Source organism: Gallinula chloropus (assembly GCF_964237585.1).
Source record: "Gallinula chloropus genome assembly, chromosome: Z".
NCBI classification, from domain to species: Eukaryota; Metazoa; Chordata; class Aves; order Gruiformes; family Rallidae; genus Gallinula; species Gallinula chloropus.
Window position 1 is genome coordinate 21,189,678 of NC_140089.1, and position 142,098 is coordinate 21,331,775.

The window sequence follows — 142,098 nt, forward strand, 5'->3', positions numbered from 1 at the left end:
GTTGGCGCCCGTCGCTGGGCGGCGCAGGCTCTACACTCTGGGTCCCTTTCGCCGCCTGCCCGGGCTGAGACGCTCGTCGCGGCTGGGGACCGGGAGCGCGGGACCACCCCTGCCCTCACCCGGGACGGCGCTGGCGCCTGGAGGCGGTGAGGGCGGTGCTGGCGGCCCGCCTACCGCAGGCGGGCCCTTGCGGAAGCCGCGGCCTTGCCCTCTGAGCGGCCCGGGTCCAGCGACCGCCGCTGCCGCCCGCGGCCTCTCCTTCAGCGCGGGTGGCCGCTTGGCCCCAGCGCCTCGGGATGTGGCGGGGGGAAGGCTGCGGGCCGGCAGGCCTGGCCGGAGCCTGGCTCGGGGCCTGTGAGGGTGACGGTTGCTCCGCGAGGCATGAGGTACCAGAAAGCCCTCGGCGCTGCAAGTCTTAACTTGGCGAGGGCACGTGTAGGAACCGGTGGTCTGGTGCCAATCACAGTTACACTGGAGAACGAAACAACCGTTGCTGTTTTGGTTTGGTTTTAAATCAACTGCTGATCGCTAAATACATACCCCGCAATTTGAATTGATGTTTTGAAGTGCCTTAGAGTAGACATGTGCATTACCATGTCTATAGGTGCTTTTTACACTAGATCATGAGTTCACACAAGTCTCAGAGCAACTCTGCAGCAGAAGCTATGGTAACAGGAGGGTGGTAAAGTGACAGATAAGCTTTGACTGCCTTTCCAACCTTCATAGTACCCGTTCTTCAGAAATAAACTGTAGATATAGATGATTTAGACTCAAGTTTCACTGTGCTCATCAAGTTATATATCATAACAATATATTGGTGTCTCATACAGTAAAATGAAGTTAGAATCATAGAATTGGCTTGGTTGGAAAGGGCCCTTTTGATCATCAAGTCCAACCATCACCCCAACCTGCCAACCATACTAAACCGTGTGCCTCCGCAGCACATCTGTCATTTAAATACCTTCAGAGATGGAGATTGCACCAACTTCCTGGGCAGCCTGTTCCAGTACCTAAACTTCTTCACAGAGAGGGTTGCTTTCCTGATAAGGTGATCTAAACCTCCAGTGGTGTAACTTGACGCCATTTCCTCTTTCCCTATCACTTGTCACTAGGGAGAAAAGATCAGCCGTTGCCTCTCCACAACCTCTTTTCAGGTAGCTGTACGGAGCAATTAAAGTCTCTCCTCAACCTCCTTTTCTCCAAACTAAACAACTCCAGTTCTCTCTGATGCTACTCATAATATTTATTATACAGTCACTGCCCCAGCCTCATCACCCTTCTCTAGACATCCTCCAGGACCTCAATATCTCTTCTGCAGTGAGGGCCCAAGACTGAAAGCAGCATTTGTTGTGCGGCCTCACCAGCGCTGAGTACAGGGGGAGAATTACCTCCCTAGTCCGACCCAACACACTAATCTTAATACAGGCCAGGATGCTGTTGGCCGTGTTGGCCACTTGGGCACACTGTTGGGTCATATTCAGCCAGCCGTCCGTCTCAGCCAGGCAGCTTTCCAGCCGCTCTCCCCACGCCTGTAGCAATGCGTTATTGTGACCCAAATGCGAGACCTGGCACTTGGCTTTGTTGAATTTCATGCCGTTTGCCTTGGCCCAACGATCCAGCCGGTCCAGATCCTTCCTACCCTCAACTTACTGTGAACTTCCTGAGGGTGTACTCAATCCCCTTACCCAGTTCCTTAATAAAGATACTAATGAGAACTGGTCCCAGCATGGAGCCCTGAGGAACACCACTGGTGACCAGCCACCAACTAGATTTAATTCCATTCACTGCCACTCTCTGGGCCTGGCCATCCAGCCAATTTTTTACTGAGTGAAGAGTACAACTGTCCAAGCCAAGAGCAGCCAGTTTCTCCAGGAGAATGCTGTGGGAAACGATGTCAAAAGCTTTGCCAAAATCCAGACAGCATCCACAGCTTCTCCCTCATCCACTAAGTGGGTCATCTTGTCACAGAAGGAGATCAGGTTGGTCAAGCAGGACCTGCCTTCCATGAACTCATGCTGACTGGGTCTGATTGCTTGCTTTTCCTGCCCGTGCTTCATAATGACACTCAGGATGCTTTGCTCCACAACCTTACCAGGCCCCAGGGTCAGACCAAGAGGCCTGTAGTTCCCTGGGTGCTCCTTCCAGCCCTTCTTGTGATTCACAGAATCACAGAATTACAGACTGTTAGGGGTTGGAAGGGACCTTGAAAGATCATCTAGTCCAACCCCCCCTGCCAGAGCAGGATCACCTAGATTAGGTCACACAGAAATATGTCCAGGTGGGTTTTGAATGTCTTCAGAGGAGACTCCACAACGTCTCTGGGCAGCCGGTTCCAGTGCTCTAAGGATGATTTGCTCCATAATCTTCCCGATTCAACTCCAAGGTTGTTTTGGTTTACCTTAAGAGAGCTACTTTAACATGGTAACTAGTGATATAACACAGGGTATCTGTCCTGATACAGCAACTGCAGAGTTGGCTGATCGTGGTGTTTCCTGGGTTTTGTTCTTCATCCAAAATAAAATATAATGTGTTTACCTATTTACAGTCTTCAGAGCCATTTCATGTAACTTAGGCCTGCTGGAACCTGACACATGAACAAGATTATATTTTTTTTCTGTTAAATTTTGTATTTTTTGTATTATGGTTTTGTATTTGTAGCATGAGGTACAAATCAATTTTCTTGTATAGCTGCTAGAATGCATTTTACCCACAAGAAAAAAAATACCATTGGTTATGAAACTGACCATAAAAATTACACAACATAAATGCAAAAGATAAATAACATAAGGGAAAGGAAAATGCCAGTGTGCACATTTTATATTTTTAAGGTTTTTTATTGCTACTATTATATGTTACATAATTTGGGACAGGGAAACCAGTGGCGGGGACACACACGACATGGCTTTTCTGTTAAGCTGAAACCCTTGCCCCAAAATGATTTGGTATAAACTACAAAGAGGTTTTTTTAGGATGCTTATTAGAAGTAATGCAGTGGTGGGCAGAAGTATTGATGAATTTGTCCAGGGTTGCCTTCCTGCTTCCACTTTATTGAGCCCCCATGCAGTGCTACTGGCAGGAACCTGGGTATGTCTTCACAGCTTCCCCTGAGAGTCCTCAAAGAGTAAGAATTTACCTGGTCTGGCAAGAATAAATAGGCTTCAGTCATAAGGTTAAAATTAAACCATTGTAAACTGTTTTGGTCTGACTACACAGGAGAATAAAATTGATCTGCAGATAGCTGCCTAAAATAAATGTAATAATAACGCAACATGAAGTCATTTCATTGTCAAGGGACTTGGCAGATGTAGCCAGAAATAGCTAGAGGCAAAACAGAGAGAGTGCTATAGCTTTTCTCTATATTTGCCCCTGAAAAGTGAGCAGTTTAGACTGGAGGAAAATATTGGCAGGAGATCAGGTTAGGATAAACTGCCTGCAACTAAAATGTAGGCTTGAAGATAGGGATTCCCATTAACAGAACATTGCTGTTCTAGACTACCAACAAAAGCAGAAGGAATTAAAAGCCAGCTCTAGTGGGTTTATGGAACAGGGCTAGTGATTGCAATAAACGTGTTGTTCCAGAACATAACAGACCAGCAACTTCTCTTACTACAGTCCAGCAAAGTACAGATTTAGACACTAATTTTAAAAAGAAAAAATAATCAAAAAATCTAGGCCAAAAAAGTTTTAAACAACAGAACAATTTTAAGGGGGAAACACCTGAATATTGAAGATTAAGGCAAAAAGTAAAATAGTCTTTATAGCAGGTCTTTGATAGTCAGTTTCACAGGCTAATGGGTAGATATATCTGCACTACCTACTTAATGCATGACTACGTTGAGTTTTTTGATATGCATACTTAAATTGTACTAGAAACCCGAGGAACTCACAGCATCTCCTTGGACCAGTGGCTGCAATTTGTAGATTTACAGATCTAAATGATGGTGTGACTGGGAGCTTGTTACTTGCATTTAATCCTCTTTGATGTACTGTGCTCTTCCCTTTTCGGGAACATGAGTGATCACATGTTTAGTGACTAGCTGTAGACTCACTGTAGTGTGGAAAGTCCATTAGATTTTATGGAAAGTACCATTCCTCTGCATGTCTGGTCTCTTCTGCATCCTTACAGAAACAGCCCCAAGAAGCTCAAATTTAGTATGTGTTTGTTTAAAGAGATGTAAAGAAGTTGTTAGGGTAGCAGTTCTCAAACAAGCGTATTCAAGTAAGCAGGTGAAGTTCCCCATCAGCTTTTGCTAGTGAAACTTTGAAAATTAATTCAAAGTGGAAAGTTAAGACAAAGTCCCATGTTTCTACTGCTTCGCTTGACTCATGATTTCAAATGCCAACCGGAGTAACTTGAAGTCCCTCTGGGTTTATGATCCTTTTTTGCAGAAGCTGTATGCTCATACAGAAAGTGCTTCCAAGGCAGCTCACAAACGTTGAATTAAGACCAGCTGTGTTTCTTTTCTGTCCACCTCCATACTTGGCTATACACACAGAGGATTAATCCAAGATCCAGCAGTTAAGCTGGATGAACGGGCTTGCTGCACAGTCACGGGTGTCAGCGTGAGGGGAAGGCTGCGTAAGCGAAGTCGGGGCTGGGATCTTGGAAGCCATGACAGGCTCAGATGCTGTCTGAGCACACCACAAGCAAGTCTGGAGAACTGACTAGCACTGAGGGCTGGGAGCCAAGGGGAAACAGGGTTGGAGACAGGTGAGCTGGGAGGTGCTCATATGAAGGCTGCTGTGAAAAACAAAGAGATGACACTTTTGTTTCTGCCTCAGTTCCTCGCAGCAGAAGACAGACATCTTTCTATTTGTATAGAAAAATGGTAATAACAAAGGACCTTCTAAGCTGGCAACATGTGTGAACACAAGGCTATATGCACATACAGAAGCCAATGTATTAGATAAGGGTTTTCAAGAGCATTATCAGTAAATGGACGGTGATAGAACTGTGTGTCGGACAAGTTTAAGTGTCTCTGAATTGAAAACCAGGAACTGCTGAGTTTTGGGGAAGAGTTTATTTTCTGCTTGGTACAATCATGCACTGACCTCGTTTGTCAGGTCACTTCTGTCTTGAGGCAGGCCTTTTTGAAGCAAAAAAGAATGATATACCGAGACAAGGTACCTGTCCAGAATAATATAACTCCAGCCTCCCACTTGTTGACTACTGCTGGAGTGTCGTATTATTTTACATGCACAGTGATGCTGTGAGGCTCCAAGGCAACAGCTGTCTGTGACTCTCTCTGTTGGAGAGGCTGCCATACTATAATTGATTTACTATATAAAAGCTGGGCATAAAACACCCTATCATGCTTGTTTGGGCAGCTAACGATTGCAAAGGAGAAAAAAAAACCCTACAAAAAACCCCATCCAAAACCCACTGAAAAGTAGCCACACAGTACCAAAAATTGATTGCACAGTAAGAGCAGTGTAACAAAGATGTACAGTGCATAATACTGTCTCCTAATCTGTTGAACCGGTGGGCTTCAGACATTGCCTATTCTATTTAAAGTGTTTGGCTTTGTCTGTCATTCATGATAACTCACTGCTTTGTAAAAACTGTCAGGAAGTGACTTGAAAAACACAGGATTAATTTCAGATAGTTTAATCACTGCTGGATGGTTGGAAATACCCTTTATATAAACTAGAGAAACAGCCGCAGCTACAGAAACATAGTGTTTGTTGCTTAATCTTCATCTGCATTTTTTTCTGTTGACATAAGAACTAAAATTTGTGCAATCATGTCCAAAATGCTTTGCAGCAGTGATTCTGCCTTTATTCTGCAGAGCTGATTCTTGTCCTTCAGCAGTCTACTGCAGTGGTTGCCGAAAGGGAGATACTTTCCATAACGTCTCATTCCCAGAACCACAGGATTTGTGAGACAATTATGTTTATCAATTAAAACTTTTCTTCTCCACAGCCTTGAGATACCCTGTAAGGAAATGCTGTTTCCATCCAAAGAAGCAGTTGAAAATAACCATTCCATCCCAGCTGTCTCATGCTAACTCCTGTATATATACACTTGTATTTTTGGTTATAGCTACACAAATGAGTTACCCTGAAATAATGAGGGTGTGACTTTGCACGGTAATTACGACATCACAGAACTCTTGGAGTGCATGTTTTCACATGCTGTTACTACCAGGTAACATTCTTCCTCTTTCTCCCTTTCACTTCGCGATAATTGCCATCCATTTCAAAAAGGTAATAGTGTAGGCAATGATAGATATTGTGAGTAGAACGATTGTTTCTTAACTCAGTCTTAAAACAGTGAAATCTTTCGGGGAATCTGCAGTGGAACTCATTTCAACTAGGTTATATAAAGGTACTTAGATTATAGCTTTTTTCTTCCATGAAGACAGGATGTACTGGGGGAGGACAAACGTCCACACAGACTGCAATTTTGCCCTTGAGGTATCACCCAAGTTAGTCTAAGTGGTTTAGGAAAGTCTCCTTTTGAAGAGACAATCCCTCAGGAGACTGAAGTCTGCAACTACAGGCTTCTGCAGGCATCATTCATCACTTCTTACAAATATATTTTACCTAACAGGTGTGCTAGCAGAGCCCAAAGGCTCTGGCATAGATACAGCTGTGTTAACAGCTATTATTGAGAGGCAGCTATTGAGCGGTTTGGTTGGATTTCTTACTACAAAATATTACTAATTACAAAGATTGCTACTCCAAATGAATTTGATAAATATGGAAGTGCTTGCATGCTTGTTTGCAGTCTAACTGCCCTTGGAATTTAGCATGCTGCATTTGGTGGGCAGATGCCAATGGCTCTGCAGGCATTTGTGCCTCACAAGGTAGTCACTTATGGTGGATCAGTGATCCCTCCTCCTAACAAGAACTGTCACCAAACGTGTGCATATTGAGTTCTGACACAATAATGTTTGCTTGTTCCAGTTCAGAAACTGTTGAGTGCTGGCAGTGCAGCAGGTGTTAGACAATGCTAAATGCAGGCTGCCTCCAGCCAATTTCCATCAAGCCCAAATGAACATGCTATTCAAGCCTGTATCTATTTAGCAAACTTTAAAAGCCACAGCATGTTGCTGAATGCAACAAATAATCTGAAAGTGTACATAAATTGTGGCTGCTGCTGGTGATGATCTTGCCTTTCTTTCCACCCTACCCATGTCCCTTGATGCTAACGCAGGTTTATCACATGCCCACACAACCACCCTGCAAGTTTATTTCTCTTATTTATTCTCAGATAGACCAGCTGAGTTTACCCTGTGTTTTGCAGGGCACTAGTGCTGGCAGAGGCATACTGAAAGGGGAATGAGTTGGAGAAAAAAAATCCACCTTTCTGTTCAGATCTCTAGTGTCAGTGAAAAAAGTAAAAGACAAGTAAAAATGTAAATGCTGGGAAAAACATACTGCTTTCCTAGGCATGCACTGCTGTCTGGGAGTCTGGCCTTGGTCTCCAGTCTCTGTCTTGGTGTGGGGCAGCCCTGTGCAGAGCACAGTCGTAATCTGCTGGAAGGGTAAACAGCAACATATCCAAGTATTGCCAGCTAAAAATAATCCCTTGTGGGGTTTTTTGTCTGTCACCCTTCCTTTTGCACACCAACATTTCCTTTTCTTTCCTGTCCTGCTGCTGCTGCTGCAGCTGTTGTCTTGTCCATGCCACCATGTGCTGTGAAGCAACACCAGCCTGCTCCTTCAACTGAGCTCCCTGGTGCTGTTTCTGTGATTTAGCAAATCCTTGTGTACTCAATTCTTTATTTTGCTGTTCGTAGTTAGTTCCAAAAGCTTTGAAAGAGATCGTTAAAGTACTATTTCAGTTGCCAAAGTTGGCTTATGTGTCAGGTTGTTTTGTTTGTAAAAAATAACTGCTTCCTCAGTTGATTTTATCTGTTGTAAGTAGAGCTCACATTTTGCTTAAGAAACTCACATGGAATTTCAGAAAAGCATTTAATGAAGCCACATGCATCATCTCCCTTTTTCAAACTGCCTAGACCAAATATCTGAGGTAAATGAAATACATCACGTGACAGATTATTCACTTTCATTCGCTTCTCTTATAAAAGAGGAAAGTGGGTATTTGTAAAATGTAAACACATTTTCAAGCATGGTCTTCTCAGCGCTGATCTGAGAGTTTGGCAATGAGGCTTCTGATTGCATCATGGCCTCACTCGTGATACTGAGCTAATAACACGTGTAATTCTGATCACTAAACCTGCAACTGCAGCCTCTGATTGCAACCCTGATGACCTGGAGCACATTACAGTTAGAAGTAAGAACTTCATCCTAATTTGAAAATGCTTGCCTAAAATCAGATCCAAAGACCAAAATCTATGGACTGTATAGGTACAAATACAGTTTGTCATGTCACCTTGGTGTGCCGTGTATCTCATTTGGGATCTGTACAATGCAGTTGAAAATACAAAGAGTGGGTGCAGAACAAAATGGGTGAAATTCAGTGATGTAGAGGTTAAAACAAGCAGCAGGCAGATTGCCTTTGAAGTGACACCTGCTGAAATATTGTAGCTATAGGTCAATGTGTCCCCCACAGCTTTGTGCCTTTGGAGCTAGGCAAGACAGCTGCTGCTTTCAGGCCTACCCAGCGGTGACTCGTGTATGTCACGGGTCTCCTGGAAGCTAACCAGCATGTAGGGAGAATTCACTTGTATCAGCTTGTACTGCTGATGCAGTGGTGGCACGTCAGGGGGGAGAGAAGATTCTGAGTGCACTGGTTAAGGAATACCGACCAAAATCTTCACTTGTGAGCTGACTAAAGGCCTCTGAAAGTCGGCATTCCGCAGCTGTACTTCCACAGAGCACTCCAGGATGTCAGAAGCCCTCTTCCTATTCATGTTAGAAGCTTTGCATTCAGCAAATCATTTCAAAGTCAGCACAAAAATTTTGCCTGAGTATGTTTCACAAACCTGTGCTGAGAACCTGGTCAAATATAGTAATTACAGTTATTTCTTAAGTGCTTGCTGCTCCAGTGTCAGTAACGGTATGCCCTACTCTAGCTGGTCAAAAGCAGGGAATTTCCATGCCTGTGGTAACTACTCCCTTGTCTTTACATTTGCCTCCCACGCTAAGTGAGGCTGGATTACTTTTGGTCTCAACAAACAAACAAGCAAAAAGCTGTAAGGATGAAACAAGTCCAAACTCTACAAGCCTTACAATATAACATGAGCCTTATTTACTGTTCCTTCTATCAGAATAGTATATGCAACCAACAGACATGACGAGAGTGATTTATTCTTGGCTGCAAGAATGCACCTTGAAAAGGGAGAAGTACCTGTCTCTTTAAACACAAGAGGTTTTGGTCATTTGGAAGGCTTGACAGCGCAGAGGGGAAGTGCCAGGGTGACTTTACTCACACCCGCATGTTTAGCAGTGTCTTGCCGCTGCTTAGTTTGGGTAGTTTCGCAGAACAGATGCACTGTATATTCCATGGTATCTGTTTTTCTGCTGCTGTAAATACAGTCTCCTACACAAGTCTACATCAAATGGAGTAAAAGCCTTGGGTTACACTAATAGCACAGGGGATTCAGCTGAAATCCCTTATAAAAAACAAGAAAAAGACATTATCAGTGTGTGAAGTGTGAGCATCGCACAGCTTCATCTTTTGACTGCTTAAGGATGTTATTGACAGATGTGAAAGTGTAAAGCAAGCTAGAAGAGCTCAGTATACATGCAGAGCAACTGTCCTGAATTTACAGACCAAACCCTAAGCTGGTGTTAAATAATATATCTGAATATCTGATACTTGAGGACTACAGTCTACTGTAATGTGAATGCAGAAAGGGGAAAATAGTATGTGACATGGAAAGAAAGATGTATTTATGAGGCATGTATTTCCAGCAGAAGGAACTTTGAACATAAGCGTGCCTTAGATAGCAAAGCATACAGCACAGCAGTTGATTTTCTCCTCTGTGCCTGCAAGTCCTGGTGAGTGAATCAAGAGGAAGGATTTAGAGTGCCACTTGGTCCTTCAAAGAACCATTCTTGGATGCTTCCTGTTCACTGCCACAGGGCAAATCAGTCCTCCCTCTTTGTACCTAACAGTGTAGATGTCCGAAATCTGCTGCTATTAGGTACTGTTACTTGTCCCAGTCTTCCGCATTGAGACAGGCTGCATCTGCCACAGCCCTGTCTTTAGGTTGTATTTTTTAATTCTGGTTAAGCCTGGATAGTTAAACAGATACATAAAACAAAACAAGATCATTTTTAGACAAAATTATAACAGTGATGCCTGATATAATAATATCCTCTTTAGTTACCTCTGATGAAACTTCCATGATTTTGTGATTCTTCTGCTCTGCTCCTAATCATTTTGCTTACTGTAACAGGCAATACAATTGCTAATTCTTCTTCATCCCAACAATATTGTTAATGAAGTCAGGCATTTAAAGAAGTTAAATTTAAGTTCATAGATTTGCTTCCCCTACAAAGAGTTGTGGACATCATAAAAAGTACCGTCAGACAAAACACGCTTTTTCTTCCAGTAGTCAGCAAATCAGAGCAAGTAAAAATAAACTGCCTTATTTATTTTAGAAATGTTTCCATTTTGCTGAGCAGTTTCCTTTTTAATAGCCTAATTCAAATGCTTTGCTAGATCCCAACTAAATTCTTTTCCTTACACTGACTCAGATTCTTTTCCCAAGAAGTTTTAACTTCTATGGAAGACTTGAACAAGGGTAAAAAAACCCGAATACATAGTTCCACGGAGTGGCCTTACACAGTAAATAGTTCTAGTAGTGCAGATGGTTTTGTGTTACTGCAGCTCTACCATCTGCTTGATAATGTAGTAGTCAAGTAGAAACCTTGGTGTAATGCAGACATAATAGCCCTACAATACAGTTCCTAGGGCAGGCCCCAGACAAGGATATGGCATCTACCTATCTTTCATCTGCAACCTCAATCTGACTTCAGGAAATCTACAAAACCTCTCTTGGCTTGCAACCAGTCACAACAGGGATTTTCTTTAAAGGGTGCTGGGGCTGTTTCTCCCTGATGTTGTCTCTGCAAGGACAAGCTGTGTGGAGGTGAAACGGAGAGATGGGGTATGATTACACATTTAAACAGGGAGGCACCAGATTGTTCCTTTAGGCATGCAATATAGATGACTGTAGTCATGAGGCTGCACAGGTGGGCTGAGGAAGACAAAGAAGGCAGAAAACACCATTTCCTATTGCACTGTAGATGCCAGGCCGGCAAAATCATTAAAAGTAGGATAAAGATACAGGAGGCAGGGGCATATGTGTTTATTAGCCAGTAGGCACCTGCCTAATGAACACCCTGGCTGTGAATTTAAGGTGTGTATTTGCATTTTATAGTATTGCCCAGTGGTCACTCATGTTATTGGGCAGACACTCCAGAAGAGTGTATTCTTGGGAGACTTGGAGCCAGCTCTGAGATCAGTGGCAGCAGTGAATCCCAATGAGTCTACTGGATTTTTTTTTCTTTTTTTTTTTTTCCCCAAGACCAGCACCTGATTGTGCCCTGAACCAGGCGTTTGAGATGGTCTGAACAGCCACCATCTCAAACCAGGGTAAAGCCACTATAGAAAGAGCACACATAAGGAATGGGCCACCACAGAGCTGTCACAGGCTGTTGTTACCTGTGTAGATTTTGGGAAGGCTGGCAGTGGCAAACATGCACCATCCTCCTCTATGAATATAATACCATTACACCTTTCCCAGTTTGCATCCCAATTCATACCCGCACTTCTGAGGAATCCCAACGTAGGGATACGGTTCACTAGCTGCAGTGGGGTCCTGCAAGAGGACTTTTGGGGTAAAAAAAAAAATATATAAAATTAGAAGGCTTGAAACCTATTCACGTTGTTGTGAAATACTGGGGGAAAAGTTGAAAGGATCCAAGGAGGAGACTCACAGGCATGATTGATTGTCTTTAATATTGCTGGAGTTTTTAACATATCAGGATGAGAAGGCAATTAATGAGATTTTATAGGCAGTAAGCTGAAGGGTAACTGCATTCCTAAGAAAAGCTACTTTTGAAAAAAATGCAGATTTGACACCAGACTGCAGAAGGGAGAGGAATTCTCTAAAGATTTTTTTTTTTTACTAAATTTTCAATAATGATTCAGACACACTTCATATTACTCATATTTATCTTAATTACACTTGATATCACACAGTAATTGAAATCAGGAATACAAGGTGTGAGAAAGACTGGTAGAAGACACAGACTAATCTTTAGCAAGCTTAGTTAACATAAAGGAAATTGGCAAGAAATAAAATGTTAGAGAAAAGATACATCTACAATAAATACACTGTCCTCCAAAAAAAGAGCTTGGAAACCTAAAATAATTTTCAGAAGAGAGTCTAGACCAAAAACAGGGAGTATGCACAGCTGCCAACTGTGTCCAGCACCTGAAAAATCCTGGGACAATTACAGAAAGGTGTAAACATTTTGGAACTATCTGCTGTCCAGAGAAAAACAAGTCAAACAAATAATAGTATCTTTATCAGTGTATTTTTAGTAGCAGAATAAAACTGTTTGTAGAATATTAAGTAAGTGTCCAGAGATTCCTCATCCCAGAAGCATTTCTCCAGTCATGAGAAAGACACTCAAAGCACAGTCTAAGCACTGTTTTACACCAAAAGTAATTAGTGAGAACAGAAGAGCCTCTTAGTTATGATAAGTAAGAAAAGAGAATGACAGTTTCTGGCTTAGTTGCTTGAGGGTAATCAAATATGTGACACATCTTTTGAGATATTCTTTGCTTGTTGAAGCATTTTAGAAACTCATAATAGCCATAGGAAAGGAAAAATAAGTGTGTCTGCCTCACAAAATACAGACAGTTGGGTTTTTTTTCCACAGATATTGCTCTATCCTTCAATAATAGTGTATAAATGGAGAAATGGAGGTTGATGAGGCATCTGGTAAGATGAATGTTCTCCAAGTATCTGACAATTGTGTTTGAAAAATGCAGGCTTTTATAAGATAAATAATTTTCTGAGATTATCCAGTCTTAGAAATAATGAGGAATAAATTTTCAACAATCACACCAAAAAATGAGACACTGCAGAAACTCATTAAGGTCATCCCAGTAAGGCAGCCTGGGAAGTACACACTGAGGCTCTTATTACCAGCTCAATTCAGAGGTACGTATCATTGATGACTTACTACTTAAGGTAATAAAATTATGTCAGGGCAAGTACTATAGCAATCTTCAGATGGTGTAACAAATGGTAAAAGTCTGTAGAAAGATGGAAAAAAAAAAAAGCAGTATGAAACCTGTAAAAAACAGTAAAGTGGACAGTGCAGTTGCGGAAATGCACAAAACAAACTGTAAAAGTATATTCTGGCAAAGATCATGTTATAATGTTGTGTCATTGACTGGAAATTACATTATCGGAGGCTTTAATAATCATATTGCAGCACATCATAAATCTGTATTTGTCAAACATAGAGTATTAAAATTGATGTGTCTAATGATGTGTTCACTGTAAGCACTCAGGATTTTAAACAAATAGTGGAGGATTAAAGAGTTAAATGAGAAATATAAATTACCAGATATTATCCACTGAATTGTTTACTGGACAGCGCAATAAAAGAACAAAGTTTAGTCTTTGACAAAGGATCCAAGCTTGACTTTGCTGAACTTCAGTGCCTTAAGTTGAGACAATCCCCAGGAGAACTGCTAATTACCATGAAATTGTAGCCAGAAACATTTCTTAAACCAAGACAGCAAAAAGCATAATCGACCCCAATTAATTTAAAATGTCATAACATTGCAAAGAATAGTAAAATGACTGAGGTTCCAGGATGCCTGAAAATTATATTTACACCACAGCAGCATATGGTAGGCTCAAAGGGCTGTGGTTACTGAGGCAGCTGCTTATACTTCTGTAAAACAAGCTTTCAAGGGACAACCTTTCAGGAAAAAGCTGTCATTTGCCCTTCGCTTTATATTTAGTGGGAGATAGAAGGAAGCAACGTGTAGCAGTGAAGTAAACATAAAGTGGAACAAGTGCGGAAATCTGTTTGTACCAGCTCTCACATGGAAAAAGAAGTCAGCATCTGCAGCAAGCAGGAAGGAGAAGGAAGTAGCTTTTAGGATCACAGAATCATAAGATCTTTAAGGTTGGGAAAGAGCTCTCATTATCAAGTCCAACTGTCTGTTCAACACCACCAAATCAACTAAACCATGTCCTGGAGTGCCACGTCTATACATTTTTTGAGCACATTCGGGGATGGTGACTCCACGACCTCTCTGGGCAGCCTGTTCTAATGCCTGACCACTCTTTGGGTGAAGAAATTTTTCCTAATATCTAATCTAAACCTCCCCTGATGCAACTTGAGACCACTTCCTCTTGTTCTGTTGCTTATTATCTGGGAGAAGAGACCATTCCCCAGCTCACTACAACCTCCTTTCAGGTAGTTGTAGACAGCGATAAGATCTGTAAGGACCTGTGCCATCAAACACACTCTTGAAAGGATTCCTGAGCACTTTTTAGATGGTTAATATTGAAAGTGCTTGTAATGTAAAAGGTTGCAATATAAAATTGAAAGGTTAAATATTTTTATGTTAATATCAAAGATAAATTCAAAGTACCACAGTGCCACCGGATAATCCAGGTGAAGAGGGAGCTCAGGAGGTGCCTGGTGCAAGGCATGGCTCCCATCAGTCAGCCACGGGGTCAGACCAGGCTGCTCAGGGAGGGAGGGAGCCTGCACAGCCCGCAGGCTGCCTGTCCTCCTGGGCAAAGGTTTCCTTATGGCTGGTCCCAACCTCTGCTGTCCTTGACCTGCTCACTGTGCCCCTCTAAGAGTCTGGCAGCCCCCCACAGGCACTTCAGCTGCTTTTAGGTGTGCCCAAGGGAACCCCTTGTCCAAACTGAACCAGCCCTGGTGCTCCAGCCTCTGTATACAGCACTGGAGCAAGCTGGGAACCCAGCAGTGTGCCCTTCATAGGTCCTGTCCATGGAGTCTCTCCCACCTGCTGTAGTGTGCTCAGTTGCCTTTGAACTGTGAGTCTGGAAATGGGTCTGCTTCCTTAAGGAGCCTGATTCCCCTTACAAATGCTAAAAGTTTTGTGGAAAAACAAGAAAATCCAAAGCATAAAAATAATAGAGGAAGCTGTATTTTTTCATAATATTGTTTCTGTGCATATATAGACCTGTATTTGAGAACTTGGAAGCTCCTTGCTGAACAGACCTGAAATACTCATACCTTATCATTTCCTGTGACAAGTATGGTCTGGAGAACAGAGGAATTTGAAGTCCCATGCTATAAGACTGTGGCCCACAGAGCAAAAAACTGCTGGGATATAATAGGAAAAGATGGCTCAGTGCTTTTCTACTGAGATCAGTAATGAAAATCAGCATGCACTTTAGTGAAGAGTGGGAAATAGGCTGGAAGGAATAAAACTCCTGGATGTTCAAGGCCAGCTAAGGTGACATCTGCATGAGAAGGAAAAAAAAAAAACCACAAAAGCATCATCACTAAGTGATGCTGAGAGCCACCTAACAGCCAGGCAACACAGATGTTGCAGTTAGTGTGGCTCCTGGCTGCACCATATCATGTGAAGCTGCACATTTTTGGGTATTCTGTAGTTAGACCTGTGCCTGACACTAGTTTTGCTGTCGTGTATCTGTGTGATCACATGCAGCAGAGGTTATGGTGCTGCCACCAAAAGTTATGAAACAGAGAAAGGGAATACAGTCACAGTATGACAATTTTGTGTGCCCTTCTCAGGTGTAAAATTAATAAACCAGCCACTACGTTAAAAAGCCTTGTCTGATATAAATAAAGGTGACAAATTCCTAGATAGCTTACAGATGTTTTATCTTCAAATTACCTGGGTTTGCTCACAGCTTGTGACAGAAATTTTTGTTGATGTGATTCGTGCACTGTGAAGTCAGAAAGATACACAGATGAGTATAATAAATTATTTGGAATGTGCATTTACACCACATTCAAGTGTTCAGCATGTGTCCTGCACCAAATAAAGTCCTTTATGTAGAGGTAAAGAAGTGTAGGCAGTTTTTAATGGGGAGCAGCTAACCACAAAATAATCTGGTTTGTATCAATCTGTGCCTCACCTGATTTGTCCTGTGCCCACAGCCGGTGTGTAAGGAGATTGAAGGCAGCAACAAAGGGAGCTGTGTGTGAGCCTGAACAGACGTGACAGGCAGGTTTATGCTGCTGACTGCTGCTGCAGTGGGGCCTGTCAGCAAAGCACTGGAAGCTATGTTTAAAATAACTTCCATCTTAACCATGGCACCTGTGAACACATTTCATGTCCCGGCCATCTTAGGCCAGGACCTTGCTTGTATCTAGCAGTGGTAATGAAAAGCAAAGCAGCACGCTTCTCCCTACTCTGTTGATTTATCTCCTTCCACTGTGCCTGGGGATAGTCTTTTTTTTCCGGGCTACTGCCAAGTATTTGCAATAACATCTTCACAGGGCACCACTGAGCTTCTCACCCTGGTCCATTGGTGGGATCAACAGCATACTGCCTGGTAAGGTGTTCTACCCATATCAAAGTGTATCGACATGTACTGAATATATACGTCAGTATTCGCCAGCTTCACACCCCAAGACAGGCATCACTTACCTGATATACATAAAAGAGGGTCACATTCTTTTTTGTACATATTTAGTATCTATGGAGAAGTTTGGAAAATTCCCAGGTCTATCTCTCAGTTCATTTTTCTAATCAGTAAATCAAATCCACACTTGACAGAAACTTAGATCATTTACCTTAGGAAGGGATTCAATAATGTAGCTTAAGAGACAATTAATTAATATAGCTTTAATATAAGGAGAATTTGTGTGTTTTGAGAATAGAAAGTATTTGCGTGTTTTGGATTTTAGTAGAATAAAATTTGTAGACATTTTTTCTCATTCATTTCTCCAAAAATGATAAAATTAGCAGCTGATACATTTAGTATATGATTTGCATTGTGCTTTAATTTCTATTACCCTTCCTGTCATCTGACCAGTGGACTTGATACAATTGTGCAGCAAAGCTGTTCATTTTCCTTGCTTTTATGAAACTTTACATTTCATCCAATTAAATTATTTAATATAATATTATGAAAATTTGTCTTATAACCTAAATTACTATTTCCCTAAACTTAAAAAGCATTTGTGTTCTCTATGCAATGTATTTCATAAGAACAGAGTTAGAGCATTTAATCTGGAACTCTATAAATTCAAAGCGCTCATAACTAAAACTAGTTTAGAATTAACATGTAAATTACAAAACATTAAAGATGAACACCTAATTCACCCCTCCCCCTCCTTTTCCACCCCCTCTCCCAATATTTATATCCTTTGTTACAATGGGCACATGGCTTTGTTAAAAAATCCTAGGAGGGGTGTTTTGTAAGTTTTGTAAGATATTAAAGATGACAGCTGGAAAACTATGCAAGCAGTATTGAAACCAAATATAATAGTTCACTGGCAATTTCCTGAGAACAGTTATTTTTAATTACATGTGTATCAGCCATTCAATGGAAAATCACATGTGTCACGGTAAATTTCATCTAACTATGATCAGAACCAAACAGCTGATTTTAATATTTTTTATATACTGTCTCATATTTTCTGTTGCTTATTATATAGCACATTAAAATAATGCAATACTGATTTGTCAGATAGTCATTTGGTGATAATACAAAAACTATAATGCTACAACTAGCAAAAAACCCAGCTTTATATTAGACAGTACTTCTTATGTAATATAAAACCAGTGTGAATTCTTCAAATAGTAAAAAAGCTTGTAAACTAAAGGGTGATGAGCTTTTGGTTGAATCATCTAGCAATGAAAATTAAAGATTCATATCTCTTCATATTTACAAGTAATCACTGCTGATTGTTACGCGCGCTGAAAACACGCCAAGCAGCATGCATTAGTGATGATTCAGAACCTCTCCTGCTCGCGCACCAACACACACATGTGTGGATGCACATGCATGCTCAAACGTACTCCTGGAAAGGGAAGAAGGAATGTTCAGTGCTCATGTGGAAGCCAAGAGCAGGAAACAATTTCCTAGACTGAACTGCTAGTTTTAGGCTTCTTGGTGCTCATTATTTTATATTTTTGGGGTGTTTTTCTCCCTGGACATACTTAAACACAGAACTTACTCACAGGTTATATCTGATTACTACCAATCTTACCTCTTTCTCATCCTGAGGCGAGGCTGGGCCTTTCTATTTTTATTTAAGAAGCCAGTGAGCTGTAAAAGCAAACACAAGAATGCGTTCAGGCCTCCCTTTCGCCTTCTGACTGTATTTGCTACCTGTTTCTTTGCAAAGCCCAGAAGGGAAAAAAACATATATACTTGATGTAAATTTGAAACAGAAATTCCTTACAGAGATTGGTACTGACAAAGCACTACACTATTTATTTATTGGTGCCTCTGAAACACAGTGGCCTTTGCAATGGAAGTTCAGCAGTTAATTTACAAACTAAGACACTGGAATTACAGAAGGTAATTTTCCTTATTGTCCTTCAAAATGTGTTTGAGGGCATAGTCTTTACCACACAGCTGTCTACACCAAGCAGCTACAATGTTTTACACGTGAGCTAACTGCATTTATTGAATAAAGCTTTGCACAGCTGGTTTTTGTTTGCCCTTTTGGCATTTTAATATGTGTGCATAAATCAAGCAGATTTTGTGGTTTAAAATCATTGCCCGAAAACCTAACAGAGTAAACTGCTTACCAAAAAAAAAAAAAAAATCTCTAATGTGGAATAAAAGGGTGAAACAGCCTTGCCTGGACCTCAGCCTGAGCACACAAAGTGATTCAGTGTAGCAAAGCAGAGCAGGACACCCTCTTCTTGAAGGCTGTTGTTTCATTTGTCTTTTAGATTTGGTTCCTTCTCAGTTGTGTACTTCTGGTACAACAAGATCCCTTCTGTTCACAGGTGCATAGAAAATAGCCTATTACTCGCTCCATAGGGACACATAACAAACCTTCCAGTTTTTATACAATCTCTGCTTTGCACAGCATTTCCCCATTGTCTGGTTAAGTTGTACAGGGCTATTGCAACACAAGCAATAAACACTAATAACCAAGGCGTAGGTAAATAAAAAATATGACCAGCTTCCTTCTCATCCACCACCCACATATGCCAGTACAACCTTCCCTGCTGTCACTCCTGCATAAGCTGCCACAGAGAGCCTCTGGTGCCTGCCCCAGTAAAGGTGACTGTGTTATTTCCCCCCTGCCAGTGACACTGCTGCCTGCTGCACCACACAGCCATCGATGGCTGATTATCAGCGACACCAAACAGCCCTTTATCTTATCAAAACACCTAAGATGATAATTCTCTGCCAGTTGTATTGCATAGTCCCTTTTTTCCTCTACATACTGCATTTAAATACACTTTTGCAATTCCACCTGATAACGGGAGCTAGGACAGACAAGGAAACCCTGTTGTTGCCCGTGCCAACTCTCATCTGTGAAATTAAGTGGTTTATACCGCAAAAATATTTCCTGATGAGTCTCTGCAATTAAGTTTCATGCATAAGCAAATAATGTTACACTACAGGAAGAATCACACTTTGAATGGAAAAATGTATTTCTCAGAGCTGCTCTGTTGCACATGGTTTCTGCAAACAGACTTCCATTTTAGTGCTTGGGGGTGTACAGCACCCTTAGCTTTCCCTAGAAAAATCATTGAATGTGACAGGATTAAGGCCTAAATGCTTTAAAAAGCTTCTGGTACCATTCAGCTGCTCAGACAGGGATTAAAACTACTGCAGGCAGTAGCAGAAAGTGGTAAATATTGACTCAGCAGTAAATAAAATCAGTCCATTGAGGTGGAGTGTACAGTATGTGGTACAGCAAGAGTCACGAGAAAGCATTATTGCTCTTGGGCAGATTAAACAGTTTACATCACTAAAGCACACGCTGTTTCAGGAAAGTCAGAGCCTTCATTAAACACAGGGGCACTTTACACTCACAGCAAAATTTAAACAAGAAAATTGTGTGTTCTTTACTTTAAAAATCTATGCAAAAAGTTATTATCCACATGTGTAAATTTTAGGTCCTGTCAACAACTATGTAAAAAAATCTTACAATTCGTTATTTATAAAATGGAGGATGTTTCAATACCATTCTCCCCTATGAAAACACAAACTCTTTGAGTTAAACAGATCACATACAGGTGATAAAGTGATGCGAAAGTTTAACAGCTCTTTTCAAGGCTTGTTAAAAGTAGTTAGTTCCCCTCAAAATGGTAACTGTAGCGCCATTTTCTACTCAGCATATAGCAGCATCTGTGAATCTACAACTAGGCTGAAATGTGTTTTCTTCATCTGAGCTACTTTCCTTTTCATGTTTCCACCGAGCTATGAATATGCCATCAAATGGTGGAAGAAATTCGCAGTAATACAATGATGAGCTCACCTTGATTTGGTTGCTCTTGCTCTCTCTTTACTTCGGGGGATAAAAGCAATATAAAGGAGGCAATATTAGTATTAAAAAAGCAAGTATGCCTAACCGGTCAGGCTCCCTGAATACATCTATGTGAATATCTGAGCAGAAGAACATGGCTCTGTTACGGAAACACAGCAAGCAGAAAAAGAAACAACTCGGGAGCTTTCACTGTATACCAGTAAAACTGCTGGCAAAAGAACAAAAAGGGACACGAACTTGCCAAGTGCCTGTGTGATAAGAGAGGGTGTTTGTATTTGAGGGGGAAATGGTTTATGTTTGAGTTAAGCTGAAACAGGAGAACAGCAGTCTAGTGTGCTTTGTATTTTTCTTTCCTAATACTTGAAAGACCATCTGCTTAAATCTGTGTGTATGTATGGGTCAGTTACTAGTCCTCGGTAACATTTTCACAATGCCCTCCTACAACACTAAAAGCTAAACATAACCTTAAAGGTTGGAAAATACCATAAAATCACTTTTTCTCTTTTAAGCCTAGCCCTTTTCAAAGGCCTAAATATAAACATTTGTTTGTGATAGATTTGTGGTGATACTGAATTTGGAACATAAATACAAACACTTGATATAAACATGAGAGGAATGGTAAAGTGATTGCATCATACCTCAGATAACTTCATTAGGGACACCTGTGTAGAGTGTCACCCTTTTAAATATGACATGGGAAACATATGAAAATGCAAAATATATAATGACATATTCTCCATTAGAATAGACAGGAAGTATGAATGGAATATTCAGTATGCGAATGTGGAAATGTATATTTATTTACTTATCATTTAATTGTAAACTAAAAGTAAGTATTTGGTATTATACTCAACCTGAAATCAACTGTATCTCTGAGAAGAACATTGACTTGTTGAATAATTTAAGTTTTACATAAAAAGGGCAAATATATTCTGGTAAAGAGTACTGCATAATGTATATTTCAATATGCATTTTTTATCTGAATTCCAAATATCAGATTATGCATGAGCAGCCTAACCAGAGTTTGATGTCAGCAGGTGAGCTATCAGAGGAACTTCTCCAAGGCCAGAGGGAGTCTCACAGGTCTACACAAAGAACAAACCGACTAAAAGGGCATCTTTTCATGGGCAGAGAAAGCCTGGCTTGTTTCCAAGATACTGACTACCACAGTGTGGCACAAAATATACCCTGTGCACAAGGCTGGTGGCATCTGAAAATGGACTGATGCATCTGGAAATCGGCACTGTTGAGCATAGACAGTACAGACAGGACTCCTGCATGCCATGCAAGACGACCCTCAACACACGTGCTGCTGAGTCCTCCAGTGAGCAGCCAGCGTGGCTCTCACAAACCTGCTGTGGTGCAGGCCCATGGCCTGGCAGCAGCCTGCTAGAGCAACGATGGAGGTACCTGTGAGAAACCTCCCTGCCAGCACCCTGCCACCCTCACTGGAGACATTAAGTCCGGTTCAGCATCCCCCTCTGTCCTTAGCTCCTGCTCACACCCCTGCCCTCACCTGGCTTCTATCCTGAGGGACAGAGGTGGGAAGGACTGAAATGCACACCATCTCTGCAGACAGGGGCCAAGGCTCAAGTTTTCCAAATCGCATTTTAAAACAGCACTGCCTGCATATTGAGGATAAAGAAACAGTAAACAGAAGGTATGGGCAAATGGCCTGGCCCAGAATTCCCACCAAGCTCATTGAGGATAGATGAACTGGTGAGCACAAGCTGAGTTTACTGACACAGGGATCAGTAAATGATGCAAAGAAAATATATCCTAACCTCCATTTCCTAAATTATTAGTAACCACAGAATATTTTATAAATACACAGGGAATGAGTGGACAGCTCATGTATTATTCAGCAGCCCTTTGGTGATATTATTAAAAAGAAGCTTCAAAGCCAGACTGTGAAATTAATGCAAAACTCTGAATTTGAATGGGAATTTTAATAGCTTGTTAACTGTTAACTGCTTATTTGCAAATCTGAAGGATCTATTAACGGTTGGCCTTTACACCTTGGAAACAAGTACTGAAGGTAGTCTGAGTTTATGAAAAGGAAGTATCACCAAAAGCCAAACACATTATGAATTTAATAAATCCAAATATCTTTACTAATCTCTTGTAAGAAAGCGTATCAGTCGGCATGTATCTCCTTCACCTAGTAAAAGGTTAAATGAGATCACTGAAGTGAAAGAGAATGTTCTGCACTGTACATATTAAAAGATGTGACAGCGACATGAGCTGTTACAAAACGTCTTTCACCAAATGAAAACAGTACAAAAAAGGAAGCAAATATCACTGTGACCTGCAGGCTACAGACAGAAAACACAGGGTACTAAAGACATGAACAAAGCAACCTTTGCACAAAGAAAGGCTTCACAAAGTGGTCAGCTGTACTACTCAATGTCAGTGTTTGTGTTTCTTCGTTTCACATTTTTGCAAGATGCTACTATGTGTTTTGACTCTTTTTTACACCATTTTACACAACTAAAATTCGTAAAAGCTCAAGAAGAGAATCTGGTGCTTCTCTCTCGGGAAGATCAGTAAGGGTTTTTTCTCTTGACCTTACCAAGGTCAGACTTTTGCCCTGCATATTCACAAAATAAAGATACTCTCCAGAAGGATCAAGGGCAACACAGACAAGGTTGAAGAGTATATGAGGTGGAACAGTTGTTCCTGGCTGCAGTGCATTGTTTTATAAGAAGCAAATTAATTCCATAGGATAAATTATTTCGGGGGGAGGAATAGAGAGAAAAAGAATACTAACTGCCTGTAGCTTATTATTAAGAAAACAGGGAAAAAAACAAACATTTTCTAGTACTGTAGGCAAACTATAAACATGCCACTTAAAATGTCAGCTTCTTTCAAAACTGCCTGTATATCATTGACATAAACGAGCTCACTGCTGTTAATGAGTGACTCATGGATGTTTATTGTACAGAAAAAACACAAAGTTATGTCATTGTACTTGTGCAAGTGAAATAATTTGCAAATATGCATCCATTTTCTATGGCATTACAATGAAGAATATTGTTTAAACAGATTTGCTTTGCCAAGGTGCAGTTCTGAATTTAGAAGAGATTTGTGGGAGTATGATTTAAAACTCATTTGGACTTTCCTCAGACATCATTAGGAAAGTAGAAGCAGGACTTAATAGTGAAAAATGTCTATTTATATACTCGGTATTGCTTTCTGGGGCATTCAAAGGCCTCACTGTTACTGAAAAAGTAATGATTTGGTCAATAATAAAAAAGCAGTAAATCCTTTACTTCCAAACCCTTCTATGCATGCACAAGGGCTGACATTCTGGCACACCTTCGGAACAGTCACAGCCATTGTAGGTTAAAATACTGGGAAGCAATAAACTTCTATATCTTCTGCTATTCTGGTGTTGAGAATGTTTTGTATTTTGCCCCTTTAGAAAGGCCGAGGGAGGACTGAGCATGTTCAGCAGCAGTTGTGAATGACAGGAGTCAGCAGAGAAGAACTACAGCTTCTGAAAGATTCAAAAAAAAAGCAGACTTACTGATGTTATGGGGCAAAAAGCATTGGAAAGGAGCTTGTGATGGTATCTTGTAATCCTTTAGGGAAAACTCAATGCCTTTTCTGGTTTTTAGATACTTCTGAGTGAAAGGCAAAACAAAGGGCTTTTTGGAAAAAATACTTATTGAGAAGGTAAGAAAAATATGCAAAATGAACAAAAAGCACAGTAAATGGTTTTGTGGTGGTAATTAGCTTTCTGACATACTTTTCTTTACCTCCAAGCAACTGTCAGGTCTTGAAACCAACCTCTGTTTTTGTCAACAAGACTACGTATGCTTTTAATTTTATTGAATAATTTTAAGGGGGTTTTTTAATGCCTGCAGAATGAGTTGGCAGTCCAGAGTTGAAATTTGTCAGTCTCCAACAGTGCACTCACTTTGATATCATAATAAAATAATTATAGTAAAATGTTCAGTACATATTTTTTCTGTAGCTGAATTCACAGATATTGCAAGTGAGGTGAGAAGGGGCACCAAAGTGAAGGACATGTGTCTGGGCCCCACTTCCAGTGGCTGCCCTTGCCAACCCCCAGACTGAGAAGTGGAAAGGGCACAGCAGGAGTGACAGGGCTCAACAGTGAGGAGTGGGAGCGCCTGTGCTACAGCTCACTGCTGACAGCAAATGTGGGAAGGGACAGACAGTGCCTCATCCCCGTGAGGATGGGAGCCAGGGTATGGATGCATGTGCCTGGCATGTCATTACATGGGGCCTGACTCTGTCCACAAAGGAGAGGGTAAAAGGTAATGTCCTTTGTGATATAAAGTAATCCAAACATATTAATCTAAATAGTCACAAAGACAAAATCTAGTTAGGAAGGGAAGTTCTGTCTATTTTACCATATCAGCATGTTAAGGTGTGTTACTTGTAAACATACCATATTGTGTTGTAATTAGATGTGAAAAGCAGTTATCAGTAGAACTCTTCCTTTCAGTCTTTTACTTGGTGTCCTGAGTCTCCCCTTCTTCCTGAATTCTTCACCTTCCTCAGGCTGAGGCCTGGGATTGCTGTCTAGTGTTACTCCATTATCTTGTCATACTGCAAATCCTTTGTGCTTTACTGCTTTGGAGCATATGAGGCTTGAAGAACTGGTATGGTTCTACAGGATCTCTGACCTCTTCTGTCCAGCATATTCTGGAGCAGTGCTTGTGGGAGGAACTATCAGCTAGGCTGTAGCCAAAGTTGGAGCAGTTCACAGTCTGAGCCCAGGAGTGAACATCTGTGCTGAAAAATCACAACTAAGGGCCTTTTACTGTTTTCAATTATATTAACTTTCTTGCTCAGAACCTTATGAAACTTATTTTTGTTAAGGTAAAGATCCATTAAGGGTACTCTATGAATTCTACAGCTGGCAGAAGGGTAAGATCACTTATGAATGATTAGCACTCCTGGTAAGAGTAAGATAGGATTATTTGATACACTTTTCAATCCTTTGCAAAAAGAAAAAAAAAGAAAAAAAAGGTGATAGCAATCTGTAACCAGCATGAGAAAACCATGGCTTCTTGAAGGAATGCCTGTATACACACAGTGCCAAGTCTGATGGATTTTTCTCACATCAGAAGACGTCAGAAAGTAGGAGGAACCTTTCTTTCATTTGCACAAATTACTGTAGCCAGCAGTGTTAAAGCAAGATGCTTTTCAATCTGCTTTTCGAAGGATGTAAAGCTAACATTTACTAAAAAATACGTGAAACATCATGTTTGAAAGGGTATGGGGATGACCTTGCTTACACAAGGGCTGGAAAAGTAACACGAGAAGGCATTAACACATACAGGTATGTGGTATTACCTCATATTGTGGGATATGACACACAGTTATGCTCATACATCATTAAATGATTCTGAGTTTGTATTACTTCATGGAACAGGTGGTGGGCAGAAAGAGGCTCTAATATTCAATACTGGGATAACAAAAGAATGAAAATTGATATGGGAGCTATTATTCACAAAGGGAAACAAAATTAATGCTCAAGTTTCTATGACTGATGGAATCTGAAAAACTAGTTAGAGAAATAAACAGACCAGACAAGTTTTCAGCTTGGCAGAGTGAATGGTCATGCTTTCTTGCCGCTGGGCAACACCTCAGTACTTCAGTCTGTTTAGTGGTGAAGAGCTACTTAAACAGCCAGGCCCCCTGGTAGGGCGGATAGATGATGTTCCTGTCACTGAGCGTGCAGGTTGCACTGCTCCCACACTGAGGCCTGGCTGGCCACACCAGCCTCCATTAATTCCCCTCTTCAGCTGCGTGTAAATCAGTGCCCGTCCTGTATGGCTCCCGTTTTCTCTCCTGTTGTGAGGAAGGTGAAACAGCCGGTTGCAGGCAGCAAATGTAATGCCACAGGAAAACGTCCTCTTTGCTTCCCAAGCCTCGGGGAACCACGTCTCCCGCTGCCAGGTGCGGCTTCTTGCAGTGGCCTGTGGAAAGGCTGCCTCGAAGTGCCCCGACCTGTGCAAGTATGTGGGCTGGGGGGAGGCGCGTTCGGGGCTCTGACTCTCACAAGGGCCTCCAGCCGGCGCGGGGGCCGCGGGGCAGCAAGCCCGACCGGTTCCGAGGCCCCCTCCTTTAGCCCACCCCCGGGACGTCCTCTGCCACCAGGCCGAGGCAGCATTTTCTGAGGCTGTTTCAGTAAGTACATCGAATTAACCGCTGAGCTGCCATTACCCACAGCCTGCCCCGAGAACGCGACCCAGCCCGCGGCAGGTCCAACAGCCCCACCCACCCTGCCAAGCGGCACCAGCCCCGCGGCGCCGGCCGGCCGCGCATGCGCAAGCGGGCCCCCACTCCCCTCCCTTGGCGTCGCCCCTCCCGGGCGGTGCGCATGCGCGGCGTGTGCAGCCGGGGGCAGGCTGAGGGAGTAGCGCCGTGACGTTCGAGGGAGCGCAGGTGGTGAGTGACACCGCCGGAGCGCGTTCTCGCGAGAGCTGGCCCGGTGCTGCTGTGGAGGCAGGAGAGGGCGGCGCGGCCGGTGGCGGGGGGCGCGGCCGGTGGCAGGGGCGCTGCGCCGCCCCGCCCTCCCCGGCCAGGCTCCGCCCCGCAGTATGTGCTATAGCCTCCTCCAGCGCCCGCGGGACGAGGGGCGGCTGAGCGGTGGGGGTGTCGGTGGTCTCTCGCCATGAACCTCCACCAGGTGCTGACGGGCGCCGTGAACCCCGGCGACAACTGCTTTTCCGTGGGCAGCCTGCACGACCAGCCCTTCACGGTGAGCTCTTCGCCGGGGCCCGGGCGCCGCTGCCGGGCCCGCGCCTCTGCCCTGCGAAAGCGGCTGCGTCAGGCGCGGCGGCGGGAGCCGGCCCTTGGCGCTCACTCCCGGTAACGTCGTCGGCTGGTAGCGGCTCTGCCCGCAGCCGGGGGGGGGGTGGGTTTCTCCGGAGGGCCTGCGGCACACCTGGCCCTGGCGTCCCCCGAGCCGGGGCGGGGGGTGGCGTGCGAAACTTTGCTGGAGCGGCGCCGGTTCCCGAGCCCGGCGGCACGGGCAGCGTCCGGGCTGGGCGGGACGGGGCGGGGGGCCTCTCTAGGCTGGGCAGGGATGGAGGGGGCCCGGGGGCAGTGCGGTGCCCGGCAGAAGCTGGCACGCACATGTCGCTTCTAGGGGCGTTCGCTAGCGCAGGAATATGGTGGCTTTGATAGAAGATTACATAAACGTCAGCCGGTACACGCGACTTTCTGTGGAAGGGAATTTCGGTCCCCGCTTTCCGTCAGGCGTCTGGTTGGAGTCCTTACTGGTCATGGTTGAGGAAGAGCCTGTAACACTGTGCCTTAGCGCTAGGATGCGTAACCCGTTTTTGGAGTACCTATCGGTATTTAGAGTGGAGAAACAAACCCCGCTTGCGGTATTTAGCAAAGGCAAAAGCCTGTTATTAGTGTTCCCTTTCCTCCCTTTCACTTTTGGTTTGTGAACAGATTTCTGTTGCTGTGCTTTTCGTGCCGTGCTCCCTTTGAAATACACCTTTCCTGCCACCCGTTTTGGGGAGGAGCGGGATGGAGTACGTGAGGCACAACAGAGTTTCTCCAGTGTGCTGTTTGAGTGTGTCCGACCTCACCTGTTCTGGCTGCCCGCACTTGCAGCTTAGGGCGGCTTTGAGTTTGATAGGGGAACGATAGATACAAATGCAGGAATTAAGAAACTTTTATTTCTTTCCCTGTGCCCTCTGAGGTGCACAGTTAAATTCAGCTGGCTACTTGAAGCTTCGTTTTGCAGCAGCTGTGCAGTGTCAGTGCTGGAAAGGTGGGGCGCAGTCAGCTGCTTCCTAGAGTTAGGCTGGCTTTGCAAAGTCCATTTATCTACAGCCTTGTCGGGTGATGTACTTCCTTCCAAGAAAATGAATCCTGTAAATGCGTTCGTGCTAGAAGGATTCTTAAACTGCAGCCATTGGGACTTGGAATTCCAACTGTGCCAAACTTAGCAGAGTTAAAGACCCACTAGTGGTGGGAAGGCCTTTGATAAGAGACAGGGAGGTTTGCTTTACAGTTAAGTCTTAGTAAGCTTTTGAACTGTTTTCTTGTAAGTTTCCCATTTTGGTATCATTCTTTTTTGAGAGAAATAATTGAGTTGTTAATGCCACTGAAGCACACTCTGCCTGTTATGGCTCAACTTATCAGTAGTGCTAGAGCTCCCCAATGGATAGGAAGAGTAAGAGTCTCTCATAGTAGAGAGAGGCATGAATAACTGAGAAGGGTAGTTTTCAGTAACTGTTTCTAATATCTCCTTCTTACAGGAGCTATTTTGACATAAATATAGCAATAATGTTTTCTGTAGACATGTTTGTGATCTTTTGTTTCATCCTTTTACCCAGAAGGTTATTAATAGATTACTTTTTCTGAGATTTAAAACTGCGAACTGAAGTATCTTCTACTGCTTCAGGGCTTTTTTTTTTTTGGGGGGGGGGGAAGTTAGGCTTTTTTAGTTGCTTGCACTCACTTTATAATGCTACATTCATGAGATAACTCAGTATCTTTAACTTAATCCTTCTGAAGCAAGGAATGGAGTGGGCAGGAATGGAGCGTGGCACATTAAAAGAATGAGAACTCAGCCCCCAGAAGTCAGAACTTAACTTTTTATTCTCTATGTGCTTCTCCTGACATGGAATTGGTTTGTTTTCCAGGTACTTGTCCAGAGTAGAATACATCCTTTGCTTTTTTTTTTGTTTGTTTTGCTTTACATCTGAAATATTTGAGGGCTTTGTCCATTTTTGCTTTATCAGTTCTACTATTGTAGTTTTTTTTTTGTACCAGAAGAGGGGGGGGGGGGAAAACTCAAAACCAACCTGTGAACATTAGTGACTTACTACAAGTCCTTAGACTGGTAACAGTAGTCAGAAAAGAATGATTGTTTGGAGGGGTAAAAAGAAAGAAATTTCATGGTGTATTTCAATGTAACCAGAATGTTTTGTGGACAGATTTCCTCTCTGTGTGTGGTTAAATTCAACATGGACATCGGACTCACTTTTTATGATTGATAAAACTGTGAATGTCAAATATTAAGTTGAAAAGGGCTTGGAAAATGTGGGTTTTGTATAGTTTGGTCAGGACCACACTACATTTTCCAAAGAAACTGGTTTGTGTTACAGAGATTTCCAGCTTTGTAAATTTGTTTGCTAAGTAAAAGTAGATTCTGTGGCTAAGAATTGTTAGTTAGCTGTCAAAAAATGCTTAATGTTTTCTTTGTATTTACAATTTGATGTATATACATGAGTCAAGCGAACTGACTGGTCATAAGTCACTTAAGAAGTTAAACTATTTACACCTGCTTCTTGATGATGATTTAGGGAAGGAAACCCTTTCTGATACTTCTCTTTTTTCCCCCCATGTTCCACTTAACCTGTTCTGAACTTCAGAAATTAATTATGGTTTTTTTTAACTGAATTAATCTTTAAAAAAACCCCAACAACCCAGGAGGGGGCATGCGTGTATGGGGTGTTAAAAATTCTTTACACTTAAATGCAAAATACAGTTTCAGTGAGACTGGATTGAAAGTGGAGGGCCAGTCAACTTGCAACTTAAGAAAGTACACTAGTTCAGGTACTTTTGATAGTTTAGAAAGGTGTGTGTTTGGGGTTTTTTTCCCTGAGCATGATAGAAGACCATTTCTTTAATTAAATAAATATTTTTTTAAAATGTGATACTCAAATACAATACTTAGGGTAGTGTATCTGTTTGATACAGTAATGAGATTGAGGAGACATCATGCTAAAATACAGTGCAAATTTTTAGCTGCATGGGTGAGAATTAGTTTTTTTCTAATAGAGTAATTGCTTGAGGTACCATGTGGTCCCTGTGCCTTTTGATTTAGACCATCCTCTGCAAAGGAGAAAAATAGGGATGTTATTGCGGTATCACCTGCTTAATAGAATTACTTGCCTTTACTTTTTACCTTAACTTTTCCTAAGAATGACCTTTGTACATTTTTCTTAGAAGAGGAACTTTTGAGGGGAATAAGAGAAGCCAGACACACAGAAATATTCCCACCTCTGCCTATTTGTATTGCACATAAGCAGTATTTAGCCCTTGCAGACTAAGAATTTAGTATGTTTATGTGCTCAATCTAGTGGAAGAGGCAGGAACCTGGTCTTACTAATAAAGGTTAGGTTTTGTAATAAGTCTACAATACTTTTCCAGGGAATAGCTTGCTGGTTTGGTTGTTTGTTTTTTTTTCTTTAACTGGGGAAGTCAGTCTCCCCTAAGGTATAATGGTTGCAAAGTTGGTAAAAATACCTACTGTAAGCTACCGTTTTCAAACAGGCAATAGAAATGCTCATCTGTTAGAAAAAATTGAGGAAAATCTTTTTTAATTGGTCCTTTTGATAGTGAGCCCTGGCATCCTGACATTTGGGGTGTGCTTTATTTCATTTACAAGGGATGTAAGAACACTTGGGTCCCATCAGTGATGAAGATGGTCTTTATGGTGGCTTGAGAACTACCTCTGATACAGTAACTTAAATAGTTGCAAAACAAAAGAAGGAAAAGGTAATGTGGGTGCTTGTACTGGTAAACTTCCAGTACAGCTATAGTGTGGAGAGAACATTTCCACATAAGTTCCTGTGAATTGCTAGATGCAGCCAGTCCCTTGCTCTGCTTTGTCTGAGTGTTCTGTATGACCTTGAGCCCAGCACAGAGTTCTGCGTTATCTTTCTAGTCTGTATGTTCGTCGTACATATGTTTCTATGTATGTATATGTATATATAACTTTATAAATGTGTATGTGTGCACAGATACTACTACATTCACCTGTAGGTTGTAGCTGGCAATTTATGGTAGGTTTACTTGTGCCCTTCGTGTAAAAGGTGTAGGGTAAATAACGTATGTGCAGTACAATGTGTCAGTCTCTTATGTAGCTGTGGCAGAAACTACAGCAAATACTTTTATGTCAGTACATGGAAGAAATACTTAAAGTATTTCTTTAAGTATTTATAAGGGAAATAATTGCTTTTGAGGTGCTGTGCTATGTAAGAGATCAGGCCCTTTGCTCATTTGCTTTTCTTCTGTTGAGAATAGAGTGATTTGCCAGCACTGTTCGCTGGTGTTGAGAGTTCTGTATATCAGGCTTTCACTTCACAATGAAATTGGAGTAGTGCAGGTATAATTTCCTGTACTATTTTCTGTTAAAACATACATGCCTCTAAAGCACTGTTATTGTCAAAGCACCTGATAATCTTCTCCAAAGAAATACAGTTTTATCAATAAGAAGTGATGTCTGATGAAAAGAATGGGTATAAATTGTGTGAAAACGCAATACTGCATGCAAAATCACATGTGTTTTCACAGACCTGAAACATCTTTCACTTCCTGATTTCGGGCTTTTTTTTTTTGCTATGTCAATAGCTAGTGAAATCCATGTTCCTGCAGCTTGAACTAGTTCTATCTTGTTCATTTGTGTCACAGAAGAACTAAGCATTGTTTAATAAACATTCCAAGAACATTGTGATAATATCAACAGTGTTTGCTTGTGTCATTGTGCAAAGACAACTTTCTTATAAGTATTCTAGGACATTCTTAAGGTGAAATGATTTTATGGCTTGTCAAAATCACTTAGAGGCTCTACTGCTTTAAAACAACATCTTAAGCTTTAATTAGGTTTTTTTTTTAAACTTATGTTTAGGAATTCTTTCCCAGTTGAACTGTATGGCTGTACTTTGTGTGGTGCCCCACTCCAACGTCCCCCACCAAGGGCCAGGTAGTGTAGACAAGAGTATAGATAAAAGAAACGAAAAATGCTTATACTCTGAAATTGCCTCTTGCTCTACACACAGTAGAACACTCACTTTATTACTACTTTCCATAGCTTATAAAAATACGATCTCAGTAGCTTGTGTCAAAATGAAAATGTGTGACATATGAACTATTGTGGACAAGTCGTGCAGTAAAGAGCAGATAAAGTTGACTGGTAGGCAGAATTAATTTTTGTTGCATCTGAGAGACTGCTGCTTCTGTGTACTGACTTCATTATACTACACACAAGTACCTCATACAGTTTTCTGAGGTGAAAAAAATGTAAATGTAAAATTAATCCAGCAGTTAATTTTGTGCTTTTGTCTTAGACAAATGTCTTTATAGGCTATTGCTCCTTAGAAACCTTATTCAGATCTGGAGTTTGAGTTCCACTGTGTGTATATGAGAATGTGCCTTCTCTGCAGAGAGACAGTCTGATGGACACCTTGCAGTAGAGACAGCAAAGAACCGAAGGAAGGACACTTTAGGGGGAGGGGAGCACTGAAGCTTCCCTTCCAAAGTGTCTCATCAGTGTGAGGTGTAATGGGATTTGGATGGTAGATAGCAGTACAAAAGGGAGCATGTTGCAGTTTCATTTGCCAGATAACACAGTTATCTTCTATTGAGACACATTTTTCTTTAAAAAAAGATTGCTTCCTTCCCCTCCGTGTTTCTTGCCTTTTGTCTTTTAAATTGTGTTTTTTCTGCAGGCGAACACTGAGTAAACATCAAAAATAACCTCCAAGTCATCATCCTTCTGCTTGGCTGTAGTTATATTTGGAAGCTCTTTGATAATGTGTTTGGTTTTGGTTGGGTGGTTTGTTTTTTTTTCCCCTTCCTACCTCTTTGGGGACAGATCAGCTGTACAGGCTTATGAGGTAGTCAGTTATTCTGCAGCTTATTGGGGATTGGGAAGTCAATGTGACCAAGAATGATCTAATCCATCTGCACAGACTGATGTCAGAAGTGATTTTGTTTTTCCCAAATGGGGCTTTTTTTTCAGGTAATGTGGAGAATTGCCAGAATGTAAGGATTGGAATGACTATGTATTTTCTATCAATGATAGGAGTTTAAAAGGGCACTATGTATTGGGGTTTGCGTGGCAGGGTTCTGGTAGTAGTGGGGGTATAGGTGTGGCTTCTGTGAGAAGCTTTTAGAAGCTTCCCCCATGTCTGAGCAAGCCAATACCAGACAGCTTCAAGACAGAACTGCCACTGACCAGGGCTGAGCCTGTCAGCAATTGTGGTAGTGCCTCTGGGATAACAGAGTTAAGAAGGGGGAAAAATAAACTGGGCAGCAGCAATTGCAGCAGGACAGAAGAGTAAATATGTGACAGGAACAGCCCTGCAGACACCAAGGTCAGTGCAGAAGGAGGAGGAGAAGGTGCTCCAGGAGCAGAGATTCCCCTCTGGCTCCTGGAGGAGACCGTGGTGAGGCAGGCTGTCGCATTGCAGCCCATGGACATCCATGCTGGAGCAGGTGGAGGGCCAAAGGGGAAGGATGTGCTGAAGCAAGCTCCTGGCATGACCTCTGGCCCCATAGAGAGAGGAGACCAGGCTGGAGCAGGTGAAGAGTGCGAGTGCCCCACTTGTGACCCTGTGGGGGACCCACGTTGGAACAGTCTGTTTCTGAAGGTCTGCATCCCATGGGAGGGACCCAGGCTGGAGCAGGGGAAGGGTGTGAGGAGTCCTCCCCCTGAGGAGGAGGGAGTGGCAGAGACAATGTGTGATGAACTGACCCCCAACTCCCATTTCTTCTCCCCTTGTGTGACTGAGGGGAGAGGAGGGAGAGAAATAGGGAGTAAACTTAAGACAAGGAAGAAGGGAGAGATCAGGGAATGGTATTTAAAGATTTATTTTTTATTTCTCTTGATACAGTGATTTCTCCAGATTGAGTCTGTTTTGCCCATGATGGTAACGGATGATTGATCTCTCCTTGTCCTTATCTCAACCCAGGAGCCTTTCATTATATTTTCTCTGCTCTGCCCAGCTGAGGATGGGGTGTGAGAGAGTGGCTTTGGTGGGTACCTGGCCACTTCTCTCCCACCTGTTACAGTTTTGCATGGCAAGGTTCTGGTGGAGGAGTGGGGGTTGCAGGGGTGGCTTCTGCAAGAAGCAGACAGAAGCTTCCCCTGGGCCCAACAGAGCAAACATCAGCTGGGATCAAGGCTGCACCAAGGCCAAGCCAATCAGTGATGGTGGTAGCACCTGTCTGAATTGTATTTAAGAGAAAAAAAAACACAAGTAGATGGTTTTTTTGCCACCAAAGAAGGGAGAGAGAAGATGTAAGAAACTCTGCAGTGAAGAAAAGTGCGGAGGAGGCACTCCAGGTGATGGAGAGAGATTCCCCTGCAGCCCATGGAAGAAGATAAGGAGCTGAGTTCCCATCTACAGCCCAGGGAGAGACCCAACCCTGGAGCGGGTGCAGACATACGGAAGATACTGTGACCAGTGTTGGAGCAAGCTCCTGGCAGGACCTGCATGCAGCCTGTGGCGAGGCCCACAACAGCGCAGGTTTGCTGGGGAGGACTTGCAACTCAATGGGGGACCAGGCTGGAGCAGCCTGGGCCTGAGGCACTGCACCCCATAGAGGTGACTGATGCTGGGGCAGGTGAGGAGGAGCTGTAGCTCCATGGGAAAGGACTCCTGTTGGAGTTGTTCATGAAGGACTGTCTCCTGTGGGTGGGACCCCATGCTGCAGCAGTGGAAGAGTGTGAGGAATGCCCTCCCTGTCATCCCCCCCAAGAAGAAAAACAACTCATGAGGAACTGCCCAAAACCCCCATTCCCCATCTCCCCTGTGCCACCTGGCGGGAAGGAAGGGAGAGAAATCATAAATTTGAGTCTGTGGAGAAGGGAGGGGTGGGGAGAGGTGCTTTAAGATCTGGTTTTACTTCTCATTGTTCTACTCTAGTTTCAGTGTGCGTGTAGTGTAATAAATAGTGGTTTTAAATTCCCTGTTGAATCTGTTTTGCCCATGATGCTGATTGTGAAATGATCTCTCCCTGTCCTTATCTCGACCCATAAGCCTCCCTATGTATATTTTCTCCCCTGTCCAGCTCAGAAAGGGAATGATAGAGCGACTTTGGTGGGCATCTGGCCTCCAGCCAGGATGCAACCACCACATCACACTGGTTTGTATTCTTAGGAGTCCACTTATTTCTTAGAACTGAGAACTGACAGGAAGAGAAAGTATTGCCCAGCTTTTCTTCAGAAAGTTCATTCCTGATTTGCCAAGCTTTTTTAATTTTTTTAAAACACACAGCATATGAAGTTGGGCAAGAAATTAGTATTAAATATGAAATAATAGTAATGTTCAAACATAGCAAAAGGGAAGAGGAGTTACAGCCTTTGAACAAGAAGTTACATTCACAAAATTGACGTTTTCAGGAAGTGGCAAGTGTATGGATGTTTACATACCTCTGAGCTGCTGCTGTCCAGCAGATTCTGGGCTAGCAGGAGGCAAAACTGAGCTTGATGCAATTTTGGGTCCTTGTTCCTGATACAATGATGAGTATGCCAGCTCCTAGAGAATCCAGCATGTAGTGTTGGATAGCTACTCTAGAGTTCTTCCAGTGCAAAATGCAAAGTGTACTCAATATTTTTAGTATGTGTTGAGTTCTTGATACCATTAAAGTGGTTTGTTCATGAACTAATGGTTTGTGTTACTATATATGCTAGTTCTTGTTCACTGTGGTGGAAGTATTGCAGTGTTTTGTCAGTATGTGATCTCACACTTGCCTGTGGAGCTAGAAGTGGAGACAACCATGTGGGAGGAACTTAGTAAATGTATAAAGGGCTGATGAGGCTTAGAAGGGGCATACAGAAGAGCAAGTGGGTTTCATGTGGTCTTTGGCACTTCAGTCATTTGAAGACCTTTTTAATAAAGTCATGTTAGATCTTTAAAGTGAAGAACTTTCTCTTAAAATTGCTTCTGTATGGAATGCTAAATTCAGAAAAATAACTTTGTCAAAAAAACTGTATATATGGTATTTTTTAATAACCTTTGCCTGATGTACTAAGGCCTTAATCAGTGAGTCACCAGGTGAGATGTGTTTTAAGTAAAAAAAAAAGTTCTGTGAGGAGCAGGTCCAAAGTTTGTAGCGTTGCAATGCCAAAAGAATCACTGTAAGACTTGAACAAAAGATAGTATTCAATCTCTTCTTTTGGAATGCTTTGGACTCTGAGGTTTAACATGTTGATTTGTAATAAATGCTGCTGTTTTGTTCAGAGGAATTATGCTTCTTGAGCCTCTTCTTGAAGCTGGGGGCTCAAAGACCTGAACCAATAATAAATTATCATAAGTAAATCTATGATTACATTTAGTCTGCAGAATCATTCTAGACAACATTCTTAATTACCAGGTTATTTTAAGAGTGGCTGGTGGTCTTCTGCTTGGAAAGTAATAACTGTTGGCTGAGAATGGAGTTGTCTGCATCAGAATGTTCTGTGAAACATCACTGAACCCTCTTGGGAGAAAAATGTATTTGGGCTGAAATACCCATATTTTTATCTATCTTCAAGTATGTAAGGGCATGATAGTCTAGGTCAGGCTTGGCTGAAACACATGAAAATGCGATCAGATTTCAAATCTGTAAATCAAGAATTCATTTTTTCTGATATTTTTCAAGTGAAGAGTGTTTGTTGTTAATACTTTACAAATTAATATGGTTGGTTGTAAGACATGAAACAGGACAGTACATACAAACCTTCTGTCTACAATTTTGTGAGACTGTTCTGCTCTTGAATCTTTTTGCCAACTAAAATGGTGGTTTGAATAGTCCTTTGAATAGTTCTCTTGCTCTCTAACTGGATACTGGATTTTGTGCTCTTAATTTTGTTGGTGGCTTCCTGGCTCTTAACTTTTTAATGCACATGCGTTCTTTATTCTTGGACTTTATTCCCTGAATGCTATATTCTTACACCTGTTGGATGATTCTGCTCACTAGTGTTGCTACAAGTTTCTGCAGTCATTGTCTTCACTTTAACCTGTGCTTAGTTTCTAACAAAACTTACATAAATACAAAAATTTTGACTCAGACATTGCAGTACTTAACTAAGTCTGTGAATGTATTAAATGTATCAGACTGCTTAGTGACTATATATTTAAGAGGAAATAAAATTAATCCATGAAATGCAAGTAACAGGAGATTGAATGATCCTGAAAGCACAGCTTTGCTTGTCTGCAGCTAAGCTTCAATGTTACCCTTATCAGTTTTTCCTCTGCTGAATTCCTTACGAAGTCTTTTGTACCATTTTAGCTCCTCAGTTGTAGTCCTCCTTTTCAAAAAATTATTTTTAAATCCTTTTGCCTCCAGTCTCAGGAAATACTACTTTTTCTTACTTCACGTGAACATTGTTTTTTGTGCTTTTTTTTCTTTCTTAGGAGTTTTCAGAACTCCATTGCTTTTGCTGCTTTTATCTTGAACCACTGTTTGCTTGTTATGCAAGTGTTGTAATGCATTTCTGAGCATGGAGGAAGGGTCATTTACCACTTCTGTTGATCGATTTAATATGCAGACATCTGAACTCTGCTTACACCTCTGTACTTTTGTACTGTTCTACATGGAAAAGATACATAGATCATGCTGTCTCATACTTCTCTGATATGTTGTAAATAGCTAAAGTTTTACTTTTTTTTTTGTAGGCATATGCATCAGGATGTGATATTGTGGTATTGGGGACTGACTTTGAAAGATTGCAAATCATCCCTGGAGCAAAACATGGAAACATTCAGGTGGGATGTGTGGACTGTTCAATGCAACAGGGAAAGGTATGTAGAGCAGCATTTCTAATAAAGTCCTAGCAATTTCATGTTAAGCATGTTCTCAAGACTCTGGATACTTGAAAGTTAAAGCAAGTACAGAAGAATGAATACTGAAATGACAGATCACTTAATGTCCTTATTTGTGGTATGGAGCACAGTGAATGTGAAGTAGTAACTATAGATATGAGAACATAGATATCTTGGGTTGCATAGGAAGATACAGATATCACAGCTGGATAGAGGAGGTAGCAAAATCTAGCAAAAGATGAGTAAGGTGTAAGCAAAAGTAACTTACTATGGCTTCACACTACTGGTCATGGGTGGCAGCAGATGAGTGCTTCCACAAAAATCAGGTCATGCAGAAAAATACTATATCCCTTTCAAGCAATTAATAAAGGCTTTATAATTGCTCTTGAACGGGGGTTTGCTTTCTTGAATTCTCAGCTTCTTTCATAGGTAAACTGGATTAGAAATGTTGTGCTTTAGACACTATTAGGTTTCAGGTCCTTTTTACAAGGCTCTTTCTTAATTGTCCTGTCAAAAAAAAAAAGTAGAAATAACCAGTTAACTCTATCCATTGGGATATCAGTGTGATTACAGTTCCTACTGAATTGGGTAGGGTACATGTTGGCTCATCTAAGAGGGGGTTTTTTGTTGCTTTCTTTAACCCTGTCCTAATAAGGAGATAATCTGAGCCTTCTACACACCACTACAAGTCTTAGGAGTTGAGAGGAGCTTTGATTAGATTCTGATATCCATCTTGAGTCCAGACCTCTGGATGGAAACCAGTTCATGTTTACATGTGAAGTCTGTGGTGATAGTCACCAGCCACTCTCTGTTCCCGTTTTTTGATGTTTGAGTGGTAAAGTCTTGCAATGGTAATGAAGGAACGTAAATGAAAATAAGGAAATGTTCTTCTCTGTGTCTCTGGTACCTCATAACCATGAAGACTGCCTGAGTTTCTTCACTATCTACTTTTTTTTTTAATTCACTAGCCACATAGTAATAGATGGTAAAATACACATGCAGGTCACATTTAGTTAATCTTATAAAAATTTTACACATTTGTAAGGTTATCTGGACTGCACTATAGAAGTTCTGTATGTATTTAAATGACAGACTATCCTGGAATTGTAAATTAGCACATTTGAATATATCAAATGTTCAAGCTTATAAAATTTCAGAATTTTTTTGTTTCTTAGGTAGACCTGTGTAGTCATTCCAATTCTGCAAGATGGTATTCGTTGCTGTTACCAATTAGACTAGATGTATTTGTGCAGCATTGAAATTCTAAGCAGTGAATGGCTATGAATCTACTTATTGACTGGGCTGCACAGTACATTTCCAGTTCACTTTTACAAGGATGGAAGTTCTTCTTACAGCTTTTTTCATCTGTACTGACACACAGATTTCTCTTCAGTTGACCTCCAGATTATTCTTTGTTGTTTAAAATCTATGGGAAGAAGCAAAATATAAATAGTGTAGCTTATTTAAGCTGCAATTTTTAACCTTTCTAGAAAGTTTCTAGTTACAAATTGTAGCTTACAAATTATATACCTTTTTACTTTTCTTTGACTTTACAGACAACTGCTATCAAGCATTTTCTCCACAGTAGCTGGCTTTACTTGCTTTGAAGGATCTCTGTGATTCTCGCTTTGAATGATAGAAATGCTTTCCAAGGGAGTTATTGTCTAGTTACAAAAGTAAAGCAGGGTTGGAAGGGACCTGTAAAGATGATCTAGCATAATTCCACTCCCCACATTGGTATACAAGGAAATCTGTCAGTAGATCATGTTGCCCAAAGCACCATTCAACCTGACCTTGAATGATTCCAGGGGTAGGGCATTTACAACTTCTCTGACGACCTGTTCCGATGTCTCGCCATCCACGTGATAAAAAATGTCTTCCTTATCTAATCTATGCTTTAGTTGAAAACCATTATTCCTTGTCCAGTTGGTCAGACCTTGGTCTTTCTTCTAAGTCCCCTTTAAGTACTGAAAGGCAGCAATACAGTCTCTGCAGTGCCTTCTCCAGGCTGAAGAAACTCAACTCTCTCAGCCTGTTTTCATAACAGAGGTGCTCCAGCCCTCTGATCATCTTTGTGGTCCTCCTTTGGACCCACTCTAACAGGTCTGTGACTTTCTGCTGCTGGGAACACCAGAGCTGGATGTAGTAGATTTCACTGGAGAGAGAGAATTGCTTCCTTCAACTTGCTGGCCACCCTTTTGATGCAGCCCAGAAAGCAAATGGCTACAAGAATGCCTTGCCAGCTCATGTTGAATTTTTCATCTACCAGTACCCCTCAACTCCTCCTCTGCTGTACTGTTCTCAGTCCATTGATTCTCCTAGTCTGTATTGATGCTGAGAATTCCCCAAGGTGCAGGACCTGAAACTTGTCAGTATTAAACTTCCTGAGGTTCACACGGGTCCATTCATCAAAGTCTCTCTGCATGGCAGCCCTTCCCTTAAGTGAATCAGCTGCACCACTCATCTTGATGTTACCTGCAGATGTTCTGAAGGTGTGCTCACTACCATTGTCTGTTATTAAGAATGACTGTAACCTCTGTCTTAGAATGCAGTAAGTCTTCTCAGAGCATCTTATTTCAGATAACAGGACTTCAGATTACAACAGGTTGATGTCTGGGTGATTATTGTGGTCATTTGGGAAATCCTTCAACACAAATTTGCATTATTCATCTTGGCACTGTGCTGCTCAGTGAGGACTAGTCTGGGTGGTTGTATCTTAGTGGAAGCCTATGGAAACTTCAGGGGTTAACAGTTGCTCTGGATACTATTTAGCATTTTTGCATGCTAATGTTAGATTATTTCAAAAATCCACTAAACAATTTAAAAATAGGGGGATCTCTCCATGCTTGGGAAAAAGCAAAAAGGTAAAATATAATTATTATGAGTTTATATAAGCTTTTTGCTGTTAGGGTGTGGAATGGAAGTACAAGAATAAAAGAGTAAGTGAGGTAGTTCAAGTGAATTAGAGAGGGCAAATATTGGTCTGATGCAAGGAAAAAGATTCTTCAGGCATTTTACAACTGTGATAAAATTATTCTTGGCATTTTTGGGTCAAGCTGATGTTTAGGCTGTTAGTGTGATAGAAATTTATTACCTTATCTGTTCTTTTTAATGCGCAGGGCTTCTCTTGAAGCTACAGCACTATGGATTTTAGGATCTGTATGATTTGTACATTTGTACAAATGTTCATGTACATCTGTAATTAATGGATCAGTAAATAATATCACTTGGGTATGACAGTTCAGTGTTTTCTTTTTTCCCCTATACCTGCTGTGGCTGATACTGAAATAAAAATGTTTGCTATAAGTTTTTACTGTTGTTAAAGGAAAATTCAGAATACTTTCTGAGCCAGAATTTAACAGAAATAGGAAATCAACTATTACAGCATATCTGTACTGTAATTGTAATACTTGTAACATACAGCATCACTTCAGAATGCTGGGTGTCCGTTATGCGGGACCTATGCAAACATCTTTTTTGTAAATCAGAGTTTCAGAGTAATTTTAAGCAACATTGCCTTGTGCCTGAGGTTTTTAACATAAATGGGCTTGTTTGGGTTGCTCTCGGCAAGTCTTTTAAGCTTGCTGTTAAATTTATATGTATATATATCAAAATAACATACTCTTACTTTTGTTGTAATGCAAGATTGGGGTGGCAGATACAGCTAATGGAATAAGACTTTGAAATATGAATTAAAGCTGACCACACCGAAACTTTTTTGAAGTATTTTATGATAGTATTTAGTGTCTTTTCCGTTTTGTAGTTCTTCTGAGCTCACTCTTTATAGCATGGCATGTTCTCATGCTAGAGAAGTCCAGAAGTACCCTGAACCAATGTTCATTCTGTTTCTGAGAATGTGGACCTGGCCAACTCCTTCAAGTGTTTACCTAATGTAATATGGAAAGACATAGAAAATAAGAGATCTGACTAAAAGCCAAAAAAACCCCAACCCCTTCTGTTCATCTGTACTGTCATTAGTTTGTCAGGACTAATATGTAAATAAAGGTTGTATTTTTATTATTGTCACCACTTGCTTCAAGATTTTTGCTAGATGATGCTTTTCTATTATTGAGAAAAATTTGAAGCTCACATCTGTGTTCTATCTGACAGGATGGTTAAAAGCAGAATCAACTATTTGTATTTTATTCTATAGCTTGTTTCTTCTGTGTGTTTATGTACACAATTTATAATATGAATTGTTTTAGATTGCAGCTTCTTATGGAAGTATGATTTGTATCTTTGAGCCAGTTAGCCTCTTGAAGCAGAACAGCAGTCATCATAATGTAAGTAATTCATCCCTCCTTAATTCATTTACTCAGTTACAAAGCCTGACTCATTCTTCTGGTTTGCTTTAAAGTTGAAGATAGCTTTGATGTTTTCTTTTAATGCTAGAGTAAAATTGAGAGATAAGATGTTCCCTGGGAAGTGACAATAATAGGAGGAAAGTAAAGAAGTGTTGTTTGAAATAGTAATGCCTATTTATTTTAAAACTAGAATGGTTTATATTACTGGTTTATTGAATGCTACAATATGTAACTGAAATATTCTGAAATAACAAAATATGTTCATGCCCACAGTCTCTAGAGTATAACCATTACAGTGGGAATTCTTTTTTGAAGCACCCTTTGTAATCTTCATGTCCTGATGTGTTCCACAATGCTTGCTTTAACTTTGGGTTTTGAAACCTGGTCAAATCTGTAGTAGCTTCAAAAAGTCTGTGGCTCTTTAAAATAACTGAATGTTTATGGTTCGGATTTTGATGAATAAGAAAGTATTTATTCCCTTGATAGCACGGCTCGGTTCTGGTGGCAGTTTAGTGAATTAGCAGCCAGAATCATAATTTCTGGTTAATAATATGATCTAGAGCAAGTTATTTAGCTATGCCTCTTACGTGGAGAGGATTGCTCATCACTAGAAGCATTAGAGGTAATTAAAGTCAGTTTGATATGAGGGTTTTGACAGCTGTTGCTCAAGGAGCTTCTCTTTCCCTCTTCAGGAGTTTGGTCTCCATTTGTATTAAATTGTTTACATGGCCATGTAGTGGATTCCTTTCTATGACCTGCTCAGTCATACAGTTTCCAGTGTACATGTGCACCGGTGGTATTTTATGTATTCATTAAATAACTGGTATTGAATATCTCTGATACTTTATACCACTGGAAAGCGGGGAAAGAAAGAATGGCAAAATGTGATTTTTACGTGCTCATAGGAACTTTTTTGGAGGTACTGCTTCCCTTTTTTTTTTTTTTGATCATTGGAGCCATTAAATCCATCCTGGAAGTTTTTCTATACTGGCAAACAGTACATTTAAATTGAAACTCCTAAGCTAGTGTGGTAACTGTAAGCATGAAGGAATTGCTGTCCAACTGTGATTTACTTTCAAATATTTATAATTGAAGAAATTTTTCTTCTACTTCATTCTTGCTGTTAATTTCTATGCAATAATTTGCAGCATATTTAGGCCTCTGTAAGATTGTCTGTGTCTTCCATTTACTAGAATGTTCAGTATCTAAAGAAACCTGAAACAAAACAAAACACAAAAAAACCACAACTGAGAAACCAGCTTCAGAAATTCATTTAGATACTTTTCTGCCATTATTTATTACTGTTTTTTACCAAACTTCTAAAAAAAATAGTTGTTATAACTTAACTTTCGCATCTGCCACTTCCATATTTTTGGAATGGGAGTGTTTACTTAAAATGTGTTGTAATGCTAATATTTTTGAATATTTGAATTTCAGATATTACATTACCAGTGGCAGAAGAATGCTCAGATCTTACTAGAAGACATAGCACATAATCTAACGTGGGATCCCACAGGTAAGAATAGAATAAAAGAAACAACTATTTGATACCACAGCTATTTTTTTATTTAAATTTCACTGTTCCCTGGGACAAAGAAAATATTTTGCCCTAGCATGATAGAGAACATAAAAATGGAATGAAATCCACTGTTTTCTGTAGTAGAACCAAAATATTAGGTGCACCTGTATGATTAAGTGGTAAGTATTTCTTATGAAAGAGTTGTCTGCAGTAGCTGTAGGAGTCTCTTTTGGAGAAAGATACTCTGACATTTTGATCAGTTTTCACTATTTGAACTTAGATCCTCAGATCAAAATGTTGTCTTCTGTGTGAGAGTTTCTTCTTGTGAAATTAACCCAATCAATATCTGTGTAGGTGAATATCATAATAACCTTGCTGTAAAAGGTGTTAAGATACCTGACACATTTTGTTGTGTAGTTTCAGCTTTGCAAACTGTTTCTAGGGTGTTTTTTTCTATAAAAGTCTGTATTTCACTACTTTTTTTTGGTAGTTTTATTGTTATAAATACTTGTTTTAGGCACTCGTCTTTTGACTGGTTCCAGTTGTCTTCAGCTTTGGTCCAATGCTCCTTTGGAAAGCCCTTCTGACAATGACAATAGTGAAAGAACAGATGCTGGACTTGGAGAGTGGAAGTGTATCTGGCAATGCAAGTAAGAAACTTGTCTTTAAATTAGCAATTCCTTTTTCCTTGCTAATTCATACCTTTCAGGTGAAATACTTAGTGAAGTTCAGTGAAATCCTATTCTATACTGTTACTTGATAAATTGTATTAATGTATTATAAATTTGAATCGTATTTCCCTTGAATATATGACCTTTCTTCCTACAAGATGAGTTGTAACTCTTTTGGGAGTAGTTTATGTTCTTAAGCAGTTCTTCAATTATATTGACCACCAGTAAAATACAGAGGGAAGGCTGCTGTTGAGACTGTCCCAGTAGACTTTGTTCCTTGTACAAGACATGAAAGCTGTGTATTTGAAAATTATTCTGCTTGCAGGAGTGATGAAAATAAACTTCTCTGTGTCTGACGTACTGCAGCTTTCCACATTTCCAGCCTTTCACATACCTTTTACTTCTGCTGTGTTTATTGTGGATATTTGGAACAGTCATGCATTCCAGTTTACTGCATGTCTGAATGCTCTTGTATTCATGTTGCTAAGTCATTTTAATCTTTGTGTCTGTGTATTGGTACATTCAGAAGGGTTTTAATTTAGTTCTTCGGTACATAAGACAATTTAAATGGTGGTCCTTCCTGCAGTAGAAAGATTTTTCCAATACATCAGCTGGACTGTTCACTTTGGATAGGTGTATCATATGGCAGTTTAAAGAAGTCTCCCAAAGTGGCTGACTTGAAGGACCCACCTGAAATTAATTCTGTATGAAGCACTTAGAATTAGTTAGGTAGTTCCCTGGATGTACCTGGAAAAACGCTTTTTTTTGGTGTGCTTCATAACTTTTATCAAGGATATGTTTAAAATCCCTAAGAATCCAAATGACAATCTAAAATTTTTTCTTTGAGTATGATGGACGTTATTTAGAGAAGGAGTGGAAGACTTAGTCATTTATTTCAGTGGCTTTAGATCCTTATCTCTCAGCCTAATAAGAGGGGTCAGACTATAGATAGGATGCCATGGATATGGTTTTCAACTCTGGTGTTGTGGTAGCAGCAGTCAAGGTAATACAGGTACTGCTTTTCTTCTGTCCCTTCTGTAATATGTTTTGTATTTGTATCATAAAACTTACAAAAGTCTTTAGCTTTCCACCTGTTTCCCTTTAAATTCTCTTGTGAAGGAGAGATACAGAAGTCGTTGTGTGCTTTGAACTAGTAGGTCCTGGAAAGGGTCAACAGAACCCTTGCTTTGTCCTTCACCGTTTATGCCTGTAGGTCTTCTGGCATTTGTACTTAGGTTAGATTTAGAATATGTTTTTCTTACAGAGAATTTCGCAAGATTTTTTTAGATTTTGCAGTGACTTCTACCCTTTGTCAGAATAGTTTTTAATGTCTAAAGGAGGCATTCCCAAAATGGAAAATGTTTCTTAAACCTAGGTGAAAATTTACACACAGCTTTTGTAGCTGACTGTTATTACTGCACACACTGAATGCATCATGCTTTTGTTGACACTATGGGTAACAGTCCTGAGAGGCCTTACAGCTTGGTATGCATGTCTAATAAATTCAAGATGAAAAAGGACGTTGTGCTTGTGATGCACAATTAAATTCTTGTATGCTTTTGTTGCCATTACTAAGACTGTCATTTAGGCAATAGCTCAGTGCTTCAAAACCTGTAAAAGAAATTCATTTATTGGTATTTCCAATGAAAGTTAAACCACAGAAAAAATGAACCACATGCTTAGGTTGAAACTTTTTTGATGTGGCATCTTTTTCCAATGTGACTATTCATGTACAAACAAGTTTCAGATAATTCTTGACTACTTTATTCTTTTTATGTTTTTTGTTTTCTTGAGTTACAGCTGTAGGTAGTATGAGAAAGGAAGGTGTCTTTCAGATAAGTTGCAAGATTATATAGGACAGCAGAAATCAATTTGAAGTAGAAATGATTGTAAAATGGAGGAAGAGCATATCTGCATAGATTTTCATCTGTTAGCAGCTGTGTTTTCTCTTAGAATATTTTAGAATATTGCATGTTGTAGCTACAGTGTCGAATACAAAACCCTCAACTACAGCTTTTTGTTTTTCTGTGTGCTGACAATCATATGTTGCACACAAGTACATCCTGCTCCTTCCGGACTTAGTCAAAGAATAAGTTGTCCCACACAATACAGTGAATCGTAGGATGTGTTAGGTTGGAAGGAACCTTTGAAGGTCATCTAGTCCAACCTCCCTGCAGGAAGCAGGGACATCTTCAATAGATCAGGTCACTTAGCCTTGAATGTCTCCAGGGATGGGGCTTCTACTACCTCTCTGACCAACCTGTTCCAGTTGTCTCACCAGCCTCATAGTAAAGAACTTTTTCTTAATGTCTAATCTAAACCTCTCCTGCTCTAGTCTAAAACCATTGGCCCTCTTCCTATTGCTAAGTGCCCTTACAAACAGCTCCTTTCCAGCTTTCCAGTAGCTTCTTCAGGTACTGGAAGGCCGCTATAAGGTCTCCCCTGAGCCTTCTCTTCTCCAGGTTGAACAAGCCCAACTCTATCAGTCTGAGTGGACACTTGCATGTAAGAATTAAATCAATTTCATGAGTTCTAGGGGAAAAAAAAACTGTTTAGAGTTTTGAAAAGTTCCTGAAACTTATGTTCTGTTTCTAATTGTCTTTATTTCCTAGAACTGCTTCTCAAGTTTGTTTAATGAAATTCTCACCAGATGGGGAGTTTTTTGCTACTGCAGGAAAGGTAAGCATTGAGGTTTTTTGTATTTTTTTTTTGTACTAATGCAGATAAGATTAAAACAAATAAACAAACCAACACATTTAAAAAAACCCAAACAATGCTATTTAATAAAAAGTTTGTGTTTCCTGGGGGGGTTTTTCATAGCACTTCTGGTAATCCCTCTGTGCATCTTTATGCTTTGGTAAATGAGGAGAAACATAGTTTTGGGGGTGAACCCCACAAATATGCAGTGCTTACTCTTTTAAAATACCAATTTTTAAATCAGTACCAAATTATCAGATATAGGAAAGAAGAGTTGCAGGGAGTGCGGAGGAGATCTGTGAGTGAGCTCACTGCTGGATATCCTTCTAGTGAAGAAATCTATTCAGTATTTCACTATTACTGCGTGCCATTTATAAAAAATAGCTCTTTAATAAAAATTATACTAATCTTCTTTTGTGTGTAAATGTCTCTGTGTGCCTGTTGGTGTATGTAGAAGATAATTCACACTCCTTTCTACAGGTATATTTACACATGGTTATTGTCAGGTTTTGGCTAGTCTTAGAGATTAGCTCTCTGTGCTCATCATTAGGGGTTTGTGATCAAAAATTATAAACCCCCTTGGCAAAATAGGCAAAAAAGTTAAAGCCAGGTGTCAGTCCTGTCTTATTACTTCCTGAAGCACTAATTTATCTTTCATATATATATACTATAAAACTTGTTGTTCAAGTAGAGCAAGAGAATAACAAGTCACAGTAGAAAAAAAAAAAGGATAATGAGAATCCAGTAAAAAATTACGTTGCATGTTAAGGGATGCAAAATGGGTAAATATAGTTCTTGCATTTGATAGGAGAGTCACATTGATGGGTTAAAAATTGTAGTATAAATGTCCAGGCCCATCTTAGGAGAATTTATGGGTTTATCAAAACAGGTTATGGGGGAAAGGTGTGGGATTTTTTTTTTTAAAGAAACAGAAAACTAAACAGTATGAGCAGCTTTAACACAAATTAGCAAATGCTGGTAGACATCATCTTTGTCCTACCAACTAAAGAAGGTAGCAGAGACTGCAGAACTGTTAAAAAGGAAAAACTACTAATATGTAAGGTTAATTTGGACAATGTGTTTGAGATTAGTGAAAACCTGGTTTATGTCTCAGAATCCAGAGCAGTATTAGCATCATAGAATGAGTTTCAGACTTAGACAGGTGTGCAGCTTGGTCTAGTCTGTCTCAAGCATAAATAAAAAAATGGACATTCTAATGTTATAATATCATTGAATTCTGGAAAAACAAATTAATCTGTTAACAGTTTGTATAAAGTAATATCCTTGCAGAATTTTTGGCAGGAATATTTTATGTGTTATCTTACATTATAAATTCATGCAAAGCACGATTACTAAATAAAGCTGGAATAGAAAAAATACTATTATTAAGTAGGAAAATCAATACCTGTTTGAGGTTTTTTTTACCATAGAATGTATTAGGCTGTAAGGGACCTTTAGTGGTCATATAGTCCAATGCCCCTGCAGTAAGCAGGCACGTTTTCACTAGATCAGAGCCCCATCAAGCCTGAACATAAATGGCAAAGTTAACTGGATTCCTGAAGAATCTTTAAAATGTGCCTTTCTTTGAGTTTTCTTTAAGTTTTTTTTATGAGAGAAGATGCTGGTCAGCAGAACAACCTGCCCTTCTCCTAGTGGAGTCATACAGTATTTCAGTACCATTCATATGATCAACAGCTTGGGAATCTAGATCCAGATTAACCTGATCCTTACAGACGTAAGGACAAGGGCGTTAGAAGTGTGGGGTGGGGGTTCAGTTTATGTACGTGTGTATCTGAGCTTGATTTTTGAGGTGTCATCTTTGACCTTTCTCTGTATTCCTAGCATTTAAATTTGAGTGTGTGGATTTTGGGGCTTCTCTGTCAAAGCACAATAAACTGTGTTAACTTCTGAATACCAGCTCAAACCAGTACCGCTTGTATTTTTGTGGTTAAAATTGGCAGCTAATCAGGAGGAGCAGGATTAATGGCAAGAGGTTGAAAGGAAGCTCTGCTACTGTGTTTTCTTTATGATCAGGTTCTGAAATTCTGTTTACTGAACTGCCTTTCTGTCATCAGGAGAGTATTTTATGTAAGAGAAAAGTGACAACCCAGGAGACCTACCCAGAAGTACTCGGTGCATCATATTCTTATGCAAGACAGTCTGATTTATTGTCTTTTTTCTTTCCTCAGGATGATTGTCTTGTGAAAGTATGGTACAGTACAGACAGCTGGCGATCAGCCATAACGCCACCTGGCACAAGTCCTGAAAAGCAAGCAAAAGAAGTTGATTATTCATTTGTTTATTTGGCTCATCCTCGATCAGTAAATGCATTTTCGTGGAGAAAGACCAGTAAATTCATGCCACGGTCAGTAGTTCTAATAACTGATATTTGTAAATTGCCCAAAAATCCTCAAACTGCAGTCTTTCCAGCTGTACAGTCAACAGTCACACGTGTTGTACAGCTAAAAAGTGAGTTTTCACACCTTGTATAATGTTTGTATGTGTATGTATAATTCTTCCACACTTAAGTTATTGAGAGAATCATGGAATTGTACAATGTACTGAGTTGGAAGGGACCCGTAAGTATCAAGTCCAACAGCTTGATGGTAAGCATGCTCTTTCTTTGGAAGGAACGGGAAAGAACAGGAAAGTCCTACAGACTGGCTGAGAGACTGGGCTGAAAATAAAATCAGTTCTTGCAATATTACTTCTCTTTGTATCTGTATTCAGTTATCCAGAACATCATTAGCTTTCTATGTGAGGGACTTGAAAAAAGAAAAGCATATGTGTTGCTGTTGCAACTATGACTAATTCTGTAAACCCATGATTTAGTGTTGTACAGTGGTGAAATGAAGTTTGACATTGTTTGTATTGATTTACTTGAATAGATGTAAAACTTGATTGACTTAAATAGATACATTGTTTCTTTTTGAAGAACATACTGTTGAGTTTTTCTTTCCTTAGTATCTTTTACTTGGTGCAATTCTGAAAATTGGTAAAGGAAAACTTTATATTGTTGCTTTGTTTTGACATTATGTGATACTTAAGCAATTTCTTCACACCTTAAATTTTCTTTCATTAGTGGTGCTGTCTGCAATGTACTCCTGACTTGCTGTAAGGATAATGTTTGTCGTCTCTGGGCAGAGACTTTGTTACCCAATGACAGTCTGTTGTATGGTGGGGGATACAACAATTGGAGTGAAGCAGTGAACCTTACAAATAACTTCAAGAGAAATACTTCAAATAAGGAAAAAGTGCAAAATGCTTTAGAGGTAAGAAGTGAAATTGAAGGATTTATTGTGAGAATAAATACATATACCCACAATTTTAGACAGGACTGTAATTAGGAACTTGAACGTGTATGGTTAGATTAAATCCCTATAACACAGACGTGCATAAGTTGTTACAAAAGTGTAAATTTACTTCAGATAGCCTTCCTAAAGAATAAGCTGACAGCCCTCATATGGAACTTTACCATGAGAAGACACACTATTGTTATGTCTCTGTTGCTTAGTTTGTTCTGGTGGCTGAAGCAAGGTGCTCTGCAGTATCCAGTTCAAAAGTCTAGGGAAGTATAGAGGGCAAACTGTATAGGGGTTTTGTGAAAGCCACTAATGATGCTGCCTTAAAATACACAGAGGGGGCTCACTTGTTACCTTTGACATGGTGGGATGTGCTTTGCCTTCTGCAGCTGTAAGAAACAGAGATTAATATGGAGGGGAAAAAAAGATAGTCTTTGTTGCCATTCTGCTGTGGTCCTCAAGCGGAGCAAATTGCTTGTAATACTCATCTCTAAGGCAAATGATTCTTCCCAGATAGTGTTTTCTAACCGATGGAGAGCTGGGGAAGGTGAAGCATTAGTGCTCTCCCAGAGAGATGTGTAGAGAGTCTGTGGTTGTTGTGCTCTTAGTGGAGTGACGTATTGAGCAGGATCACGATGCTTTCTTAGCATATGTCATAGGTGAAAAATAAAACAGGCTGAGAGGCACAACAGAGCAAAGAAAATATTCAAAAGAGGAAGGGTAAAGGAAGTTGGATACAGTTTTGAATTCTGTTGGAAATATGAGGCAACGTTAGGCATCAGAAATAAAAAGTAACTTAAATGTTGAGACAAAACTATTTTACATGTGTGCTGTAGTAAGATGCAAAGGATAGCAAGTGAAAATGAATGTCAAGGGTGTAATATTTCAAGACCTCTTCCTTTTAAGGCAAATTGTGCACCTTCTACCTATATAATATCTATTGCACAGTGGCCTTGAACTGTGCTCTGTGTGGAGTGAGACTTTTTAGTACGGGCGTTATCAGTGTTAAAAATAGAATAATATTTTATCTCTTACAAACAGCTGTTTGCAGAAAGGGGGGAAGACCTTAAAATCCCCTGGGCCCTAATGATGGGACTGGAAGTACTGATTCAAAGTACTGACCCAGGTTTTCCAGTCTCTGAGATTACTCAGATTTGCGCCTCTTATTGTTCGGAATCTTGAATAACCATGGTATATGCTTATGAAACACAATAGTATTTTCTCTTTGGAGTATAAAAACTGTTTTGCATTGTGAAATATGAAGCAGTTACTATGTCAAGGTACTGTACGGGATTTGGGAAAAATCTGAAGGAACTGGTATATCTGTGTTGCAGACAGAATTTTTTTTGCAAGAAGCTATACTGATGCTTTGAAGTAGCTTTCAAACCGAAAAAAAATATTTCCCGAGTATCTACAAAACCAGTTACAGATGAAACTTGCCTTTTCTTTTTGAAAGGAAATAAAAATGAAACCTTATTCTTCATGCAGTTAAACCTGAGGCACTTCCGACGAGGAAGGAGGCGGTCGGGTGCTGTTGTCGCACATACTGGATATGCTCCACATCAGCAAGATCCCCATGAAGTTCACAGGAATGCCCCTCCTCATGCAAATGCACTTTGTCATTTCCATATCGCTGCCAGTATCAATCCAGCCACAGGTAAAAAGTGTGGTCAATCCTTTCTACAGGGTGAACTACAATTTCTGTTTCGTCTGTGTTGTCTGTGTCAACTTAACTGGCTCAGATGTTTTTGTACAGTATCTATGTGATCATGCAGAAGTACTAGTGTGTTTGTTTCATTTAAGGCATGAAAAGCATTCTTTGACAGCAGTAAAATGATATGACTAAGGTTCCTGTACAGTAATCCTGTCTTTCAATTTTGGTAATCTTCAACTGAGATTCACAGTTGTCTGAGAGGCAGAAAGCTAAGTATTTGTAAATGAAATTGCAAGTTATGGGGGGACTGTGTATGATATTGGGAGCACACTGATCAATCAAATCCAAGTTGCTTAAAATTAGTACCTGACTCAAGTGTCTGAAGTAACCACATATCCCTGCTCTTTCTCTGAACCAAGCAAAAAACCTCCTGCATCTTGTGTTCCATAAACTTTAATGTTCTTTCACACTTGAGCAATATGTTGATAGGCATTAAGGAGAATCTCCAATAGTCACTAATGTTTTTGTAATTGTGTATACTGACAATCGAGTGCCTGCATGCCCATTGAAAAACTGAGTAGAAATGGAATATGGTTTTTATTGCTGTGATGTGATTCTATGTCTAGACTTAATGAGCAAGCTTATTACGTAAATCCTTTTCTTAAACTAGTTAACCTCTGTCTTGCAAATAGTGTTTTATAATTGGTTCATTTTTTTTGTTATTGTTGTTCGTACTGACCCTTGTTTGAGAGGCCAGTTTAAAGGCATTCATGATTAGGTCATATTTGTAGCTCTACAGTATTTGGTATATCATAAAGACTATTAGTTTGTGTTGCCATTGATGGGCTAAGCAAGCTGTAAATACTGTTAATTCTGTGAGATTAGTCTTCATTTTTTTTTAGTATTGGTTCATGTTTCTTTTAACAGATATTAAGGAAATTTTTTGCAGCTGTGTGTTGGTACCAATGCTAGCCTATTTCTTGGGAAGTATCTCCAGTCATAACATATGTTACAACCCAGTGGGTTAAAGGAAAACTTCCCTACATCAGCTTGGAGATCTGTTGTTCTCCTGTGCCTTTCTGCATCTGAAAATTGAACAAGGAGATACCTAACCTTTTCATGTGGCTAGCACATAATCTTTAACTATCGGTTTTTAAATCTACTTTTAATCCAGTTCTTTCCATGTTTGTTTATACATAATAACTAAGTAAACTTTAATTTCTCTCTTAATAGTCTTCATAATATAAACATGCCCAACAGCAAACTCACAGAATGGGAATAAAAATAATTTGTCTTTTTTAACCTTTTATTCCTTCTGTTATCTATATTAATGTTAATATATCTTGATACAGTCTTTGTGACCACTTACTCTTTAACTCACTAGATTGGATAATGGATTGTTCTTTTATGTGGAACCTCTGTTCAGAGTAACTTTTACAACTTAAATGTTAATTTGAAGAAATCTCTTCTTCTTCACAGTCAAGTCCTTAAGTACCTTGGTCTAACTAGATTGTCCAGGTAGTCCTTTTAGTTTACCCTCTTGAAATTAAATTTAGTCTGAGATTGTCTTTTCTTTCATTTAATTTAAACTAAATCACTTTATGACCTTTCACTTGAAAATTTGCTCTTATTACAAAATTCGTAGTACTTGATAAAGCTGCTTTGGCCTTAGTTTTTATCTCTCATTCATTTTTTGAAGAATAGTAATGCAGTCATATAAAAGAATAAATTTCTTTAAAGTTTTTATTGTATTTGTGTTCTGTTGTTGGCTTTCAAACTCATTTTCTTGCAGCAAGAAAATCTTTTGAGATGTTCTTTTATACTAGAGAGTTATTTAAATTGGTATTCAGCCTCAGCGTAGTACAGTGTAAGGAATAAGCAGTGGTTGTTAAAACAAGACCATCTCCAGGTAAAAGCCAAAAAAGTTCTTGAATCCACATACTTTATAACTTTTTGGAAAGAGTGAATGTGATTTAATGAATCAAATAGAAACTCACTAATGATTTTGTCCAGAGCTGATCTGTTAGAATCTTGTAGTGTTGAGGTAGGATAATAGGAAAACTTGTTTCTTTAGCAGTTCTTTAATACATATTCAAAGTAGACCTACCTGATGTGAAAAATCATCTTTGAAATTTGTTTCCTTATTCACATTTACTAGTTTTGTCTTCCAAAGAGTTTTCAATGGAATTCTTCCCGTTTAAGTTCTGGTTTTGCCAAATGTATTACGATGTTTTTGAGACTGACATTCATTGACCTTTTTAAGAAGACAGACTGTCTATCTTAAATACTCTGTATTCTTCATGCCCTCCCCACAACAAAATTGGTGACTATTACTTTTGTCTGTCAGTTAACATTTTCTTGGGCTGGACTGCGGAGTAATTAATTTAAACCCATCGCTGGTTTTGGAAAAAAAACCAAACCAAAAACAACAAACCAACAAACAAAACACCGTGAAAAACTGAAACAGACAAAACCCAAAGAACCCCCCAAAAACCCACCCAGATTTGGAGTCAAAAGATTTTAGCCTCCCAGAGCATGGAATTTAAGTAATGCAGCATAAACTGTGAGCAAAAGGAGATTAAAATATATATGGACACTAATTGGGAATCAAATGCAGATTGAGCTTTTGCTATATTGCTGTATAGCCCATTTGAGAATACGACAGTAAATCCCATACTTGCTTTTTTAGCCACACTTAATTTAGATGGTGTTTAGGCACGCTTAGTATCAGACTCTGCAGCAGTCTGGTATTTGCTTCTGACATTTAGTGATTTACTGCTTTCTTTTGCATAGCAGCGTGGGACATTGTAGCATCATAGGGCAATACAAAATACTAGTTGAACTTAGAGGAATCAGAAACCCTGGCTTTATCTGATGGTGTTGCAGAAGACATCATCTGGTCACTTCACCAGTTTTTGCTAGTGTTGGCCCTATTTTACATGGTCCTTGATGACAGTCTCTACCTACTGCAGCCTCCTGTGTGGACCAACCATTGGGAAAGTATGCTGAAATTACTTGGCTCATACGGAGCTGTACTAGCAGCACTATAGTGTAATCCTAATGTAAGCACACTGAATAGCCTCCCTGTGGAATAACTCTTTATTGTAGTAGTCAAGCAGTTTAATGCTGAAAGTATGTGATGATGGTGAAGTAAACAAGTTAAATACCATTAGTATATTTTTGGTCACGGTAGGTATTCTGCTTAAAAATTGTTTTTCTAAAATAGAACTTTTTGAATAAACTACTTTTTTTTCTTCAAAAATTTCAATATCTTTTTGATAGATATTCCTCTACTCCCTTCTATTACATCTCTGAGTCTTGGTGAAAATGAAGAAAAGAGTGGACCTTTTGTTGTGCACTGGCTAAACAATAAAGAACTTCACTTTACCTTATCCATGGAAGTATTTTTGCAGCAACTTAAAAAGAGTTTTGAACATCATTCTCCTGAGACTAATACTGAGGAATCAAATCAAACGAATGGCAGATCTGAAGAAGGTAAAAGTATTACTGTAGACAAATGACTTTTATTTGACAAAATACTTTGTAATGTTCTTTCATGTGAAGTAAGAAGAGATGGGATTGACACGTAAGGATACAAGGCAGGTTACAGTGGCATTTCTATGTGTTTACTTCCCTTATGTGGGAAGAACCTAAGTTAATTTTAGAAATGTTTATCTAGAAAATCTGAATTAGATTATGGATGTTCCAAAGATTGAGTTATTTATGTTAAAAATGGTGTTACTTAGGCTGACATAAAAGCCTTTACATGCAAGTGTGATGTTCTAACATGGTTAAGGAAGCAGGTGCTACCTTAATTTATTTTAGTCAATGTACACCTAATTTAACTGGCTTTATTATATAAAATAATTTGGATTATTAATTTTAAATGATACTGTTTAAAGCTGACTGCTTTTGTTCTGCCTATACATGCAAAAATCTATATGAAACATGGAAAAATAAATATTTCTAAGGTGCTATTTTAAATTTTAACTTATTGACTGGCTGGAGGGTTTTAAATTTAGTGTTTATAAAAGGTCTGAAAGATATTCTGTTGTCTGAACAACGCTGCTTGTTTTATTTCTGCTTTTGAATATAACATGTATCACTGTGTTCTAGAAGTTGATGAAAATGGAGATGAACAAAAAGGAAATCATGAAAAGAAGGAACTGAGTGATGAGAGAACTACTCCAAGTTCAAGTCTTGTCCCTTTATCTTCCGCTATTATCGATCATGAAATTGAAGTACTACTTTCTGAATGGAGTAAAAATGCTGACATGCTCTTCAGTATACATCCTATGGATGGTTCACTGCTGGTGTGGCATGTGGACTGGCTAGATGAATACCAGCCTGGCATGTTTCGCCAGGTGCAGGTACTTAATATTTTCTGAAATGTACATTTTTATTCAGTGAGAATTATGATGAGAACTTATTCTTTCTTCCTTTCTTAAAATTCCAGGTGTCATTTGTTTCAAGAATTCCTGTTGCATTTCCAACGGGTGATGCAAACTCTCTTTGCAGAAGTATAGTAATGTATGCTTGTACCAAAAATGTTGACTTAGCTATTCAACAAGGCAAGCAAAAGCCTCCTGGCCTTACACGATCTACATCTATGCTTATCTCTTCGGGACACAGTAAATCAACCAACAGTTTAAAACTCAGTATCTTCACACCCAACGTTATGATGATTTCCAAACATGCAGATGGGTCATTGAACCAGTGGCTAGTGAGTTTTGCTGAGGAATCTGCTTTTTCAACTGTACTCAGTATTTCACATAAATCCCGATATTGTGGTCACCGTTTTCATCTTAATGACTTGGCTTGCCACTCAGTATTACCACTGCTGCTTACAACCTCACATCACAATGCTCTAATTTCACCCAATGTGGAGAACGCAAAACAGGCAAATGGTTCTTTAAAGTCTCAGGAGTCACCCATAAGACTTCAGAGTAGAGGCAATGCAGATGCAGCATCCCAGGATCCCAATGCAGTTTACAGTGAACTTATTCTTTGGAGAGTTGACCCTGTTGGGCCTTTGTCCTTTTCTGGTGGAGTTTCTGAACTTGCTCGGATCAATTCTCTCCATATTTCAGCTTTTTCTAATGTTGCGTGGCTGCCCACACTTATACCCAGCTATTGCCTTGGTGAGTTTGGTTTCCTCATTTGTGTTCTAGAAATAAAAGTAATATGACTCAATAGTGCTATTAAATAGGCAATATATTCGATGCATCTGAAAAAATGTTAAGCATGGACCCTTTATTTCAGAAATTTCCAAGATACCGATACTTGGAAATTGTTTATTCCTGTGTGAAAGATGGTTGTGTTCTTTTTATGTATCAGATGTCTTAGGAGCTAATGCAGTAAAGTTCTTAGATGATAGTTTGTACTTCAGACTGTAGTGAACACTTAAAAGCAGTCACAGATATTGCGCTGTTTTGCAGATGGGATTCTCAGTGTTTGCTGAGTGCAGCATTAAACCTTGTAGTTATTGTTTGTGAACGGAAATTAACAAAATAGAATTTTTCTTATGCTGTATTGTTTTCTTTCATAATTGCAAAATTGCCCCTTTTTAAAAAAATAAAGGGGGCAAGTTGCTGTTTGAATTTTTGAGCACTGCATATGTTCTTATTTTTCAGGTGCATACTGTAATTCTCCAAGTGCCTGCTTTGTGGCTAGTGATGGACTGCATTTGAGATTATATCAAGCTGTAATAGATGCTAAGAAACTTTTGTGTGAGCTCTCCAATCCAGAAATTTCTGTAAGTGAAAAGCTGTCTCAAGTTTTTGGAGACTGGAACTTCATACAATAGCACCAACAGATTTGTTGGTAATTAAGCTAGCTGGTTGCTGAGGATTCTGCATTGTAGTCATACTACCTTCCATTTAATCCTAAACTCTGCATATTGAGGCAGGACAGTGTTTGGTTGGGATGTACCTCTGAAACACTTGCACTAAAAGGAATAATAACAGAGCAACAAACTATGTGTGTGGGTTGTCCATCCTAAGGAAAAGTTGTGATGACAGTGCAGCTTGAGGAAAGGACAATAACCTGGTAAATGCAGGTCTTTCCAGTTGAGAGTTGCAAGTTCTTTTCATCTGTCAACCATCAAAAAACAACGTAGCTCCTCATAAAACTGGGAATGTGAAATGTGGTGATAGATTACAAATAGTATATGTTTAATGGTGTAGTTAACATCTGGTTAGTGACATTGAACCTACCTAGCAGACTGTGCCACAGAAATGCACAAACTGAGATAACAAGACCATTCCCCTGACTCTTTTTAAACAGAAATATGTTGGTGAAGTTTTTAACATCATAAGTCAGCAATCTACGGCTCGCCCAGGCTGTATCATCGAACTGGATGCTATCACAGAGCTTGTAAGACTTTATCTGTACTCATCTTATACCATAATTACCTTGTTTAACAAGTGTTAATAAGATTAAACATGTAGCTTACCATCAGGTAATCATGAGGTATATAAAAACTGATTCTGATATACACTTGTTTATGGTTTCATAGTACCTGTAAATGAAAAAAATGTGACTAATGAAGGTGTATTTTTGTGAGAAATCTTTTTGATACATATAGCTTAACAATCAAGCTAAAAACTGCCTTATTAGAGAGTAATCTTAAACAATGCACACACTTCATGATGTTTCACTTACCACGTGTTTTTACTTTCTTAGCATGGCAGGAAAACACAGCTATTCCACGTTTTTCAAGAAGACTTCATTTTAAATAACCAGGAGAAGGAAATACCTGAAAAGAAGAATAATTTATCAGACTCTGGTAAACCATTATTTTTCATAGAGTAGACAAAGTATTCATACAGAGGAGGAACAACTTGCATAGTTTAAAGCATTTTAAGGTCAAATATCTTAATTTATTTGAAATCTTCATATACCAAAGAATATCAAGTCTAATGAATCACAGAATCGTAGGGGTTGGAAGGGACCTCGAGAGATCATCGGGTCCAACCCCCCTGCCAAAGGCTCCTTATATCATATTACATAGATAGGCATGATAGCTCATGAGTGTTTCATTTACATTGTATAGTGTGGAACCAAATTTAGATAAAGTATCTTAAGTCATGAGATACCTGTCATGGAGTGTATTAAGCATTCTATTGCTGATGCCATTTTTACATGAGGGTTAAATGTAGTACCTGCAGCTGTAGGGTGAGACAGAGAAGGGCTATGTGCATCCTTCCATGATGGATATTCATCCTTTACATCAGCTCTGTCCTGCTCCTCAGGACTTCCATTGCCTAATAAATGACAGGCCAAACAAATCCTCCGAAACACAACTATGAAATACAATACTACAAGTAGTATGTGAATTTATAGGTGCTGGTGCAGATCTGAATTGCTCTGCAGTAAATGATCAGGTCTTGTTAGTGCAGTTGGGCAGTGGTTGTGTTTACATATAACTTTGTTTTCTTCTGTTCCGACCAAATAACTGCAGGACCGGGAGGGGGGGATGTAGTTATGGAATGGTGTCCGAACTTGTGTAATAATTTGGTACACAGCAAACTTACTTTGTTGGAAGAAAAGACAGACATCTAGGGAAATATTACCTGAACTGTGTAACTATAATGATCAGTTCAGAGTTTCTAGTTGAGAAAGATTTGGAGTGGTGGGGATAGTATACGAAAATGTCAACCTAACTCTCATTAGAGGTCAAAAAGTGCAGATGGGATGTTGAAAATTAGGAACAAAAAGAACAGTATAAATTTGCTGTATGCTTGCATTTTGAGTGTTACAGACCATGATGATTCTTGAGGATTTTAAAAACAAACTATTGGCTTCAGAAAGAAAAATGATATGTTTTTGAAGGTCTATATAGATTGCTGTTATGCAAGAATTTGGGCTAAATGGACCTCTTGGAAAACCCTTAAATTATCACTTATATATATTCTAATTTGATAGTGTTTTCTAGAGTTATAAAGCTCTTAGTTTTAAACCCTCATAGTTTCCTATTGAATAAAGCATGTGAGTATTTAGTGCATCTTGCTCAGTTCTTGTGGTGAAACATTGTACCTCTTGTGTTTTTCAGACTGTATAATCAGTCTGGCTGAGTTACGATGCATGAGCCTATGCAGTTATACCAGGCTAACATAACAGTTTTGCAGCTGTTGACAGAACAAGCACCTTAGACTTCCGTAGGGCTGACTTTGGTCTGTTCAGGAAGCTGCTCAATAAGATTCCATGGGAGGCAGCCCTTGAGGGCAGAAGAGCCCAAGAGAGTTGGTTACTCCTCAAGAAGGAAATCTTGGCGGCACAAGAACAGGCTGTCACAGTCTGTCGGAAGAGGAGTTGGCGAGGAAGGAAGCCAGCTTGGCTGAGTAGGGAGATCTAGGAAGATCTTCGGGAAAAGAGGGGAAAATATGACCTTTGGAAGAAGGGGCAGGTGTCTTGGGCCGACTATAGGAATGTAGTGAGATCATGTAGTGACAAAGTCAGAAGGGCTAAAGCTGAACTGGAACTCAGACTGGCCAGTTGTGTAAAAGATAATAAAAAGTCCTTCTATAGGTACATTAACAGTAAGAGGAGGGGCAAGGAGAATCTCCAGCTCTTATTGGATGCTGAGGGAACATTAGTGACAAGGGATAAGGACAAGACTGAGGTCCTTAATTCCTTCTTTACCTCAGTCTATAGTAGTAAAGATGGTTATTCCCTGAGTACTCATCCTCAGGATCTGGCTGACAGAGAGGGGAAGAATAGCATAATTCCCATGGTTAAGGAGGAAATGATTAGCGACCTACTTGGCCAGTTAGATACCCACAAGTCAATGGGGCCAGATGGGATTCACCCGAGGGTGCTGAGAGAGCTGGCAGACGTGCTTGCCAAACCCCTTTCCATCATCTACCAGAAATCCTGACAGACAGGGGAAGTCCCACTCGACTGGGGGCTGGCAGATGTGACATCCATGTATAAGAAGGGCTGGAAGGAGGATCTGGGGAACTACAGGCCTGTCAGTCTGACCTCAGTCCCGGGGAAGGTCATGGAGAGGGTCATCTTGGGAGCTGTCATGCAGCACATGTGTGATGGCCAGGGGATCAGGCCCAGTCAACATGGGTTCACAAAAGGTAGATCCTACCAAACTAACCTGATCACCTTCTATGACAAGGTGACCCACTTAATGGACAAGGGGAAGGCTGTGGATGTGGTCTACTTGAACTTCAGTAAAGCCTTTGACTCGGTTTCTCACAGCATTCTGACTGAGAAACTGGCTGCCACTGGCCTGGACAGGTGGACCCTCAGCTGGGTTAAAAACTGGCTGGATGGCCGGGCCCAAAGGGTGCTGGTGAATGGAACAAAATCCAGCTGGAGGCCAGTCACGAGTGGCGTCCCCCAGGGCTCAGTCCTGGGTCCAGTCTTGTTCAACATCTTTATCAATGACCTCAATGAAGGGATTGAATGCTCCCTCAGTAAGTTTGCAGATGACACTAAACTAGGAGGAAGTGTTGATCTGCCTGAGGGTAGGGAGGCTCTTCAGAGGGGTTTGAACAGACTGGACCGATGGGCTGAGACCAATGGGATAAAGTTTAACATGGCCAAGTGTAGAGTGCTGCACATGGGACAGAACTACCCCATGCAGCGCTACAGGCTTGGGGGAGACAGGCTGGAGAGCTGTCAGGTAGAGAAGGACCTGGGGGTGTTGGTTGAGTGCAGGCTGAATATGAGCCAGCAGTGTGCCCGGGCAGCCAAGGCAGCCAATGGCATCTTGGCTTGTATCAAAAACAGTGTGGCCAGTAGGTCTAGGGAGGTGATTGTGCCCCTGTACTCGGCATTGGTGAGGCCACACCTTGAGTACTGTGTCCAGTTCTGGGCTCCTCTCCATATTGAGGACATTGAGGTCCTCCAGTGAGTCCAGAGAGGGCAACCAGGCTGATGAAGGGGCTGGAGGGCAAATCATATGAGGAACAGCTGAGGGAGTGGGGATGTTTAGCCTGGAGAAGAGGAGGCTGAGGGGAGACCTTATCACCAGCTACAACTACCTGAAGGGAGGTTGTAGAGTGGTGAGCAATGGTCTCTTCAGCCAGCTGACAGGAGATAGGACAAGGGGAAATGGCATGAAGCTGTGCCAGGGCAGGTTCAGATTGGATATTAGAAAAAAAATTTCACTGAAAGAGCTGTTGGGGCCTGGAACAGGCTGCCCAGGGAGGTGGTTGTGTCACCTTCCCTGGATGTGTTGAAAAAAAGGGTAAATGAGGTACTTAGGGATGTGGTTTAGCATAGGATAAGAATGGTTGAACTCGATCTTCAAAGGTCTCTTCCAACCTTGTGATTCTTGTGACATGTCATTTCTTCTCTGGATGTAATTTGTGTAGTTTTGATATGTTAAGGGGCAGAGCTCTGTCTAGCTCACTGTTTTAGTTGTTACAGTCACCAGTTACAGATAGCTACGAAATTGTAAGACACAAGCAGTAACAGACATAGATGTAGAGCTGAGAGTATGTTCTGGGATTCAACTTTAAACACCACAAATTCAGGCAAATATTTTGTCCTCTAAAAAAAAAAGAACAAACCAACATTGAAGTTATTAATGTGTGTACATGTAACTGTATTGTTTTTGATAAATTGAGAAAACTAATATCAGAGTTGGATGTAGTCAGACCATAGCATTTCTGAATTATTTCATAATAGCTTAATATGATTATTTGCTAGCCAGCAAAATTTAGTTCTGCTTTCAGGTGACTATCCCCTAAGATCTTCCTGTTCTGAATTTAAACAGGAAACCAGCAGAATGGATTCTCTGAGAAGTTCTACTTAATAGTGATAGAGTATACTCAAAACCGTTCATTACTACACATGTGGCACTTACATTTGAAGTCAATTCCTGTCTCAGTAGGTAAGTCCTCTTTCTTGTGTTTTTCTGTTTAAAAAACCCTGCAAGTTCCTGTGTTATGAATATATCTGCTATTCAGTGTGTTCTAAACTGTATTACAGTTCTTAAAAAAGAATCTGCAAGTCTTTAATTACAAGCTTTCATCACAACCTATGCTTCCTTGATTACTTCTTAATCTTCAGAATGGTGAAGGCTTTAGGTTCAGCCTGAGCCCAAAGTTTTTTGGGCATTCCAGGGGCAAATATATTTATCTGGTTTTAAGACATCTTAATAGTTCAAGTGTTTTGCTTCTCAGTTTTTGGTAATGAGGCATTAGTATCACACGATCTGAGATGCTGTTAAGAAGTATTAAGAAAACTTCTCTGAAAAATATCTTTCCTCAGTTTTTAAGGTAAGATACAAAGGTCTTGATTTAATTTTGTCTAGCTGCAGGTGTTTTGTGCTTCATGAAGCACTAATTCTCATGGATGACCACACACATACCTCACTTAACTGCAGGTTTGATGTTACTACTTAGTTTGATAGCTTTAAACTCTTCAGACTTGACTTCTTAGCAGTTCTAGAATTTCAGAAGTATTTGATCTGAAATGTTCTAACATTTCATTATAAATCTTAATGTGGGAACACATAAACACTGAAAGTAAAATTTTAAGTGGTGGTTTGTCGATCTTTTTTTAATGTTTAAAGTGGGTAAAATTGCTTCTTGGGTTAAAAGAAATTGTTGATTTTTTTTAAATTAACAGCGCAAACTTTGTTTTTAGATGACAAGGTAGATTCAAATGCACCTGAGGCAGCAACTCAAACAGAAGAATTGTATTCTTCACCAGATCCAGAGAAGATCCAATCACCTTTCAGTCAAAAGTATCAGGCCTGTAGAGCAAACCTGCAGAGTACCAGCTGGCTTACTCTGTCTTCTGAAATGGTGTATAGTCAAGAGTTGAATTTGCCTGAAGGAGTAGAGATACTGAGTGTAAAGCCATCAGCAGGTTTGTAATTTTTTTTTAAAAAAAAGAATAAAATAAGGAATCCTTGCCCTTCTGACTCTATTTTAAAATAGAAACAGTGTAATAGTAGGTTTGGTGTTTGTAGTTAAAATGCCTGTAGATGGATCCAAAAGGTTTACGAATACTTGCTCCCCTGACTTTATATCTCAGTCCTCAAACTAATGCTAAAATAAAGGCTTTAATGAAGGTGTAATATCTATTGAATTCCAGATTATTTCAATAAAAGGAATTACAGAAACACAGATTCGGTTTTTCCAGTCATTTATGAATATTTTGTAGGATCTATACTTAACTTCTGAGGCTTCCATCAGTAATACTTTAAAAACATTTCGTATAGATTTTTAGACTTCTGAATGGGGAATGTTTGAGAGAGATGGTCAATATTAATATTCAAATTTAAATCATATAATTTGATTTCTCTCTAGAGCATGAAATAGAGGGTAAGTTGTTTCATAAGACTTTTGTCATGTTGTCTTTTCTGTGAGGCCCTGCAAACAACCCTCTTTGTGAAGAAGGGCTGCTTTTTTGTGCGTTTCAGAATAATGAAATAACGGAGTAAAAAGTCTAAACATTTTCTCTTGCTTTTTAATATTTCCCCCAGTAACATTATATTTTATTTAATTTTAGGACATCTGAGTTCTTCTTCCATATATCCTGTTTGTCGTGCACCGTATCTGCTGGCTACTTCATGCTCTGATGGAAAAGTTCGGTTTTGGAGATGCAGAGTTACCAGTGAAGCATCAGCTTCACATGGTGATGTTACATACGTGTGGGAAGAATGGCCGTTACTGATTGGGGATGGACTTCTTAGCAGTAGTGCTATTAATGTTCCAGGAAGGCCAGCTGAAGTTAGCTGTGCACACACTAACAGACTAGCAGTAGCATATAAGCAGGTAGCATCTAAAAATAGTCACCTTACTCAAGATTTTGTAATGCATGTTAGTATTTTTGAATGTGAATCCACAGGTGGATCTGCTTGGGTTCTAGAACAGACTCTTCACTTGGATGAGATAGGCACCACGTTAGATGCTGCAGTTAGTATTGACAGCAATGTAGTGGCCTGTAACCAACAAGACATCTCTCTGTCTCCTGGTGGCAGTATGATGCCCAACGTTAAGCGCTTGATACACTTAGATTGGATGTCTCGGGAAGATGGTTCGCATATTCTAACAGTGGGAATTGGATCAAAACTTTATATGTTTGGTCAGCTGTCTGGGAAAATGCAAGAACAAAATGGTAAGGAGATAACAGCAGTCTCCCATAGTGGCAGTACAAAGGCTACAACCCTCTCTAGATTTGTTCTGCTGCGTTGTGTTGACTTGGTTTCATCTGTCGAGGGGTCACCTCCTTTTCCAGTCTCCTTGTCTTGGGTGCGTGATGGCATTCTTGTAGTTGGAATGGATTGCGAAATGCATGTTTATTCCCAGTGGCAATCTCCTTCCAAGCAGGAACTGGTTAGTACAGATTCCTACAGTGGCGGTACACCCTGTGTAACTAGCTTAATGAAACGAAGCCAGTCAGCTGCCTCAGGTCTGCATCCTCCAAAGCAAACACTGACCAGGTCTATGACCAGCCTTGCACAGAAACTTAGTGGGAAAAGATCTGCCTGTGATCTGTCTATGGAAATGGAAGATTCTGGTCTTTTTGAAGCAGCTCATATGCTGTCTCCTACTTTACCTCAGTACCATCCGTATCAACTGTTGGAACTCATGGATCTTGGTAAAGTACGTAGAGCAAAAGCCATTCTGTCCCATTTAGTAAAGTGCATTGCTGGAGAAGTTGTTGCTGTAAATGAGTCTGAACCTAATCATGATAAGAGGCTCAGATCTCTGACCATCAGTGCTAGTGGAAGTACTGCAAGAGATCCCAAAACATTCAGCAAAACTGAGACTACAGACTATATTGAAATAGACTCTGTTCCACCGTTGCCTTTGTATGCTCTGCTTGCTGCAGATGATGATTCATCTTATTCCTGTTCAGAGAAATCTAATAATCAAAATAGTCAAACTAAAAAAGATGTGCCCAGTGACAATTATGAAGATCTATTTCAAAATACTGTTGTAAGTACGGAGGAACTTGTTATGTTTGATGCAGATGAAGACAGTTCAAAATCAAAAGTCATAGATCTTTCTCAGTATAGCCCAACTTACTTTGGGCCAGAACATGCTCAAGTTCTTTCTCGTCACTTGCTTCATTCAAGCTTGCCAGGTCTGACTAGGATGGAGCAAATGTCATTGATGGCCTTGGCAGATACAATTGCTACTACCAGTACTGACATTGGAGAAAGCAGAGACAGAAATCAGGGTAAGCTGTTTGTTTCGAGTTAAATGTACTACTGTGCTTCACAAACCTTTTTTGGCAGCTTTTCCCATCTTGCAATAATTTTTGTGGCTTATGAAAGCATGTCATAGTTTTGTTTCAGAGTATAGCCTATATTGTTATTTGCTTTGCCATCACAGTATTTAAAGTTTAACGACAGTTTTGAGACTTCAGACCTTTATAAAATCAGATTTTATATTGCTAACTACTGATGCCAGTGTTAATCCATCAGTCCACATAGAGTAATTCTTTCTAACTCACTTTTGAAGAGAGAACTTAATGGTCAATGTTTGTTGCAATATACAGACAAACGAGAAATAAGTTTATGGATTACATTTTAATATGATAACACTTGTTCTGTTACTTGCATTAAGAACAAATAGCTTCAAAACTTTGTATATCTGAAAGTTTTCCTTTTTTCCTTGAAGGGAAGAATTAGGAATTAAGCTATTACATTTATGAATTTAAAGCATTTAGTAGTCACAAAATTGTAAAGTATTTCCTCTGTTAAGACACCCAGTAGCTGCTTTCAGTAGTTTCTCTAAAGTGTGTATAAAATATTTAATTCCAGGAGGAGAAACTCTAGATGAGTGTGGTTTAAAATTTTTACTGGCTGTTCAGCTTCACACATTTCTGACAACTTCACTTCCTCCTGTACATCGTGCTCAACTGCTTCACCAAGGTAAATGATGTGTTTTCTTGAGTGAGGTGAATCTTCCTGATGTAGCTGTACATATTATTGCTGTGCTGTTGACATATCTCTGCAGAATCAATGAGTTTTAATTTTGGCTTTTTAAAAAAATTGTTCAGTATAAATGTATGCTAGAGAAGGGAATACTGATTTTTGTTTTAGACAGAGGTCTTGAAACTGAAGTGGTTTTCTTTTTTTTTTTTAAATTTCTTTAACAATTTTATAGCTTTTCCATTTCTCCAAAAGAACTGTCTTTTCTCTACATCTACTACTTTGTTGTTCCAATAACCTTCTGTGGGAATAATGCAGTAGAAAATGGAGTATGTTTTAATTTGGGACTTTTTAACATGTCTGGAAAAAAAAAATCCTGCAGTCTATTTGGACTTTATGGCAGCTTCAGTCTCGTGGCTTATTACCCCTCGGCTGTGTCAGAGCTTGGAATTTGCCAAGACTGGCACAACAGAGTATTGCTGAGTTAGGTCTCTGGAATACTTGTAGTTGAGATACTTATGCCTCTGCTGAGCTCAGAAATTAGAGAGAGAAAGAAATGCCTCCAAGGAATCTGCAGAGGTGCAGTTGAGTGCCACTGTGAAGAGGCATCTACTAGCCCTCGCTAGAGTTGCAATTGTCTGTAGCTGGTTTAGCTTCTTAATAATCACAGTCTTTCTTGTGTGATATTTTTTTTCCTTCCAGTTTTGGGGTTTTTTGTATTTCTGTCCTCAAACCTGTTCTACTATGATTGTCAGAAAACTATCAGATTTTTAATTGAAATCAAAATAGTAAACTTACCTTTCAAAACTGGAAAAGTTTAAGTGCATGCACTTTGTATTCATGGCTAATTGTAACACTGCCCACTCAGCAACTCTGGTCTCTTCATACTTACATAAAGAGTTTGCAGGTGACAAAATGTTTTAATCTGTATGAGCTTTAATATTTGGTATATTGTCTCATTAACAATGCACTTGAAAATCCAGAATGAACTGTATGACCTTCTTCTCTTTTACACCTCCTGTACGTCAAATTCTGGATTAATTTATTAATGTTTTTTTTTATCTATTTGTTTTAAATGGCTTATTCTGTAGGCTTATCTACTAGTCATTTTGCCTGGGCATTTCATTCAGTAGCAGAAGAACAACTACTAAGCATGCTCCCTGCAATGCAGAAAGGAGATCCAACATGGTCAGAACTCAGAGCTATGGGTGTGGGATGGTGGGTACGAAATATCCATAGCCTGCGGAAATGCATAGAAAAGGTAAATACAGCATTCTGAAACAAAATTACCAGACTTCTGTCAAACAGCTGTCTTCTGGTATTAACGTTCTATTTATGTGGTTTTAAATATTTAGATATGTTCGGTGTTTCTGAATGTTTCATACTGGGATTTTTTTGGTACAAGGTTAATTATAAGTGTAGGAAATTTTGATTTAACTACATTTTTTTTAGTACGTCACACTGCAATTTGAAACTTGGAGTATGTTTTGGGCTTTTAGATATTCCATTTTGAAGGTGGCACTGTAGAGAGTTTACTATGGATGCTCAGGATAAAGGTTTACCATAGAGGGGTGCTTTTAATAGCAAAATTGAAAAACTTTCTAAGAAATGCCTTTTTCCATAACTTACCAGAAGTGGGATCAGCTAAGATATTTTACATCCATCTTCTGAATTAATACACTTCCCCGATTTAAAAAGGCTTTGTTTTGTTTAGGCTTCAACAAATATTTTTTGGAAATGTGCATTTTAATCATGACAGTTGTAGTACTAAGCCTAAGATTATCACTTTTTTTGGAAAAGCCAGATATGTTGAGCTAGAAAAGATATGCAAAAGGTATGTTGGCTACAAAGCATTTAAAAAAAATTCCAAATGTTCTGGGCCTGCATTTAGTATTGCCTTACATGGTCTTAAACAATTCTTGCTGCCACTTACCCTTTTTTCCTTTCCAAGCTCTAGAAATAGTCTCATGGAAATAATGTTTCTGCTGTGTCTGGACCCAGCCTGTTCTTCAGGACCCCATCTCTGTTTTGATTACCAGAGCAACTAATAAATGAATTTTTATATGATTTCAGAAACTCTTATCAGATACAGACAATCCCATTTGATCTGGCAAAAAGCTTCAAAAGCTGGAACAGCATTAACTAAATGATACCAAATAAAAACAAGGGGTTAAAGCAGTGGTAGCTTCATGTGTTCTTACATCATAGTGAGAGGATGCTATATTAAAGAGAACTTCCAAGCATTATGGGATACTTCTGAGGTACCAGAAGTGGCAAGAATCCTGTTTGAAGTTTCATTTAAATTTTGGTTTGTTTTTTCTTTTGCTGTTGAACTGTCTTAACAGGTGGCTAAAGCAGCCTTTCAGCGAAACAATGATCCGCTTGATGCAGCCATTTTTTACCTCGCCATGAAAAAGAAGGCTGTGATCTGGGGGTTGTACAGGTAGGAGATACGCAAGCTCTTACATGGACTTTCATACTGTCCAGTACACTTCTTACTATTGAGAACTACCTGCTTAATGTGTGGAGTGACATGGGTAACTTGAGAAAATTGTTCTAAATTTTACCTTAAGTTCATAGGACCACATCAATTCTGTCTTTCCAACTGGCATTTCATAATACAGCATTCGATGTTGCGAATTTTAAAACGTAGTTTGCACTGTATTTACTCTTAGAAGCTCATCTAGGAAAAAATTAGATTTTCTTTATCAGGTTAGCTGAAATTACTGCTAGGTTTTGTATTTACTAAATTTTTTGTTAATTTTAAATACGAAACCACCTGTGCTCCCAGTGTGGTGAGAGCTGCTGTATTTCCTAATGAAAAGATCTGTGAAGTTTTAATGTCATCTGAGGAAATGAAGAGCCATAGTGCATCTAGTAGAATAACGTTTTTGTCAATTATGTTCAACGTGCAGGTCCCAAAAAGATACTAAAATGACACAGTTTTTTGGAAACAACTTTACTGAGGACAGATGGCGTAAAGCAGCATTAAAGAATGCTTTTTCTTTACTTGGCAAACAGCGTTTTGAACATTCTGCAGCATTTTTCTTGTTGGCAGGACACTTAAAAGATGCAGTGGAGGTAATAAAATAATGAACTTATTTTTTATGTTTAAGACTGTTAAGTTGTCCCAAACGTGTACAGAATGAGACTCGCTTTGTGCATTAGTATGAGCCCTGAAGATTTTGGTTGGTTTGTGCTCTTTCCCTTCCCTAAACTAATGACAAATACAGATCTGTGATCTTTGCAGTTTTGATTCTGCTCATACTAGTGATACTAAAATGTCTCATGGTTAATTTATCTGTAATAATAAGAGACCCACCTACTGTTGACTTGCTCTCAAATTGTCTGCCCTGCCAGCTAGACATCTGTATCTATATGAAGCCAACTGAGTGTTTTCATTATGAAGTTCCAGATCTGAAAAAGAAATCTTTCTGGCAGTCATATGGATTGGCTCCTTCACAAAAACAAAGCTATTTCCTGAATCTGAATTGAGAAGTTATGAGGAAATTAATCTCTTTGATCATGATGGATTTGTTCTGTAAAGCTTTGTGACCAAAGCCTCAAGAGGTGGCATGTGCATGCTGACAATTATTTATTGAAGCCAATTGATTCCAAAGATCTGTTGTTATGTCAGACTAAATTGAAGAAATTGCAAATCAAATCTTGCATATAGTAGTTGGCCACAGCTATTCTGCATAGTTTCTGCTAATTTTCTATGGAATTGATAGACCTGCTTGTCTCAGTCTGAATTTATGGAGATCACTTCCTGTCTTGTGATCATTTTAACCAAAGGAGAAATTACAATGTTTCATCTTGTGAATGTTTATTTTCAATTAGGTGTGCCTTGAAAAACTGAATGACATTCAGTTGGCTCTAGTAATATCAAGACTTTATGAGTCAGAGTTTGAAGTATCTACTACTTACAAATCTGTACTACAGAAGAGAATTTTGGGAGGTGCGTTTCCTGGAAAAGAGAGCTCAGGAAACCTGCACTGTGATCCTTTTCTGCGAAGTATAGCTTACTGGATTTTGGAAGATTATAGCAAGGCTCTTGACACTTTGATTAGACATTCTGTTGAAGGTGAAGAAGGTAAGAATACAAGTACTTTGCTATTTAGCTTGGTTTTAACGGTGTTTGTTCATTGAAGTAGTAGTTTTGTACAAACAAGGTATATAATATTTATTTGTTTCGGTCTTGGTCACATCTTCTCATGTATAATCACTTCTAAAAGTTACAAATTCTTGAATCAGTTCAGTGACTTGTTTGTGGTGTTCTGCTGTATTTTCTTGCTTAAAAGATGTTCTTTCATGTACTTGCCTGTTGGTATTCTGTGGTACTGTAACAATCAGGGTCTATCCCAGATAATCCACGCTCTGAAAGCTGTGTAAATTTTTGTGCTGATGCTCACGCCTTTTCAGAGTGTTTTGTGTTCTGGTTTCAGACAGGAAAATAGAATGAGTAGCTGCTGCACTGATGTAGAATTCATATATTTGAATTACGAATGTCTTAGTTTTACTGTAAGTTGCTTTGTTATTAGGAGGTAGACAAAAGCATACCAACCTAAAATTTAAAAAAGACTTTAAAAAGTAAAAATCCTCAGTGAGATATAACATCTTGTTATCATTTAGTGATGGAGACTTCAGAAATCTAAACCGAACAGGAATATGGTATTATTTGATTGCAGTAGAACTGGCCTGACTGCAAAGAAAAGAAAGGGCAGCTGTTTAAATTAAATGTCGGTCTTGCTCTTCCACTCAAGCTTCTCTCTTTATTAATAATTACATCTGGCAGTATCCTCCTTCCCAAGATGCCCCAATGATATCCTAAGGTACCCCAAGATACCGCAATGATAAAAGTGCAAATGAAGGTTAAAAGGGGGTGCAGCGTAGTAAACAGTAAAATGGATGCTCAGATTTAATAGCTTTCTGATAACCAGTCTGCGAAGTTCTAAGTTTATTTCATATGGAACGGTAGATTTTCTTAATGATGTATGTCTTTTCAGATGAAGGAGATGGCTCATCTGGTTGTAACCCTGCAGTGTTTAACTTCTATAACTACTTAAGAACACATCCTCTCTTGCTGAGACGTCATTTTGGCTCTTCTGATACATCTTCCACTCACATTTGCCTGACAGTAGAAAATGGATTAGCTGACAAAATCAACCTAGATGAAAGACGTCTCTTTTTCACCACTGCATATGCTCATCTAAAAGCTGGTTGTCCTATGCTGGCTTTAGAAGTGTTATCTAAGATGCCCAAAGTTGTCAAGAGGTCAAAGTCATTCTGTAGGTCCCCTAGTTTAGTGGATACTAGTAAAGATTTGTCACCATCTTCTCCAGTTAGAGAATTGGAAACAAAAGATCAGTCGTCTTCTATTGATTGGTCACAGCCAGTACTGAATGGTCTGGGTTCATCTTCAGACTGTTCATCAGGACAACATTCAAGTTCAACTCTTTCCTTTGACTGGAGCCAACCAACTGTGGCATTCCAAGATGACCACTTGAAACTACAGTTGGACAGTGATGAAAGTGATGAGAGTGAAGATTCTTCCTTGGTAATGAAAGAACTAAAACCTCTGAAGAAAGCTGTAAAATTGTATGAAACCAGTTCTAGCTACACAGAGTCTTTTAGTGTAGTTGATGAAAAGGATATTCTAAGTCCATCAGAAGATATAATTTCAGCACAGTTGAAGTTTAGAGCATGCCTGAAAATTCTTACTGTAGAACTTCGTACACTGTCCACTGGGTATGAGGTAGATGGTGGGAAGTTGAGGTATCAGCTTTATCAGTGGCTTGAAAGAGAAGTGGTAGCTCTTCAAAAGACCTGTGATTATAATGTGGAAGTGGAAGATACACAGTCAGGAATTAGTGTGCCAGAGGAAGCTACGTTACATGATAACACTGAAGAATTAGCTAACCAGCAAAAAGATATGCTACAGAAAGAAGACTTTCAGAAAAGACGTCAGTGGCTTCTGAAATACCAGTCTCTCCTAAGAATGTTCCTGAGCTACTGTATACTTCATGGCTCTCATGGTGGAGGTTTAGCATCTGTCAGAATGGAATTGATTCTGCTATTGCAGGAGTCTCAGCAGGTATGTGAGGGAGTTTAATTTGTGTTTTCTCTGCTTCAGGTTTGTTGTAGATTTTCTGAATGCACCACATATTGTTGTTAAAGTTTTCCTGATGTATTCCACCTGTTTGTATTGAATGTAATGTGGTTGTTAATACACTCTTTCAAATGTTCTGTTCCCTTTAGGAAGCTGTGCTATCACTTTGTGGTTTTCTTGGTTTTATTTAGGAGCAGTCAATCCAGATACCTTCCAGCCTACCAGAGCAAAGCTCCATACCTCTCTTATTTGCTTGCACGGCTAGTGCCAAAACAGTGGTGGCTAATCCACTGCTACATCTTGGTAACTTAACTCATGATATATTACACGCCATAATAAACCTTGATTCACCACCTCATCCAGATACTCAGAACAACAAGGTGTGTATTATATTATAATTGTTTGGGTTGGTTGTTGTCATCATCCAGTTTGAAGTTGCTTGTGTTTTTCTGATAGCATGAAAACTTTCTGATGTGCTTGTGACAAGTAATAAAACTGTGGAACACGTTTTTTGTAGTATTTATCTTGGTCTAAAATCATGTCAACATTTGATTATTACATGTTGTTTTGGTGCTGATCTTCTGGTTCAGTAAACTGAAGTAAATCAGTGCTTCTCAGGACTGGATATTTTTCCAAGATGATGTCTGTTAGGGAAAACATGTTGTATTGCATTGTCAGTGTCATATTTATATATATGACAATACGAAGTACGTTTCAGTCCTAGAATGAAGTAAAATTAAGTTTTGAAGTGTAGAACCTCATTGTCAGCAAAGTAGAGTAAACTCAGACTATTTTGGGAAACAGTACATATGTCCATATAGTAAAATGTAGTCTATTTTTAAGTTAGGTTTTTTAAGAATTCCGTATTTAACCTTGGATAGGAAACCAAACTTTATTAACAGTGTTAGGTTAAATCTTTCCTGAAGTTTTTGTATGTGGTAGGTCCTAAATTATATTTACTTTTACTAGGGATTTCTAAGAAAATGCTCAAGGGATTTTTCAGTTCCTAATGTGTGCTTCATTTCTGAGCAAACAGACAAATAAGTGTAATAAACTCTTTTTTTTTTTAACTGAACCTTTTTGATCAACAAATTCTCTCTTTATGTGTGTTTTGCGATACATTAAGAAAAGTTCCAGCTATGGTAAAAATAGGGGTTAGTGTACTGAGTAATCTGCATGATCCAGAGCTGCACAAGAACTGGTTAAAAACTAAGCTATATTAAAACTTTCATTCTGAGGCAAAGACTGTATTCTGAGCCAGAATATTGCTACTGTCTTAAGGTATAATAACTTATGACTGTTATAAAGGCTTCCTGTGTTTCTTGGTCTGAATTAAAAACATTGAGGCTAGCTGATCTGTGACTATGGCTTGATGGGGTGAGTGAGCACTTCCACATCTTTCTCATTGCAAAGTGAATTGATTTATCAGAAATTAATTCTGAAGGGAAGGTGGCTTTGTATTTGATTTTTGCTATAAGTGCTTATACCTTCCATATGCAGCGCTTGTGCCACTGTTACAAATCTGTCTGTGTGAAAGACTATGATGTTGACCACTGTTCATCTTGAGTGTAACATGTTCTATAAAACTGTGTCTTTCAGATCTATGTAATGCATACCTTAGCAGCGTCACTTTCTGCTTGCATCTACCAATGTCTTTGTGATGGCCACAGCTACAGGTAAAGGTCTATGAAAAGTCCTTTTTAGAGAATAGCCAACACACCGTCTCACTGTAGGGATGGTATAATAGTGCACCAGAAGGCAGTGGTCATACCTGCCTACATCTAGAAAGGACTATCACTTGAATAGTTTTAAATATAACTTTTTTTCGTAAATACAACATCCCACTTTTCTGTTTCACAGCTCATTTCAAGCAAATCAGTTCACTGGAACAGTGTATCAGACAGTGCTATTAACTCAGCGCCATTCTCTGAGAACAACAGGCTTAGAAGAAACAGTGACTCCCAATACATCACCTGCTCAGTGGCCAGGTATCTAGAGTTGACTTGTTTCTTTCCTCTTAAGGAAAACTTAGTTGTCTGGATCCACTGTAAGTCCGTGTAGCTATGCTCTGGAGTTTCTAGTAGCATTTGTGTGGGGTAAAGTAAGTTCCAATAATAAAATTTTATCATCTTTTTTCAAAAGCTCTAAGCTATTAATTCTGGTTATTCACTCAGTCAAGTTGATGTGTATTGCTTTCTCTTGCTAAAAAATGTTAGTGGGGACCCTAGTAAAGTGCAAGTAATTGAAAAGTAGGGTGAAGTGTTGTACTGTGGATTACTTGCTCCCCCTGCAGATGAGTCTCACTATTATTCTACTTCTGCACAGGACCTGAAGAGCTGTCTTAGTTTGTGATCCATCTCAGAGTGATTTTAGCATATGTACTGCTTCTGAACTAATTTGAAACTACCTATTATGAGAGGTTTATAATTAATAATGATTTTCTATAGCTCTAAAATCCACATAGGATTTCAGATAATTTTTAACATTATGTGGGATCGATGCAAATGAAGATACACTGATGACATTAAAAGGAGAGTAAGCGATAAAATGTGTCTGTCTGTATGAGCTTGGGTCTACGTCATTAACTTACATAAGCATAAAAAAAAGCTTTCAAATTATGGCACTTTTTCAAGTGTTTTGTTTTCCACAGAATTTTGTGTCAACCTACAGATTTTAGAGAAGTCAGGCTTTTTATCTCCTTATTGGAGCTAAATTTGTAATCAATGAGACAAGGATTGTTAGCAGTTGTTCTTAGAGGTAACATCATCTTGAACTGATTACTGTTTTAATAGCTTCAGGTGCTTTATGTACAAATGGGAGACTATGACACAAGACAATAGAATTTTTTGTCCACTGCTACCTGTGTTTTCAGTTACATGCAAAAAGTGACACAATCAGAGCCACAGCTGAAACTCTGCAACTTCCTGCAGGACCACAGAAACACTATAAGATGTTTAATATTAGATGAAAGAACATTTGTCAGACAATGCATAGTTTGGGTTGGTGCCCATGATTTTTGTTAGATATTACCTCTGTGAAGCAAGAATATAACTTTTCAACTTAGTGTTACGCTCTAGTTATAAACCTGACCAGTGAAAACCACCACCACTAGAGAGTCAGTGAGCAGGAATAATATTATAAGTTTAAGATTTGAATGTTGTGTATTGAATATACTGTGAAGCACTGGATTAAAAGCAGAGAATATAGAGCCAACCCTTTGCTGACAGAATTGGGCAGCCAGAATAGAGAGAGCTTGAGATACAGGTAGAAGAAAGATTTGTATAAGTAATATAACTAAATTTTGTATTATGGAGTTTCAGTACCAGGAAGCTGATTTAAAGCTGCTTGTGGAGCTGCTTTTACAATACATCCCAAAGTTTGAATGGCTTTTGTTGTGGGTTGGTTTGGGGTTTTTTCCCCCCTTTACATTCTTGGAAAGTTGGTATTTATTTCTTCCACTGTAGTTCAAAACATGAAGCTGAAAAGCTATAATCAACTGCTACAGATAAATAGTATGAAGCTTTCTCCTGAAGGTTTCAATTTGCTCTAAAACTTAGAATTTTTCTACACTAGGAGGTACTAAATTACATAGGTTGCCTGTCAAATACCCATAATAATCCAGAGTACCTTCACACACAGATATATGCTACCTTTTTTCCCTTTCTTAAACAGGAATAACAGCTCTAATACGTCTCTTGAATTCTGCTGGTGAGGAAGCCCAGCCAGGTCTCACAGTTTTACTTTGTGAAATTCTAACTGCGATCTATCTGAGTCTGTTCATCCATGGCCTGGCAACACATTCCAGTAGCGAGTTGTACAGAATTATGGCTCATCCACTTAACAGCAAAATGTGGTCTGCTGTCTTTGGAGGAGGAGCTCATACACCCAGCAGAGGACAAGTTCAACTGAAGACAAAAACTGGTTAGTTCTGTTGTTTCACTTATGTTTGTTTTCTGTTGGGTTTTTTTATTAAAATATTGTGACTGACAAAAGCTTGAGTAATTGCTTTAAATAGTTTGTGTTCAGTAACAATTCAGGGGTTGGACTCTATGATCTCTTGAGGTCCCTATGAACCCCTACACTTCTGTGATTCTATGTTTTTGTGATGTACAAGGAAAATCAAGGACCTTTAATTATTGGCAGCAATATTTTGTAGAAGAGAGTAGGAAGCAGAAGTGAATGTTATTAAAATAAGGTTTCCAGGTAGCACAAATGCTGTAGTGTGAGTGTGTTAAGTTATTCTTGGAATTTTCAGTAGTATTACAACCTGGTTTTTCATGGTAATTTTAAAGCTTTCCATTTCTCTTATAACAGTAATATATTCCCATTTTACAAATACAGTATGTTTTCTCTCTTGGCAGGTAGGCACTTCCCAATGCCTAGCCCACATCAGGTAGTAGTGTTCTCCATGGAATGCGTGGGGTTTTCCAAATCCCTTACTGCCTTCAGTACTCATAGTCCTACCAAATCTTCAGGCAAGATACTAGATTTAGTACTAGGCCTCTACATGCAGTTTGCTCTGTGTGACTTTTTTTTTTGCATATGTAGAGACAGAAAAACTTCTGTTTGCAAGCCATGACATCAAAATTTTAAAAGTGAAGTTCTGTAATTAAAGCAGTTTAATTGGGCCTTTTTTAAAAAAGAAAATTGGCAAAGCTGTTGTATTCCTACTACACTTATTTTATATTTAATATCAATTTCAAATTTACTTTGACCATGGTTTGAAAGGATCAGAAGTATTTCACAACTTTGGAGAGCTGCTTGTTTTGCTTTTTGACTGTAAGCATTATTATGCATGTGGATTTCTGTGTTCATTCTAGACATTATACAGAACAGGTGTCTTGATAATCAATTTTAATAAACTAAGAACCTTCTAGGAAAGTGAAATATCCTATAAGTTTTGAATTCAGATGATTATAAATTATCCTGAGGTCCAGAATGAATTCTGTAATGCTTTTATTTTTGGTACGGATTTATACTTCGTAATTTAGTTGGACTTCTATAAAACCAAGAGCAACAGATTTACAGACAATCTAATTTTCTTAAAATAAACATTTTGTAAAGATAAGATGTCTTGAACATGTGATGTATAATTTCAGCTGTATGTTTATTACTACTGTTATTAGATGTATGTTGCATCTAAAAATGTCTTACCTTGCATTTAAGGAAAATGGAAAATGTAGGTCTGCTTAAGTACAGACTTTGTCAAACACTTAGGAAAGTATTTTTGGAGTAGAGATCTCTAATCAAAAGCGAGTTGTTATTCTAGATCTAATCAGTTTTCTCTGTGGTATTGAATAAACTTTTCTCAATTTTGATGAGGAAAATAACATTTGCTATATTAGAATTGCTGGAAGGCATAACTGGCTTTTATTGGCAATTCTAACAGTTGTTAACTGTATACTGAGGTGTGTTCATGCTGCTGCTATGACTGTTCTAAAATTGTTGTTACATGGAAATCTGAAATACTTACTAAATGTCTGCTACATGGTTTTCTTAAAAATAAATGCTGACTGTCAAGTCACAGAATTAGTAAAAATGCTGCTGTAATAATCAGGAAGCTGAAAGTGAAAATTTCAGGGAGGAAAGTGTCTTTTTAAAATACAAATTTGTAGGAATAAGCAAATATCAGAAAAGGAGCCATGGGGGGTTATGGAGTCTCCATCTTTGAAGTTATTCAAAGCTTGAACAAACTAGACCATCAGCAAAGTCAATCCTGTTCTGACTAAGGTGTTGGATAAGGTCTCTTCCAACCTCTCTAATTCTAGGGTTGTGTGAACCTATTATATTTTTTTTTTAATGAATGTTCATCTAGATCAGATTCTGGGGTAAATTTTTGAGAAACATATCTGTCACTTTAAAAGAGTAAAAAAGGAAAAATTCGCCCATCAGTGAAGCAGAGGAGTCAGATTACAATCAGCTATATTCTTGTGCCTTTCCTGTAATTTTTTTACTTTTTCTTCTGACAACCATAAGTGAACACTGGAATTCTTGTTTCAGTCAACCATGACAAGTTCTTCCACAAGACAATTTAGAGTTCGTATAGCTTCCCATTTTGTTATGCGTATCTAGACTTTTAAGTTTATTTTTAGATGTTTGAAGTGTTTTCACTCTCAAATGGAGATCAAAAGCCAAAAAATCTTAAGACTAGAAATTCTAACATAACCACAGGTCATGTCTTTTCCTCCTTGCCCATCCCACCATCCCCCACCTCTTCCCATCCTTTAGCAGTTTATCAGAATATGGATGTCGATCTCCATCTTTCAAACTTGTTTTAAGAAATGATAGCACTTTGTACAGTGATCTATGTGATTTCCCTTTGTGCTCTTTGCTGTGGTTGACTTTAGCATGTAATAGCTTTGGGCATAAAATTTCTCTTACATAAATACTATCCTTCTTTTAAACATGACCTAAAAAGTAGGAGCCAAAACAATAGTTCTTAGTCTTGTAAAATCCTGACCTCTGTTAGGAATTAGTTTGTATGAAAAACTATGGTTTTATTGTCTCTTTCATAGTAAAGATCAGAAGAAGCATAGCTGTTTGAATGCTTTTTTAGAGCTGCCTGTCATACTATGTTTTCCATCAGTGTTTCTTATTTTTGCAGTTGCAGCAAATGATTTTGATGAATTGAGTTAGTGTGAAAATTTACATCACACTTTACAGTTGTGGCTATGTTCTGTTTTCAGAGGCAAGTAGTATTTGAGAAATAACCCTATTGATTTTATAAATGTCTCGCTTAGAGTAACAGCATATTTAAGCAGAAAATTAATCTAGCATTTGGTCATGTTTTGCTTAGGCAACTATAAAGAAAAAAAAAATCCATGCCTTTTTCTGTTTCTGTGAAGTAGGTTTGGTCCAGATTCTGTGACAAAGCAACGGAACCCTTGGACTTGCATCAGTAGTGCTTTGGCATTGAAACTTTCTGCTTTGGACTGGATCCAGTAGTATGGTGTATCTGCTACTTAATTTCACCAGCAAATCAGAAATAACAGCAAAAAGACTTCATTTTTAGTCTCTTTATCACCAGGAATGACTTAATCTCAGAATACATGAAACTACACAGATTCTTTAAACTTTAATGCCCTGTAGCTTGCGTAATGGCCTACAACAGCCATGCCAAACTCTTCCTTTCCAATGAAGAATTCCCCACAATATTGTTAGTAACTAAAACTGACATTAATGTGGGAATAATTACCTTGAATTCCAGCTCAGGATTAGAGGTCATAATGTTGGACTGGTTTTCTTATAGTACTTTGGAGTACTGATTACTTCATTACTTGTGTGGCCTTTCTGTATTAAAGTCTTTGTCTTCTCGTTATTACTGCCTTTCTCTTGTATAAGTCAGCCATTAAAAGAGATTAGAAATTTCATTTGTGTTCGCACTTCAGATGAATGATGGAGTTGCTCTGGCTCAGTAGTAGTCTGAGATGGTCAGAACAGGAAATGTCAGCAAAGTTTGTGTGTGCCACCAGGTATTTCATTGTGCTTATCTAATTTTTTGAGAGGTTTCGTTCACTGTTGATGGAAATGCCCCCAGTACCTTCAGAGACATCTAAAAATTGAATATATACCTACTTTCAACATCATTAAATGGTGTGTAAATACAACAAAGAATTTAGTTTTGTATACATACAGTAATCAAACAGCAGCTTACAGAACTTACTTGTGGTTGCTAGTGAACAGTGCTAATGCATTAAATTCATCATGTTAGCCACGTAAGTTACTGCCTCTGAGTAAGCAGAATATTGTGTTGAAAACTTAAGGATTTGTAACCTTGCATAATGCAAATTCTTTTTAAGTTTGACATTTATATGTCTGGCAGTTTAGAGTTTCATGAGGCTGCTGTTCTAGTTGGCTTTCATAGCTTCTCGAATTACAGAAAACTGTGTAGGGCTTTACACTTACTGGAATGATTCTAGGTGTGATTGGTATTTTTGTCATATCTCTGTCATTCCTCTTTATTCTGGATTTCATTGCTGATATTTGCTGATACCTAACGTCAAGGATGATGCTTTTGTAAGAAGAGGAATTCATAATTTTACATCTCTTAATGAAGACTTGCATTTTCTTAGTAGGATGTTGAGGGTTTGAGTCTTCATACCTGTGTACAGTCTTCAATGCAACACAGTAACTCTGAGTTGTCTTTTAGGGTTTTTTGGCATTGAGAATGATCTTCTTTTTTAGTTCTTCCTGTGGAGAGTGGAAGGGAGGTGGCGTGGACAACAGGTCTTTTGAATTTCATCAAATATGTTAATTCTTGGCAGAAATAGAAGCATTTTCCCTGTCTGAAATACTCCAGTATTCTTGGAAAGTAAAATACATTTTCTATTTGTCTTAGACATGTTTTGAATACAAAAAGCCCTCACGCATTTAGAAGAGGTTTAACTAGAAATGCAAGAAGAATCAAACTGAATATAATCCATGATCTGAAATCCCGAAAGACAAAGTAGAATTTTTCATCAATGTAACTTATTTACAGATTTTTAGAATAGGGGGAAGAAGATAGAAACGGGCATTAGTAGTATGTATTTCACATCACTTAGATGGTTGTACTTCCATTTCTTTTAAACATTGATTTTTAATTTTTTTTTCCCTGATGGCTAGCCTGCAGTATTAAAAATACAAAGAGTGATCCAACAGAGTGGAAAAATGTATTGGTTTAAAGCATTTGCTTTTTGAACAATCTGCTTGCTTAGAAAAGCAGTGTGCAAGCATATACTTGCTTATTTTTGTTATGCAACACTTGCTCCTTATTTCATGCCTAGTGAGTTTCTTTTTTTTTAAGCAATTGCTAAAAATTTATACAGTGATGCATGTGCATGCTCTTAGCTGATGAGCTTAGAATAATGAAATGAAAATGCATTGTACTGCAGCTGTTATATTTGCAACTTTTAGTACAGGTAAGTGGATTTCAAATAATATTCTAAACAGGGAAGGAAAAATGTTACTATATGGTGTAGTATATAGTAGTGCAACACAGATTGCTAAAATATCCCAATTTCAAGATGAAAAATGAGATGTCTTCAGCTTCTATTAGATACTCTATGTAAATTATTTTATAGTTCAGCTGCGTGTTAGAGGTAAAGGTCTTCCTCATAAGTGGTCAAAAATGGTTTTGGACAATGTTGGAATAACAAGTTTGGGGTGTTTTTTCTGGTCCAGAGATTGCCAGAAATGATGAAGAAATTCTGTCATCTACTGTGACTACAGAGAATTTGCCAATTTGAAAGAAAACAAAACTTTTCTCAAAAAAACCCTTAAAAGTTGGTTTTGGTTTTGTGGAGTTTTGTTTTAAATCAACTTAAATCTTATCTCCCTTATGGTTTAGTTGGCTTGCTTTGTGTTCTGAGCACGTAAGTCTTAGATGTGGAATATAACTGGTCTTAAATGAGCGATGTTTTGCTTTCCTCCAGACTGTTAGACATTTTGTTTTCAGGTGATTGCAGTACCCATAAGAGTTTTAAAGTAACATGTCTTCCAGGCATCTGTCAAGGCTTAGAAGTCTCGTGTGGATAAAACGTGTAAACAAAAAAAGGGTATAGCTAAGATTTCTTTGTAGTCATTTGCTGCAGGCCTACATTGAGATGCTGTCGCTTTTTGTGTCATACCCAGCATTAACAGGAGAAAGTAATTTCAGAAGCTTTAGTTGAACTTAATTTTGTGGGCTTTTGCTAGCAGAAAGGAATAAGGAAAGTTAAAATAATAAAGCATCCATTTGCATTTGTGATACGCTTATTAGTTCAACCTTGCAACCAGGCTGGCCTAACGTGGTTATGCTTGAACTCAGTGATACTGATATGTAGTCTCCAGGTCAGGTCCTCTAGATTTGTCTTGGAGCCTATTACTGCTATTACATCAGCCATAGACCCAAGTTACAAAGCATCCCATATTCCCCTTTACCTAATGGGTGTTTAGGTGAGATTTTTTTTATGACTAGTTGCCAGGTCTCATTGCTTTGTGAAAACCAAAATCCCCACTTAGAAAAACTTTCTGTTTTTTTCTTGTTTAATTATACTCTTCTTCCCCAACTGAACTTTTCACGCTTTTTAAAAATGGTAGGTGGGGGTGGAACTTATATGCGTTCTAAGATTCCTTTAGCTGATGTCATATTTTTCAAACCTTGACTGGAAAAATGAGATTTTTAAAATGCGTAAGAAATAAGTAAATGTTCAGTACTCAGAAGAATAGGTGTTGAAAGTTTTGTGAACTTCAAAAGGTAGTAAAAACACTGACTCCCTCTTGGTCTTAATGGTTTAGCTTTCTTTGGTTTACGTAAGTCTTGAACCCATGAAACTATTTCACTATGGAAACTAATTTCTATACATTGCAGGCATATACTTGAAAATAAAAAACAAATTTTGCAGTCAGGTAGGAAGTAGGAGTTACTTCTGTCTGTAGTGGAAGATGAATGAAGGTTACAGTGTTCTATCAAATCTCCATAACAAACATGACTGGTCAGGGACACTGACAAAAATGTAATTCCTCCTTTACTAACAGAAAGGCTGTATTGGGATACAATTCATTTAACCTGACATCGTTTCAGTTCTTTGTATCAGATGATTATGTGAGCCTCTTCTTTAAGCCATTGCTTTTCCCATATTTGTTGATACATCTCAATTATCAAGAAAGTAAGGGATCTGAAATAAGGCTTGTTTGCTCATTCATTTGTGATATAACTGCATTAAGATATTTCTGATAGCTTGAATAAACTCTTTTCTTGAGTAGTGTAGTCATCAAGAACGTAATTAAAATAATTCTCTCGTAGGCATTTCCTATTCTGAAAAAAGTCAATGTTGTGTGAAATGAGGGGATCCCTCCAACCCAAGAATTAGAGTATTATTAAAAATAATTTGTCCTTCCGGTTTGTTAAGGTATATATGAGATTGCATGTTGAAATTGGATCTTTTATATCTTTTGGAGAACTATACTGTGAGGACATAGATTTATCAAAATTGTACCATTTAGAAAAAAGTACACATGTCGTCTGGAAGGAGACAGATTTACAACTTGGTGTTGGAGTAAAAAAATCTCAGATACTTGCATTGCATGTTGTGAAAGACAAGACTCTTGGCTTGTCTTAAATATGCATCATCAAACTTACTAAACTAATTTAGGTTTGCAGTATTGTTGCTTGAGCAGTAATATTTGTCATCTTTATAGGAAGAAAGCTGCTCATGCAGCATGAGTATACTGTACAATTCTGTGTGTTCTGTGCTGGGGTTCCCCCCCTTTGGGGGCAGTTCTTTATTGGAGTTCTAGGTATGTATTAGTTTTGTGCAGTAGAGGATTAAGATTCTCTGTGCTTATTTGCTATAGAAGTGGTAAGCTAAAATTGTGACAATTTGTAATAAGGAAGATTTTTACTTTCTGTTATAAATCTCATTATTAAAAGTAATATGGAGGTGGAGCAAACAGTTATAGCAAAATAATGTGTTTTCTTCCTCTAGATGATGGAGAGAAGCAGCAAAAATGTTACAGGCTTTCGTCAAAAACCTCTCCAAAAGAGAGTTCTCAGTTGCCTGAATTGCCACTGGTAGACCAAGAATCTCCATCTTGCAAAGAAAGATTTATTCCTCCTGAGCTTAGCATCTGGGATTATTTCATTGCCAAGGTAATTGTTTAGCCCTTCTGACAATTAAATGCTCTCTATTGCTTCTAGAATGGTAACCTTTTTTCTTAGTCTTTATTCTACATATCAATTTAGATTTGTGGTTTTATTACTCATATTTAGCTTTTTCCTAAACCACTTCCTACAGCTATTTTTGAAACAGCAACACTTCTTGCTTTCAGATAATAGTATGAACAACACGTTGCTTTTCACAGTTGTGAAGTACATATTTATAGGTAATTATAGATCAGATATTTAGATAAACAAGGAAAAGAGCAGCTTTATAATTTGTTTCAAATGGATGAAGTGACCATGTATACTTGCTGGAAACGAAATGACCTTGTGTTCTGTCAAGTCTGCTATGGCAGATCTTTCTTTATAGAAAGTTACACAATTTTATAGGGCTGTATGGCAAATATCTCTATCAGATATTAGCCATGTCAGCAAAATAATCATGAGAAATACTTTAGAAGCAAGAACAAAAAAAGAAATTAGAAGTATGGGCTTATTATTACAATATGGGCTTAGCATAAATATTGAACTCCGTAGTTTCTTCTTTTGTACTTTAAGCCATTGAGATAACTAGAAAGGAAAGCATATGGGTGCTTTTGGGCTGGTCTCTGACAAATGACAAGCTGGAGCATCGGAAGTTCCGCACCAACATGCGGAAGAACTTTTTCACAGTGAGGGTGACGGAGCAGTGGAATAGGCTGCCCAGGGAGGTGGTTGAGTCTCCTTCTCTGGAGATATTCAAGTCTCGTCTGGATGCCTATCTGTGTAATATGAGATAGGGAGCCTGCTTTGGCAGGGGGGTTGGACCCGATGATCTCTTGAGGTCCCTTCCAACCCCTAAGATTCTGTGTGTATGTTTGGTTTGATAAATCTGACTTGAAAGTAAAGCAAAATAAGAATTTGGAAACTGTTAGTATTTTAATTTTTGTCATTAACTATTTTTATTCAAAATTCGAAGCTGTTAAAGTGTGCAGCACTCACTGACAGTTACCCTTTTCAGGAGGTACAAACTCCAAATGTTACTAAATTGTCTAAGATTATATGCCTACTTTTCTAAAAAAGCATTAAGTATTATAATGAAGTATTTTTAATATGATAACTTAAAACTAACTCTTGACAAGAAGACACTGAAGGAATATTGCTTAAATTTTTAGCCTTTTCTTCCATCACAAAGTAGAGTGGAGTATGATTCAGAAGAGAGTCAGGAAAGTGGCGAAGATGAAGATACTGATGGAGATGTGTTTCCATCCAATTCACAAAATCAAGAGCATTTGAATTCAAATTCGTACAGGTAAGTAACTCTTTAGAATGCAAGATGTTCAGCAATGACTTGCATTTCTGGACTTTTGTGATAAGATACCAGTTAGTTAATATTTCATGGCAGTGTGTTGTCTAGACTTAGTAGTTTATTTCTTACAATTCTTATTTTCCTTATTTTATTAACACATAGTAGTGATTCACAGTTCGAACTGTGAATAAATGAGAGAAAAATTATTTTCTTATTAATAAATGACTTACTAGTGCTTTCTTGTTAGTTGGTCACTGATGAGATTGGCAATGGTTCAGCTGGTACTTCACAATTTGAAGACTTTCTACCCTTTGGCCGGACATGATCTTTCAGGTAATAAGCAGCATACTTGTCTTTTCATACTCAATAACCACATTTAAAATCAGTAATGTGTTGAATAATGGGTATGTTGTAGTTTTAGTTCAAAAGTTCTTTTTTCCCAGATGATGGGAAAATTAGGGTTCTGATACAGGTATATTTATGAAATAATGTGGTGGGAGGGTAAGATGAGTGGGTGAGAAGGAATGGTCAGTAGTTAGTAGAAGCCTCTGCATAGGATTTTTTTTCTTTGCCTTTTAGTCATACAGGAATTTTAACAGTATTTCTTGGTGTCAATACTATTCTTTTTTTTGTAATTCAAGTTAATATCTTTCCTACTCCTTGTTTCATACAAACATGGAGCAGTTTGCGTTGGAAGGGATGCTTAAAGATTATGCAGTCAAACCCCCCTGTCGTGGGCAAGGGCATTTTTCACTAGGTTGTATTGCTCAAAGCCCCATCTGATGTGACCTTGAACACTTTGAGCGGATGGAGTATCTGACAACTTCTGAGAACCTGTTCCAGTGTCTCACCATCCTCATCATAAAAAAACCTTCTTCCTTATATCTAATCTAAATGTACTCTTCTATTTAAAGCCATTGTTTTCTGGTCAGTACAGGCCTTGGTAAAATGTCATCCTCCATCTTTCTTGTATTTTTCCCTTAAATATTGATAGGCTCTAGTAACGTGTCTGCAGAGCTCCTGTTCTCCAGGTTGAACAAGGCCAAGTCTTTCAACCTGTCTTCATAGGAGAGGTGCACCAGTTCTCTTAGCATTTTTATGGCATCTTCCTGTACCCACCCCAACAGCTCTTTGTCTTGCTTGTACCAAGGGCCTCAGAGCTGGATGTATTCTTGGTGGGGTCTCATGAGAATGAATGAGATGGAAGAAATAATCTCCCTTGCCCTGTTGGCCATCTTTCTTTTGATTCAGCACAGAATGTGATTGGTTTTTGGGCTGCAAGTGCATATTGCTGACTTGTCCAATTTTTCATCCATGTCCCCCTCTGCAGGGATAGTTTCAATCCATTTGTCACTCAAATCTCTGTTCATACCGGGGGATTGCCCTGACCCATGTGCAGGAACTTGCACTTGTCCTTGTTGAACTTCATAAAATTCCTGTGGGCCCAGTCCTCAAGCTTGTCAAGGTCTCTCTGGATGGCATCGCTTCCTTGAGCAAACCACTTGTATTGGTTTTATCTGCAAATATACTGATGGTGTGTTCACTGCCACTGTCTTTGCCATTACCAAAGACACTAAGCAGTACCAGCCCCAATACACACCCCTGAGGGACACCAGTTATTTGGACATTGACCCATTGACTGCAGCTCTTTGGTTGCAGTAATTCAGCCATTTCCTTATCCATCAAATCCATCTTGCTCCAATTAAGTGGTAAGGATGTTGTGTAGAACCATGTCAGACGCCTTACAGAACTCAAAAGTTGGGGACATAAATTGCTCACTGGTACACTCAGTCCATCACAGAATGCCAACAGTCAGTCAGGCACAATGTGCACTTTGTAAAGCCATGTTGGCTTTCTCTCATCACCTGCCTGTCATCCATATGCCTTGATAGAGTTTTGAGGAGGATCTATCCCATGATAACTGATTTCTATCAGAATTGGAGAAGTCTGCCCTTTATTTAGCACAAAGCAGTTCATCTATTTAAACTTGCAAATATCAAGTTGAGATTGCAATAAAGCTTATGTCAGTCTTCAGATGTGGAAATGTCTTTATCAAGTTATGATGGATCTAGACGTAACAATCCCATGCAACACTACAGGCTTGGGGGAGACTGGCTGGAGAGCTGTCAGGCAGAGAAGGACCTGAGAGTGTTGGTTGACAGCAGGCTGAATATGAGCCAGCAGTGTGCCCGGGCAGCCAAGAAGGCCAATGGCATCTTGGCTTGTATCAAAAACAGTGTGGCCAGTAGGTCTAGGGAGGTAATTGTGCCCCTGTACTCGGCATTGGTGAGGCCACACCTCGAGTACTGTGTGCAGTTCTGGGCTCCCCACCATAAGAAGGACATTGAGGTCCTTGAGCAAGTGCAGAGAAGGGCAATCAGGCTGGTGAAGGGGCTGGAGGGCAAATCCTATGAGGAACGGCTGAGGGAGCTGGGGATGTTTCGCCTGGAGAAGAGGAGGCTGAAGGGAGACATGAAGCTGCTCCAGGGCAGGTTTAGATTGGGTATTAGAAAAAAATTTTTTACTGAAAGAGTTGTCAGGGCCTGGAACAGGCTGCCCAGGGAGGGGGTTGAGTCACCTTCCTTGGATGTGTTCAAAAAAAGGGTAGATAAGGTAGTTAGGGATATGGTTTAGCTTAGGATGGGAATGGTTGGACTCAATGATCTTCAAAGGTCTCTTCCAACCTTGTTATTCTGATTATTTACTTGCCTTTCTAGAGCTTCCAGTTAGTTCTCCAATATGCCATGCAGTTTTAAAAACACTACAGCGCTGGGAACAAGTTCTTTTCCGGCGTCTTGAGTTATATGGCGGTCCACCTCAGCACTATATTTCAGTTCATGCTTCTGAAGATGCCCTAGCTGCTGGTCCTGCATTGCTTCGCCATAAAACTTTACTTGAGCCTACAAACACTCCATTCAGGTGAGTCTGACTTCTACAAACGCTATAGTATCTGTAAAATACATTGAACATGATGTTGTTAGTGCATGTGATAGACCATAACAGATAATGCCACTTTCTGGGTTTGCTCTATTCCATTGTGGGTATGTATCAGAATTCATGCCTCTCTGGTTCAAAACAAGGTCAGGAAAAACAGTATAAAGTGAATTTTTAAAGTTCTCTTATTGAAGCCTAACATACAGATTTTGAGTGTCTCTGTGGAAAACTATGATTGACAGTAAAGAACAACAAATCTATCCCAAGAGATAATTACAGCAAATTGACAATGATTTAAATAATTGCCTCACCTTAGAAGGGAATAAAATTACATTCTTATCAGTATCTTTTCCTAAAATCAGAGAAGAAATATTTGTTGTTCACATTTTCATAGTTTTGACTCCACATAATTGTATGTTCAGCCAGAAAATTGTGCTCAGCTGCTTAAATTCTTGTTTTAAATTTCTGCCTTTTAAATCTTAATATCGCTTGTGGTTGCAAAATCAATGGATAGACTATCTTTTTGTTCTAAAATACCCCACAGTTCTCACAGTTTAAGAACTTGAGTTGATTTAAAACTGAACAGCTTAACGTGTCTGCTGTCTACCATTACTTTTTAAAATGTTATTTTAAAGCAATTCAGGGTTTGAGTTTTGTGCATTCTGCTGCTATAAGCAGCTATTTCTGTGTTTTCACATTTTGCTCGAGCATGCAGTTTCTAAGGATAAGCATAAACATTTTAAGTCTGACCTGATTTTACAGTCCTTTCAATTTTGTTACTGAAAAGTCATGGTTGATTTGGAGATGTTACACAACTGACAGTATGTTCTTAGCAGGAAGTGTTAGTTATTCATTGCCCATGTGATAGGACGACTCATTAGCAGTAAACAGAAATGATCCATGTTATAAAGAAGGAGGTGGCCTAATAGATAATCTGTATGCTGACCTTATTGTTTTGTAATCTCTTTAAAGATTTTTCTTACTTGTCACGAGATAGGAGGTGAAAATGTTATTTTTCTTCCTTTTGCACTGCCTCTCCAATATAGGTTTGTCAGGAACATGGTACCAGAATGCTTTCAAGTAGGTCTTGTATGGATTTTAGAGAGCTGTAGTTTGCTTCAGCATTTTTTTTTCTGGTTGGATTAGAATCGAAGATATTGTAGTTTTTTACATGATGCAAATATTTAACTTTATTCTGTAGATCTAACAGTCATATTGCACTGTCTGTGAAGAGGCTCTGGCAGTACTTGGTTAAACAGGAAGAAGTCCAGGAAACCTTTATAAGAAATATTTTTACAAAGAAGAGATGCCTTAATGAGGTTGGTATGGTATATGAAGTATTGCAGGTCAATCTATGAACTTTTTCATAAAATACAATTAAATGTTTTAAAGCTGTGGTCTGTAATGGAATTTTATGGATTGGGTATTCTCTTCCTCTGTAGTTACTCCTTTTCTTTCTTACTCACCCCTACTACCAATCTTACAAGAACATGACTTGTTTTATAGAAAAGCTATGGAATAGTAGAAACATAAGAGAAAAAGCAGACCAATTAATCATGCAGGGGAGAGTATTTATGACTAGTAAAGCCATGACAGAAGATTTCTGTATGAGCTAATCTTTGTCCTGTCACAACTACAGTATTAGCTTGTTTGATTGTTTGTGGCTAGGTGTGTTCGCTACAGAGTACAGTAAAAGGAAAACTGTTCCCTTTGTCTTGTCCTTTGAAGATGCATCATTTCTGACCATGCCCTATGTTACTGCAGCTGTGTTGCTATACTGTATGGAAAGGTATTTTGGAATGTTTTAGATGGGGTTTATAGCTTTCAAAGTAGGATCAGAAATAGCCTTACATAGCATAGGTGTGTTTGGCTTTATTCTGTATCCTCATGTGACCTGATAAAACATCAGTGGAAATTGCTTATCTTCCAATAAACTTGATTTTCAAGATAGACAAGATGCTGTTACAGTACAGAATAGGTAAATCTGTCTCTTCTGTATTGAGTATAGAGTTTAAAATTTGATACTTACTTTTAATACTTAAAATATGTACGTATTTGTGTGCAAACATGCTGTTGTGTTTCAGTTGTTCTGTGTTGGGGTAACCAAAAAGGAATTCAAGATTTCCTTGATACCTTGTGTGTTACGTCTTATCTTTATTTTTTGTTCTGTGGTTGTTCTTTCCTTGATGAAGTCGTTAGAGGAGCACAATGAAACCATGAAAAATTCTGTGGTGGAGGACCCCATCATCAATAAGGTACATCGCAGTAATGCTCAAGTGAGACTTCATTATGAAATACTTCCTTTTTGAAATGGTGCTGATCTCCCTTAATAATTCTTTGCTGATATAACAAATAAGCTCAAAAAATCAGTTTTGCAAGAGATTGAGTTAAACTAGTCTTGTGTTAGAGTCTCTCTGAAACTAGATGTAATTTAGCTGGATTAAACATCCAGGTAAGAACAGTATGTATTACCAGTTTCCAGGTAAAGAGGTGAGGTTGAGATTCTCCCAAGTGACAAAAATTTGGTAGTTCTGTGGGAGCATAGTGAGTATAGGACCTTTCAGCTGTATGAAATGGCTAGAATTGTTTCCTTTAAGTGAAGGTAGTTACCTGAAGTTGGAGCAGTTTGCTAGCATGATGCTAATTTGCTACTGAAAATTTTCTGAGCCTTATTTTTAAAATGATAAACGAACCCATATAACAACTCTGTAACAACTTTCTTGAGTATGAGCAACTAACAATGTATAATTCTATACCTAGGAATGTGAACAAATACTATATTCTTCAAGCTTTCTTTGACAAAACTAATGAGAAGGCAGAAATGTGAGAACCCTGTAATGTCCTCGGGGTACCTTGTTGTTAATAACGCAAGAAAGCAGAATTACCAATTTGTTAATTGAAACTCAGTAGGGAAAAATTATGTCATGTGGGTTTGTTCACCACACAGTAAGATGATGTTTTTGTATCTATTTGTCAGCGCCGTTTTTGCATACATAAAAACACTAGAGTATCAACTTTGTTTTCATCTTAAATTTATTCTACTTTGTGGTCTATAATACCTACAGAGCTTTTACAGATTTTGAAGAAGAGTGTTTGCAGTTCTTTGACAACATCATTTTTATAGAATCACTGAGTGGTTTGGTTGGAAGAGACCTCAAAGAACACGTAGTTCCAACCCTCCTGTTACAGGCAAGGTCACCCCCTACTAGCCCAGGTTGCACAGAGACCCATTCAGCCTGGCATTGAACACTGCCAGGGAGGGGGCAGCCTCTTCCAGTGAATCTTCTGAAGACCAGACAATTGAGAAATTGAAGGGTAAAGGCTGAGAAATTGTAGTTCTGCAATAATTATTTGTGTTTTGAAGAAAATACAAAATTTACGTTTAACTGCAGTCTGAGTTAGTACTCTTATCAGTTTAATACTTGCCATGCTGATCTCTTTAATTTTGAAGAGGAGTGCTGGTACTCTTCAGAATTCTGTTGTGTGCTGACATGTACCTGGGTGCATTTCGAAAATAGAAAAGGGTAGACAAGATTCAAATAAATACAACATTAGATAACATTAAGGGGAACAAATAAAACAAGGAGGTAAAAAGTTTGTGGTACTGGAGTGTGCAGGGTTCTAGATTTATTTAATTACAGAGAATAGTGAATAGGCAAGCTGACAAAGTTCAAATTTATGTTCCTGCTCAGGGTTTTGTCAGCACCTTCTTTCAGACTTGTCTCAGATTTAGTGGCCAAAAGTGTTTGCTACGAGCGTGAAAAGACTGAGCAATTTTTTTTAATAACAAAACACCAAGACTCCAACTTTTTTATCAAGACCCGCAAGTGTGCATGTAGCCCTGCTTGCTTCTAGCATCCCTGAAAAACTTGAGAATGAACACAACACTGAGACTTCTGTGACAAATGACAATTTCTCTGTTACTATGGTAATCTTAACATGGGACCGGGAAGTTAGATTATTACACACAAAGCAGGTTTACCATAATTATTAGACATTATATTTGTCATACACATATACATAACATTTCATCCAATGTTTGTTCTCTGTATTTCCAATAAAAAGTAGTGTTACGTGGAAGTTTGCTTTTAAATATGCTTTACTTTTTATATATACAGATAGAAACAGATTTTGGATACCCAGGAGGCAAGGCAAGAATAATCCATAAAGAGTCTGATATCATTACTGCTTTTGCAGTCAATAAGGTGAGTATAAGGAAAGCAGGATGACATAATCATCTTGTACTTACACCTGGTAAACAGGTGGTAGCCTCTTTGGGAATTGGTGAGAGATCATCACAGATTAACAGTTTAGGCCATAAGGGGAGGGTGCCAAAAAGGACTGTGGTGGTTTGGCCCTGTCTAAAGGCCCACCAAAGCCACTCTATCACTCCCCTTTTCAGCTGAAAAGGGGAGAAAATATATACTGGGAAGATTAGGATTCACAATAAGGACAGCGAGAGATTACTCTATAATTAGTGTCCTGGGCAAAACATACTCCACACAGAATAAAAGAAAGAAAAGTAATTTATTACACTACAACTACACACCAAGTGAACCAGAGTCAGGTAATGGGAAGTGTGGGCCAGGTCTTAAAGCACCTTCCCCTCACTCCTCCCTTCTTAGCAGACTTAAAATTCATTATTTTACTCCCTTCTTCCCCTGCATCATGGCGCAGGGAGGGGCAGGGAATAGGGGTTTTCAGTCCATTCCTCCAGAGTTGTCTTCCTTATTTTGGGGGGTACATTCCACACTCAGACACATTCTTCCCCTGCGGCACTGTGGGGTCCCACCCACAGAAGACAGTCCTTGACAAACTTCTCCAGCGTAAGTCCTTTCTGCTGGGGAGTCATCTCCTGACCACTTGCCTCAGCACGGCTCCCTTCCATGGGGTGCTGACCTTCAGGCCCAGACTGCTCCAGCCTGGTCTCCCCTCAGAGTCACAAGTCCCCCAGCAAACCTGCTGTGGTGTGGATCAATCTCTTCACAGGCTGTAGATAGTCTCTGCTCTCCATCTTTATTCATGGGCTGCGAGGGGACACCCGCTCCAGCATGGTGGCCTTCATGAGCTGCAAGGGAATCTCTCTTTCCGGCACCCAGAGTGCCCCATTCTTCACCCCGTCCTCCTCCCTCCCTGCTCCTCCTTCCCTGGCCTTGGTGCCTGCACAGCTCATTACATCTTCTCACTCCCTTCTCTGGTGGCAAAATGCGTCTGGCTGCATTTTTCCTTTCTTCTAAGTGTGATTCCCAGAGGTGCTGTGACCATCACCAATTGGCTCTGGTCAGCAGCAACTCTGGCCTTGAATTGGACGATATTTACTTTCCAGGGCCTGCAGAGAGCTTCTGGCTGCTTTGTGCAGCAGCCATCCCTGCAGTCCCCACTTCTCTGCCAGCACCCAGCTACACAAGATTGTGACAGGGTGCTTGCAAGCATTGCATTAAGGTTACCTCTTGTTTATCCTCTAAGGAAAGCAAAAAGAAGCCAGAGCTGCTTGAGAGAGATATACAATACAAATAGTGTATGATGTTATCCAGATGCAAAAAATCTTTTAAAAAAAGGAAATATCAAATTTAGACAGTTCAAATATATAGATTTGTAGACACAAATATTTGGGTTTTGTAAATTGATTAAGTGTATGTTTTTATGGACAAATGTACCACAACCAAAGAAAATAACAAAATGAATCACCTTTTTGGTGAATACGCCTTTTGTACTAGCTTTTTGTGTGTTTCTTTTTTCAGGCAAATCGGAACTGCATTGCAATAGCATCAAGTCATGACATTCAAGAATTAGATGTTTCTGCAATTTTAGCTACACAGATATATACCTGGGTTGATGAGGATGCGGAAATAGAAAATAAAGGGTATACTTTTTATGTTTCAAATATCACAGCTGAACTGTGTAAAAATCAGTGTAAAAAAGCACAGTATATAATGTGGTTGACTGAAATCTAATTTACCTTGTTTCATTTATAGGACTGATGATTTCTTAGTCATACATGCTCGTGATGATCTGGTCAATGTTCAGGGAACCACTCCATACACGCATAGTAATCCTGGCACACCTATCAATATGCCTTGGCTTGGCAGTACACAAACTGGCAGGGGTGCATCTGTGGTAAGTCGCTTGTCCAAGATCAGCCTGGTCTGCTTCTCTCCTTTTGTCTGTGTAGGGTGGCTAGTTACATTTTATTATTGGTGTGTAAGTAAATCTAGCTTTTCTGTTTAATCAGCCAAGCTGAAATATTTTATAATAATCTGATTAATAGGTTAAAATACCAAACAAAGTTTAAGATACTCCAACTAAGCAAGCAGATTTTTTAGTGAAGCTATATATGCTTTCTTTACTTAATCTACATAATTAAAAAAAAAAAAAGGGTTAAGGTAGGAAGTTGCAACTTTAGTTGTTTAATGACTTGAAGCCAAATACTGTATCCAAAAAGAATGTATTCTGGAAGTTTTAGGATATAAATCAGTAAAGCTTGGCTAGAAATACTTGCATGAAATATCAAGATAGCATTTTAAGCACAATCTTTAACTCTGAGTTCCAGACAATTTCCAGTTTTTATTGAAGAGTAAAGACCAATTTCTGCTCTAGCATGACATATCATGGCAGTGCAGTGTATCTTACTATGAACCTGTGTAGAGAGGACAGCAATTAAAGTCCTAATGCATATCTCACAGGCAGGACAGAGGCTGAAATGAAATTAAACTCTGGAAACTGAGAAATTTGAGTTTGGGAAAAATAGGGAATTTTAGGTTTCATAAGGGAAACAAGGAAGGCAGAACTGAAGAAATAGGACCAACTACAAACATCATATGTATGTTGAACTACATGTCATGATGATATATGACTGTTTATCTCCAAAGCTGTTGTCAGCTCTGTCCTTGAACTGCTGCGTGGTTTTGCTAACTGTAATTTCAGCATTGTTCAGTATCCCACTTCTGCAGATCATGTTTTAGAGGAGATAGTCAGTTTCACTGTTGGGACATTTTTGAAAAACACTGGAGTGAAGGACACCCAGTAAGGGGCATCTGTGTCCAAAAGAGCAAGTTGATGCTTCTTACCATGGAGATGACACCAATTGTGCCCCTGTACTTGGCATTGGTGAGGCCACACCTCGAGTACTGTGTCCAGTTCTGGGCTCACCAGCATAAAAAGGACATTGATGACCTTGAGCAAGTGCAGAGAAGGGCAACCAGGCTGGGGAAGGGGCTGGAGGGCAAATCCTATGAGGAACAGCTGAGGGAGCTGGGGATGTTTAGCCTGGAGAAGAGGAGGCTGAGGGGAGACCTTATCACCACCTACAGCAACCTGAAGGGAGGTTGTAGAGAGGTGGGTGATGGTCTCTTCAGCCAGGTGACAGGAGATAGGACAAGGGGAAATGGCATGAAGCTGTGCCAGGGCAGGTTTAGATTGGATATTAGAAAAAAAATTTTCACTGGAGGAGCTGTTGGGGCCTGGAACAGGCTGCCCAGGGAGGGGGTTGAGTCACCTTCCCTGGATGTGTTTAAAAAAAGGGTAGATGAGGTACTTAGGGATATGGTTTAGCATAAGATGGGAATGGTTGGACTCAATGATCTTCAGAGGTCTCTTCCAACCTTGTGATTCTGTGACATTTAGAGACTATAGATCCTAATTGCCAGCTCTATCATGATCAGATTTCTTCTGCAAGTACTCTTTGAATGCCATTGCCTTTTTCTCCTCTTGCTTCCATTATATATATAGACACATGTGTCTGTATGTTTACATGTGGATATGTATTGAGGTTGTGTGCATGTGTATTTCTCAACAAAATAATTATGTAACCTGTTCACGTAAACTGTTCTTGCATGATGTGCTATTTTATATGTAGTAAAACTTTCTTACATAAAGACTGTGCTTGTGTTGAATGTGTATGCTGTTAAATCTGAACCTAAATTTTGTTTGGACCTAAATTTTGATTGGCATACTGTTTGACTGTGGCAGAGAACCAACCACAGCGCATGGCACCTGCCCTCTAGGGAGGAGAGACAAAGGTACTGAATGAAGGACAAAGTAAATGAAGGAAGATACAGTTTCTTGTGAGGAAATAGTGTTACTGTGGAAGAGATCAAATCTGGAGGAAAACCAGCTTCACCAAATTCTTTTGTTGCTATTCTTTGTTACTTTGTTCCTTCAGATACTGCTTTTGATCCTGTTCTCATCTTTGCTTTTCCATAATTTGCAGTCCATTTAGTAGATGTGGTCCACTGTTTTGTACCATTACTGGCTTTTCAGTCTTGTCTTTGCTTCGCTTCCATCAAAAAGGGAAATAGGATTTATGATATTCAGGTAGTTAACAATGCTTTATTAGCTCTAAGGGGGGGTTTTTTGTTACTCTTCTACACAATTTGTACAAGGTAAGTAAAGAGCTTTACCACCGAACTCTCCAGTACAGTATGCTTACACACCTCTAAAAGGAGGTGTTCTAAGAGAGCACTGAAGTAAATAGGACATACTGTCAGCCTGAAAACTCAGGTAATTATCAACAGCTAGTCTTCCAAGCCAGTATGACTGACAACAATATTCACCATTTTAATAACTGGTGACATCTGATTTTAAGCTTTTTCATCTTCAGTATTACTACCCTACATTAGGCCCAAAGCACCCAACTGTCCAATAAATCAGTTAGGCTTTTGTTAAGGGGAATCTGAGGGCTAGCAGTATCAAATGTCATTTACATTATCAAATACTTCCATTTTCAGTGATACTTGGCTTCTAAATCAGAGACCCTGAACCGGAGACTCAGGTTAGCATAGTCTTTCAAAGGCATGTTTCTGCAAACTTGCCTTTTTCCAAAGCATAGTCCAGTAGGGATTGGGAAGCCATAATGCATACTTATCTGCTGAATGAAGATGACTGACATTGACTTCTGAGTAAAAGTTAGTAGCTGTAAAACTCAATATAGCCCTTCATTTTGATGAAGAAATAGAATGAGGATGAAGAACTGTTCTTTCACTTACATGTAGTGATAAATTGTAAGTTTAGAAAGCCAAGTGTTGCAAATGTTTACTGATTGCTGTGTGCACTGATCTTCAAATAATACCATCCTTTCTTGTCCTAAATCTTATAATATGGCTATTGTTTTATTCACCAGTGGTTTACCAAATGATTGATCATTTTCGTTGCTATTTAAAGTACTTACAGAAAAAAAGGAAAATATGTATTTAAAGATTATCTTCAAGGAAAGTATTTTGAAATAAACTTGGGTAACAGAGAGGTATAAGGCTTTTTATTCAAGAAATAATAAACCTTTAAGGATTGAAATATTTAAATTATATAATCAGGGTATATATAAACAAAACATAATCAGGATGGTTGCAATACTCCACTAATCTGAATCTGGGAAATTCTAACAAGAAAGTAAATTATTTCTCTTGTATTTTTCCTCCTTTTTGTTTGCAAACTGAAAACCTGGGGAGCATAGCTTTTCAATGCTGTGGATCATATTTAATGATCTGAAGCAAGTAAAAATGTGTAATTCATGCCTTCTAGTTTACACCAATACAATTGCAGACCAGGGGAGAATAGCATACTTAAAATACTTGATTCGCTATCTGCTGTTTCAGTGACAAAGTAGTGGTAAAATACTGTACAAAACTATAGCAGTTCAAAAGTCATGGTTGGACTGGGTGATCTTAAAGGTCTTTTCCAGCCTAAACCAGTGGAAGCAGTGCCATCTTGCTCCTGAGGCACAGTATGAGTTAAGTTGCCGTGCTGGAAGTGAGAGCTCTGGCAACAAATTTAACTTGTTTGATTTCAAGTTAACACTTGACATAAATATAAATGTAAACCTGCTTCCCTCTCAAATGTTCAGGTAAACACATGCATTAATCCAACAGTTTTCTGAGGAAAGTCAGTCCTTAAAGTAGGCAGATCCTTCTAAGGAGAGCTAACAGGAAATTAAAAAAATGAAAACTTAAATTTAGTGTACATAAATAGAAGGAAAAGAAGGAAAGAGACATGCAAGGAAAAATGTAGGTGCTTTTCCCTGATAAAAAAAAAATATCCTACTACTTCTTTCCTTTTGTGGGTTGGACCTAAGGTTTAATTACTTGGAGCTTTTATCTTAATTGTCTAACGTTTTCATTTTTCTTTGATACATTGAACTCTTTCCATTTAGAAATTAACTAACTAAGAAAAACAGCATCTCTCATAGTGTACCTTGCTCAAAACAAAGAGTGGAATTCAGGAACAAAAGTGCTCTGGAAATCCATTGGATTGGAACTACGTTTGAAAAATTATAAATGCTTTTGAAGAATTTTTTTACTTAACAGTTGCTAGGTATATTGCTTATTCTGGAGGGCCACAAATAATCACTTTCCAATGACAATAGATTAACTAGACTTGAAAATAAATATATTCCTTCCTATTTTTTTACTTCTGTTAAAGTATGTTTACCTCTTTCTTTACATGCTTCTGCCTCTCTCTTGCTTATCTTACAATATTCAGGAATATTCCAATAAATTTAATGGAATCAGAAAGGAATTGGCAAGAAAAGAGGTAAGACTGCAGTCTAAGGAGTCTTTCTGTTTGGATCCATAAATCTCTGAAGCAAAAAGTTACTATTTACCTAGATGTTTAAAGCCGCAAAAGTATTAACATCTACACTAGTCTTGGGAGAAACGGATTTTTTTTCTGAATTTTTAAATTCATACTTCCTTTCAGTAGGCATTTTGTAAGGAAACAATTCTCTGTGATCACTAAGTGTTCTATTTCATTAACCTGTTGTTCATAGTATTGTTTAATTATTTCCTGTTATTTTGTTTATTGAACAGATGCTCAAGAAGGCTATTAATAATGTCAGAAGAATGGCTTCTCACCCAACACTACCCTACTGTAAGTTCAGTTTCAGTTTAAAAAAAATAGTGTTTCAAAAGGTTGTATACTTACTGGTGCTGTTTCTTAGTATGCTGCTGTTTTGTTCTACTTGAAAAATATATATTATATATATTAAAAGTTGATTGGAAGCTCTCTTTTTCTGAAACTGTTCTTCATTTCCCAAAGCAATAATACCTGGGATTATAGAATAGCCTTTAGAAATAGTATTTAAAAATTTTATTAATAGCAGAAGTTACTGTATTTCTCTTATTAGTGCAGTGGTCTAAATATAGTAGAAAAAAATGTATGTTATTATCTCCAAGTAACTAGATAGGATTGAAAAAGCTAAATACTGCTCTTCAATAATGAAGGGTACTGTACTCTTCAGTACAGCTGAATGAAGTTTCAGTAGCACGAGTGGAAGTTTCAGTGGTACCCACTGCTCCTACAGTACACTGGGGACTATGGCACGTGCTGTGGCACTGTGTAATCTGAGGATGCTGCAAGCTGGTGTGCCATTTCTCCAAAGGGTGGAAGGAACCTCCCTGCTGAGTTGCTACAACACCAGTATTGTAAATGTTTTCTGTTGCAGACCTGACAGGTGCCCAGGATGGTAGTGTCCGCATGTTTGAGTGGGGTCACGCACAGCAGATCACATGTTTTCGGTCTGGTGGCAACTCCAGAGTAACTCGGATGAGGTTCAATTACCAAGGAAACAAGGTAATTGATGGAATGCCTCTGTATTACCCCACCCCCTCACCCTCCACCCCTCCCCAAGACATAATTCCAAATTAACAAAGAGAAGCCATTTTTCAAAACTAGAGTAGTCTCTCTGAATTGTGGGTAACTTTTCTGTAATCCATGCATATGTATTGTCTTTTTTTCCCTAGTTTGGAATAGTTGATGCTGATGGATATATAAGTTTATATCAAACAAACTGGAAGTGTTGCCCGCTTACTGGAACTTCACCGAAACCATATTTGGTAAGCTGAAAACTAAATTTACTTCCAGAAACTCTAATTGTACTCACTTACTTCCTTCCCCTCTTAAAGCTTTTAGGAGAGGGAAGGGATTGTGCTGATAACCATTGTTAATGGAGACATCACAATACAGTGTTGCCATCCTGTGATAATGTCTGGCAGACAGTTGCTTAAATCCAAATCATACTTGCCAAGTTGGAGAGCAGAACATGCAATGTTTGACCTGAAAGAATTTTGATGTTGTGACTTCACAGAATCACAAGGTTGGAAAAGACCTTTAATATCATCAAGTCCAACCGTTCCTGTCCTATGCTAAACAATATCCCTAAGTACCTCTTTTAACCACGTCCAGGGAAGGTGACACAACCACCTCCCTGGGCAGCCTGTTCCAGGCCCCAACAGCTCCTTCAGTGAAAATTTTTTCTAATATCTAATCTGAACCTGCCCTGGCACAGCTTCATGCCATTTCCCCTTGTCCTATCTCCTGTCACCTGGCTGAAGAGACCATCGCCCACCACTCTACAACCTCCCTTCAGGTAGTTGTAGGTGGTGATAAGGTCTCCCCTCAGCCTCCTCTTCTCCAGGCTAAACATCCCCAGCTCCCTCAGCCGTTCCTCATATGGTTTGCCCTCCAGCCCCTTCCCCAGCCTGGCTGCCCTTCTCTGGACTCACTCGAGGACCTCAATGTCCTCAATATGGAGAGGAGCCCAGAACTGGACACAGTACTCAAGGTGTGGCCTCAACCAATGCTGAGTACAGGGGCACAATCACTTCCCTAGACCTATTGGCCACACTACAAGCCAGGATCCCTCTGACCTTCCTGGCCACCTGGGCACACTGCTTGCTCATATTCAGCCTGTAGTCAACCAACACCCTCAGGTCATTCTCTGCCTGACAGCTGCATGGGGTTGTTATGTCCCATGGGCAGGACTCTACACTTGGCCTTGTTAAACTTCATCCCATTTGTCTCAGCCCATCAGTCCAGTCTGTTCAGATCCCTTTGAAAAGCCTCCCTACTCTCAAGCAGATCAACACTTCCTCCCAGCTTAGTGTCATCTGCAAACTTACTGAGGGAACATTCAATCCCTTCATCGAGGTCATTGATAAAGACGTTGAACAAGACTGGACCCAGGACTGAGCCCTGGGGGATGCCACTCGTGACTGGCCTCCAGCTGGATTTGGTTCCATTCACCACCACCCTTTGGGCCCGGCCATACAGCCAGTTTCTCAATCAGAATGCTGTGAGACTTGTCAATAACTGTCAATTGTTAATCAGTTTTCCATAACACAGGACTGGAAACTATACTTCCATGAAAAATGAAGAGTGTTAGAAGGCATATACATACCTTTATATTGGTGGTGTTTATGTTGTTTTTGAAGTAGCTTGCCTTCCTGAGGAATTAAGACTTTGTGCTTACCTAAAATCTATTTATTTTGTAATTACTAATTTCTAAACTGGAATTTTTCAGACATGGCAGTGTCATAACAAAACAGCCAATGACTTCGTCTTCATCAGTTCCGCATCTTTGATCGCCACGGCAGGATTGTCTTCTGACAACAGGTAAGAACCGCTGTGGTGATGTGTGAGCGTGAGGGGTGGCATGTTTGTATCTCCTGTCCCCCGTTCTGAAAATAATGCTCCTGAAGCAGTCTGAGCACCACGTGCATACTTCTCTCCTCCTTTGCAGGAGGGGAGAGAAGCAATGTTGGCAGCTGCATTCTCCATGCCTGTTAGAGGAGGTTCTGTAGGGAAGTATGGATCATCTGTTCATGTTCCATAGGAGGAGAAGTAGGGAGGGAAGTGCTGTGTTCTTCTCTCTGGGATCTAGTGACAGGCGATGTGGGAATGGTTCAGAGCTGCACTGGGGCAAGTTCAGACTTGACATCAGGAAGCATTTCTTTACTGAAAGGTTGGTTGGACACTGGAACAGGCTTCCTGGGAGGTGGTAAATGCCCCAGGCCTGTCCATGTTTGAGAGGCATTTGGACACTGCTCTTACCATGCTTTAACTTCTGGTACCCTTAAAGGGCCAGGCAGTTGGGATAGGTGATGGTTGTAGGTCCTTTCCAACTGAAATCCTCTGTTCTGTTTAATTCTATTCATATGAGCCTGTCTTACTTTCTTTGTAGACACAGGGAATGGTGCATAGCTCTTCCTTTCAGGCTTTTTCCTCAGTAAATTTTGATCAAGAAACAGGAAAAACTGCTGACATTCAGTTGAAGTCGGCTATAGAAGATTGTAATCTCAATTTGAGTCCCTTATGAGAATAACCTGTTGTAAATGCTTGTGTGGAGGGCATGTTCCTTTTGTAGCATGTGTAACTAAAGGTAATTTGGGGTCTGCTCAAAAGTAATACTCGTGTTCTGTGGCTTTTATGCCTGAAGTAATCTCTTTTTGAGATTCAGATGACTTTTCAAAATACTTTAAAACATCTGTTGCTGAATTAAGACCTGTCTTTTTCTGCAGAAATATTTGTCTTTGGGATACTTTGGTTTCACCTACGAATAGCCTGGTGCATGGTAAGTAAAACACAACCAGCAAAATATTTTATCACAGCCAAAAATAACATGGCGGTGTGGATGTATTACTCTGAGAAGTAATTTTAATATTAGCGCTGAAACATCTTTCACTGTCGTGGTTGAGTGCACCAGCAGAGACAGAAAAACATTCCTGAGAAATTCTTTATTGCTTTGTATAGTGATTGGTATTGTGGGCATGAGCACCTTCCTTTTCATACCTTGTGTCTTTGCACTGCAAATGGCTATGTCTACTCCCTACCTTATTCCTTGTTACCTTACTCCTACTCGCTACCCGCCAGACACCTGTAAATTCTGGTCATTTGTAAAGATTCAGAGCAATGCTGCTTGTAGTGGCGAGCATGCTGAGAAGACAGTAGCTGTAACACTGTAAAACTTCAGGACTTGTAACACAGGTGATATGGATTTGCAGGCTGTGCAGCCACTCTTCAAGTCCAGATTCCCGTGGCTGTGGCTCTGTGGATAAACCAGAGAGGCCCCACTCCAACGTTATCAATTGAGTATTAGCTGGAATAACCGTAGTGTAAAGGTACCGTGGGGCTCTGGTAGATGCAATGCCTGTCTGGATAATATGAGGGGACATCTTTTGAGGAACTATGGAGTATCTCATTGCCTCTGTGAAAACCCTCTCCTCTGAGAAGCCATAATTAGACCGTGATTCTCCAGACCTCTGTAGATGAATAAATGCCCCAAATTTTTGAGAAAATTGTTATTTTAAAAAACTGGTATCATGAACAAGCAGATGTAGTAGTAAGTTCTCCTAATAGTCTAGTAATATGGTGGAGCATTTCCAAGGCTTTAACTGCATGTGTGCATGTGTAGTAATCTGCATGTGTTGTTAGAACAATGTCTCAGAAGAATTACTCCCATAGGTCCGCTATTTCAGCTGTCCTAAATGCTCAGCAGGGTTTCATTAACTGTATTACTAATAAAATAACTAGCATTTCAATGTCTGGCATACAGAATTAGCCTCAGGGGGAGTTGTCAACTCTGGCACTGACATACGGCAGAATGCATAAGGTCATGAGTGAGACATGTGGAATTTCTATCTGTGAAGTCAGAGAACCCTTTGCACTTCAAACACAATGTCCTGCATGCCATGTGCTAGGATTCAGGGAATCTTATCCCAGGCAGAGCGAGCTTTGTTCCAGCAAGCATAACCTTCATTCACTTCCTCCAGTTACCTGAGGGGAAGTAGACATAGCCAAACCAATGTGAAAGCAGCAAGTTAAAAGTGGAGACTTGAAAGATACTTGGGCAACTAATTGAGGGTATTTACTGTAGAAAGGTGTCTTAAAATGACAAGCGTTACAGAGTTTGAAAAGAAGCTGTTTCTGATCAAGTCTGAATGGTTTCTGCTTACTCAGGGTTAGAAAAAGGGATATACAGTTGTCTTTCTCAGAGACTGCAATTGCTTCACTTGCCGGTAATGCAACTTTAGGGTTCCTGGTGTGAATCCAGGCTTACATGTATAGGGCACTGCAGTACGAGGAGTGGTTGTGTCAACTGGGCTACAGCATTAAAGTCATTGTTACACTGTCTTGGAACATAAGAAGTGAATACAAGCTTAAAGTTAGCTCTGTGTGTTTACTGAAATTTGCTTTGGCTTTCAGCTTTTACCTGTCATGACAGCGGAGCGACTGTGCTAGCGTATGCTCCAAAACACCAGCTGTTAATCTCTGGAGGCAGAAAAGGCTTTACATGTATAATTGATCTTCGCCAGAAACAGCAGCAACAGTTACTCCAGAGTCATGACTCTCCAGTCAAAGCAATTGCTGTTGATCCCACAGAAGAGTATTTTGTCACAGGATCTGCGGAAGGCAACATAAAGGTACTAAGTGGGGGGGAGGGAGCAGAGGTGAGTATGGGGATGATGTGCAGACTCAGAGAGGCTCTTGCATTCATATGGAATACTCAGATAGGTCATGTGTTCTGCATTTGTTTTCAGCCCTGGCTTTTACATTGGCTAACTTAATTCTGAAACGTTCAGCTTGCCTTTCAGTCCTCCTGTTTGCATTGCCTTAGGCCCTGTATGTATTCCTTATTACCAAAAATGGATATTACTATTCTGTAACTGTGCCATTACACATAGCTACGTGTCTCCTTCTCTTCTAAGCTGGTGTCAGAAAAATGAATGCAAAACACAGTCCTGTTTCTCCATGAATCGTTAGTGGTGAATTTTAAGAGCACGACAGTTTTCCTTATAAGAGATGGGTATTTTGATGCTTTTTCAGGTATGGAGTCTGTCTACGTTTAGCCTTCTTCACACTTTCATCAATGAGCATGCTCGACAGTCTCTCTTCAGAAACATCGGGACGGGAGTCATGCAAATTGAGACAGGACCAGCAAATCACATATTCTCCTGTGGTGCGGATGGAACAGTAAAGATGAGGATCATACCCGACAGGTTCAGCCCTTTAAACGACGTGTTAAAAAATGATGTGAAATTTATGATCTAGTATTTTTCTCAGAACTGCATGTAGCGTTCCCCTTCCGCCATCCCTGAAAAGATTTGTCCTGGAACTAGCCAACAGAGCAGAAACACAGCGATAGCTTGTGCCACAAAAATTGGGGGGGAGGGTGGGGGATATTTTTGTTCTCTCCCCTCCGTATTTGTCACCTGGAGCTTTTGATCCCTGGTGCACTGATGCCTTAAAGATTAACAAGGTCCTTCAGATTTTGATCATTGCCTAAAATCAAAGCTGTACACAACTCTGAATTACGTACTTCTAATACTACCGAGATGTCACTGAAGTGGTTTACTCTTCCTTTTGAGGTAGTGACAAGGTAGTGACACTCCCATCTGGAGTGCACCACCTGGGCACGGCCTCTGCTTACATTCAACAGCTTCTAAAGGCTGGTCTTTCCATAGGGAAGCTGGAGATAATGTTACTCTTTCACTGTGGCAACCATACCTGTCCCTCTTCTGGACGTGCTTAGTCAGCTGGCAACAAAACATTCTACCTGCGTGTAGAAGAGACACAAAGCCTGTAGGCATAGGCACTCCTGGCCACGCAAGCATTCCTGTAGCGGGCCACTGCTTGTCTCCATTCGTGGAATCCCAGCTGCTTACCTCTCTTGCTTGGCTCACCTCTTTCCTCTGACCTAGGGTGTAAGAAACTGAAGGATGTTCTGAAACTCGTCTTCTCTTCTATAGCTTGAATCACTGCCATCAGGATGGCAGGCTTACCTTTTCAGAAGAAATATATTTTTAACCCCAAACACTCCCTTTACAAAAGTGTGTAAATATTAATGGGTATCTTCCTAGTAAACCTGTCAAGATTATGTGTGAAGCTTTAGTCTTTATCATAGAGCTACTGGAAGATACTGTATTGCAACACAGCACTAGAATTTCTTCAGAGACTATTTATGTACATGTCTGCAGATGGAGTTAAAAAAAAAGCCTAACTTATTTTTAATTTTGTTCCCTGTAAGACTTTTATTTAGCCCAAAGATACTCCCCTCATTCTTAGCACTTCCGTTCTTGTTTGTCTGCTTTTCCTGAGTACTTCAGAAAAGCAAAAAGGAAACAAGTCCAACAGCAAAGAACTTTCATACTGTCAGTCTTTGTGCCGTATGTTTACGTCTGGTGTGAACTGAAAGAAGACATTTTTGGAAGGGAGAGATAGATACTTTTTTTTTGCCAAAATACCAACCTGCGCAACTTAAATGCTTGACCAAATTATTAATGCACAAAGCCTTCACTTTTTTTTAGTTGGCTCAAACCTGTTTCTGTAAGTGTTCTGGTTTACTTTTCCTGACGTGAGAACTCAACAGAGGTTTAATTTGTAAATTAGATGTGAGGCTGGATTACTTGAATGCCAATGGTGTACTTTTTGCTAAAAGATATTTTGTGAAATACAGCACCAATATGCTAACTGTAAAATAAACTTGTCCAATTAGGAACTATGGGGATAAATAAAGCATAGCAGAAATGAAGGGCTTGTAAAATGAACTTTGTAACATTCTCAGGATGCTTTTATCTTAAGAATATAAAACCGTTTAAAAAGATTTTGTAAAACGTATTAAGGTCATTTTAAATGTCTGTTTCGCAAGTTGCAGTGCAAACACTATGAAGGTTCATATGCACATAACCTGAATTTTCCAATTGTGCAATAAGAAGAATGTGAATATTTTGCCATGAAGAAACACGTGACAGCATTTCAGACTGGTACAGCTGTTCAGGGAGCCAACTGGAATTGTTCTGCCACACCACCTAGAGATTGGAATTGAAGTTGATGGCAGAACAGTTGGAAGTACAGTGATGGACCAGAAAAGCAACTGACCGGCAGTGACACTGCCTTCCAAACAGGCTCACCCAACGCGTATGTCGTATCTACTCAGTGTCAGAGCCTCTAATTCCTTATTGTTACGAAAAGAAAAACAACGGAGTTACTAGTATCACCCTCCTTGAATCAACTGAAACCCTGACTTGGTAGCTGCTTGTAGACATGCGTTAGTTTTAGGCACCCACTCAACTAACAATCACGTTCAGAGAAGGAAAGTGTGCAAAGATCCTGGCAACAGTAGACAATGATGTCCTTGATGTCTTGTCCTTTAATATTTATATCTCGTTAGCTTCAATATTTCAAGCTAAGTTTATCGTACTGGTGATCACAAAACGCTGCCTATCTGTGAACTGGGCAGGTTTTGTGTGCCATTGCCGAGACATACAACGTTGTCGTGTTGTCTGCGTAGAGCTGCACTATGAAGAATCCTGGCAAACTCAGGCTTACGCTGGAAGAGTGTGGACTGTCAGTGGGCACTTTGTGTGATGTTCATAGCTACTCTGGAAGCCACTCTCGGAATGGAATTATGTCAAATCAGAGTGTATTTGCCACACTTGCATAATCTTCCCAATAAAACCTGCAGAAACTCAAACCCTCTAGAACTCCAAGTCACTGCTACTTCATTTACTTGTGATCAGTTGTGCTTGTTCCCTGATGTTTAACATTAGTGTAAGCCGCATTCCTGGCAGCTTGCTTGTAACGATGGAATCCTCCAAGCGAGTTCACTTCTGGTGTATCTCAAGCTTCTAAAAGGGCATTCTTAGTTCTAAAACTAGGCACTGGGGAAGAAGGCAATCAGACCAGTCCCTGCTGTTGACCTTAACTTCTGCTGTCTTTTGTCCTCTGGCAATGCTTTCTCCCTGATGCTCTGCAAGTCCCTCCAGTGGAGCAGTGCACACAAACCAACCTGAAAACTGGCCCTTAGCGGTGCTTAATCAAGCGTAGTTCCACATCCAGACAGAATAACCAAGCTTAGGGTTGGTCAGGTCCCTTTGAAATATTGTAGAGGTGCAGCTGTGACTTGGGTTTGTCTGTGTCACAATACCTATTGCAGTTGGTGTGCATCATTCTTGTGTTGCTGCAGCGGCATGATCCCCATTCTTCACTGCTCGCGCAGTAACTGGCGAGAGCAGAAACTCTGGCTATCCGGGTACTTAAACTGGCTTGCTGTGCGGCTTTCAACCAGAACATTCTCAGCCAACAGCTGAGGCTGTGGGATGTTGATGGAGAAAGAGGGAGAGTGGAATAAATGCAGGGCTTGTACCGCCCTGCAGTGGCACAAGGTAAGCTGAGGCATGTTCTGCATTTCAGGAACCTTGCTGCCAGTTACAGAAATGTGCTGTTGAGCTACCCTCCATTAGGTACTGCTGCACTCCTCTTGAGAGCCCCAGCTGTTAGCATAGCTGCAACAGGCATGACAAAAGCAATTGTGATTAAAAGGAAATAAGCTTGGAGACAGTCTGTTCTCTAAGGTGGTGTTTCAAATGTTTGTTCTTCCTGAAAACAGAGAAACCCCCCTCTAATGGCAGGTTCAGCACACTGACCAAACTATTTTATAAAGACTGATTTACCAAGTTTCTTGGTGTTTCTTGCTCCTCCTCCTTTCTAGCTGTCAAATCTGCACGGATTTGATTTTGTTGGGGGGAGGAGGCATGGTTGTTTTCAGAGCCTTCTTTTTTCCTGCTGGGTTTTTCCTGCTTGGAAGACCAATGTGGTGGTTTTCATCTGTCGAGTCCTTCAACTGAGGGACACAAAAATTCCCAATAATCTTCAAAGCAGATAAACTCTCAGATTGTTATGTCTTTATGATGGATTTTCTTCCAGATTTCAGGTATTTAGTCTTGACTTTGCCTCTTAGTAGAGGTTTTGGCCTAGAATTTACCTTTAGTGTTGTTATGTATTCTTAGATATGAACAGCAGAAGCTTCTACACTTGCTTTTATTAAACCTCATTTGGTTTCTAACTGCACAGCTCTCCAGCCTGTCCAGGTCTCGCTGGATGGCAGCACAGTGTTCCTGTGTGTCAGCCACTCCTCCCAGCTCTGTATCGTCAGTGTACTTGCTGAGAGGGGATGCTATTCCCTCATCAAGGTCGTCAATGAAGATACTAAACAGGACTGAACCCAGCACTGAGCCTGGGGAACACCACTAGTCACAGGTCTCCAGTCAGACTCTGCTCCACTGATCACCACCCCCTGAGCTCGGTCCAACAGCCAATTCTCAACACACCTCACTGTCCACTGAAGCAAGCCTAGTACCACATTGTCCATCTCAGTATGGAAAATAGATAGCTTGGATTGCCTGGTTCCATCAATGTGACTTCCTCCACCTGGAAGGGGAGAGGAAAAAATAAAATGTACCCCAGATTCCCTCACCAGCCACCCTAAGGCCCTAAAGTCGCCTTTAATTGTTCTCAGTCTGCAATTGATAGGTCCTCTCCACCTGTATGCAAGATCAGCAATGGCTAACATTCAGAGGACCTTACCTTATTACATCTGCCTTGACTGCATGGTGTTTAGGTACTGGTAGGGGTTAAACCACAACAGCGTGGTCATGGATCCCTTCAATATGAGCATGGGAGTTAAGTTCCATTACAGTCCATGGATGCACATCAAGGTGTACCCAGTAAGTGACACAGTCCGTGGGACACTGCAGGTCTGTATCTCCTCTTGGTTGCAAGCTAGTCCAGCTTCAGGTTCACTAGTGAACTGCATACACACACCCACAGAGCACTCCCACCAGTAGCTCTCTGACTAGCACCACACAGAAGATGGCTTGAAATTGCTCTTCAAAAAGAAGGCAGGATTTATGGTGATGATTTGGTGCAAGGCTCACTCAACCAACCAAACCAATCAGCAGTCTTCTTTTGTGTGACTGCCTCAGACTCCCTCCTATCTCCGTTTGACATACTTATTCATCCCCTATGTCTTTCTTCGCTCCTACCTTTCTCCTTCCTTGTAGCTTCCCAACCCAGGGACAAATCCCCACTTACTTTTACCCCCTGCTCTCAGGTTTACACATTGGGGAGCAGATTTGGGACTGCAAGAGCTGCTAGCCAGGTGTGGTTTGACCATGGCTGCAGGCCAGACAACCACCAAAGTCTGTCTATTGCTGCCCTTTGCAGCTGGACAGGGAAGACCATGCACATACGGAGAAGCTTAAGAGTCGAGATAAGGACAGGGAGAGGTCATTCCGCAACTGGACTAGTACAAAATTCACGAGAAGCAAATGTGAGAGCGATTGCTCTAAGAAATAATCAGTGTGCCTATTGTAAGCAGGAGGGTCACAGGAAGAAGGAACGCCCAAGCCTCTTGAATAGTCAAGAGCAGGGGGACACTGTTGTAACAGCAGAGTTCAGGTTAGACCGCAGGGGACCCGAGGAATCTAGTCAAGCTTCCCCAGCAGATCCTCCTGTTAAGCTGGGGAATGATAAGATAGCTTTTCTACTTGATAGCAGGGCCATCTGTCAACTCCATTAACTAGTTGTAAGGGACCATTAAGTAAGACCAAGATACACATCATAGGTACTACAGGGAAAAAATCTTTGAGGCCATTTTGACAGCCTATGGAACCTGGAATTGAGGATACTAAATTGACACCTCAATTCTCTATGCCAGAATGCCCTTTGCCATTACTTGGATGGGATTTACTCTGTCAATGCAATGCACAATTAACCTTCTCTGAAGATCCTGTTTGGTTACAGACTCACACAGAGAATGCATGGAGAGCTCAGATACGCCTATTGACGAAGAAGAATCCTATGGAAGAGGGAGATATGCCTGATGAAGTATTGGATGCCATAATACCTGCAGCCTGGTCCTCGGGAACCTCAGACCAAGCCAAGAACGTGACTCCAGTCAAGATTCAGCTGAAAGCAGGAGTCCAGATGGTAAGAAAGAAAGAGTGTCCTATTAACTTGGAAGATCAGAAGGGACTGGGACCTGTAATAAATTCCCCTTTAGAGCCTGGGCAACTAAGGGAATGCCAGTCAGAATTCAAGACTCCAGTTTTGCCCGTCAAGAAACCTGACTCCCAGGCATACAGTCTGGCACAAGATTAACGAGAAGTGAATGCGAGATCCCCAGACGTGCACCTTGTGATTCCAAATCCTTATCCCTTCCTTGTCTCAATTCCGGAGAGCAATACCTATTTTTCAGTACTGGGCTTGAAGGATGCTTCCTTTTGTATGCCTGTGGGTGAACAGAGTCAGACCGGTTTTGCTTTTGACCGGGAAAACACAGCTACAGGACGGAAGACGCAACTCTGCCGGACTGAACTTCCCCAGGGATTCAAAACTATTCCCACCTTGTTTGGTTATGCACTGGCAAAGGAACTAGAACAAGGGCACGCTGAGTAGAACACCGTCACACTGTTACAATAAGTAGATGGCTTGTTGATTGGCACTGACACATATGAAGAGTGCCTGGAAGCTGCAGCTGCTTGCTTAATTTTCTAGCTTTAGCAGGCTACCGAGTCTAGAAGAGGAAAGCTCACCAACATGAAAAGCAAAATGCAGATCCACTAGCTAAAGGAGCAGCCGTGAGGGAGTCCAGCTTAGAAGGAGCTTTAATTCCAGGCTCTCGTTTAGAACCATTACCACCAAGACACACTGAAAAGGAAAAGCAGTTGGCGGAACAATCAGACGGCTCTAAAAATGATCAAGGCTGGTGGGTGACGCCACGGAAACACTTCTTGCTTCCCAAAAGTGTGACGGAAATTGTGCTTAAAAGGCTGTGCCAAGGAATGCAGATGTGCCGGTATGAACTCCTAAAAGAAACGTTTTGGGGCACAAAATGCAGAGTACAGCAGATAGTGTAGTAAAGAAACGTACCACCACGTGCACAAATAACCCCAAAACCGGAGAAGTGGTTATGGGAGGGCTTGGGAAACAAGGAATAACTCCTGGGGAATACTGGCAAATAAACTTCTCAGAACTACCTGAACACAACCAGTGTAACCATTTATTGGTACTGGTAGATACCTTCTGTGCTTGGCCAGAGGCTTTCCCTTATCATACCAACAAAGCTAGTGAAGAACTCAAATCTTAGTCAGGCAGCACAACTTAAGTGGGCAGAGGCCTTACCCATAGCTCTTTGGGGAATTCGAATAACCCCCAGGGTTCAGCAAGGAGTATACCCCTTGCAAATCATTTATAGCAAGGCATATCCTCTGAACCTCTCAAAGGTCAAGGAGGACCAAGTGCATAGAAAAGACCAGGCAGCAAGACCAAGTCCTCAATCCCTCTTTCACAGACTTCATCTTCACTGCACAGGCACCTCAATCAAAAGGATTCCCTTCCTTCGGACACACTGGTTCACCCATTCCAACTGGGAGACCTTGTTTCCATACAGACCTGCAAAGATGAGCCACTAAGACAGATACGGAAAGGACCCTGTCCTGTGCAACTGAAGGCTTATGCTGCTCTGCTCTCAAGGTAGAGGGAATTAATTCCTGGACTCATTACCCACAGGTAAAAAGGGCACCAAGGCCTGATAAAGATGCATGGGCCTCTGAAACCTCCTGGAGAAGTTCAACCTGAATGAAGAGTCCCTGAGAAACAGGAATTTGCTCAAATAGAGACTAAGTGCTCAACAAGCTAATTGTCTTTTTGTTTAGCATCAATAATTTACTTGCGTATTGGCTTGATTGTTTATGTATAAAATGAGATTTTTCCTCCCCAGGGATAATCATAGAACCTCTCAGAAAGCATAAGTAACTTTCACGCTGCCAAGATGGTAAATATTGGAACGGTGTGTTCAGTAGTAGTTGTTGAAAGGGCAGCTATAATGTGAGAGCCACAGGAAGTCTGATCCTCTCAAAGCAGGGAGACTGATACCCATGAAGTTGCATGGGACAGAAATGTGTTTGGATCAGTGCTTTGACAGTGTTTTGTTTAGGGGTAAATGTACTGATCAGCTTTGCTAACAGCTCTGCTTTTGAAGAAGGGCCAAAGAAAGGACTGGTAGGTAGCCTGCTATGCTCCAAAGTGTCCTTGGAGAAGAGCTGAAAGACTGATCAAGTGGAAACATCCTGCCTCAGTGCATGCAAGAGCTGGGGTACGGCCGGAGAGGCTTGAGGGCAACAAAAACGGGGGAAGGGACAGGTTGCAGGGGAAGATCGCTACCACCCACCCAGCTCAAGGCCTGTGCAAACACCCCAGCACAGCACCTTGAAGCAGCATGCCTGCTAATCTGACTATGCTTGACCAGTAGGTGATGATGCGGTAATTACTCACCAACTAATGGAAATTTAGGGGGGGTTCTAATCCTCTAACAAGAGAAATAGGTTGTAAATTTTGTGTGTAGGGGGCTAGTTGGGTGGAATTGCCACCTAGCACCCATCTCTGCGCAGACATGGAATAAATCCAATACCTCTGCTCCTCTTTCTCACCTCTGGGTGATGACAGGTCGCATGAACCAATGGTGGCTGCGAGCTGACATGGCTGCAGGCCTTTTGAGTGACTCTTCCCCTTCGTGCCCTACATGATTGCGGCCGGATTTTGGCCATGTGGGGCGTGGAAGCACTTGCCCTTACCCAGGAGACTGAGCCAAAACGTGGTGAGCTGTGAAAACAGGCAACTTCTATTTCAACAACTCCGCTGACTTCAGCACCTGTTGGAAATCCCAAGGAGCGTGGGCGGGACGGAGCAGGCCTCTGACACTGCGGATCAGTGGCCAGGCAAAGCCAGATCCTAGGGGACCTTTAGGCTGTCGTGACAGGGCTGCCGGTGGTGCTGGGGGCCTGTTTGTCACAGGCTCCTACCTACCCTGCAGATAACCAGCACACAGGTTGTGGCTGCGGATGTCACCTCAGTACCACCTGCTGCTGCTACACTGCTGGACCCTTGGCCTCCTGCACTAGGTTGGTGGGTCCTGCGGCTGTGAGCAAAGAATGCAGCAGCTTGTTGCTGGTTCTCCTCCCCGGTCTGGGCGAGCCCCTTGCCTAGGGTTTGGCTTGGCCTCCGGAAGGCATTGTAGTGGTGTTTGCCTTCTGTCTTGCTCTGGCTAATGGGTCAGGCCCACCTCCTCTTTCTTGCCACAGGTCCTCACAGCCTGACTGTGGCAACATTTCACCTCTGCTGCCTGGAAGCCCAGCCCGCCTCCCCAGTGTGCCATGCTTGCCCTCGGGATACAAGGAGTGCTCAGGAGCTCACATTTTGCACCTGTGGAGCCCCAGCTGCTGATGTAGCAGTTGGTCAGCTCTGACACCTTCAGCCAGGCATCAGGCACACACGCGAGCTGGATGTAATCGCTGCACTGGACAGGCTGGTCCAAATCCAGCAGCGCAATGTCGTTCTTCTGCCCGATGTTGCTGTAGTGCTCGTGAACGATCAGCCGCCTGATACCGCGCACCTGGGTCTCGGGACCCGGCTGAGTCAATTGCGTGCTCAGAGGCAGCAGAGCCATGTGCTGCCGCAGTCCAGCAGTGTTCTGCCACCCGCTTTTGACAAGGCAGAGAGGAGAGCGATGCTACAGAGAGCATGACCACCCTAGCACGCCTTGGGCACAAGGAACGTGGAGCTGAAGGCTGCTGGGAAGCAGTGGCATGTGCGGCCCAGCTTTCTCCTGAGCAGTCTCTCAGTTGGGCTGGGGAGTGTTCAGCCACTGGGTGTCCAGCAGGCAAATGGAACAGGATGGGATGGGGTAGCCCAGGGTGCTGTGGGGAGGGCAGCTGGGAGCATTGTGTGCCGTTCCCTGCTGCCCCTTACCTGGCGTGGATGAAGCAGTGGGCTGCTGTGAGGACCCACTGTGGGCTGATCAGGGAGCCTCCTTTGTGCCCACGTTCTGGGGATTCTGGATGCTCATGATCCAGGGCCAGGCTCCTGGGCAGCTGTGCCACCCACAACACAAAACATGCCGGAGTTCCAGGCCAGGGGCCGGAGCCCACAGGTCCCTCTGTGAGCAGAAGATCGTTACTGTCCTGCTCGATGGCTTGCTGCCGTTCGGGCTGAAGGTCAGCCATCTTCCCACCCCACAAGGTGCTGTATGGCCAAGCAGAGCCAGGGAATCCCATGGGGTGCGCGTCTGTCCACCTGTTGCAGCTTTAGCCTCATAGACAAGCGGTGCCAGCAGCCTGGGTGCTGGCAAGGACCTGACAAGGCTCCCACAGGGGGTTGGGGAAGCAGTGGTGTGGCCTCAGGGGACAAGCGGGCACCCTGCAGTGAATCCCGTAAGGCTTGCCCAAGCCCCCTCCAAAAGAGGGGAGCTTTTATAATCCTCTAACAAGAGAAATAGGTTGTAAATTGTCTGTGTAGGGGGGATCATTTGTTGGAATTGCCACTTAGCACACACCTCTGTGCAGACAAGGAAAAAATCTAATACCTCTGCTCTTTTTGTCTATTGGGGTACTGCACACCAGGTAAGGATGTGTGGTTGTTTGACCCTCGCTGGAAGCTAGAGGCCCACCAACGTTGCTCTCTCACTCCCCTTTCTAGCTGGACAGTGGAGAAAATATGTATTGAGCGGTTCGATGATACACAATACTACTGGATAGATTCATCTCTAATAGAAGAAGAATTACTAAGTATTTGTGTGTGTGACGAATTGAAAGGCACGTACTCCAATCGTGGTGGATCGAAAACAACTTTAATAACAACTGAGCTAACTTTTACACCCTCTCGATGGCTGAGGCTTCAGCCTGGAGTCCCGTTTCAGTAGTTTTCATTAACACAAGAACCACAAGGTTGTCCCACCCTGGCGAACTCCTGCTGTGGCAGGAGTCTTTCTGTCTGTACCTTCCTTAACATGAAAAAGCAAGGCATGCCATGTCCCTGCTAAACAACAGCAAATTTACATCTCTGAAAGACCCTCTGCCATCTTGTGCTTTACTGCTTTTTTTCTTGCTTTCATGGCTTCCCTCCAAAAAGTGTAACTGTGTCTCTTTTCCACGACAGCTCATTTCCCACATCTCCTCCTCCTGTATTTACATCTTAAAAAATTGATTCAAAGTCCTATGTATAGATCTTAAGAAACACAGCACACAAGCTGGAATGAAAAGACAAACATTCTATGTGTAACAGTTTAGACAGCCATCCTGACATCCCTGCAAAAAAAAAACCCTTCCGTCACTTTGTCAATATACTCTAAGAGTATTCACAGAATAGACTCCATCAAAATCTTGACAACTGTGATGTCGGTGCAGACATCATCACCCAGGTGATAATGGTGGTTGTGACACAGAGGGCTTGATCCCATTGCCATTAGCAATGTGCAGAGGGTGGTGCTGACCCAGCGCCTGATTTTCTGCAGCCTGAGACCTAGCAAGCCGTCTCATTTTTGATTCCCACATAGTGTACTGAGTATCAGACATAATAAGCCGACACATGGTTTTAAAATCATGTGGGGTACAAACAGAAGTATCAGAGAGAGACTGTAATAAACAGGCGATATGTGGAGCACCGGAGTCCACGATCAGTTACCGTACGCCTGAGGTTGTTAGAAATGCCACTGGTCCTAAGAAAGGACTCGAGGTAGACACATTAGTGAACCCGTAATTTACTATATGTTCTTGCAAGAGTGGGTGACCTAACAAAGTAGGGACACCTTTGGTCAGAGTTTGTAGCACTTTTACACCATATCCTCATCCAAAAATCATTAGGTTACCTCATACGCCTGTACATATTCATAGCCCGTCCCGCTTCGTATTAAAATGAGTTCCAAGAAGTGATTTCCATAAACTCCTCCCCACTGCGCCTGCTCACTGCTGTTTGGTGGTGGTCCAAACCACCTCTTCGTCACCACAAGTAACCGTCTGTTTTGCACAGACTCAGTTACCCCTTGACTCTGATCCAAACTACAAGTTTGGTTTCAGCAGGTTTTGTATACCTTCAAGGACAAGGGGGAGCTTGAACTAGTTAAATGAAATGCTTTGCCTGAATTTATGACCAATTAGAAGACAGATAAGGAGTTCGTTAGGGGGGAACTGCACCTCATCAAAGAAATCATTTTCTTTTCACAGAGCACATCGTCCTTGAGTGCATAATTTACTCAAAGTATGGTGGTTAGACTCAAACTTATGTCCCAATTGATGTTTCTTCTTCATCAGTGAGGCAGAGTCATTCAAGTGAAGCATTGTTTATGGGAGGTCACCACTGTGGCACTTCAAGCTATCCTGTTAGCAAGCCTTCCTTAACCCTTTCCAAGTGTCTTAATGTAATATTTCAGTAATGTTGAGACATAAGTCCACAGTTTTCCCACCCCGTCACCCATTACTTAGCAAATTAAGCTTTAGGTGGGTCTCCAGGCCTGGTCACAACTGACTGGAGTCTTCTTTGCCAATTATGGCGTTGAAATCAATTGCTTTTTTTTTTTTTTTTTGGTCATGTGCCATCATCATGGTGGAATGACTGGGTTCGCTGGATTCACACATGCGTGAGCTTCATTTTCTAGTGCTTTCTGTGGGGAGGTGGGGGGGGGGGAAATTGTGCATGTGCATTTCCACAAACACACACTTAGGTGAAAAAGCAGCTAAGCAGCAGAAAACGGCTGGTGTTGGTGAAGTTGAGACCTCAGATCCCTCCGCCTGAACTTCGCCCTACAACTCCACAAGTGGTAAGGTTTCCTTTCTACAGCACTGTAACTGGGCAGTAGGGACAATGTCCTTGCTATGGCTATAGTGGTGTATTGTTCCCATGCCATTAGACTTTCAGATCGTCACAGCCTACCCAACAAGTGCAGTTTCACCTCCTGGAGCAGCCAGAGAGGTGGGTGTTACTGAGACTGAGAGGTCTCTTCTAAACCAACAACAGTTAGTTTAGAAAGAATCAAGGTTTTCCTGTCCTGTTATTGCTTTACTTCGAGGCAGAGGACCCATGCTTCTCGTGGCAGGGTTGCAGATGCTGTGGCGATGTGTGAACGACGTTATAGGACAGAATTTTATGCACTGTTAGGAGCTGTTGTTATTTTGCTTTTGTTTTTGATTGTGGCTGGTTGCTATCTTTGTTACAGCTGTGTACACCAATAAAGTTTAGTTTTGTTTAGTTAATCAAGAGTTTCTATATATCCTAAATTCTTCTACAGAAAATACAATAACCCTTTTCAATTTGCAAAAACAACCTTTCCCAGCATTTCCCAGAAGGTGTTTTTTTAAGGTTTTAAGAAAGACCCTCTCATTGTGGTGCTAGTTCAGGAGCAGGTATTACTGGGAAGACACCCAAAATGTCCACATCCCCTGCTTGCTTCCTTTCGTCAAAGGAAGCGAAGCTTGCCATCTATCGAGAAAATCTGGGGGATAAAGTCAAGCTCCTTTTCGAGGGCTATCCGCCCCGGCTCAAATGGATCAGCCAGATCAACATCAGAAGCATTAGCTGGGCTTACAGTACATGGAAGAGGGTGTCAATGGTGGGAGACCTAATGGTGTTGTAGACTTCTTTTGCCCCTCACCCACCGAGAACCAACATGCACCTTTAAGGTCTCGAAAATGACCTGCCAAGAGGTTAACAAACCAGCTGCCATTTTAGCGGCACAGTCCCGAAGTCTGACCCCAACTTTACCCCAGACTTCTGGATGATCAATATTACGACTGCTCGTGGAAGGATCACTTTTAAATGTCCAAAGAAAAGTTGGTTGTAACTCTTCACTATCCATTTTCTTCCCATGTTCCTTCAAAACCTTGATTAGATTCGCCCCCATAGTTCTCAGCTGCTCACCTTCGTCCTGTGGAAGGTAACTGAGCCCATCGGTATCGCTTCCTTGCAGCGTTCGTCCCGAGTTCAGCTGAGCAACCCCACCGGCTCCACAGAAAGTCGTGCCAGTGCCCCACGCTGGGCGCCATTTCTGACGTATTTAAAGGCGCCTACCCCGATCCACGAGGATCGAAAACAACTTCAGTAACAACTGAGTGAACTTTTACACCCTCTCGATGGCTGAGGCAGCAGCCTGGAGTCCCGTTTTAGTAGTTTTCATTAACACAAGAACCACAACTTCCTTACACAAAAGGTTGTCCCGCTGAGCGGGAGCCTTTCTGTCAGTACCTTCCTTAACGTGACAAAGCACGCCATGCCACATGCTAAGCAACACATCATTTACGTCTCTGCAAGACCCTCCATCTCCTGCTTTATTACTTTCTCTCTTGCCCTCATGGCTTTCCTCCAACAAGCACAACTGTGTCTCTTTTCCAGGGAGGCTCTTCATTTCCCACATGCTTGTTCTGCCTTTTCGTGGACTATGGCTGCAGCCGTTTGATCTGTGTTGTTAGAGCAGCTACAAAATTTAACCCTAAAAGCAGAAACAGCCTTGAAGATAAAGAAAGTGAAGACAGGGAAGTAATCAAGAATGAGGTGAACAAACAGTTAGGAGACAGAATAGATCTTGTTTTCCGCTAAAAGGGTTTCCTACCTACTTTCTGTAGGAATGTTTTTGAGAGCAGGAATGTGTTTTTCAGACTACGGAGAAAAGCGTGAAGAGCCTGCACTGAAGGAAAAGACACCCAGCCTTCACCCCTGATGACTACCAGATCCCCTGAGTGTCACTGAGCATGCTCCATCTGGGAGGAGCTAATGTAAATGACTTACTGGAAATCGTGTGCATAAGCCTGCCTTTCCTTAGAAATTGTCACGAATATGTCTAGTTAATCTGTATAAATAGCAGAAATTTTGTTCAAAACGGGTGCAGACATTAGGAGTGATCCCCCTGTGTGCCCAGTCCTGCAATAAAGAATACCAAGGCTACTGAGTTTGATTCTGGCTTTTCAAAGCTTCAAGAGGCTTAGGAGTCGACCCAAGGACAAGGAGAGGTCACTCTGCAATCAGCATCATGGGCAAAACAGACTCAACATGGAAGAAAGGAAAGAAAACTCTAATTCATTACGCTGCACCACACACCCAGTGACACCGGACTTGGGTAATGAGAAGTGTGATATATCTCATTAACTTCAATATTTCAAGCTAAGTTTATCGTACTGGTGATCACAAAACGCTGCCTATCTGTGACCTGGGCAGATTTTGTGTGCCATTGCCGAGACATACAACGTTGTCGTGTTGTCTGCGTAGAGCTGCACTATGAAGAATCCTGGCAAACTCAGGCTTACGCTGGAAGAGTGTGGACTGTCAGTGGGCACTTTGTGTGATATTCATAGCTACTGGAAGCCACTCTCGGAATGGAATTATGTCAAATCAGAGTGTATTTGCCACACTTGCATAATCTTCCCAATAAAACCTGCAAAAACTCAAACCCTCTAGAACTTCAAGTTGTGGCTACTTCTGCGCTCCTCCTGAGAGCTGCAACAGGCATGACAAAAGCAACAGCAATTAAAAGGAAATAAGCTTGGACAGTCTGTTCTCTAAGGTGGTGTTTCAAATGTTTGTTCTTACTGAAAACAGAGAACCCCCCCTGTAATGGCAGGTTCAGCACACTGACCAAACTACTCTCTATAAAATAGACTGATTTACCAAGTTTCTTGGTGTTTCTTATTCCTCTCCCTTTTTAGCTCTCAAATCTGCATGGCTTTGATCTATTTTGTTGGGGGGGGTGGAGGGTGGGGTTTGAGAGGGTGGTTGTTTTCTGTGCCTTCCTTTTTCCTGCTTGTTTTGTCGTGGTTGGATTAGTGCTTGAAGGTGTGGTTGGGTTGGGGGGGGGTGTCTTGTTCTGTGTTCTTTGGGTTTTTTTTTTAAGTGATCCACTATGTAACCCTCATTTGAGAGCAGCTCCAAGCTCTTTCTCGGTGCTGGTGCTTTCTTCCTCAACTAACTCTCTTAACCCCTTGTCTGTTCCATTGAAACGTGAAAGCCCGTGGTAGCCCTGGGGAGCTCCACGCCGGGAGAGACGCGAAACTGTTGAAGTCTGGGCAGCAGGCTGCTGCCAAACTGAGCAGTGCCGAGCGGCGAGGTCACTACAAACGGAAGAACGACTTTATTTGGGTTTCGCCCGCGAAATAGCTGTAACTCCTCCTGCGGTAGCGAAGCGGGGAAAGAGGCGAAGACAAGGCCTACCCCGAAACTGAGCACTGTGCCCCGCGTTCCTTTACAGGCTGCTCAACCCCTTCTCCACGGGACGCCTTCCTGCCTGCGCCCGGGCCGACGCGGGAATCACTGCGCTATCTCCCGCCGCTCGGCCGGGGCGGAAGTTTAAGTGGTGCTAAAGAGAAGCAGAGCGCAGGCCCTGCCCGGCGACAAGCGCTGCTCACCGCGGGGGGCGGCCCCGGGGCAAGCGGTGGCGCCGGGCAGCGGAGGGCAGAGACGCCCGTCTCCCGCCCGTCAGCCGCGGCCGCGCCCCGCCCCGCGGCGCGGGGAGCCGGGGTTGCCTCTACCGCGCCCACAGCGCCTCGGCACCGCCGCTCCCGCTGCCAGCCCCGAGGAGGCGCCGCCGCCCGCGCCCCGCGCCCCCCACAGTAAGTGCCGCCGCTCCGCGGGACAGGGTCCCGCTCCCGCCGCCCCGGACACCCCCCCCGCCCCGCGCGCCCGCGGAAGGGGTGGGCGAGGGCCGCGGCCCCGCCGCGGCAGGACGGGCCCGGGCCCGGCGGCGCCCCGGCTGCCTTCCCGCAGGTGGTGGACTCCGGGACGGCGCTGGGAAACAGAAAGGGGCTCCTGGCGTTTCTCGATCTCGGTGTGGGGGGAAGCGGTGCGGCGGCCGCGGCGGAACTCGAGAAGCCCCCCGGGGCCGGGACTGGGGCACGTCGCTGCCGCCTCCTGCCCCCGCGGCTGCCGGCGCTGCGGAGCCCCCGCACCGCCTCGAAGACGCTCTCCAGGTGGGAGCGGCCCCGGAACACCCACGTCGAGAGTTTCGTCACGCCGAAGTGCGTCGGGGCGAAAGCCGGGCATGGGTTTCTGTTCGGGGCGGCCTCGCCGCCCGTCGTCCCGCTGTGGTTTTCCCGGGCGAAGAGGCAGTCTTTCGGCTGCCTTCAGCCGCGCTTCTGCTGCCGCCCGGAGTGAGCCGCCCCCCGTCAGGGTGGGCTTGGGCACGGTAGCCGGGGCAGTAAAGCAGCTGGCCGCGGCGCGGGTGCAACGCGGCCTTCCCCGAGCTACAGGAATTGGGGTTTGAAGTACTGCTGGTACTGGTAGAACCCGCTTCTGCCTTAGTTTCTTGCTGCTAGTTAAGAAACGAGAGAGACCGCGGGTCTGTGCGGGCTTTGCTCTTTTCGAAAGGCGGCTGGCCAGGCTTTCTGTGCTGGTGGCCTGTGTGTCTCCCGAGACGCGTGTGTGCAGCCTGCCTTGACCGCACAGGCGTGCCTGGAAAGCACAGCACAGTCCAAATGATGTTCTGTCCTGCATGTCGCTTGGTTACGCTCCTTTGCAAATGATGTCCCACAGCTGACTAGTGAAGCACTCATGCTGCCAACTGCCCGCCCGGGCCCAACTTCCAAGCAGTGGAAGATGTCAGATCAGGAGCTGTCGGTTGAAGTCAGCAGCTGGGATGACTCCTGACAACCCTGGTTCTGTCTGCTCAGTTCCCCGTGGGAGCTTTGACTGCTCCACTGGTAGTGGAGCAGTCTGGCCACTGGCCTATCAGGTGCCACAGGCCACAGGTCTGGTCCAAACTCAAACGTGGCTGGTGTGAACATAATCACTTGCTGGCAGCGCTGTGCAATCCAGAGTTGCCCTTCTTTACAGGGAGATGTGCAGCGGGTATTGCAGGGGCAGCTGTTAACAGGTCAGGCTGTGTCATATCTGTAAGAGCACCATGCTTGGGCGAAACCTGGATCCTGTGCACTGTTCCTGTTCTGGTGGGAAGTGTGTTGGAATAGATGGATGTGGTTTAAAAACACAGGAGAAGCCATTGGCACTGCGTGCTGCCAGTAACTCATCACTTGGTCGGCTTTTGCTGGGAAACTACCCCCCTGTGGTGGAAGTTTCTGATTATTCTTTCTAGCTTGCAGCGATTAATGAGCATCTCAGTAAACTTTGGAGACGGTGCAAGTCTGAGCAATTGTAACTTGAAATTCGGCTGAACACATTCCCCTCCTCATCGTGCTACTTTTATTGCTGCTGTGAAATAATAGTGCAGAAAAGCCAAGGTTGTGCATTTGCAGACCTCCAAGGCATAACCGAAATAATTGAGCACATTACGCATGTATCGTGTATTGCATGCACAGGGTACGTTTTTGCCTTAGCCTTATTTAAAAGAGGAGGAGGAGAAAACACCCTCCAGGGAATCAGGTAGCCCGGTATTAGGAGAAGGTGTGTGGCTGTGCCTCACAGCTTCTTCTCAGAAGTTGGTTTGTAAGAGGTGGAAAGCATCTGCAGTCTGTCAAGTAAATCCCGTAATGGTTTACTGAGGCTCTAAGCAGGAATTGGTAGGGGAAGAATCCAAAGAGGAAGTTCTGCAGAGGAAGGATGTCCACATCCTTGGAAGACCAAATGTGTTTGTCGAGTCCTCCAAGTGAGGGCAGAAAAATAAAGTAGATAACTCTCAAGAGATACTTTATCTTTATGATGAAGTTTCTTCCAGGTTTTGGGTGTTCAGTCTTGACTTTGCCTCTTAATAGAGGTTTTGGCCTAGAATTTCCCTTTAGTTTTGTCATTAATTCTTACGTAAGAATGGTAAAATGACGATAAGGGAAAATAAAGTTCCTGAGCAGTATTTTTCATGATCTTAACACTGGATGTGTCTGCTCAAATTACCTGCCTGATCTGAATGGTTGGCAGGACGTTTCCTGTAGTCCTCCTGTATTGATCACCTTCTGTCAGCTTTGATACTGGCTGTACATTTGCCTTACAGCATCCTACATCATCACTGAGACCTAATACAAGGGATTTGGACTGTACTTTGCTTACTTTTTTTTTTTTTTTTCATCCCTTGTAGGCACGTTTGTGGCCATTCCTTGTATTTCCCCAACTGTCTGTAGATCACTTAAGCTATTTTCATCTTCCCCTGCTGAAAAATTTACACTTTGTTGAAGCTAGGTTTTGTGGATCAGATTGATCTGATGCACACAGCAAAATTTAACTGAAAATGTAGTCTCTATCAAGGATTTTCTCACATGGGAAGTATACCTTCTACGCAGCCTGTCTTGCACAAGCAACATAATGTATCTCAATTTAAGAAATTCAAGTAATCTCTCTGTTGGTTGTAATATGGGTACACAGAATGTGGTGCTCCAGGAGGTGATGCTCTAATAACAAAGTAAGTTAGAGACTTTTTAGGATTGGCTTTGGGGTTTCTGTGTGTCTCTATGCTTACAGCCATGAGCAACCATGTTGTCTATTTGATCTGTAATAGAAACGTTTGCAGCATTTTTCAGCTGTGATGTAGCTCACAATCTAGTCTTCTTTACTTGAGACTGGCTTCATGATCAAAGAAAGTGAGTATGGCTTGAAATTAGTTATGGGTTTTTTTTCCTTCATGCCTCCAGCATCTTCAGATCATAAGACCCTGCGTAATGATTTGTGTGGTCAAGTAGAAGTTAAAATGGCCTTCTGTCAGTCGAGCAAGCTAGAAGTTTCACCAAGCATTTTTACACTCTCTCAGGTAGTGCTTTGCACATGTGAGATTTTCTTTTTTTTGACTAAAAGATAAACTGACCTCACCCCCACTGAGAGGTGTGAGCTGTGTGCCTGGAGACTGAGGTTTGTGATGGGCAGAGCAGTAGCACATACCCATGTCATTGGTGTCCCTAACCAATCTCAAAAAAGGGGAAGAGGACAGAATATGTGCTCTATAATCATAGAATAACCTGAGTTGGATAAGAATAATTGAGTCCAACTCCTGGCTCCACATAGGACCAGTCAAAAATTTAGATTAGTAGCCTGTAGTCATATGCTTCAGACGCTGTTTTATGAACTGATCATTGACTCTGTTGCTTGGAGCTGAAAATCACGTCTGTCTTTATTTCTTTCTAGTGGTTCCTGGGATCTCTGCAGTAGCCTTGAATGTACCAAGGCAGATGTGTGAGATGGGAGTCTCACACAAAATGCATGCCCTTTAAATGATGCAAGTTAAAGCTATTACTTAATTTCAATTTACCTTTTGTTTGGAATCCCAGGTGGTGAGAAGAGTCCTGTATCTTGAGGAAACCTTACAGAGACCCTAGAGGCATTAAGGTGCCTTTTAGAACATGAACTGTGGCATTTTAACCCTGGCTGGAGGCCAGATGCCTACCAAAGTCACTCTATCACTCCCATTCTCAGCTGGACCGGGGAGAAAATACATACTGAGAGGCTTAGTAATTGAGGTAAGGACAGGGAGAGATCATTCCACAATCAGCATCATGGGCAAAACAGACTTAACGCAGAATGAAAACCAAAAGCCATCTAATTTATTACACTATACACACACACAGAGAAACCATAGTAGGATAATGATAAGTACAGACTCAGATTCATGATTTCTGTCCCTCCTTCCCCAAGTGTCACAAGGGAAGACGGGGATGGGGGTTTCAGTCGGTTCCTCACAAGTTCTCCTTCTTTGTGTGTGTGTGTGTGTGTATGGGGGGGTGTGAATTCCTCATACTCTTCCTTTGGTCCAGCATGGGGTCTCACCCACAGGAGACAGTCCTTCACAAACTTCACCAACGAGAGTCCTTTCCCACAAGGCTTCAGCATCTCACCAACTGCCCCAGCGTGGGTCACTTCTCTGGGGTGCAGTCAGGGAATCATAAAATGTCTCTCAGTCCATCAGGCGCAGGTCCTCCACAGGCTACAGATGGGATCTCTGCTCACTGTCATATTCCATGGGCTGCAAGGTGAAAATCTGCTCCACCATGGTCTTCTCCATGGGCTGCAGCAGAATCTTGCTCTCTGGCACCTACAATACCTGCTCCCTCCCATTCCCCATTGACCTTGGTGTCTTCAGAGTTTCTTAAATCTCATCTTCTCTGGTGGCAAAATGGTTGCATTTTTTTTTCTCTGAAATACCACAGAGGCACTACCAGCATCATTGATGGGCTCGGCCTTGGCCAGTGACAGGTTTGAGCCGGCTGGTGTTTATTCCCTCAGGCCTGCCAAAAGCTTCTAGCTGCTTCTTGCAGAAGCCACTGCTGTAGCACCACCCCCCCCTCCCGCCCCAAACCCAGCCACACAAAACCACAACATAAACCCATAGTTGGCATTGGTAAGCTAGTGAGATGTACATTAATGAGTAAGTCCAGAAGATACCAGTAGAAAAATCATCAGTTCTATAATTTTAGTCATTGAAAAAGAACTTATGTCTCTTAATAGGTGAATTTTAGTGTTAAATGTGCCTGGCTTAATCCAAGCTCACATCTAACTTTCTGCTAATCATATACTTGAACAGAGATAGTATGGTTTTTATTGTTTTATCCGCAAAAGTTACTGCGGCGCAAGCATATTCAGGGTTATCTGTCCTAAATAGTTGAACTGAAGAAGAACTCCTAACTGTAGTCCATGTCTTTCCTCTATGCAGGAAATATGTGTAACAGGATAGAATGTATTAAATTGTAAGGTACTGAGAAGTGGGGAAAATCAGCTCTAGATGGAGAAGACACACATGTAGGTGGTTATCTGCAAAGATGTTTGTCTCTTGAAGCTGAATACTTAATTTGTGAAGGAAATAAAAACCCTCTAGTTTCCAGTAACTGATTTTCAAGCTCTCTGTCCTCTCCAGCATACATACGACATGCAGATAATGTGATAAATTTGGCTGTCTTGAAAAACATTTAAAGTCATCTGCTCTATACCACGCTGGTGTGACCTCACCTTGAGTACTGCATGTGGTGTTGGGTGGCACAATACCAGAGGGACACGAAACTATTGAAGAATATCCAGAGGAGAGCAATGAGGATGATGAAGGGTCCAGAGGGGAAGTCTTACAAGGAAAGACTGAAGTCTGTTGATTTGTTCAGTCTGGAGAGAAGGAGGCTGAGAGGAGACCTCATGACGGTCTGTGGTTTCCTGACCAGGGGGAGCAGAGGGCCACAGGCTGGAACAGGCTCCTCGGGGAAGGGGTCACAGCACCGAGCTTGAGTGAGTTCAAGAAGCATCTGGACAATACATGCAGTGACGTGCTCTGACTTAGCTGGTCTATGTGTGGAGCCAGGAGTTGGACTTGGTGGTCCTTACACATCCCTTTAAATTCAGGATATTATGTGATTTTGTGCTTAAGTAATAAGTGATCCAGAAAGGCAAAGAAAATATTTCAGCTGTTTGGGTCAAAAAATATGTGTAAGGTAATAATTTTATTCAAAGACATGTTAAAATGGAGTTTATCAGACAAAGTACTACCACATTCCAAAGATTAATTGGGAAACATGACGTCTGTAACCACTCTAATTCTCCATGAAAATGAATTTCTGTTTAGTTTCTAGCTGAACTAAGTTGGTCTGAATGCAACTGATACATAGCAGTGTTGGCCACGTCCAATTAGATTGGCTGTAGTTAGCTATCAAAGTGCACTGTCATTACTGCAGAATACTCTTAAGTGCTTGAAGACTTTATTTTGCATGCAAATACAGCTGAAGTTCTGGAAATTAATCTGGAAATCCCGAAAAAAAAAAAAATATACTAAAAATAGGTTTCTGGAGAGGAGGGGAGCATTGTCAAAAGTGTGTGGGGTGTGTATGCCAGCTAGTGTGCGAGATGTAACAGTGTCTCTGCTGCTACTCAGTCCTGAAAGAAAGACAACCTTCATTTCCTGCTTCCTGCAGCTCTGTATATAACCAAGTCATCAGTGTCGCAGGACATGAATAGTGAAATACTCCTAAAATAAGAGCCCACTTTTTTGTTATGTTGTCCAAAGTAAGTAACTCTCTCTTGGCTTACTGAAAGCATTCTAATGTTATTTTTATACATCCAGAGTCATTTTTATACACATATTTCTGAAGGGGGGATTGGTGCTGCTTTGCTTTAAGGGGAAAAAAAAATAAGAATTTGCTGTTACGGTAATTACTATTAATAAGGATCACAGTTTTACATAAAACAGTGAGTTTAGCACTTTAACTGGTGTATTGTGGTTAACTAATAGGAAATATATAGCTAGGCCATGCCACCATCTTTTCCAAAATATTTTGTAGAATTTCAGATTGTTTAGAGAACATAGTTTCAGAGTGTTGTAGAAGAAACACTGGTACTGGCAGGTACCGTGACCTTCTGACTCATCTGCTACAGAAAGTACTCTCCAAGCAGTGAGTATGCACAGGCATAAAAGACATAGGTAAGGATAAGTTTAGCTAAATAGCTTATAATTAAGCCCTGCTTGTTGAGCCAATTTAGGATATTCATAATTAAGTATGTGTATATTTATCATATCCTTCCCTTTTTTGGTAGAAGAGCATCTGTTTTGTATATTTGCTGCTTGCATTTCCTTCAGAGCTTTGAAGTAATTTTCAAGTCCTAGGGAGGAACCTTTGGCCACCCTCAGCTCATCCCCAGCTATTGACCTCAACTGGGAACACAACCTCTGCATTTTATCAGCAGCACTTCAACTGAATTTTGTATTTCACACTTCTTTACAAGGTGAAACAAAAATCAGCAGAACTGTTGAGCAATGATTTTTTTTAATTCCAGCTCATCTTTATGTCTTCTAGTCCATAAATGTTGGTATTAAGATTTTCTCTAATCCTTCTGTTTATAGTACTGTCTTTATGACTCCTAACTACAGAATTGTCTAGTGTTTTTTTTAAATTCTCCTTCTGATGATACCTTGCCAACCTACATAGAGCTGTACATCCTTGATATATTTTAATTGTAGAGTTTATATTAAGGAAAATAATTTGCTGCTGTGTTTGGGATTCCAGACATAAAACCTGTCTCTCAAGCAGTCTAGACTTGGTCTTATTTACGGTATCACTAGCACTTCTTGCCGTGTTATCTTTTTGGCATGACTGGAATGATTTTGTAAACACCTAGGGGGATTTTAGTGGCAAGTGTAACTTAATCATGCTTCTTATAAGATTAAAAAGTAGAAGAGTTTTGCATAAGATACAGGGAAGAAAAGAAGAATCTAGGTAGAGGGTAGACAGAGCAAGAGAGTCAAAGCTGAGTTTATTTTAGGAGTCTTCAAGTTTGCTAATCTGTCCAAAACTTAGCCAGTCAAGTTAGAAGCAAGCCATTGGTAATCTTTAGCTGTTTAGTGATGGCCATTACTGGAGTGAAATTTCAAATAATCCAGCTCAAGGATTTTTCAAACTTCTGCTGTTCTTGAAATTTTTGTGTAACAAAATTGAGAAGCCAAGTTGTTTTAATGTTAACCTTGTGATGCAAAGGTTGTAACACAAAAACTCTTGCAGATATCTACACAGACAGATCTGCACTGGTGGGAAAGCGGTTTAATATTTCACCACCACCACCACCTCCCCCTCACACCTCCCCCCGCCCTGTTCTTTTAAGTTATTAAAAGCAATTTTAAAAGAACTTGTAAGCCTTGTTTCCCCCACACCCACCCAGTAGTTGACACCATATTAATAGGTGGAATTGTTTCTTGTGTGAAGGTGTCATTCCAGAAACTTCTTAAATGATACTTCTATATTTCTTTGAATTTCAGATTGAGGTCTTGCCTGCTACTTTATGTGAATTCAATTGATTACTTCCAGACACACCCACTTCATTTGTTATTCATTAAAATGTTTGTTATAGTACTTTGGTGTATTGGGTTGGCCTCATGTTACAGAAAAATAAATCTGCAAATTTGGCTTGGAAAACTTATTAAAAGTTACATGTAGCATTAAATAATACTGTAAATGTGATTAAGCTTTGAATTCTGGAGAAATCTCTGTAATCCACGCCACAAATTCGTGTTGTACTGGTCTGCAAAACACCACCCTGGTCAGTGATGCAGAAAGTATGCTGATGGTGACCAAATGCTTTTGTGCAGATTCACTAGCAGTATTTGCTGTACAAGTTGTTTTAAACATGCAGGTGAATACTTAAATTGTCACTTGAAATGTGAAATTTGTTGTTAATACTGGGAAGCTACCTGGCAAAGAGGTGAGGGGGAGTAGCCTACCGAATGTGAAGTCAGTGACAGGCAATATAGTGTGTTTATTTTTACTTACTCCAATAGGGTGTTCAGTGTCATCTCAGTTGATAGGCAGTTAATACATTTTTTCTGCTTCAAATAATAGGCTGGATAGAAGAGATTACTGGAAGTCCAGATTATTACAAATAGGTCTGTCTATTGAAAGCACATTCTAGGTGGCATCGGAAGATGAAGAGCTCAGGACATGGCCCATAATACTTAACTGCAATTTGAACAGCGCTGTCCATCTCCTCTGGCATCCCTGAATACTGGTAGCTTCCCTGTGTTTTCCTGTAAGCTTTGTGTAAGTTATCTTATGTTAGCTGCAGTTTTTTAGAAGTTTCTCAGTATTTCAGCATACTCGTTTTCTAATTAGCTGCTTTGAAATAATTTAAGAGCTTTTTAAAAAAAGAAACCACGTATTTGTGGAAAGATCCTACATTACATGGAGTACCCAGTAGAACATTGGTGTATTGAAAACATTTTGGAGTGTTTGGGCCCAGCTGAGAGGGAATCAGCATTTGAGACCTGTAAAACCTACAGGGGCCTGAACCAGAGCATGTGCTGCTCTTATGTACACAGGAAAACAGGTCACAAAACAAACCTATTTTCTGCTCAAGAACAAGAGGTTCTGTGTAGCTTTGGGGAAGGAGTGCGTATTGTTAGGGTGATAATGCTAAGCAAGCAGACCTGTACTCGCCAAGCTTAAGTGCAGCATGCTCCATTTAACAATCTAATTGTTTTACAGTTTTAGGTGGGAAAAGTAGCACAGGAGTCCACTGCTAAGAGTGCAGTGACAACTGCTTTCACCTTTCTTTGCCTTACAGCGGTGTTGCTTAAAGACTGAACAGTTGCAACACAAAACTGAAAGTTGGTGTTCTGTGTCTTGACAGATAGAAATGCATTGATGAAGAAGCATGGCCATTAACAGATAGGCATAATTCAATAATTGGCTAGGAGGAATACATTTAGAACTCTAGCAAACACCGGGCTAGGGATAATGAGAAATCTCCAGGAGCTTAAATTAACTTCTTGAGACCAAAACCAAAAGACTGAAAATAAAGCTTCATTTTTATAGAAGTTTGGTTTTCTTTTTCTTCTTACTATCAGCAGGATATGGTGGATATTCTCTGGACATTACCACAATAAAGTAATCAAAAGCAAATAAAACCCATTTCGCAGCACGGCCAGGCAGAAGAGAGGTCTTTTTCAAAGCCTCTTCACATTATAGAAGGGGTTTATATACCTAGCATGTCACTCTGAAACTTCTGACAGTGTCCTTTTTGTCCTCTGTGCTCAGTGAACTAAGGGCTTGCTGTGACAAAGTGGTAGAATTGGTGAGCTAAAGCTTTTCTTGGTATTATCTTTGTTTTGGATGGATATGAGCTGAAAACACTTCAGTGAATTTCCCTGTGATAAAAATATCTTGCAGGCTTCTTGTCTTTAGGGAGAGACTCACATGAAGAAAAGTGGGCACACACCATCTGTCCCATTAATTGAAGCTCGCAACTGGGGCATGGTTCTCTGTGATGCTCAGTAGCTGGCATGCTGCCTCGGACTGCGGGGAGCAGAAGCCCCTTGTGTGCTGTGACGGTTGTGGGCAGCCCACGTCTTCTGGTGGTGGCTTGCGGAGGGGCAGGCGCATTACATAAAGTTTCTTGCAAACCTCACACGTGTCACAGTTGTGATTAACTACGTGGAGTAACCACACTCCTTCTGTAATGCTCCAGTATCAGGCAAGAGTATTTGTGGGTGTTCAGGCAGGTGACCGGGTACTTCTGAGATGACACTGTACAATTGAGGGAAATAAACATTTTGTCAATTGATGCTACACAGGTGGCGTGAAGAGCAGTGACCATTGCTAATATCTCTGCTCAGGTATATTCAAATGAAGTTCCCTCAAAGACAGCTCTGCTGCGTCTGCCTAATGTGAAGGCAGTTCTTTTGGGTGCATAGTGTTGCTGCAGGGTAACCCTGAGAATTACATGGGTTAAGCTTGTTTATACCTCAAGAACGTATTGTAGTTTCAGTTTTCCAAGTATGGAGCAAGTGCTGCTTGCTGAAAGCTATGCATCCTGCTAGAAGTCCTTCATAGTCAGAGCTGAGGTAATCCTGCCCTCTGGACAACACCCCTCCCTCTCTCAAACCCTGTTATTAAAATAAAGTACTAGGAAAACAACTCCTCCAAAATTAAACTTACAAAGACCTGTTAGACCCTGCTAGATTTCTCAGTTAAGAAGCATATTGCAACATCATCTGCTCTATTCTCCATATGTGACCACAGAACTTCTTTGAGCACTTGTTCAAGTTCCCTTTGCTGGGCATCACAGCCTTTACAAGCAGCAGAAGACGTGACAACCCAAATGGATCTGCCCGAGGAACAAATGACTCTCAGAAAACAACTGATGGTGTTTCTGTGGCTGGTATTTTCATCGTCAGGCCTGCCCAAACAGCATGATGGTAGAATAACCAGCTTTCTGAACCTGGCATATGGAAGAGTTGATTTGAATGCTGGAGAATCTGTTTTACTGATGTCTGTTTTAGGCAATGTGCTGTTGAACATTCCCACGTGGAAGATGATAGAGATGTGTAGTGTATGATGACAGAGGCCGGCGGGGTATGTCTGAGTGTGACAGGCTCCCACAACTCCTCTTCTGACTTCTGGGATTCTCGGAGTGTGCTGAGCCTGAAGGAGAGCACAGCGCCAGGTGATCATATCCCAAAAGTTACGCTCCTGTATCTGAAAACCGTGGGTGTCTAGGGTAGGGATTACAGTAGAAAATAGCTGTCTGTATGGGCAGGATTGCTGTGCAGCAGGTATTCTGTGACACTCCTGGTTTGCATCTGAAATCTTGAAGTGAATTCAAAGTAACATTATTTAGAGGAAAGAAAAGCCAGTCAAGTCTTCAAAACATAACCGTTTTTCTTCCTTTCTTTCTTTAAAATTATTACAAGGTGTGATATTTATGCATGATTTTTAGCTATAAACAGGCATTGATAGTTAAAATGGGAAACCTGAGGCCGTTCCCAAATTTATGGTATTCTTTAGGAAAAAAGTTAGAGCAATGGTATTTTGGCAGCCCAGCTTAACAACAGAGAGAAAATGGGAAGATAAAGCAATAAATGTATTCTACCATAAACCAGTGAAATAGGAAGATGAAATTGAGAACCTGTGGAAAGACTCCAGGCAGTACCTTCACCTGCTCTTTGAGTACCCTCTTGTTCTGTGCTCCAAAGGAATTAAACTAATTAATTTTACACCCATCTGTTGTTATAGTACCCCTGGCACTATACATGTCCATATATGCAGAGATGTTGATGCATTCTGACTAGCGAGTTTTGCAGTTCCTCTTATCTGTGGGATCCTTCTGTAAAGGAGTTGTGCTCAGTTCTTCTTTCCCCTGCTCCTGTTCTCCAGAAAATCCCCAGAGGTATTTGAATAGTCTAAGATGAAGGCAGCCCGAGGTGACCCAGCAAGAAATAATCATCGCAAAAGGACAATGGGTTCCCCTTTGAACACACACAGTCTGTTAGTAACAGGAGAGGTGTCTAAGTGAATTGCAGCTGGTGGCTGTAGAGCTGGTTGTGTGATCCAGGGTAAATATGTTTACAGCTGTTCAACTCTTACCTGTTTTGGACAAATCAGAACCAAGCTGGAAGGAATCTGTTGGAGAAAAGCATTTCTCAGGGAACTTTTATGCTCCTTTTGTTTTGCAGACATTTTCATGAGCATTTCATTGTAACTGGTAATATTCAGCCGTGAGTATAATTTGAGAGAGTGTATTCTTACATAATACACATCCATCTTTATACACAGTTTAAGAGGCAATTCATAGAAAGCTAAACGTCATTATACACAGGAGTGTTTCTCAGACACCTAGTGTTAATGCCTGTTTACTGATGAATGAAATGCAAGGTGCTTTGCAAGTTGTCTTTCTCCCTGCAACTCATCTCTCTGCTTGGGATTTTTTTGTAGAGTGCCAAATCCAGACAGGTTTCTGTAAATTTCTCTGTAGCGGCTGCATGTAGTTACACGTATGGCAAGTCAGTGTAGTGTGTCTGAACAGTGTTCTCCTTTGCATTTTCCAGGCTGAACATGCCCAACAGGTGGCCTTTCCTTACAGGAGAGGTACTTCCACCCTCTGACAGGCTCTGCGGCCTTCCTCCACACCAGCTCTGACAGATCCGTATCTTCTGGTGCTGGGGGCTCCAGCTGGATGCAGCAGAATCATAGAATCATAGAATGGTTAGGGTTGGAAGGGACCTTAAAGATCATCAAGTTCCAACCCCCCTGCCATGGGCAGGCTGCTCAAGGCCTCATCCAACCCAGCTGTGAGTACCTCCAGGGAGGGGGCATCCACCACCCACCCCCCTGAGCACCTGTTCCAGGGTCTTAGGAGAGCGAAGTAAAGGAGGAGAATCACCGCCCTCCTGCTCCTGCCCACACTGACATTGATGCAGCCCAGGGTGTGATTCATTTCCTGGGCTGCAAGTGCACATTGCCACCTCATGTCCAAGTTTTTGTCTACCAGTGGGAATTTCCTTAATCTTACCTACTGTTTCTAGATACCCTTATTTAGTATTTAAAAATCCAGTTACCATATTGCATACTTCTAATACTCATAAGTGCAGAATATTACCTCTAAATGCTTTGGTTTTGGTGACAGTATTAAGGGATGCTTAGAGATGGAGAGGGTTTGTTTATTGTGGAATTGAAAATACACAGCAGCTGTCTGACTGTTCAAACTCTTTTCCTAGCCACTTTACTATAGTAAAGAAAGTGCAAAGCAGCTTGTATTTTTTATTTTTACATATTTTTCTTTCAGATTCCCTTCCATGCTTGTGAACATGCTTACAGTTCCCACCTCTGTCCTTAACCTGTGTGGCTAAATAGGAACAGGGGGGCGATAACTTATTTCAAAAAGAAAGAGGAAAGGAAGGAACTGACAGTCCCTCAGCCTGTATTAGGGAAAGCACGCCTAATTTATGAAAAGCAATGCATAGCCTTAATCTAGGAGAAACAAGTAAGGTCAGAACAGTGGAAGCAGACGTTTAACTGTGGCAGGTGACAGCCTTAATTTTCAAGGAAAATGTGACTAGGAGGATTTTTCCCATTTTAGAATGACATGCCTGCACATAGAATAGAGTTCCATTTCCAAAAAGAAGTACTCCTAGCTAATGCAAAAGAAGATGGAGGTTCCACGAGGCTTAATTCATTTAACATTTAGCTGTGATACTTCCCCAGATCTTCTGGTGTCATGTAGCTGTTTAAGAAATTTTGGTTGTTGGTTTTTTTGTGAAAGAAATTCAAATTTACATCAGACTTGTAAAAGTTTTAAATGGAGAAATGTCATCTCTTCAGATCATTTAGATGAAAGAAGCAGTTCAGTGCAGAATCCTACACCTTTCAGAGTAACAGAAAATGTATATATGATAAGTTCTGTGTGTTTTTATAAGTATTATTTCCTTTGGTTAGAGTTTCTTTCCTATGATTCCTGTTCATGTGTAAAATACAGCTGGACTGAAGAAACACAGGCACCAGCTCCTAAAGTATTACACTTGCAGGTTCCCCTTGAAAGATGGTGCTGGTTCAGGTAATGTACCTCTCTTGTCTGGCAAGGACACCTTTTTTGTTTGTCAGCCATGGGAAGTTAGAACTTTGAGCCCTTTCACCCTTCCTTGGGTAGGATATGTAGATTGGGAACCTGTTTTTCAGATCTAAAATTATGGAAATTTTAACCTTGCTTAAAAATTATTTGCATAGCTTAGAATGAAAATCTTAACAGTAATGCAGAATAGCAATTAATGCACCTCCTTGTTAGCCATAAGGAAGCATACCTTATCAGTAGCTGTATAATAAGGAAATTTTACACACTGTCCTTTGGATAGCATAATTTTTTTGTTTCAAATGCTTTGCAGATGGTACCTGACAGTAATAATGACTAGCTACAGCACATTCCAGGAAATGCAGCTGTTTGCCCTCTTGCAAAACAATACATGTATTTGTTTTAGAGAGTGTGCAAGGAGACAAATCCTCTGGTGACTGATATGCTTTCCTTACTGGAAAGTTTCAAGCCAGGAGTCTGAATTGTTAAGAAACCACTTCATCCAATGCATGTTAAAACCAGTATGCACTTCTCTAGCAATTGACTGAAACCATCTCTCTCGCTGCAATCATCTGCCACTTTGACTCAGATTTTTCTCTTCCATTGTTTTCCAAATAGGAACTGTAATGACGCTTCTCAAGCTTCTTTCTTGAAAGGAGAAAATACCTGAAGCCTTTTAAAAACAATTTTTGATACCACAGAAGTAGAAATGTGTCCATGATTTTACTAAGTGTTCATTTTATTTTCTTAGTAGGAAGATAAATTTAAGGAAATTGAACTTAAAAAGTGAGGTTTGTAGTATGAAGTTAATCAGTATCAAACTAGTGATGGGCATTTTTGTTACTTTCGCTGGCTGTGCAATTTTAAAAAATAGTATGTCTCCAGAAATAAATTTCACTGATGTACTGAATATTATCCACTTTGATTCACAGAAATATTTTCTGCTGTTTAATCGCTGATTACCTTGGGATTCATGCTAAACACTTTTTGCTAATGTATGCAGTGATGGCTTGAAATCAGGTGACACTTGCCAGAATTGTTTTGGCTTTAACAATTAAGACATTGCCTTAAGACATTCCCTTAATTAAGACTTTTGGTAAGTTAAGGTTTGGTAAGTTAAGGTCCTGTATGCACTTACACAAATTTCATTGGGCTCTTGGTGGCTGTGTTTTAGGAAAGGGTAACTGGAAGAAACCTGGCTTTTGAATGACAGGCTTCAGGCCCATGCAGTAACTGTGGGTTGTGGTTAGGGTCAGACTCCATTTTAATTCTGTGCAGGTGCTTGCGCCCTCTACAGAAGTAGCTGGGGGATTGCTCTGGTACTGGAGGCTTCTGATGATAAAAGTTGTACTTGTTTTTGTTGGTTTTGGCTAGTCTCTTCTCGTTTTCATTCCAGCCTGTAAGCTGAAATAACTCTTTCCATTACCTGCTGTTCAGCTTCTGAATGTTTTTATAGACTGAGCTCTTCTGTAATGAGGTTGCTTGTCCAAAGAGTAAATATGCCATACGCTTCTGGCTGCTGCTACAGGATGGGCCCTCCCTTCCCTTGACTGCTGTGCTCTGCATTTCCTCTGCTTTGAATTCTGCTCTCCTGAAGAGTGTAGGTACACAGGTATTTTTGTTTATGTACACACATATATGTCTGTCATAAATAGCATTTCTAGGTGAAAGTTTTGTCTCTGCTGGAATTACTTTTCTCTTTTTACTGCAGAGAAACTGGTGGGCTCTTTTGCTAAGGGTTTCATGGTGCATAGATACACCTTGGGTTTAACTGGGCTTGTACTGTGGCAGCAGTTCTGGAACAGAGGTAGCTGCTCATCTAAATTTCGCTTGAGGGTGAAGAAGGCCCAATTTTATAACATAAATTTCCAGTCAGCAGTAGAGACAATCCATGGTGTTTCTTTATACTGACATTTACAACATTTCAGGCAGTGATAGGTGTTGGGACAGTGGGTATGTGAGCCTCCAAGGAAGCCTGTGGGGTGAGCATTGTGCTGGAATGATCCCAGGCTGTTGGGAGTGGATCTGATGTCATCTTCTTGCCCACCTCCACCAGTAGAACTGGGTGCTGTGCAATGGCAGAGATGGTTGCTGAAATGAACAGGATCAGTCACCGATGCTGACAAGGCAGGTATGATGCAATGACAGCCAAGCTAGGGACACTGTTGTGGCAGACCTGAATTTGGGCCTGGAAATGGTCAGAAAGTTGGCAGGTTCGGTGCAGATTGAGTAGACAGAAAGAAATGCAGTTCACCTAGGAAGACTGTAGAGGTTGGATAATGTCACTTAGTTGCCAAGCCCACTTAATGCCTGAGTGAATGTAAAAGAAACTTGGGCTGAGAAATCGGCTAGTTTTGGAAGAGTGGGGTGAGTGTGACTTCAAATGCAGGAGGCCCTGTGTAATCAAGCAGTGAAGGATTAGGCATGAGAGATACAGGTAGAGCATTGGACTGGTCACTGTGAATAAACAACTAAAGGAAACTGCATAACTAATGCAAATTTAATGTGAGCTAATTACTTTTCAACCTCAGATCAGAAAAGAGATGATGGAATAATATTTTTTTTTTACCTATGGGGTCTCCAGTTGGTTAAAGGAATGATGATACTCACTTACCACTGGGTAGGGGATGAAGAAACAAGACATCCTTAAGAGCACACAGTCCATGGCTTTTGTGAATTTATGTAGGAGACCTGAAGTTGTGGTTTATTGCTTAACCTCATGCCAAGTATCTGTGTCATCATAGAGATAATTACTGCATCCTACCATTGTAGTCTTACCTTTTTCAGAGTGGCAATAGACTGGTTGATTTGTCATGATCTGGTGGCACAGGATCTTTTTATTTTGTTACCAGTTGATGTTATCCTCTCTTTGCTGAAGGATTCAAGTGAGTAAGCACTAATTTCACCCACATCTTTTTGCCTGCCAAAAGTGTCATTCAGTCCTGCTCCTGTGCCCATATTATTTCCTTCCTTGTGTCAGCAGAAACATTCATGTTCATCAGACTGAGGAACTCAATCATGAGATCAGTTAGCCTTTTTTTCCCAGCAATTCTTTTCTGTGAAGCAGTTCTGCAATCCTGTGTGCCACACAGCTAAACAGATACTTGCACTACTACAGAGAGCTCTCAGGCTGGTTTGAGAAGGCAAGAGAGCGTTGGTGTAACATGTCTGAATTGTGCAACCACTTCATTTGGAGGCAATGCTTACAAGATTGTGTTCATGAAAGTCTCAGTCTGACTTTGTACCTAGATACACTGGTGTGTATCCCATTTCACTGAAATTAGCTGTGCTCAATTTTGTTCATGCTTTTTTGTTTATGTTTTGTCTTTTTATGTTAAGGATGACTCTCATCTTTGTGGGAGGCATTGCACAAACTCTTATGTTCCTTTCAGCCAAGTTCTATTACAGAAAGTTTGGTTAAATGTGTTGCAAGGTTTAACCTTACCTAAAGTGTAGAAGAAACCTTCTGTTAGCCTGGTATTTACCCTTTCAGGACTCCCTATTAACATTTTTCCTCTAAGAAATGCACTGTCACACTATGCACTAACAGTCACCAATGACTCACTAGTGATTTCACAGAATCACAGAACGTTGGCTGTTGGAAGGGACCTCTAAAGATCATCTAGTGCAGCCCCTCTGCAGAGCAGGATCACCTAGACTAAAATTTCCATATAATAAGTCTAGATTGGGAAAAGACCATAGAATGTGTTAGGTTGGAAGAGCATCTAGTCCAACCGTCCCCTGCACTAAGCAGGGACATTTTCACTAAATCAGGTCACTCAGAGCCCATCAAGCCGGACCTTGACTATCTCCAGGGATGGGGCCTCCACTACATCTCTGGGCAACCTGTTCCAGCGATCTTCCACCCTCATATTGAAGAATTTTTTCCTAATATCCAACCTAAATCTATTCTTTTCATTTTAAAACCATTAGTCTATGTCCTGTTGCAATGTGCCCTCACAGACAGTTCTTCCCCAGCTTTCTTTCAGTTATGGGAAGGCCACTATAAGGACCCCCTGGAGTCTCCAGGCTGAACAAGTCCAGCTCTCTCAGCTTGTCTTCATAGGAGTGGTGCTTCAGCTCTTTAACTGTTTTTGTGGCTCTCCTCTGGACGCACTCCAACAGGTCCATGTCCTTCTTGTTTTGAGGGCTCCAAAGCTGGATGCAGTACTCCAGGTGAGGTCTCACCAGGGCAGAGTTAGAGAGGCCGAATCACCTCTCTCAATCTGCTGGCCACACTTCTTTTGATGCAGCCTAGGATGTGGTTAACCTTCTGGGCTACAGATGCATGTTGGTGGCTTCATGTTCAGCTTCTCATCCATGAGTACTCTCAAGTCCTTTTCCTGAGGGCTGCACATCATCTCCTAACCTGTATGGATGACAGGGGCTGTCCCGACCCAGGTGCAGGACCCCGCACTTGGCTTTGTTGAACCTCATAAGGTTCACCTGGGCCCACTTCTCCTGCCTGTCCAGGTCCCTCTGGATGGCCTCCCATCCCTCTGGCACATTAACTTTTCACCACTCAACTTGGTGTCATCAGCAAATTTGCCGAGGGGGCACTCAATTCCCCTGTCAGTATCAGTATTAAAGATACTAAACAGCACCAGTCCCAGCACAGACCCTAAGGAACACTGATTGTCACTGTCTTCCATCAGGACTTGGAGTCATTGACCACCACCCTCTGGATGTGATCATCCAGCCAATTCCTTATCCGCTGAACCGTCCACCCATTAAATCCATCTCTCTCCAACTTAGAGAGAAGGATGTTGTGGGGTCCATGTCAAAGGCCTCGCAGAAATCCAGACAGATGACATCTGTAGCTCTTCCTTTTTCCACTGATGCAGTTACTCCATTGTAGAAAGTCACTAGATTGGTCAGGCAGGACTTGCCCCAGGTAAAGCCATGCTGGCTGTCTTGAGTCACCTCCCTGTCCTCCATGTGCCTCAGCACAGCTTCTAGGAGGAGCTGTTCCATGATCTTCCCAGGCACAGAGGTGAGGCTGACAGGGTTGTAGTTTCCAGAGTCCTCCTTCCTACTCTTTTAAAAATGACTGTGATGTTTCCTCTCTTGAGTTAGTGGGTTATTTTCATATGATCTACTTTTGAGGTCACCATTTCTGAATTATGTTTCACTTTTGTTATCCCGTCTGTCTTTAAAAAGCTTTCCATACCCAGGAGTGCTGATGTAAGCTAACAGGCCTGTAGCTGGTCAGGTCACTTTCTTCCTGTCTCCATTTCCCTTCATTTGCTGTTTTGTAGTTTTCCAAAATTACAGATGAAATTTACTCAACCTTAAATCTGTATAATCAACATGTGTGTATAAGAACTTTTTAGAAAGTTTTGTGGAGTGTTTCAAATCTGAAATGTCTTTAGGAAAGGTGTTTAGGAAATGTCTTTAGCCCAGTTTTTCAAGTATATTTTTTGTTGGAACATGGAGTATTTTAATACACCGTGGCTTTGTTTCTCAAATGTAAACTTGCATACCAAGCTGCCTTTGTGTAAATGCTTATGCTCCATAACCTGTATGTTGTGCCACTGTAGTGTTGGGAATTTATTAGTACAACTTGCCGAAGTGAGAGATTTACTTTGGAACGTAGGGAATGTCTTAAGCACAATAGATGTGTGGAAAACAAAAGACGCCAGACATTGATGTTTTTCCATTAATCTTAGCCTTTCTTTAGCTTGTCCAGTGACTTTATTTTGTACTTAGCTCTTACGAGCATATCTGTTTTCTCAGTACCAGCAGTGCCGGAGCTGCATTCCAGGATGTATTTGAGAAGTGCCATCTGCAGTCCATATGTATGTGTTCCTGTGTTTTAGATAAACCCTTTGCTGTGTAAACATCTCAATAAATAAATATGTAGCTGACATATGTGTCCAGGTCAAAATCATCTTATGTTTATAATAACCACACAGAGTTTTAAAAATATGCTTCTTTAGCAGTTGTTTGTCTCAGTATAACTTTTCAATGCAAACAGCAGGTCACTACAGGTGAAAGAAGCACTGGGATTTTGAAAAATATTTTAAGTATTAAGTAATGGAGGAAAACTGGTAGTATTTAATCCTGAACTGGAGTCTCTTTTTGAAAATACACACAAAAGTTAAAATTATTTTTCTTAAAATGGATAGGCTGGATCCTGAGT

At 40.7% G+C, this 142,098-nt stretch overlaps 1 protein-coding gene across 1 annotated transcript; it reads left to right on the forward strand.

Moving 5' to 3' along the window:
- Window positions 1–27,022: 27,022 nt before the first annotated feature.
- On the forward strand, window positions 27,023–105,677 carry DMXL1 (Dmx like 1; the record flags this gene model as incomplete). Its single annotated transcript, XM_084277966.1, is given in 46 exon segments — window positions 27,023–27,109; window positions 37,761–37,886; window positions 42,113–42,190; window positions 43,649–43,727; window positions 44,248–44,380; window positions 47,014–47,080; window positions 49,288–49,463; window positions 50,181–50,370; window positions 51,889–52,057; window positions 55,337–55,549; window positions 56,171–56,424; window positions 56,511–57,195; window positions 57,688–57,809; window positions 58,340–58,429; window positions 58,739–58,841; window positions 62,790–62,906; window positions 63,665–63,889; window positions 64,535–66,211; window positions 66,798–66,908; window positions 68,000–68,169; window positions 69,254–69,351; window positions 69,824–69,989; window positions 70,749–71,001; window positions 71,915–73,002; window positions 73,209–73,397; window positions 74,617–74,693; window positions 74,878–75,005; window positions 76,690–76,940; window positions 77,384–77,492; window positions 84,465–84,628; window positions 85,792–85,928; window positions 86,173–86,258; window positions 88,643–88,844; window positions 90,061–90,178; window positions 91,052–91,114; window positions 92,978–93,064; window positions 94,601–94,722; window positions 94,835–94,976; window positions 99,333–99,383; window positions 99,659–99,719; window positions 100,294–100,421; window positions 100,592–100,684; window positions 102,151–102,242; window positions 103,148–103,200; window positions 104,832–105,049; window positions 105,453–105,677. Coding segments are annotated over 46 exon segments (9,273 nt in total).
- Window positions 105,678–142,098: the final 36,421 nt, after the last annotated feature.